The 121896-nt window shown below is 48.5% G+C and overlaps 2 long non-coding RNA genes and 1 pseudogene across 5 annotated transcripts; 2 read left to right on the top strand and 1 right to left on the bottom strand.

The window, feature by feature from the left end:
• The first annotated feature begins 263 nt into the window (after positions 1-263).
• LOC138920206 (uncharacterized) lies at positions 264-20226 on the top strand. The gene is made up of 4 exons (XR_011430993.1): positions 264-392; positions 466-532; positions 6259-6301; positions 18296-20226. It is a non-coding gene; the product is annotated as an uncharacterized lncRNA (long non-coding RNA).
• On the bottom strand, positions 11306-30428 carry LOC138920205 (oligosaccharyltransferase complex subunit OSTC-like; annotated as a pseudogene).
• Positions 27807-87512, top strand: LOC102149727 (uncharacterized). 4 transcript variants are annotated; one of them, XR_011430990.1, is made up of 4 exons: positions 27807-27944; positions 33238-33448; positions 34068-34210; positions 80271-87512. It is a non-coding gene; the product is annotated as an uncharacterized lncRNA (long non-coding RNA). The 4 variants fall into 4 exon arrangements; XR_011430981.1 differs by having other exon boundaries at positions 33238-33748; XR_011430991.1 differs by lacking the exon at positions 80271-87512 and adding an exon at positions 79220-79772 and having other exon boundaries at positions 33238-33748.
• Positions 87513-121896: the final 34384 nt, after the last annotated feature.

Here is a 121896-nt window from a genome sequence, read left to right as displayed (position 1 = left end):
GGTCCTGGCAGGAAGCAGAAGCGCTGGATGGAAGTCGGGAACGAATCGGACGCAGGGACGATGTACAGAGATAAGGGCAAGTGAAGGAAACCACAAGGACTGAGGAGGCCCCGGGGCCTGACCAGCGGGGAGCCTGGAACTCCGTGGGCCTTGTGGAAGCTGCGGTCACGAAGCACGGGCTCCCGGAGGTCGGGGAGGGGTGCCCCGTCACCAGAAGTACTGGGCGGGACAGAGCGGGAGGGGGAGCAGTGACCTCACACTCCTCTACCTCTCAGTCTCCCTCCAGTGGCTCCCACTGGCCAAACCCAACCGGAAGCCGGAGGGCGGGGGAGCCCTAGGGACACGGCCCATGGCATTAGGTCCTTGGGACACAGAGCAGGCGCAGGAGGGAGGTGAGTGAACCCGGGGGAGGGGGGCAAAAAGAGGGCGGTTTGCCACTTAACATCAGTGCGCTTGGTATTCCAGGTGGAGAAGAATCTGATGCGGCCGATTCCCTCTGGACGTGACCATTCGGGAGAGAAGGCGCAAGCCGGTGAGAAACTTCGCAGTTGTTTTTTTCCTCATAAAAAGCAATGAAATAGCCCAGACCTGAACTATGTGAGGAAGGAACGGGTGACACACTCTAGGCTGGTCTCCAGAGGCAGCAGGCAGCCCACATCTGAAGCAATTGCCCTATGTTTGGGGTAATTTCTGGCCCATTCCCACCAAAACATCGCTCCATTTTGCAAGGAATTTGGGCAAAGGTTGCTTTAGGAGGACTGACTTCTCTGAGATATGGCTGAAGAAGAGCTGACTGAGCTCGCCAGGCCTTCCATCCCAAGGACAAGCCTGCGGCATCTTCCTCCCAGGTGCTCCTGGCAGAGCCTGCTGGGCACACATAGCTGTCACGGTGTGCTAATCAGAAGTTGCACTGCTTAGAGCAAAGACGGATTATCTTGCCAGCAGGCTGGCTCCATGGGTGAAGGTACAGTTGACACGGGTGGGGGAGATTCGATGGAAGGTGAAAAGTGCTTTCTGAACTCCAGGGTTCTCGTTCAGAGACCCTATTTCTATCTTGTTTTTGTTACCGTTTTCTTGTTCATTCATTCAATAAGTATTTTTTGAGTGCAAAGGGTCAGGCAGGGCCACCACTTCACTCAATTCTAGCACACCCCGACTTGAGCAACACCATAGCCCTGTTACACTCTACCCTTGGACGAGGAGTAGAAGGATGAGTAAAATATGGGATATACCACAATGTACAAAATTAGGAATATACAGTGAGTGGGAGAGACAGACGATAAACCATGTTGCAACATTGGGAGTGTTGCAACAGACACAAATCAAGTGTTGGTGACAGAAAATAGAACAGTTAGCTTTGCCTGGGGCAGTGTAATGACATCAAAACGTCTCACATCATCACAACTTGGGTTAAGTCATCAAACATCCACATAAAAACGTCAATATTTCCTGGGAAGTACGTGATGTTAACTTTATCTATTAACAATTTTCAGATTAATTTTATTTTTGTTTCTTTTTGGTGAGGAAGATTGGCCCTGAGCTAACATCTATTGCCAATCTTCCTCTTTTTGCTCGAGGATGATTGTCACTGAGCTGATCTTCCTCTATTTGTAAGTGGGATGCTGCCACAGCATGGCTTGATGAGCAGTGTGTAGGTCTGCACCAGGGATCTGAACCTGCAAACCCTGGGCTGCTGAAGCAGAGCATGTGAACTTAACCACTATGCTACTGGGCTGGCCCCAACAATTTTCAGATCAATTTTACAGAAAATATTCAACCTCTTTCTTCCTGCATATGTTTCTCTTCAGCAGTTAAGGATGCTCAAGCCTGGTACACCCCAAAGACTTCTCCCTGGAGTTCCTCCCCCACCCCCACTCTGATGTCGCCCCTTTCCCTGTCAGGAAAACTTCTCCAAGAACTCTCTTCTTCCTGCCATCATTGTTTCCTCACCTCCTGGTCACTTCTCATCCCGGCTTCCCCTCCCATCATGCAATCAAAATGATCGTCACCGAGATTAACAATGGCCTCCAGGTTGCTTGAGCCAACTGGCAGCGTTTCCATCCTCGGCCTGCTCGACCTCTCAGCAACGTTTGATGCTGTGGACACCAGCTCCGCTTGCTAACTCGGCGTTTATGAAACATTCTCCTGGTTTCCCTCCTCCTTTGGCTGCTCCTTCTTAGTATTGTTTGCTGGATTCCCTTCCTCTACATGATCTTTAAATGTCGTCATTCCTAAAGGCCTTTTCCTAAGCCTCTTTCTCTTGTCGCTCTGTACTCTCCTCAGTGAACTCACCCGCACTCGGGGCTTCAATGATCATTTATGCAATAATAACCCTCGAATGTATATCTTTAGCCCAGTCCTCTCTCCTGAGACTCAGATCAGCATATTTTGAAATTTCCACTGGAATATCTAAAAGGCATCTCAAACTCAACTTATTTAAAACCAGACTCCTGCTGTCCCGTCTCAAGTCTGGCCTTTCTACAGTGTCTGTTCTGGTGAATAACTCTGCTATCCATCCAGAAACGTGGCATCATTCTTCCACGTTCTCGCCAATCTCCCTAAACACCAAGTCCTGTCGATTTTGCTGGAGTATTTCTCCAGTGTGATCGTATCTCCCTTCTCCAGCGAGTTCTCCTGACTCGAATCTGCCATCACTTCCCGCTTGAACAGGGCAATGGGCTGCTAATGCGTTTGCATATGCTCACTCTTGCCTCGTCTCCAATTCATGCTCCAAAGGGCAGCCACAGCCATCTTTTCAAAATACGTCATGACATTGTCTCTCCTCTGCCTAAAATCCTTCAGTGGCTGCCTGCCGCCCTGAGCAAGATCCTTCACAAAGCCTCCTGGCCCTGAATGACCCAGCTCCGCCCTCGCGCACTTCAGCCCAGCCTTTTCGTTCTTCCCCTTGCCAGACACGCTGGCTTTGTTTCAGTTGCTCCTCCTTCTGTGCTTCTGCCTCAGGACCTGTGCGGTGCTGGTCCTTCTTCCTAGAATTCCCCCTCCCCTCTTTTCACCAAATGCACTTCATCGACTTTTAGATCTTAGCTCGATATTACCTCCTCAGGGAGTCTTTCTTGAATTCTAGACTAGATAAGGCCCCCCTGTTACATGCTGTCACACGGGACATGTGTGACATGTATGACTGCATACAGCACGTGCTGCCAGCCTGGACTTTCCTCTCTTAGCTATTGGCAGTGTGTAATTACATGATTATTTGATTAGTATCTGTCTTCTCCTTTATACTCATGATATCCGAGTCCATTTCTGTTTTCCTCGTTCTAGGACCCCTCGTGCTTAGAATGGTGTCAGGCACACAGTACGTACCCAGTAAATATTTTTTTGGAAGAACGGAAGCCTGAAGAGACTTTGTGACCTGTAAGGGCCCAGGGAAGGGTGACAAAGGGTAGGTAGGTAATGACATTTGGAATGACTTGGGAAGGATGTAGGCAATTTGGTGGGCGGGCCACGACAGTGGTAACCCCCGGGCCAGAGAGAACCGAAAGGGCACGTCAGGGACAGAGCAGCAGGCCACAAGGCACCCTCTGTGCCTCTGTAAGGTGGCACCATGGTCGGGGGGGCGGGCAAGCTCACTAAATAGTGTCAGGAGACCTGCTTTCCAGACCTGGATTTGATGTTAACCAGCTGTGTGTTTTTCCCTCTCGTTCTTAATTTCACCTGTAAAATAACAGGATTGGATTGTTATAGCAGTCAGGGCTCTTGTCGCAAAGAATAAATACTCTGGGCAATTTATGCAGAAAATGAACTGATTGAAAGGATATTGGCCTGCTGACAGGATTACAAGGAAGCCCAAAGAACCAGACCTGGAGAGCTGGGAAGAACAAGGAGGATGGCACAGGCAGAGCCAAGGCCAGAATCTCAGGAGAGGCCAGACTCCTGCGAGGCCACCACAGTCACTGTGCCGTTGAACACTGAGCGTCACAGCTTTCACCCCTCCCAGGAGTGGGCACTGGACACCCCTGTTGACACCATTGGCTTTGCTGCCCTTGGGATCTGGATGTTGCTGACTTTGCTGCTACCCTGGGAAAGAATTTTCCTCTCTCCTTCCTTCTTTGTGTCATTGACTTCTGACTCAAAAACCAGAGCAGGTGCATCCGACTTCCTGAGCTTGGTCTTATGTTAGATTCCTAGCTGCTGGGTGAACTGGGAAAACAGAGCTTCCTAGAGAGGGAGGCAGGCTCTGTTGACCCTCCTAAAATGGAGAGTTCCCCCTCGGAGAAATCAGAGGGCTCAGATCCTGGGCAGCCCATCAACGTGGCACGTCCAGCGTTGGGCGGTCTCTGAAGTCCCTCCAATCCTAACAATCCGTGTGCCTACCAGCAAAATGAGAATAGATATGGTCATCACCTCATCACCTCCTCTCCTTTCTGTTAACCCCAGCAACTTATAAAAGCTATAACACTATCGCTTTGCCAAAGAAAACTTGTTCCATATTACAAGTCCTTATTTCTAGGTACCTTGGAGACATACTCTGCATGTCCTTGTGTTATGTGTTTCATTGAGCCACTGAAGCCAGTCTGTTTTTCCTGGTTTCACAGCCCTAAAAATAGGGCATTATTGAATAGCCCAATAACCTGGTCAGAGCTCAGAGTGCAGCGGGCTCTGCGATGACTCATATTTTTAGCGGGCAGATGCTCTTTCTATTGGAGTATCTATTTTTAAACTTGCCAAATGTCAATTCTCTCTCAACTGTCAATTTCTGTTCTCAAAGACATTCTGGTTGGTCTGTTTGGGGTTTTTTCCTGGAGAAATTTACTCTGCAATGTGAAAGGCACACTTCAGTCACTAATGGTTCTTTTTGGACAGAAGTAACATTTGTTTTCTTCTTTTTATTTGACTGAGAACTAGGAGAATCGATGAAAAAGGAATTCTGGAGGGAAAGGGTCCAGGATCTTGGAGCTGATTTACGCACCTTCCTTTAACGCAGTTCTCACCATGTCTGCTTCCCTAGGCAAGAAGCTTGCATTTAAAGCAGGCAAGCTGTGGGAGCGAAGCAAGCTTTATAAAACCATTCAGTGTGAATAGCTGATTCCGGCTTAATTTGTTACTACTCCAAGGTAACACAGAGGTGTGAATATAAAGTGACGTGACTGATGCTTTTAAAACTGACAGAGATCTTACACATCCAAATCAACTCGGGACTCCTCGAAGAGCCCCCTTTGGAAGGCATCGTACTTGGTCTGACGTGATCTTTTTGCTCAAAGCCTTTCTGGAATACCTTTTTCAGAACTACCTGCTCTGGGGCTCTCCTCCGTGACAGCAGCCCTCTGCGCTTGGGGAGCACGGGACACTCCCTCAGGAGAAGGTGCTGTCCCCTGGCGCTGGGTGTAGGGGAGGCGGAAGTGTGGTCACAGTGAGCCGGGCTTTGGAGTAAGACAGATGATTTGGGTTCAAACCCTCTCTCCCACCTGCAAGCATGGTCAGGCTGCTCAGGGGCTCAGAGCATCAGGTGCCTTGTGTGTAAAATGCGGGAAATCCCGCCTTCCCTGTGGGATGTGGTGAAGATTAAAGGCGTTAACGTGTGTAGGGTTCTGGTGCCTGATGAAAACTCCAAAGGCTTATCACCCTCCTCTGCTCCACTAATCTTCTGACACACTTTGTTTCCAGCCAAGTGAAGCTGCTGCTCTTCCATGTTCTTTCTTTGTCTCTGTGCCTTTACTAACGTTCTTTCCATCCTTACTCCCCATTCCACCACCTCTGTTTGTCCAAATCCCATTTCCCCTTTACGGTCTGTCTGGAATAAAAATAGTGCTAATGGACAGAGAGGTTAAGCAATTTGCTCAAAGTCTCACAGCTCTTACGTAAGTGATAGAGCCAGGCTTAGGGCCCAGGCCATCAGATGCTTGTGTCTACATTCTAAAATGTCTACACTACAACGTCAGGATATGTTATACCTGTGTGTATAAATGCCTCCACATTCAAATTCCACCTTTTCCATGCAGCTTTCCAGGTCCCTCACTTAGAAACACCCTTTTCTGCCTTTGAATCCCATATACTGCATTTACAAAACTTTTCTAATGAAACATCGTCTTTTCACATGATGTTATCATTGTTTGGTAACGAGTCTTCTTGCCCTGCTACACTTAGTGCTCAGTAGGTGTTATTATTATTTTCATAGTACTCTTCTTAGCCTCCTGCTTAATCTGTTACAGGTACATAAGAATATTTGTTGAGTGAATTGCTTAAAAATGCAAATCTGGTTATGTCTGTCCTCTGCTTACAATGTTCCATTTACTTTAGGATCAAAATGAAAATCCTCGACACAGCCAGAAGGTCCCGAGTGGTGAGTGCCCCACCCCACTTGCCTCACCTGGCACTGCTCTCCCCTAGCTCACGGCCGTCCAGCTGACAGTGGACACCTTCTGCCCTCTTACTGCCTCAGGACCTTGTCCCTTGCTTTCCCTCTACCTGGGAGGGTGGGCTCTCTTTCCCCACCTTGACGCTGGATCTGGTCATGACCACTCTGATGACCTGCCTTTGTTACTTGCCTCTGGGTTCCTGGGGGAAGCACTGCCCTGCTCTGCTCGGGAGTGGACGTACTACATCCCGGCCGGGCTGGCCAGCCCTGTGAGAGGGGACCCATCTGGCAGCCCTGGCTCTGCCCTCACTCTCCTGGTGGGAAAGCCAGGCTGGTGGACACTGGGGACTTGGGCCTGACCTCTGCAGGGGCCTCTGGGGTAACAAAGGCCCCTTGTCCAGTCCAGCTTGCCGTGTCACGGAGGAGGCGGGCTCTGACTCCACACCAGAGACTGACCCTGGCAGTGGCCTTTTCTGAAGGGAAGTGTGCCCTTCACATCCCTTGGTTCAGACATGCCAACTGCCATCAGGCCTGGCTCACAGCCATTTGCAAAAGGGGAATTTTTGTAGGCTGATTGGTTTAATTTTGTTTTTTTCTCAAATTTCTATCCTTAGGCAGAAATAGTCTCCAAACAGCTTTTGTACCATGGGGGATAGGATAGGGACCACGCAGGGGGGGAAGAGATCAGGGCAAGGACATCTAAGTTGGAAATAGGTTAGTTTCTCATTAAATAATACTATGTTATTTAGTTATTTTTTAAAATTGGCACCTGAGCTAACGTCTGTTGCCAATCTTCTTTTTTTTTTCTTTTTCTTCTTCTCCCCAAAGCCCCCCAGTACCTAGTTGTATATTCTAGTTGTGAGTGCCTCTGGCTGTGCTGTGTGGGACGCCGCCTCAGCATGGCTTGGTGAGTGGTGCCGTGTCTGCCCCCAGGATCCGAACCAGTGAAGCCCTAGGCTGCCGAAGTGGATGGAGCGCATGAACTTAACCACTCGGCCATGGGGCTGGCCCCACTATGTTACTTTTATAATAATAGGCAACATTTATTAGGCGTCTACTATGTCCTGGGTATTGTACTAGGAATTTGTACATATATCAGCTCATTTAATTTTCTTAATTATAGTGCTTTGAGTTACCTTCTATTATTATTCCCACTTTATGGATTAGAAAGTTGAGGCTTGAGGAGGTGAAGAAACTTGCCTAAGGTCAATGAGTAGCAGAGGCGGGCTTGTGGTAAAGACGGGGGAGCCCTTGCTGACATTTTTGCCTTGGAGGTGAGAATGTCAAATTACACCATGGTTTCCAGCGCAGAGGTCCAGCAAGAATGATAATCATAAGGGCAGCTTCTAGAGGGATCCAAGCACAACCCAGGGTATTCCCCAGGTGTCCACCTGACAATGATCGCTTTTTAGATGCTGCTTCTAGTTCCCTGGGAGGCAGCCTGGTGTCAAAGAGGGAACATGAACTCTGGAGTCACACAGACCTGGCCTGAAACTGAACTCAGCCTCTTCCACCTGTGCAGCCCAGTGCACTTGATATGACCTCACCGTGACTCAGTTTTCTCCTCTTTAAAATGGTCGATGTGAATCATAACTCACGGGGCTGTGAAGATTCTGTTTGAAAAATAATAAAGCTCCTTGTGCCTGGCATGGAGACAGGGACAGATAGACGGTAGATACTAAAACAGCACTTCTGTGAAGGGAAGCCCCAAATACTGTTGTCAGCCTCCCCTCCCATAATTTACTATTAGCTGATAAATTCCACTGTTGACAGTTGAGCTGAGGCGTGCTGTCTCTGGGGGAGCTAATTAAAAAGAAATACCTTAAAGGGAAAACACATTAAACTATGATCAATCTAAATTATTGTCTTAATTAATAATTAAGCCATTTATTGTGCAAGCTGGAAAGTAGGATGGTAACTCGCAAAAAGCCCTAAATTAGCGGTGCTACGTACAACAGCTGCCTCCACTCAAGGAGGGCTGCTTTGGGGGGCATGTCTTTTATTGGTAATCCTTGTGACTACCCTGTGGGGACGGTATTCTTATTTGATTTATGAGGCTTAGGACGAGATTAAGGATCTTGTCTAAAGCCAGCTGAGAGTCAGTGGTAGGGAAGGCCATCCGTACAGGCCTGACTCCAGGACCCATGCTTTCCTGGTTATGCCTCTCTACTCTCGGACCTGGCAGCCCCACTTTTGGGAAAATATCCTAAGTAAGTAATTTAAAAAGAAAAGAAGGTCAATTGTTAAAACAAAAAGCAAAAAATATTTATAGCTCACGTTTGTCACGTAGCCTTATAGCCCCAAATTGGACGGTGGAGAGGAGGGCTCCCCCGCAGGAACATAGTGTATCGGACTTCAGAAGACAAATGCATGAGTCATGTCAGTCGAGAACATCTGAAACCGTATTTCATGAAAAGGACGGAATTCAAAATAGTACCACAAAGAGTATACACATGCTTCTCAAAGTTAGAGAAAATGGATATCAGTACACCAGTGAGGATCAGAAGTATTTAGAGTTATGCAAATGATTAGTGTATGAAGCTTCTTTGTTATATTTTTGGGCAGAGAAGGTTAAATATTGTATTCAATTAAAAAGAAAGAAAGCACGTTGAACCAATTTTTGAAAAAAGGATTTTTTAAACTATCTAGATTTAATTGGTAAAACTAGCTTCTCAAAAACTTGAAACAGAAAGTAATTGCTATCTTGAGAGGGATTCATTTATCGCAGTATTCCTCACCGAGAGCTGGAGGCCTTTCAGAGGTGCACTAAGATCGTGGTGGAGGGGCTCCAGGTTTTTGCTGTATTTCACAAGGCACGATGGGCACTCTGTGTTTTAAGTGCGTGCTTTATCCCTTTGGCTCAGGATGGAAGAGCTGGGGCTCTGTTTTCAGATCACCTGAGTTTGAATCTCAGCTTCCTTACACGCTTGCTAGTGATGCTGGGCAAGCTAATCTCTTTTGTTTCCTTGTCTGTGAACTGAGGTTAACAAGAATGCCGCCCCAGAGGGTCACTGCCTGGCACATGGAAGGTTTCCGTAAACACGAACTATTATTAAACTACAAAGCTTCTTTGCTTTGATCTAGAATTATATCAATTCAGTACTAATTTTGTTATCTCAAGCAAATCAGAAGTCTTGATTGACAACTGTATAAGCTTTTGGTTGCCAAAATATGGGAAAATGGGTGAACTGTGAGTAAATGCAGTTTGGTCAACAAAATATTTCAAAATATGAGAGAGAGAAGGGAGAGAGGGGAAGAGAAGCGACAGGGATCCTTGTGATGAGATCTGAAGGTGAACACACAAGACAGACACACTTCGATAAGGCCGAGGTGAAGGGGAGGCCTGAGCGCTCAGAGGTGGGCGGCTGCAGCCCCACAGGCTTTTGCCAGAATCAGAGAGAGTCCCACTGTTGAGGCCTGGCCCTCCCTGAAAGTAGATAGCTGTCCTCCTCTGCTCTCCAGGCTGTGGCTGGATTGCAACATCGGAAGCCAAACCTGCAGAGGTGAAAATGTGCTTCAGAAGGGGGCTGTGCAACCTAGGAAGCAGCTGGGGCTCCCCATCCCTGGGAAGTCTGGGTAACCTTGACCTGAACACGAATTCCATGGCCTAGGACATCACAAGGCCTCCACGTGATTTCTCTCCGGCTCTGACCCCTTCTTCCACTCACTGCTTTGCGCTGCCTCAAGTCAATGCAGAAGCCAAGCCCAGCCCTTCCACCGAGTTCCGCAAACAATCCACACACACTGATTCGTCGATGCCAGAGCTCAGCAGCGCTACTGAAGGTAGATGGGGCAGACACTCCAGGTCAGTCACAGCCCAGACACATAGCCTTCTGCCTCCTCCCAGCTTGTTTTCCTCGGTTTTTCTGGTCTCTTTCCCTCTTCTCCCTCTGGCCAGCATGTAAATTCCTCCGCTGTTTCATGTGAGGGAGAGAAACCGACCCCAACCCACGCACTTATCATTGGAGTTTGCCAACAAAGGTAGTTTACCCATCCTGAGAGGAATTCTGAGCAAAAGGTTTTCTCCTTCACATTACGGTTATGAGTATTAGGCCAATGCAACATTTGTGACTTTTTATGCAAAATGAGTAATTATAAATAATATATAATTATAAAAAATATTAAACTGCTTACAATCTGTGGTCTATTGGTGGAGTTTTGATATATCAGAACCCCAGTGGTGGCAAGGAGTCAGATTAACGGTAAGGGCATGGGGAGACATGGAGCCACTGAAGAATCCTAGTAGAAGACATAGGAAGGTCCCTCGAGTAGTCCTAGGGGAAATGACAGGAGGGAGGCAAAAGTGGGTGCCAGGAAACCACGGGCAGGAGACAAGAAGCTCCAGAAGAAGGCATGTTGGTGGCAGTGGAACGGAGGGATGGATTCGGGAGGTTGAGCTTACAGAGGTTAGTGGCCAACAGATGTGGGAAGTGAGGGAGAGAGTCAGGAATTAGGGTAACCAACTTGTCCCGGTTTGCTTGGAACTTAACTAGTTTTAAAACTGAAAGTCCTGTGTCCTAGGAACTCCCTCAGTCCCCAGGAACTTGAGACCGTCAGTCATCTTTTAGTCGTCTTATTATTCTGGAGAGCAGGAGTTTGGTAATGGCATTTATTGAGAGGAAGGACCCAGAAGGAGGCAGTTAGTGGGTGATAACGTGGGAGGGAAGTGGTGATAATAGAATCTTGACTATCACGTATTTGAGATGCTGTGGGATATCCAAGTCAAGATAACAGCCTGGTGGTCAGAAGAAATGTCACAGCCGGTGAGAAGGGCTTGATAATAACAGAGCAACAATCACAACCAGCATCTGGCAAAAACTGTTCTAAGAACTTTGCATTTTTCGTCTCCTTGGATCCTCATGGTAACCCTATGAGGTGGTAACTATTATCCCCATTTTACAGTTAAGGAAACTGAGGCACAGAGAGGATAAGGAACTTGTTCAAGGTCAAAAGTCAAAAAGCTAGTAAGTGGGCAAACATCTCTGGCCAAAGGTGTTCTCTGAAACATTTTATAGTAGCAAAACATCAGAAACATTCCAAGCAGGAGGCAAATATGGAAATTAGGGTACACTCATAAAACAGAACGGGTGTGCTCAGTTTGTGCCCTGCCCCATCCCCAGGAAAAGCATGCCACCTTCCTGTCGTTCTCTGCCCCCTGCAGAGGCCAGACTTGTGCTTTTAGCCCACTGTGAGGTCAGAAGGACAAGGAAGTGAGAGCGAAGGTGCGGGGGAGTGTTGAAGAAGCCAGTACAGTAGCAGCTGTGACACCTCAGGGCAATGGAAGAGAGAAAAAGGGAAAATTTTAGACGTATTCATATTGCATGAATCTCCTTCACGGTGTTAGAAAATGCAAAGGGCTCGAGTTCTTCAGACGTCACTTTCTGGTGGCTGAGCGCAGTTTCTGTGATGGTGGCAGGCCTTTGCAACAGGATTGGGTAATGGTTTTACTAGTATTGCTACAGCATTGTCACAATGTCAGAGGTGACAGGGGCAAGGCAGAGTGGTCCTGGAAGCCACCGAATGGGAAGGGTGAGGGGAATAACCAGGGACTGAGAACTTCCCACGTGCCAGGTGCTGGAACCCCATTCAGACAGGGGCTGGCCATACAGCCCTGGCCTGCCCGGACCTTCCAGCTTAGTGGAAGAGACAGCCACAGAAATAAACAGTTCTGATGTAATGCAGCAAGTGGGTTGTTGGTGGTCTGCAGGGCAGGATGCTCAGGCAGGGAGGAGCTCTACTTAGCTTGGCGGTGGAAGGGCTTAGGCCGTCAATCAAGGCTTCCTGGAAGAAAGAGCAGCTGGAGCAAGTGTTGAGGCAAGAGAGAAGGCAGGAAGGAGAAGATGCTCTGGAAGGAGGGACCTGAAGAGCCAAAGACAGTGAGGCGAGAAGTAGCCTAATGTGCACAGGGAATGACAAGCAAGTCATTGTGAACAGAGGAGCAAGTCTCCGTGGGGTGTGAGAGCTGATGTGGCTGGAGAGGAGACGGGGACTAGGGCTGGGCCACTTGGGCAGGCCCCATCAGGCATCTGGGCCGCTGACGCTTGGTGAAGTGTTTTAAGCAAGAGTGCATTTTGTTGGTCAGTTTGCATTTAGGACGGGAGGAACTCGAGCAGATCTGTGGGCGTATTTGAGATAGAGATGGGACAGCAGGTTGAACACCGGGGGTACTCCATGGGGCTGAGGCCCGGGAGAGCAGAGGCTCATGGGTAACAAGGAAAATGGCCAAGGAAAGAGGAGTATCTGTTGCAGACGTAAATTCTCTTGCAGTGAGAGAGAAAGCTCAGGGGGTGCACACATGGTCGCCTGGGTTTTCTCCGAGTTGTTCTGAGTGTGCGTGTTAGGGGGTGGCTGATGATGGCAGTGAGAGGGAGGGCCCACCACCGGTCAGCAGAGGAGGTCATGGGCTGGGTCAGCTGAGGACGAGGTTGGTGAGGGGGTGGAGGAGAGTCTCCTTGGGGCAAACCGACCACGGGCTGGGCTTGAGGAACAAAGAGGGGGCAGAGGGGCGACCAGATTAGGAGACAGGGAGCCCAGGGCAGGGAGGTTGTGGCCACGCCCATTTCCCCATCCCGGAATGGCCTGCAGCAGCAGTGCTGCCGATCTGCTGGGCCTTGGACAAGTAATGCCACCTTCCTGGGCCTCAGCTTCCCCATCCGTGCGATTTCGTAGTCACCATGGTACTCTCCAGCCCTGGCCGTGTATGACTGTGCAAAGCACGAGCGTGTCCCAGCCTCTCAGGCCTCTGGCTGAGGCACGTTCTGTGCCTTCTCTCCTGGAGCTGCTGAGCCCTTTCCGCTCAGAAGGAGCCAGCCCCCGGGCTGGGTACGGGAGGGGAGATTTCAGTTCTTCATGGCCGGTGCCAAGCCATAGTTCCAGCTGCCACTGGCTGCAAGTTCCCATGCAGGCTACTTTGCCTCAGGGGTCTCAGTAAATATTAACCAATATACTGGATGACCTGGGCAAGCTGCTGAAAAGAATTCACTGTTTGGTTTACTCAACCATTAAGGAAAAGCAAGTAGTTACGTGCTCAGGGTGGCCATGCAGAAGTGTGACCCAGAATGGCTGGGGGAACCAAGGTACAGATAGAAATGTTTGCTCTTGGAAAGGCCACTGCCTGAGGTTGGGTTCGCTAGCAGCAGAGCCTGAGGCAGGGGTTCTTGTTAAGAGATTTACTGGGAGAACGCTCTCAGGAGAAGGGAGAGAGGGAAGAGGCGCGGGGCAGGGGGGAAAAGCTGAGCAAGAGTGTGGGCTCCCCTGGAGAGTGGCTTCAGTCTGCTCCTGTGGGGAACCTCTGGAGTGCAAGTGGTGCCACAGGGCTGGTCTCACCGCAGAGTAAGGGAGGGCCTTTTGTACCGAAATGCCAATTAGTTACTGGCGGAGGTCTGTGGGTGGTGGGGGTCGGGGTGTGTAGCCTCTCTGGCGAGGGTGCTCCCGTTTGGTCCAGGGCAATTCTGTCCCAAGAAAGCAGCAGGATTCTGTGGGCAGTACTCACATCTGCCGGGTAGGAAAACTATAGCTACCCTAGAAAAATAAACAGAAATTGTATCTTCAGGGTTGTGGAGGACGGAAAATGACATACAGATAGTTAAAAAGAAAAAAATGAAATGGGAGCCCCACCACCCATGCAGAATTAAAAGACTTGAGGTCACATATATTGACTCATAAACGTCACTCACCATCTCAGTGACAAAGCAGCAGAGCTGCTCTCAGTCTTCCACACACATCACTCAATCTACACGGCCAACATAGAACTGGTATCTTCAATAAACAAAGAACTCCTACAAATCAATAAAAATTAAGACCCTGATAATGATAGAGGTAGAGGGTATTAATTAACAATCTACTGAGGAGGAAATATAAATAGCTAACAGACATTTACCAAAAAATGAGAGCTGGCACAGACACGGAGAGATGAGTGCTCTCCACACAGCTGGTAGCTAGTCTTAGAAAATAATTCTACAGTACGTTTCAGGAAATTTAAAAGTATTTGAGCGCTTTGATTTGTACTTGTACTCCTAAGCATCACCCTAAGGAAAGAATCCAAATGTTTCACTATTGTATAATGGAATAGAGAAATTGCTACATGCTAGGCATTGTGCTGGATGCATTCATATGCATCTCTTCATTTCACTTATATGATTGCCTTATTAGGAAGTACTTTCATGAAATCTTTTTTTACAAGAGAGGAAATTGAGGCTTAAGGAGGTTCAGTAAAGTTTACTTACTGTGGAGAAGCGGGGAGGCTGGGATTATCTGACTCGAGTTTGGGCCCTTAACAACTTTACTTACTCTCTGGACTCGCTAATACTGGGTCCAAGAAGAGAGCAAAGAGCTAGCCTTTTTGCAAAATAATTAAATCAGGCACACTTCCTTGCTTCACTGATCAGAGAGCCTCAGCAGCGTTCAGATTTCTAATTAAGTCAGATTGATTTAATTAGAGTTCCTGGGGCTATCACCTAGTCCTTTGGAAATTTCCATGATGAGTTTTACATAAAAATATAAAACAGTCCCAGGCTCCTCTGTGCAAAAGGGTGAAGTCATGTCCCGAGTGTGGCACCTTTTGGGTTTGGGGAGGCAATGAGGTGACAGGTTTATAACAACAATGTGTTACTGAAGCAATCAATTGCATATACCTGTCGACTTGTCCCTCTCTCCTCCAAACCGTGAGCTCTATACCAGCAGGGATCGCATCTGTCTCATTCGTTAAAGTCACCTCAGAAGGTGAGACTGGGTGATGGGCAGGCACCCAGCAATGTCAGCCCAGCTCCCATGTGGGCCAAGAGAACATGTCACAAGAATGGTCAGTACAGTGGCTTTGTTGGTATTTGTAAAAAATCTGGAAGGACATCTGGGTTGTTTCTAGATTTTGTCTATTACAAATAAAGCTGCTATAAACATTTGTGTCCAGGTGTTTACATGAACATATGTTTTCATTTTTGTGGAATAAATGCCCAGGAATGCTATAGCTGGTTTGTATGGTAGTTGCATTTTTAATTTTTTTTTTAAATCATTTGTTTTTCTTAAGTTTAGTTTTGTTTTTTTAAGGAAGATTAGCCCTGAGCTAACTACTGCCAGTCCGCCTCTTTTTTGCTGAGGAAGCCTAGCCCTGAGCTAGCATCCGTGCCCATCTTCCTCTACTTTATATGTGGGATGCCTACCACAGCATGGCTTGCCAAGTGGTGCCATGTCCACACCCAGGATCTGAACCGGCAAACCCCGGGCTGCCAAAGTGGAACGTGAAAACTTAACCACTGTGCCACCGGGCCGGCCCGGCATGTTTAACTTTTAAAGAAGCTGCCAAACTGTTGTCCAGAATGGATGTGCTATTGCACGTTATCACCAACAGTCCAGGAGTGATCCAGTTTCTCCAAATCCTTACCAGCATTTGGTGTTGTCACTCTTTTTTATTTTAGCCATTTGGATAGATTTGTAGCAGTATTTCCCTGTGTTTTTCATTTGCATTTCCCTAATGGTCAACAGTGTTAAACATCTTTTCATATGCTTATTTACCATCTGTGCATCCCCTTCAGTGAAATGTCTCTGCAGATCTTTTTGCCAATTTCTAATTGGATTGTTTGTTTTTTAACTGTTGAATTTTGAGTGATGTTTACATATTCTAGCCCTTTGTCAGATATGTGGTTTGCAAACATTTTCTCCCAGTCTGTAGGTTGTCTTTTCATCCTCTTCACAGGGTCTTTCACAGAGCAAAAGTTTTTAATATTGATAAAGTACATGTCATCCATTTTTCCTTTATGGATCTGAAAGATTTTCTCCTATTTTTTTCCTCAAGTTTTATAGCTTTACATTTTACGTTAAAGTCTGAAATCCATTTTGGGCTAATTTTTGTATAAGGTGTGAGACTTGAGTCGAGGTTCATTTTTTTCCTTTCCTTTGGGTATTCAATTACTCCAGCATCATTTGCTGAAAAGGCAACTTTTCCTCCGTTGGATGACTTTTGCACTTGGGTGTACTTGTGGGGTGTATTTCTGGGTTCTCTGTTCTGTTCCATGGATATCTGTGTCCATCCCTCTGCCAGTACCATGCAGTCTTGATCACTGTAGCTATAGAACAAGTCTCGAATGCGGGTAGTGTGTTTCCTCCCATGTTCTCCTTTTTCAAAATTGTCTCAGCTCTTCTAGTTACTTTGCCTTTCCATATAAGTTTTAGAATAAGTTTATCTGTATCTACAAAAAGTCTTGAAGAATTTAGACAAGAATCATAGTAAACGTATTGATTGATTTGTGAAGAACTGACATCTTTACTATGTTGAGTCTTTCAATCCATGAACACTGTATGTCTCTCATTTAGTTTCTTTGATTTCTTTTATCATCAGTTTGTAATTTTCAGCATATAAATCATATACATCTTTTATTAGATTTACACCTATACATTTTTTGAGTGATTATAAATGGCATTTTATTTATAATTTGTTAGTTTATACAAATACAGTTGTTTTTTGCGTATTTATCTTATATCTTATCTTTCTGAACTCACTCATTAGTTCTAGGAGTTAAAAAATTTTGTTTTCTAGTTTCCTTAGGATTTTCTACATAGACAATTGTGTCATTTGTGAATAAGGACAGTTTTACTTCTTCCTTTTCTATCTATGTGCCTTTTATTCCCTTTTCTTGCCTTATTACACTGGCTGGAACGTCCAGCGTGATGCTGAATAAGAGTGGTAAGACTGGACATCTTGCCTTGATTCTGGTCTTAGGGAGAACGCGTTCATTCTTTCACCATTAAGTATTATGTTAGCTGTGTTTTTTTTGTAGATGCTCTTTATCAAGTTGAGAAGTTTCCCTTATTCCTAGTTTTCTGAGAGTTTTTATCACGAATGAGTGTTGAATTTTGTCAAAATATTTTTTTCTTTGATTGATATGATCATGAGATTTTTCTTCTTTAGCCTGTAACGTGGTAGATTTTTGAATATTGAACCAGCCTTGTATCCCTGGGATAAATCTTACTTGGTTATGATATATAATTCTTTTTATATGTTAATGACTTCTATTTGTTAATATTTTGGATTTTTGTATGTGTATTCATAAGAAATATTGGTCTGTGGTTTTCTTTTTCGTAATGACTTTGCTGGTTTTGGTATCAGGGTAACATTAGCTTCATAAACGAGCTGGGAGCTGTTTCCTCCTCTTCCATTTTCTGGAAGAGATTGTGTAGAACTATGTTAATTCTCCTTTAAACATTTGGTAGAATTGTCCAATGAAAACATCTGCATCTGGATATCTGCTTTTGGAGAGTTTAAATGAATTCAGTTTCATTAATACAATTATGGAGACAGTAGAAAGACTGGTGGTTGTCAGAGGTTCAGGAAAAGGAAGGGAGGGACGAACGGTTACAGCTCAGAGGATTTTTAGGGCAGTGACACTACTCTGTATGAAACGATAACGGTGGATACATGTCATTACATGTTTGTCAAAACCCACGGACTGTACAACACAAAGAGTAAAACAATGTCAACTACGGACTTTGGGTGATAACCATGTGTCAATTTAGGTTTATCATTGTAACAAATATACCACTCTGGTGCAGGGTGTTATAAAAGGGGTGGAGTGTGCTGTGGCTGTGCTGGGCGTGGATGTGTTGAGGAGGCAGGGGTATGTGGGAACTTTGTACTTTCTGCTCAATTTTGCTGTGAACCTAAAACTGCTCTAAAAAAAAGTATTAAGAAAAAAGAAAACTGAGTCTGTGTGGTTGCAAAATGGGTGCTCTTACACCGTTGTCCCCATCACTAGTGTGGCTCACGACTCACGGAGTGCCTATAATCAGCTGCCCACACATGGATTCCTCGGGGCTTCATTCTGTGAGCTGCTGGCCATTGTGCCTAGGCCTGAGGCCGCCCTGGCCTCACTCAGATTTGATTTGCTCCCTCCGTCTTCCCACGGCTTAGCAGGTCTTGGACCTAGGAACCAGACGGACCTAAGTGACGACCTCTCTAAGCCTCATTTTCCTCATCTGTATAAACAGGGGACACCACAAGATTACGATGTAAGGCACCCACGCCGCTGCCTGGTACAAGGTAGGATATCATCTCTTTCCTTCCTCCTCTCCCGGTCCAGTCGCCCAGGGTGACCGACGCTGGAAAGGCAGCCCTTTCAGAGGAAGAGGTGAGGAGACTGGCTGAGGGAAGGAGAGCGGAAGAGGGATGACCTTGGGACGTGCACACAGCAGCCGGCCAGCCAGCGCCCTTTCCCACGACGGATGCCCGTCTAAGATCTGTCTGCTTCCTGGGTCCCCTTGAAGGTGGGGGTGGAGCTGGGAGCACATGGGGCTGTGGGGGAAGGATGTTGTTTTCAACTGACAAGAGCGGCTCCGTTTCCGATTCTCACAGGCGACCTGAATGCCCGTCACATCAGGCAGGGAGAGCTGCCCAGATCTGACACTAACCCCTTGTAGCAGTGCTGGCAGGCCCCGGGGGCGAGAGGGGACGCCTGCGGGCGGCGGAGGCTGAATGAATTTAGTGCCTGTGAATGAGGCGGGATTGGCAGCCCTTGAAACAAACTCTGTCTTTGTTCCTGACCTGGACCTCCCAGACAAGGGCAGTGCCAGCTTTCTTCGCTCCATCCTGTCCACATTCTCTGGCCCAACTCAGCTGTGAGGAGAGGCACAGAGGCTCCCATGTTCTAGCCCTAAGAAGAATCAGTTAATTTGTGTCTCTGAGACCTATGAGCAGCCTGCAGCCTGCACGGCTGGAGCTGTAGAGCCGAGAGTTGCCAAGATGGCAGTTTTCAAACATTTTTGACTATAGCCTATAGTGAGAAATAAATTTTGCATCCTGATCCAGTGACACTTGCAGACACATTCATGTGCACTCCTATGCGTAATTTAAACATTTGCAAAAGGAAATAGACTAGACAGTATTAGAGTGCAGTAAAGATAAATATTGCTTTGTGAACCTTTTGTTTCCGCGTGTGTGTGTGTGTGCGCATGCACGTGCATGTGTGTGTTGAGTCATTATATAAGTTGTATTTCTGACTGTGGATCGTGGAAAAAAGATTGAGAAACACTTGTCTAGATGACTGTTTCCCCAACTACATATTAACTCTCCAGCTTGGAAAGGGGCGAAACATGTTAGTGTATTAAAGGCTCTGAAAATTCCTGCAGCAAAGAAATCTGTTGAACTTTGCTGATCAAGTGTGTGGCCTTGGATCTGGGAGGAAAGGGGTCCCCCCACATGCTTATACTACTGTCTCGTGGAAGTAATATTTCACGGCACACAGACCTGCAAGGAATTTGAAAGGCCACTTGAATGCCCCAGGGGTTTTGGTGGCACGGTAAAAGGAGGCCTGTTTTGACAAGAACAGAGCTACAGAGCCTGCGATGTTGGTGGTTGCCACGTAAGATTTTATTTGAAAACGTTCTCCTGCTAAAGAAGTTTGAAAACTACAAATCTAGTCCAAATCTCTCATGTTATGTTTGGGGAAACTGAGGCCCAAAGAAGGGAAGCGACTGGCCCAAGGTCACCCAGCGAGGTCATGTTAGAGCTGGGACTCAGTTTTGCTGAGTTCTTAACCATAACCCCTGAGCCCACCTCCAGGTCAGATAGACCCCCCAGTGCAGGGGATCTGGGTGTTCTGGGGTGGCATCAGTGGGCTGGGCCTTGTCCTTTGTCCCCTGCTCTGTTGCTGACCTTTTGAGAATGGTTCAACTTCTCTGTATTTGAGCTTTCTCATCTGTGAGGTGGTAAATAAGGATACTACCTTAAAAATGACATAATATATGACACTTCTTTGAAAAGGCAGTTATTGTATACTAAATATAAGGATTTTACTTTTCTCTAAGCCTCAGAAAGGAGATCCTATAGTTCCAACCAGGAAGTTACCAACGCTATTGCCTTGTAATTTAATGGAAACTTTTCTTGTTGTCCAATTCGAAGAAAAGTTGCTCATTACTATACTAAAAAAAAAAAAAAAAAAAGAAGTTAGAGTGTTTAAGAATTCCTCTTTTTTCCAACTGAACCAGATTATTGTTTTCCCAGAAGTGACTTTGCCTAGATTGCATTCAGACTAGCAAAGGATGTCGCTTCCTCATCCGTGGAGGCTTGAAGTCGAGTGGTCTTACGTCTCACGGTATCTGCACAGCCCTGCTCCTTCGGCTTCTGTTGAAGGGACGATGCTTGAATGGCGGGTGATTGCTCCTGCCTCCAGATCCGCTCTCCATCCCCTCCACCCTGCTCCTCCACCCTGGAAACTAACTTCCAGGGACTCTCTCAGTGGCTTCCTTGCCTTTCAGCTTCTGGTTCGTTTGGCCCAAGAGAGGCTCTGGCGGGAGCTCCGAGGGTGGAGGAGAGTGGGTTTGGGGTACTTCTCCCCCGGCCGCCTCCCTCCAGGGAGGGCTGCAGCTCCCTGGCAGGCAGCCCTTCTGCTTTGTCTCCAGGGTCTGTTAACCTCTCCCCCTCGGCTTTCATCTGGGCATCGATGTCCCTGTAGATACCGATCCACTGTTGCTTGTGGTTTCTCCACATGACTATATTTTTGCAATTCCTTTATTAACTCGCCCAAGTTACCCAACTTGAGTGAGACATCTGTTTTCTGCTGGGAGCTTGACTTATATGCTGTTTCATATACATTTTCTCGTAATATTGCCTATTTTCTTGCCCTTTTTCCATTTAGTGTCACGACACCTGTTAAAGTGTAGAAGAGTCACATTTTTCTTTCTTTTGCATCCTTGTGTGAGAGGTAGAACAAGTAGGACTTCTTCACTGTGGGATGCTTTAAAAGCCACTGATGCCTGGGCCCCACCTGGAGATTCTAGTCACTGGGCCTGGGTGGGACCCTCGTTCCATGAATGGGAACTCCACGGGAGCTGCTGACGTGGGGAAGAGGTCTGGCTGTGCAACGTGTTTTCACGAGACCGTCGGTAAGTCCTTCTCCCTGGGCCTCCGTGCCCCACCTGTGACGTGTGTGTGCGCGTGTGTACGCGTGTTTGTGTGTGTGTATGGAGTGGGTGTGTTGACCCACGGCTCTCTCCTCTGGACCTGACATTGCTGCCCCTGCTGCTGAACCCAGCGTGAGAGCTTGGTTCTGACCGCACGCAGCACTGCCCTCTTGTGGATGTGGGCACAGCTGTGACCACAGCCGAAGCATCACCTTATGGCCCCTGCAGCATGTTCTTCCTTGTCACCTACTGTCAGAACTGAATGGGGCTTCAAGAGCGGGTTTAGTCCAGCGCAGGAGAGGCTGCGCTTCACAGCCTCAGAAGATAGCCATCTCCTTTGCTCTAACAGGCTTTGGCAAAGACCTCCTCCTAGTTCCTGTGCGTTCTTATTTTAAGAGTTTGTTAATTTGTTTAGAATTAGATCTCCATGATGAGAAGATGGAGTGGATTAATTGCTTTGCAGAATAACCATGATTAAAAATAAGGCAGAGCATTTAGGAAAAAAATCAAAGACCACAAATTAGACCCCTGGAGGCAGAGACAGCAGAGCAGAGGGGCCGGGGTGTGGGGTGAGGGAGCAAAGTGTGTGCGTCCAGCTGACCTGCTGAGGACGCCCCACCGGCCCGCCTCCCGGATGACCCTCCTAAACCTCTTCTTTTTTCCTTTTTTTAAGAATTGAGGTAACACTGGTTATAACATTATATAAGTTTCAAGGAAACAACATCATAATTCAACTCCTGTATATACTACAGTGTGCTCTCTACCAAAAATTCATTTATCCAAAGAATATGAAAACACACATCCCTGAGGGCATTTGCACCCGACGGTCACTGTGGCACCATTTACAACAGCCGAGACACGGAGGCGACCTCAGTCTCCTCTGACTCGCCCCCTCCTGGAAACGCCCCCTCTGGCTTCAGCCTCCTTTTATCTTGTGTCCCAAGACTTCTCTCAGTCCCTTCCTCTGAGCGTCCTCCTGGCTGCGGCTTCCTACCACCCGCTCCTCTGTCCCCTTTCGCTCCATGGACTATCACTGGCCCGTTCACAAAGATAGTAGCAATCTGTCACTGTTTTTCATCACTTTACGTGATATATTGTGCATTAATTATTAGCATATTTTATATATTATTATTATTGTTAGGGATGATGTAAAAGGAAGAGTATCATGCCTTAATTATCAGTGTATTTTATATTATAGAATTTTTATTATTTTTGTTAAGGAAGATATAAGAAAAAAGGATAAATGTGTTACTAAAAAGTGGATGTAATTTTGACCATTTAAATTTACATTAAAGAAATTTTTGTGCCATATTTGGAGAACTTTATTTTGGCTTACCCGTGATCTCTACTGCCACCCGTGTTCGCCACTCTCTGGGTTAACGTGAGTCCATTCCTTCACTCAAGAGTGGTTTTTCCTGAGCATCTTCTCTGTGCCAGGCACTGTCCCCGGTTCTGGAGGGACAGCAAGGAACAAGACCATCTCTTTTCTCAGAGAGCTCAGGTTCTGGTGGGAGGTGCATGTGTATATATACAGTCTGAGGGGCTGGCTATTACTTTATTTGCCTCAACAGTGCCTTCTGGAGTTTTGGGACTGGGAGCAAGCCCCCAAGCTCCTTTCTTTCACCATCTCCAACATGTGATCTCTTTTGGATCAACTTTTGGGAATACTTTGCTATTTATTGGTGACTTCTGATGGCTTAACCGTGCCCAGTCGGGTAACTTTTCTATTATTTGAACTCACAGTAAGAGGAGGAGGAAAGGGGAGCCACTTTCCAGGTTGAGCTAGTTCTCAAGGGGCCACTGGCTCTTGTGCAAAGCTGTGAGTGTAAGTCGCGCTGCATCGGGCAGTACAGCGTGGTGGTCCACAGGGGGCCTCCGGAGATAGACCTGGGTCCAAATTCTGGTTTTGCCACATGTCTGTCTGCGTAGCTTTGCTCAGATCACTTAACCTTTCTGAGGCTCCTTCTCTGCCAGCCCCCAACTACTTCCCATAAAACGAGGAAAGTGACAATAATCACCTAGGAGGCTTGGAGCAATCATTCGAGGAGGTTCTATCTATGTACGTGTGCACACAGCAAGTGCTTAGCACAGCGAGTGCCGGGCACAAATCTCAATAAATGGTAGCTGTAGTTAGTAAGCATAATTTACTGTTTCTTCCTCCCCTCCAGCTTTATTGAGGTATAATTGACAAATAAAAGTTGCATATATTTAACGTGTACAACATGATGTTTTGATATACGTGTATATTGTGAAATGATTACTACCATCCAGCTAATTAACATACTCATCACTTCACATAGTTACCGTTTTTTTGTGTGTGGTGAGAACGCTTGACATCTACTCTCTTGGCAAGTTTCAAACACAGAATTCAGTATTTTTTAACTATAGTCACCGTGCTGTACACCAGGTCTCCGGAACTTATTCATCGTATAACTGAAAGTTTCTACCCTCTGACCAGCATTTCCTCATCCCCCCGCCCCTGCCCAGCCCATGGTAACCACCATCCTACTCTCTGTTACTGCGAGGTTGACTACTTTAGATTCCACATATACGTGAGATCATGCAGTATTTGTTACAGTGTTTCTTAATTTTCACGTATTATAGCGACTTCTCGATTAATTGTACTGTAATCAGAGAACATATTCTGCATAGTTTGATGAGTTCTGAGACACGGGAAATACAGATTGATACTGGTGCATATGGCAGGGACACCTGAGAGTCTAGGTAGGCTGCCTGGAGGAGGAGTGACTTATAAACATAAAACGGAAGGATGAGCAGCATGCAGGTAGAGAAAGGTGTATGTATGTGTGTGTGTTCCAGGGAGCAGTGGCTGAAGGACCTCAGTCTTATGGGGGAGACACTTAAGTGGGCAGGATGGGTTCAATGTAATCTAGTAAAGGTCAGGACAGAGGGAAACCTGGGCAAAGCCTAATGGGCCTGCTTCAGGAATCTATGGATGTGTAAAGCTGAAAGCTACACCGCGACGGAAAGCTGGTTGGTGTCAGGCTTGGGTTTGAAGCTTCCCTTCCCTCTTAATAGTCTTACTTTGGGTGAGATACTAAACTTCTTGAAGTCTCAGTTTCCTTCTCTACACACCGGGGATGACCCCCCGCCGGCAGACGGACATGGAGCTATCTGAGATACTGAGATACTGTAGGAGCCATCAGACATGACCATGCAATTAGCAAAAGGCAAGTGCAGGGCTCTGTTAGTGTGAGTGGTTTTCATCCCTAGGTGTGAGTTTTTACAATGTCACCTTGGGCGTCTGGCCCACAAAGGGACTCTGGGTCATGCTGCAGCCACAGAACACCCAGGAGGCAGCAGGTGGAGAGGACAAGAATAGCCAGGAACCCTGAGCGGAAGGAGCCTGTGAGTACAGCCCGGGCGGCTGAGGTGGAGCTGACCTAACTGATGAGAGCTGATTTAGCTGACGAGTGCAGAGAGGGCGCGGGCAGAGCGCCTGGCCCGGGGGTTGGGACCTTCCTCCCATCTCTGCATAGGCTTATCCAGTGAGCTTGGCTTCCTGGGTCTGTTTCCTTAAATGAAAATGCAGAGGGAGTTTGCAGGCAAACTGGATTTCCGCCCACCCCTCCAGGAGGACTAGATTGAGAAGAATTTACAAGCTTTGTCCAGATTCAGCAGGAAAGAGCGTTCAGGTCAATCAGAGGTGTCTACCTCGAGTGACAGGGGAGTGGTGGCATGTGGGCCATGCATTTTCTATCCCTGGGACTTGGTAGGAATGCCCCCAACACTTGTTGTGTGCTTATTTTGTACCAGACACCATACTAAATGCTTTAGGTAAATTGTATCATTTAACTCTCTTAACAGCCTCATATGTCAAGGACTACTGTTATCCTCATTTTACAGATGAGGAATCTGGCCCAGAGAGGTTAAGTAATTTGCCCAGCGTAACACAGTTGTTAGCTGTGGCCAACGTCTCTTCCAGCTTGTAGTCTATCCAGACTGGAAGCTGTTTGAGAGGAGGAGCTTTATCGTATTTATGTTTGAACCCCCAGGGCCTAGCAGGCTTTCAGACTGTTATTTGTGGCTATGCTGAACTCAGTGGTTCTAGTGGAACAGTCACTTAGGACATAAAACAGCTTCTCCTGCCTGGGTCCAGCCTTGCATCACTTGTGTCTCTGAGGTTGGGCCTGGGCGGCTGCACCTCGTGATCCGAGCCCACAAAGCTGAGAGCTGTTGGCCCAGGTATTCTGATTCTTGGGCCAACTGCGAGCTCTCCTTCCCTCTTCCTGCGTCGTGGCTCTGGGGGGTGCTGTTGGATAGTCTAAAGACTATCCCTCAACCCAGGAATGGCACGTCTCTCTGTTTTCAAATTTGCTTTGTGTATGTTCTCTCAAGAACTCGGTAGAGAGCTTGCCCAGATGGACGTGGCCTGAACTAGCCTTCCTGTGGCTCTTCCGATTGCTAACGGTCGACGTTGAAGCAGGCAGATGTATGGCGTTTCTGGGGAGTCTGTAGCTTCGTTTTGTGTTCAGCCTTCCTCCAGGAGCAGTAGGTCTGTGTTGAGGAAGAAGAGGTTTGCAAGGAATCACGTGAGGTGTGGGAGGCTGAGTGATGACCCCCGAAGCCGTCCACGTCCACCTGTGACTAGGTTACGTTACATGGCAAAGGGGACTTTGCAGATGTGATTAAGTTAATAATCTTGAGATAAGGAGATTATGCTGGATTATCCTAGTGGATCCAATGTAATCACAAGCATCCTTAAAAGCTGGAAGAGGGAGCAGAAAGTTAGATGAGAGAAGGAGATGTGAGGATGGAGGCAGGAGGCGGAGGCAGAGAGAGATTCGAAGATGCCATGCTGCTGGCTTTGAAGATGGAGTAAGGGGCCAATTTTAAGTCACAGGATGAAGGCAGCCTGCAAACGCGTTTTCCCCTAAAGCTCCCAGAAGGAAGCAGCCCTGCTGACACCTTGATTTCAGCCCACTGAAACCCATTTTGGACTTCTGACCTCTGGATCTGTAAGATAATAAATTTATGTTGTTTCAACCACTAAGTTTGCAGCAATTTGTTACAGCAGCAATGTGAAACTAATATGTGAAGGAGACCTGAAATGCTTCTATGGCTGATGGGATCGCTTGGCTACCTCGTGGCCATTCCTAAGCCCCTCCTCCCTTGCCTTCTTCCCAGGTACTCATATTCTCAGCCTCCTTTGTACTCAGGGATGACCAGGTGACCCAAAGAGTCAGAAAGAAGTCAGCAGGGGAAAGAGTCTCTGTCCTTGATAAAAGCAGAGAAGGATTCAACCAGAGCTCTCCCTCACTGCCTCCTCCACCCCCTTGAATTCTTACTTTGGGAACACTGTGAGAAGGTGATGTCCAGAGCTGTAGCAGCCATCTTGGGACCATGAGGTGAAAGTCCATGCATCACACCCTCAGCTGTGCTTAGGATTCGAAACCACGGTTAGGTCAGTCCAACAGCTACACTTCACCTTCCAAAATGTTGTTCTGGAGGAGTTCACACTCTGCATTAATCTGATCTTCTTTGGTTGAAACTGCCAGAAACCCACCTTTATAGGCTGCTGTGAGAATTGACTGAGACAAGAAATCAACCCAAGTTGACCGCTGGGTGCTTGGTGAGTGTTACTGGGCCACGATTACTACAGGACTTGCCGTTTAGAAAGCTCTTTCACAGGTTTTTCATTTTAATTTTTATCTTCACAAAGATCTTGAAAACAAGAATAATAAAATTGCTACTCTCCCTTTACAGATGAGGAGACAGGGGCCCAGATTCTGCGTCACCTTCTCAGTGGCACTGAAAGCCCATGGTGGGTGGTGACTAGGCCCCAGGTTTCTCCACTTCTGCTTTGGTGCTTTTCTCCCTCCTAGATCACACAACGTCGAAACTGGTAAAAATGCTTAGAAATTATCTAGCTCAGGCACGGCAACTGGATTGTATTTACTTCACTTGCCAGCTCTGGCCTGAAGCTCTGCATTGTGTCCTACTCACTGGGAAAGGGGGTTGGGATTGATTAGTGATGTCTGCTGGGGCTCAGGGTGGGCGAGTGTGTGTGGCACGGACTTGCCGTACCTGTCCAATCCCACCCTCTCACTTAACCAAAAAAGGAACAAACCTCAGAGAGAGAACTGACTTACTCATGGTTACACAATGAACTAGGGACAGAAGTGGGACTAACGATTTCTCTCACTTCCAGTCCAGCTCCCAAGACCGCCAATCAGACTTAACTATTTAAATATCCTCTTTCTTACGTTGGCAGGATTCCTGCTGTCTAAATAGAAATCATCGAGGCCTCCCAGAACGTTAACAACCGTGGGTTCTAATGCCAGCCGTTCTGCTGTGTGGCACTCAACAAGCTGATCATCTTTTTGTGCTGACAGATCAAACTGCTTCCCCCAGAGAGCCTCCCCACCTCAAAGAAAGTGGATAGTTCAAGCATGGTGAGCTAGGTGTTGCCTATGAAATGTCAGCCAAGAAGACTGAAATGAAAGAAACACCGTGGCCCAGGACACATAGAGCTCTTGACTGGCGACGTGAGTTGGTAAATTGGGATCTGAGTGTGTTTCAAGGCCGTAAGCTGGAGAGGAAAGGACAATGGCTGGATTTGCACTTTGCAAGAACTAAAACAAAAGGAGCAATTCTTTTAGTCTCAGGTTACAGAACGCTGGCTTGACTTTTTACGCATGACGGGGCATCAAAGATGCCCGTTTTCCATGGGCGTGCGGCCTTCTGCGGTGGAGGCTGGCTGCGCTCAGGTTTTCAGGTAATCATGAGTTCTGGGCCCTCCGGGTTTGGAGGGGGAGCAGTGACCTGGGCGGATGCAGGGAACTCTGGTTGGCTCTTCAGGGCAACTGTGGCGTCCTTAGGTCCCGGGATGTATGAACGGTTTGTAAACCATAAAGCCCCTTGCATGTGAGGAGTGGTCTGAACTGCAGCATAAATTAAACATCAATTATTTCTTCACATTTCAGCAGGGAGCCTGGGGGAGGAATAGGGAGTCCATAGAAATTCTGCTTATCAGTGCGAGTGGAGTGGAGCAGTCTGGATAATTGAATCAGTACGCTGGATTTTCCAGCGGAAACGTTATAGACCATAAATGCAGAACCAGATCATAAAAAAATGAGTTTTATGGTTTAGTATTACTATTGCCCTAAAAGTTAATAGTTTTTTTTTTTTTTTTTTAACACTCCATGGCATTTCAGAGTTTACAAAGTCCTTTCACATATATCATCCTGTTGACTTTCCACAAGTGGGAGGGAGTATTCACCCTATTTTGGAGAAGAGGAACGGAAGTCCAGAGAGTTGAGCAACCGGGGACAGTCAGGCAGCAAACCACTGCAGACGCTGGGATTTGAACCGGGGTCTCTGGATGCAGAACCCAGCAGGACTTCTTGTGGTGGCGGCGTGGGCAGGGCGAGAGTGGCTGCCTGGCGTCCTGGGGGAGGCGTGGAGGGCAAGGCCAGGGGAGACACGTGTGTGCTTGGAGCAGCTGGAGATGGGGCGGGCTTGCACCCGTGGGGGCTGGGCAGGCAGGATTCTGGGGTGAAGGACATGGCACAGCCAGGAGGTTGGTTTGGTGTCAGCTGCTATTTAGTGAGTTTTTACTTTGGGTCAGGCAACGTGTTAAGGGCTTTATGTGCAAAACCGCATTAAATTTGTGGCAAATGCTATTATTTTTAGGATGTGGAACCTGAGTCAGGGAGGCTGACCCCTTGCTCACAGTCACACAGTTTAGGGAGGGACGGGGCCCGGATTAGAAATCTGGTGTGTCAGCTCTGAAGACTGCGCCTCTGACCACCACATGTCAGAATTGGGAGTCCTTGCGGTGTAGTATTGGAAAATAAACTTGTAAACGTAGGCTGGGCTGGTTGAGAGGCTCTGAGAGGTCAGATAAGAAGCCTTGCGCATAATCTTGTGGGCAGCAGCGAGACACCAGATGGGAAAGAAGAGCAGAAGAGCAGAAACTCACCCCTCTTCCTGAGTAAAACAGAAATTTTACTTGTAAGTTAAGTGGGCACACGCGTGGTGACGCTTCACTGCCATTTCTGTGGGCTCCCGTGCTGCCTTGCCCTCTGAAAGGGTATTGCTGGCCTGCCACACCCCTCCAATTTCTTTTTTTTTTAATTAGAAAGGTTATTTATTTCTGCTCCTTTCATACGTCTTATTGACCAGGAAACAGTCTTACAGACGTACCTGATACGGTGTACTGCCACATACTCTGAAGGCGGAGCACCATAGGTAATGCAGGTGTGAGGTCCAGAGTTCTCAGCTTATGGGATCTTGCTTCCTGATTTTACATTGATTTCTGAAAGTCACAAATGTCAGCTCCAAAATGTTCACGGGGTTGTAAAAAATAATCGCTTCATTCAATATTATAGTTGTAGAAATGAAATGAAGTATATTCCCTTTAAGAAATGAAAAACTAAGAAGAAAATGCCACTTAATGTTGTCAGTACATCAGTATAGGTCGCAGGAAAAAATATGCGGTAAGCTTGTCTCTCTGATACCAAGAAGACATTCTAGCCAAAGCGTTAACACGCTTCCTGTGTTTTCAGTAGATGCTTCTTTTTTTTCTGGTGCTTTTCACCCTTTTCCACATTTCATATCAGAGGAATGGTTCAGCCTTTAAAACTTCATTAACTGGAGCAAATCCAGTATCTACTGGTTTCTTCTCAAAAAGCGCGCTAAGCCATCAGATAGCCCGGCAGCTTCATGCTCATGAATATTCGATCCATGAAAAACTCGGTAGGACACCAGTGAATCCAAAAAATAGAAAGCAATCTACTGAGTCTTGGAATGTTGGGTGCGTTGGACCAGTCCGGGATTATGAAACCTGAAGCGCCCCTTGTAAACGGGAAGCTGGACGCAAGTCCTTCCGTAATACAGTGTCCATTTACTCCGTAGGCCGAGAAAGCTGCTGGTCTCTGAGGCCATGTTCATCAGTCACAGAGCCAACACTTGGAGGTTCGATAACAACCCCATAAATTATTCCTCTGGTGATGAGGAAGTAAGACGTCACTGCTAGTGTGTCACTGTCACGGCTGACGGCACGTGCACCGAGGTTGGGGCATTTGGGCACTAAAAGCGGGACTTGGTACAAAGTCTCCATGTTCGTGGTGGCAGGGCCTTCCAATTTTTCTTAAAAAGAAAATAAAAATCATTTAAGAGCCTCCTTTGGCCCTGTAAATTCTGGAGCTGTTCTTGTGGCGATTTTGGCGTAGGTCCTATGAGGATGCAGAGGGACAGCATTTGGCTGGCTCGACACTTGCATCCCTCTCTGGCCAGTGGCCTCTATAGGGCTATTTCCTGAGGAACGTACTCTTTGGCATCACCAACTTGCTTCATATGCCCCTAAATAAAGCTGTGGATTTAAATGCTCCCACGGGGCTTCTCTGGAGAGAAGAGTGTTCCTGAAACAGCCCCGTGGATGACGTTCACGCATGTCCAGCTCATTAGTCATGCTGACAAGGGACCCACTTCCCGACTGCACACACCGGCAGTCATCACTGATGCTCCAGGGGCCTGGCCTGGCCTCCTTGCTGGCTTCACGTGTCAGAGTGCAGGTGGCTGTGAGGGGTCCTGGAGCTTGCCTGGACCTTTGGTTGAGGAGTGATGTGATGTGACATGCTGTAAACGTGAGGAGACTTGAGTGGCCTGGTCGAGATGTGCCCGGATGGTCCTTCACTGGAGGTGCAGCTTCATATCGGTGACCCTTCTACCCCCACCAGATCCTGTCGGGCGTATCTGTGTATTGCTTTACGCTTCAGAAGGATGGGGTGTGTACACGAGCTAGTTGAATTGTCACACAGCAGCCCTGGGAAATGAAAGGTATTGTCCGAAATCTATAGGTAGGAACACTGAGAGGATGTCTCTTGGACAAACGTCACCGTACTGTCCCCCTTCTTCCCCCTGCAAAAGTGAGATGGGGTGAAACTGAATTGGAACCACTATCAAGTCAGGTATGACAGGGAGCAATCTTTAGGAACCCCCCACGGTGTGCTGTTTAGCAGGGGGGCTGTAGGCTGGTTATCTGTCATTTGTCCTGCCATCTCCATTCTCTTCTCTACCTTGCTCTGTGCCCTGGGAAATCAACCTTAACAGACTGCTTCTATGGTTTCCATTGCCCTCCAGCTTCTGGCTGTGTTCAGCCAATGGTTGGCACCAGCAAGAGATTGCAATAGGAGGAGAGTGACATGGCAGGCCATCTCCCAGACAGGACACCATGAGTTGGCTAAGTTCTAGGCAGCCTGGCTGCTGCTAACCCCAGGGCACTGCACTGTCCCTTGTTGGTTTCCTTAAACTCTGCTGGCATCTTTGAGAAGAACCCCTTCATTTGCTCCCCACCCCCATTACAGATTTCGTGTACTACCTGCATCTGCTGGGAACTCGTACAGTTCACGGCTTGAAAAGGTTGTTTGTCACATTCATTAAAGAGGGCATTGAGTATAAATGTCTGCTATTGATCTGTGGGCTGGGTAAGGACGGCCGTGTCTCTCCTGGCACTAATTGGTGCGTTTGAATCATCTCCCCTGTTAGCCTTTTTCTCCTCCAGTTCCTGCTCAGGCGGGAATTTTCCACCTAGTAAAATTTCCAGAAAATGAAACTTTAAATGCTCTAAATCTGGAGAGAGTAACTCGGGGGCAAGTTAGAGTTTATTCTGGTGCCAGTGGTGCCTGCTTTGTGCCTCGTGTCCAGTGGGGGCCACGGTGGCACCAGTGGTGGTTTCCAGGGTCTGGAAGTAGCAGCAGCTGGGCCCGTGTCACATTGTTCTTGCCACAACGGAGCCCCTGGTTGGCAAGAAGATTGAACTTAGAGCCTGTTCAATTCTGGACAAGTGGACACTTTGTCCAGTGGATTATCGTAGTAAACCCTGGCCAAAGCAGAGAAATGAGAACATCCATGAAAATTACCCATGTTTGCAGTCCTCTGTTCTCCAACTTGCAGAAAGTGCCTCCAAATACCTACTTTATGCAGTCCTCACGACCTTAGGTGACTCAATAAGTGAGACATGCCCAATCTGGGGCTTCCTAAATATCTCTCCCCTTCATGCAGAAATATGTAAGCTCTCATCATGTTCCAACCTGTATTTTGGCTAATGAGTCTGGTTTCTGTACATACTTAGCAGGCAACAACTAAAGGGACCGAATTTAGTGACACTTCTAGAGTGATGTCCTTTGGTGCCTCCCAGAAGATGGGCCTGGTCTTGCCTGGGTGGCCCAGGGCCTGTCCTCGAGGACTGGCTGTCCTAGCTAACGGGAGCCAGTTTTCTCAGAGCTGCTTCTGGGGTGGTGTGGTCCAGGGAGGGGCTGGAGTCACGCCTGCTCCATGCCAGATTCTGCCCCCAGCCCTGGGGCTACGGGATAGAGAACACAGAGATTCTGCCTCTGAGTAGCTCAGAATTTAGCAGAAAAGACCAACTAATGAAATTAAAGGGTCCGACTTTACAGTTTCGGCTGCAGATACAACCCTCCACTGTGGTGTTCTCTCTAGCTCCTTCCTGCTCTTAGTAAAACGAAGCCCATTCTGGGCCGGCCTCATGGCATAGCAGTTGAGTTTGCGTGCTCTGCTTCGGCGGCCCAGGGTTCATGGGTTCAGATCCCAGGTGAGGACCTACACGCCGCTTGTCAAGCCATGCTGTGGCAGTCGTCCCACATATAAAATAGAGGAAGACAGGCACGGATGTTAGCTCAGGGCCAATCTTCCTCAGCAAAAAAGAGGAGGATTGGTGGCGGATGTTAGCTCAGGGATAATCTTCCTCAAAAAAAAAAAAAAGAAGCCCATTCCTTCTCCTCCACTAAACTAGCTGTGTTGGACTCCCCGGATACTCACTACTCTTTGTGGGTGACCCTGGTCCTGCTGCCTCCTAGGCCATCACAAAAAACCCGGAGTCAAACCCACTCTCTAAGGCAGGAGGCGCCCACCGTCCGTGGTCGATGGCTTGCCCTGGGACAGTCTGGTGGCTGCCGGGTGTCTGGAGAGGGGAGCCGGTGTAGTGGCTGCGGCGGAGGGAGTCTGAAGGGGCCTCTCCTTTGATTTTTCTTGCTGCTGCTGCCCAGGTTTCTCCAAGCGGGGATGATTCTCCTTCCCAAGAGGAAACTTGGTGACTAATCAAACGGACAGAATCTGGCCTGGGAAACATTGCCACGCATGGCAGAAGATGCTGGCGCTCACCAACATTCATGTTCTTTTCTTCGTCCTGGGCATGGAGCTCAACTACGTTTCCAGACTCCCCTGAGGCCAGGCGTGGCCAAGAGAATGTGGATGGAAGTGAGTATACTGCTTCTAGAACTGGCCCACGTGTCATCTTTGCTCTTTCCTCGCCCACCTGCTGTATGGAGAGGACTCCGAGGACCCACGTGGAAGGAGTCTGGCCACTGAATAACGCACAGAGCAAGCTCCCTACTATGGCTGGGTTGTGGCGTAAGGGAGAAACAGATTTTAATGTGTTAAACTACTGATTTAAGTACTCACGTGATTTGCTCTAAAGTGACTTGCTGCCTCCATTTCTGGATATAACGGAAACTGACCTCATTTTAAGCAGCCCTTCCCAGGGAGCCACTTATACAAGTGAGCAGGAAAATTCAGTACAGTGAGGCGAATGTGGTGACGGGGACATCCAGAGGGCTAGGAGGACATAGAGAAGGCTTGGAGGCTCATTCAGGAGAGGCTCTGCACAGCAACTCAGAGTGGGAGGTGGGAGATAGCGAGGATGACGAGTAAGAGGCAAGCAGGTGTCTGAGGAATCTGGGCAGAGTAAGTGGAAGGGCGCTGGGGCTCCCAGCCAAGGCCGAGTCAGGAGCCTCAGCTGAAGGAGAAACAAGGAGCCCTAGGGCAAAGAGCCAAGATCTTGGGTCCTGTAAGCGCTGGCTTTGTTGCTTGGTTTTAGGATTCAAGGCTGGGGAAGGGCCTTTGCACTTCAGCAGGAGGTGAAGCTGACAGAGCCATCCAGAGGCTCTGAGCTACTGTAAGTTGGCTGGACCTACCGCAGGATCTGCACGGCAGCGCCTGCATGCATCTGAAGTATTCTCGGTAAGGAGCGGTAAGGGATGCTGGCTTTGAGACCCATTTAAGAGACAGAACCAGAATTGGTGACTAGTGGGAAGGGAAAAGTTGAGGCCAATCACAAGTTTTTGGCTTAGGTGTCTGAGTGGATGGTTTTGTCCTCACTCATAGTCGGGGCTCAGGGGATGAGCAGTTTGTAGGGTAGGCAGGAAGATGAGTTTGGTTTGGGGACTCTTGCTTTTGAAGGACCACTGAGACACCCAGTAGGAGAAGTCTAGTAGGCAGATTGCAATATGAGTCTGGGTCTCATGAGCGAGGTTGGAGCTGAAGAGGAGTAACAGAGAAGGGAGCCAAGACTGAATCCTGGGGAGCACTGACATTTATGGGATGGACAGACAGGGCGGGGCCCGTGAAGGTCTTTCAGGTGCCCCCAGCTCCCCATAATAAGTCTGCCTTCTTGCTTAGGACACAACCATGCAATGCCTTGACGGTTTCTTCAGCCTCCACTTCATTCCCCTCAGACTAGCTGTTGACTGAGGCCCAAACAAGCCCCCTTTCCGAGCCCACCTAAGCCAGGATGGGCCCACCAAGGCAAATTCTATTCTGCATTAGGACCTTGCTCTCCTAAGGCTCCATATCTAAGCTTTGGTTTTCCACCTTCCCTGTCTCAGCCCCAGTCTTGGAGTTGGTGGCAAGGCCTCTGGCTGCAGAATTCATTATGGGCCCCACTGCTCTCTCCAGGAAGCCCACTGACCGTCTGACTCAGGCGTGAGTTCACACTTTGGGAATTTTAATAAATGTTGAGCGTCCGAGCCAGCCCAGATTTCTCTGTTTCTGTGCCAATGGCTTCTCTAAGATGATCCCTTCCCATTTGTCATCCTTTGTGCCAGAGCTCCTCTGACCTTTTAATTAAAGTCCCCCAAAGAAGAAGGCATTTGGAAGGTGTGGTGAATGCTCTTTTAAGCTAATTTTCCAACACGTCTGAACATTCATGTGATTTTGTTTCCAGAGTCTGACCTGGGTCAAAAACATTTGCTTCAATGGGGCTCATTTTTTGTTTCCTTCTTGAAACTTCTATGAAACTGTTTTTTTTAGGTTGATTTGAGGCCAAATAGTCCCCTAACTTGCCTAAGTTGTCACAGATGATTTTCTGGCAATAAAATATTGTAGACCTATCAGATTCAGTGTTATAGGCTGCAGAATGACCAGATTCAGTAAAAATCACCCAAAGGACTTCTCCCAGCCCTCTTGGAAGCATCACTTGGGCACTGCTCTTCCTGTCAGCAGTTTGGAGGAGCCACAGCGAAGCTTGATTGGGTCCTTTCGCCACCGTGATTCCCTTCCTAGCTCTACGTCTGCTTTTCCTGAAGCAACCGGGTGGCCAGTGGTGCCTTTCACCAGAGGAGGGATCCTCCCCCACCCTGGACTCCTCCTGCTTTCTCAGGCTCCCTGTTCAACCAGCTGCAGGCCTGGCTGGTTTGCTCAATACCTATCTACTGGGGGTCTACCAGACAACAGGCACTGCATTTTAGCACTGGGGCTACAGTGATGAGCAAGGCAGAAGCAGCCCCACACTCCCAGAGACTCCGCTTCACAAGGAAGACAATGAAACAAGCAATCACAAGAGGGAAGGGTAAGTCTTGGGTTAGGACGACACCATTATGGGCTTCTGTTAACCTCAGGATAAACCAAGCAATCAACGTGAAGTTAGTTTTAAATTGCAAAGGACTAATGCAAGTGTTGGTCATTTGTTGACATTATCAATGAGTTCTTAGAACCTACTCTTAAAGGACGTGAAAGGGAAGGAAGGGCACGAGCTGTGGGTTAGTGAGAGACACGAGGAGATGAAAGGCCTCAGTGAGGGGCTGGCCCTGTGGCCGAGTGGTTAAGTTCGCGTGCCCGCTTTGGCGGCCCAGGTTTTTTCTGGTTTGGCTTCTGGGTGTGGACATGGTGCTGCTCATCAGGCCATGCTGTGGAGGCATCCCACATAGCACAACCAGAAGGACCCACAACTACAATATACAACTATGTATGGGGGCTTTGGGAAGAAGAATTAAAAAAGAAAGAAAGAAAGAAAGGCCACAGTGAGAAAGATGGGGCAGGAAAGCAGTGCCAGGAGGAAGGAAGGGTGGCCGTCAGGGTGGGTGTGCCAGAGGGGAGCAGGTCGGCGGGAAAAGAGCCTCACCAACCAGAGCACTGATCTCCGTCTCTTTGGGCCCCAGGTTCTCCTCTGAAAATGGGGGGATGCCGCAAACCTGGCAGGGTCCCCATCAGGATGAGAGAACACTTGTGCACCACCGGGCTTTCGTGACTGAGTGGTCACTCAGGCTGTGTTTGCGGAAACTGTCAGTGACCGAGGCTAACAGCTCTGGAGACTAGGCTGCAGGCTTTAGAATCAGCCCTAACGATGACCCTGAAGTCAGTTGACTAGCACGGGGATCCTGGTTAGCTTTTTAGGAGGGACACCACCAGTGAGCGCCCAGCAGCACTATGTCGGTCCCAGCTCACCTGGGTTGTGGCAGAGTGCACGATCCAGAAGGTCAGGAATAGCCTGTGCATCAGTCAGGAAACGGAGGGCACACTCAAATTAGAAGTTGATCAAAGTTCACCGAGAAGTTGATCAAAGAACTCTTCATGGCAGAATGGCACGCCGGGAAATCACAAGGGAGGCGCAGAAGCCTGGAGCGAATAACAGACAGGCTTCCCTACTACCCCCAGCCCTGAAGCCGTGAGGGGTGGGGTGGTGGCTGAGCCAGAGGAAGGGAGGGCTGCATGGCAGGGTCCCTTACAGCAGCGGGGCCTGCGGGTGAGGGATTCAGCCAGCCTGTGGTGACGGCAAAGAGAGGCAGCTGGGGGATAAACACCCCACCCTCGCTTTTCTCCCTTCCTCTAATCTCCTGGTCGTATTTCCCATTGTTCCCACTGGCCAGAGGACAAGGATGCCCAGTGATGTAATCCATATAAATCAGCCAGCAGGGATGGAAAGCCTGGTACAGAAAGGGGGTAGTGGTGGAAGGGGCGTGGGGCCCCGCTGACATAATGACATGTGACCTTGTTGTTTCTATCTTGAGGTCATTGGTGATGGGAACATTTGTTTAGCATAGAGGAGAAAGTGCTGGTATGCTGCCCTGGTGTATTATCATTGCAGACCACTGGCTGTTCCAGACCAAGGGAGGGCAGGGGTGGAAGACGATAGGTGAACCCACTCAGGTCCAAAACAACCCAAATTTTACAAAGGGGGGGTCCGCATTAGTGAAGAGATTCTGCCTTTTGGGGGAGGTGGGTTGGAGCTGAGGGGTTGGGTCATCTGTCTGCATTCCGAGTGGTCTTTAAAAGTGCAGCTGCCCGAGTCTAACTCTGCCAGCTGTGCCACCTTGGGAGAGTTACTTAAACTCTCTGTGCCTTCATCTGTAAAAGGAGAATCATACTATTACCAGTCTGACTGGGGTAGTGGCACAGATTAAGTGTGTAAAAACATTGAAAGCACTTAGCACAGAGTCTAGTCCATAGTCAGTGCTCAGTACATGTTAGCTGCTGTTACTGTGATTGTTATTGGCAAAAGCCCTGAACAGACAGTCTTGGGACTTACTCAGCAGTGCTCGCTCTGCTGGGACCTGCCTTCTGACCTTGGGAAAGTCACTCTCCCTCTTTGGCTTTGGTTTTCTCTTCTCTAAAGCTAGGGGTGGGATTCAAAGATGCTGAAGACACATTTTGGCTACAAAATTCTAAATTCTGCGTCTTGAGTCCATCACAGATTTTGCAAAAGCCCCCAAAGGGGAAAAACATTTCCAGGGCCCGTCTGGCTCCTGCCAGAGAGAGCTCGGGTTTCTTCCCTTAGCATCAGCTGGAGGAGTTCCCAGCAAGGGGCCCCCGGCGGCCCCTCCCGCAGGTGTCTCAGAGCCCTGTGCTACTCTCTTTTTGATGGCTTCCACCTGCAGTGCGTCTCCTGCTGCTGCCTGGGGGAGGGGCAAGCCCTTTGCCGCTGGTCCTTGGGGCAAACCACTCATCTCTGAAGGTCTCCCTCGAGGCCTGAAGCCTGCCATGGGGAGGAGGGCCCTGAGCTGGCTGGGGGAGCTGTGACACCACCCTTGGCTGGGTAGGATGGCCCGAGGCCATTTAATGCTCTGAAATCCCATCCTGGCGTTTTCAACTGCCAATATGATCTCAAATGGCTTGAATTCAGGAAATTTGCCTTCCAGTTCTCTCTTTCCCTTCTTCCTCTTTGTGTTTCTTCTCTTCCTTTCTCTAGATAAAATGCAAGCTCCTTAGCACAGCCATGGGTTTTGGCTCCAAGCTGCCTCCCAGCTCTCCCCATTGCCTTTGTGGTCCATGGCCTCTGAGCTCCAGCTACACTGGGGGCCTCAATTCTTGATTGTGCCAAGAGTTTTGCACTTCAGGGACTTGGCAGATGCTGTTCCCATGCCTGGAACAGTTCTCCATCCCTTTTCTCGTTAGCTAACTCCTACTCATCCTTTGGATCTCGGCCGAAAGCTCCTTTTCTCCTCAGAGCCTCCCCTGACACCCGCGGTTACCAGCGGTTACAGGTTTCCAGCACGTTGTGAATGTCACTTTCCCACCAGGACCATGAGGGCAGCGTTGTTTCTGCCCAGTTCACTCTGGCCTCCCGGTGCCAAGGACAGAGTCTGGCACTCCGTCACTATTTGTAATTAATCCATCCTTCTCCATTCATTGTTGCTTCTCTTCTCCCTCTTTCTAGTCCTTTTTCTTCCCATTTTCTCTTTCCTAAAATATAAACCCGATGATGTCAGTCATCTATCTAAGGCTGTCTGACTTTCCTCCTTTCTTGGCTAAGGGTTTGATTTACAAGGCTCATCAGAATCCTCTTCTTGCCTTCTTCTCAGCCCTGTCCCCATGAGCACTTTCTGCTCCACGCGCGCCCACCCACACGGTTTCTCAACTGTATTCCTCGCTTTCCCAGCTCCAGGCTTCTGCTCAGGCCCTTTGCTCTGCCTTGACTGCCCTCCTTGAGCGTTACCAGCCTATCTCCAGTTCTTTCAGTTCGCACTCAAGTGTCCCTTCTCTTGAGAATCTGCTCTGAAGCTTCTGGACTGGCCCGTTGCCTCTTCCATCTCCCATAGTCCCCTGAGCCTCCTTTCCTCGTGGTTCTGGCCCTGCTGGGTTGGACTGGTTTACTTGTCTGTGGGGAGAGGAAGAAGAAGAAGGAAAAAGGAAGATGGGCAACAGGTGTTAGCTCAGACGCCATTCTTCTTTTTTTAAATTTAAGATTGGCATCTGAGCTAACATCCGTTGCCCATCTTTTTTTTCCTTCTTCTCCCCAAAGACCCCCAGTACATTGTTGTTTACTGTAGTTGTAGGTCCTTCTGGTTGTGACATAAATTATTATTGTTTTTTACTCACCAGAAATAAACTTTTAAATGGATAATAATGATAAAAGAGTATAGCATGACACAAGGTGAGAATTTCCCATCCCCTCCCTTCTCACATCTGCTATTTCATCCTGCCCGTCAGCACTCCCAACAAGCAAGGTCCTTGCTTTTCTGCCTGCAATGTTTTATGCTCATAAGCAGAGGGGCACAACGACAGAGAACCACCCCACAGCTTTTCATTTAATGTAAAGAGCAGTTTACTGTTGTTCCGCACTGTACTTTCTCACTCGGCAGTCTATCTTGAGATTTTTCCATAACAGCGCGTGGTAAACTTAATTATTCTTTTCCTTTTATGGTAATATGACATTTCATTGTAGGGATATATCTGCTTATTTTCTCAGTTCCTCATCGATTGTCTTTTGGATTGTTTTTATCTTTTATTGTTACAGACACTGTAGTAATGAATAACCTCATCATAAGTCTGATTTAACTGTAGGAAAAATTTTGGGAGTGGAATTGCTGGGACGAAGAATACATCCTTTATAGCATTCTAAGAAGCAGCCCGCTCAAATCTTTAATTACTGAATCAGGCCTGAAGGAAAAAGACTTCAAGATCCCTCTTTTCTCCACCCCCTGCCGTACCTGTTCCAAATGTCAGTCTGGGCCAGTCTGACCAACCTTTCTTTGCTCCACAAACACTTCCTGTGGATGTAGGATGGCTCTGCGTGGGGCACGGCTCTTTGCTGAGTGAATGAGCTGATGAGAGCCTGGAGATGATTCAGCTCCAATCCGGCACCATTTCCTTTGTGCAAGCCGTCTTCTCTCCATCGCAGGGCCGTTCTGGAAACCCCCAGAGGGAGACACCACCATCATTAGGTTCACATCTTGAGCAGTGTTCTTCATGCACTCCTTGCCACCCTGTGCACACTCCAGTCCTGTCACATGAGCCACTCACCATTCATTCATTCATTCATTCAGGGTTCACAGAAAGGCAGCACACCTCAGGTGCATCACCAGGGGAGGAGGGGCTGGGTGCCTGCTCTGCCTTCACTGGCCTGGCCTCAACAAAGCAGGGCGGCTTGTTGAGTCTGTTCCACTTCGAGCAGATGGAGACAAGCTGGGTATCCAGGGGAGGGAACCAGAGTGCGGAGGGGAACCTAAAAACAGGTCTGGTAAATGCATCCTTGGGGTAAGTCGAGGTGATTGTCTTCAAGAAGAGTTTGGGGAGCCAGAGGTCTGTGTTTCCTAAGTAGAGGGGGTGGCACGGGGGCATCCTGAGTTGCCCTGAGGGGACACAGACAGACGCCTGGGAGCTGTCGGGAGGCAGGAGTAAGGATGCGCCTGACACGGGCTCAGTACTACCCTGGGCTGGGCAACTTTGAGGGATGGTGTGTCCTTCCTGCTGAAGACCCTTTGGTGGCCTCCCACGACTTTAGGAGCAGAGCCTGCGAGAGCCTGGGTGGTCTGGCCCTCTCCCTCCCATGGCCCCCTCAGCCCTTCTCACCTCACCCTCTCCCTGCTACTGGGCTGCCCTTCTCTCCCTCCCTCGGTCACACCCCCCTGAGCTGCTTCAGTGCCCCAGCACCTGCTGTCCACTTTAGACTGGGGCCAGGGACAGTTCCGTCCTCAGCGGTCCTCATGGAATAACAGTAGCAGCGATGACACTGACAGCAGACACACGGAGCGCTCTTGCACACTGCCGGCGCTCTCAGCACTTCATAGCCACCTTCACTCATTTCCTGTGCAGGGGAGCCCTCGCAGGAGCCAGTGCACCTGTCCCCACTTCACAGGTGGGAGCCAGCAGGCTGGGCTGCTCAGGAAGCTGACTCTGAGATGGAGAGGGGCGTGCAGGTTGTGCGAGGGGTGCTCTGGGACCAGCACTACGGCAGGAGGGGAAGAGGCTGGTGGTCCCAGGGAGAAGCTGAGCTGTGGTGGGTCTCAGCAGAGGCCTCAGCTGACCCCATGGGCTCTGGAGCGTGGACGGTGCTTTGGTCGGTCCAAGTTGGGGTTCAGGGCTGGGCTTCGTGCTGCTGCGTTGGTCGGACCCTGGACGGAGCCTGAACTTGGGGAAGGAAGCTTACTTCACGGAGGCCCTCCCGGAAGAGCTCGGGCAGTGTGGGCTGGCTGTTCCCAGGCAGCACTCCCAGCCACTGGGGCACTGAGTTCTTCATTCCTTGAAGGGGCAACATCCAGGCCTTCACCACAGGGACCCAGGCACAGAGGGATCAAGTAACTGCCCCAAAGCCGTGGGGATGGCTGGGGGCCTTACTCAGGATTGGAACTCGCGCTCACTGCCTCCCGGGGAATCCTTGTGTTTACTCTAGTGCCCGACAACAGTAAGTGCCCAATGAATGTTAGCTGCTCTTATTATTATTGTTATTACTTTACAGGTGAGAAAACTGGATCTTGGGGAGGTTCAGTCGTGTTTCCAAAGTCAGACAGCCTGTATGGAGTAGAGGTGGAGCTTTAGCCCCATTTCATCAGCCAGAGAATTAACTGACACAAACTCATTGGATCCAGGCCTTGTTTGTCACTGTCATCCACAGGGCTGAGCACCCTGCCGCATAACTGGTACTCGGTGAAGGTCTGTGGCGTTAACGACTCACTTCGTTAAAGTATTTGCGGAGCTTTGAGCCTGACTCCCCAGGCCTCTGTTCCCGCTACCGGCTGACATCCCCTTAGCGGGTGTCTGGTCTAAGCAGCTCATTTTACAGATGAGGAAACTGAGGCCCAGATAGGAGAAGGGACGTGCCCCGGGTCGCAGAGCCCCTCAATGGCTGGTCAGGACTCTCCTGGGTCTCTGGATTTGCGGGCCGAGGCTCTTCCTACTGTGTGGCCGTGGACACCAATGGCTGCACATCTTGTTTAGACGCCGATCCTGACTCAGAAGTTCAGGTGGGGCCCGAGGCTCTGCATTTCTAACGAGCTCCCAGGTGGGCCGAGGCTGCCAGTCCAAGGACCACCCTTCGAGGAGCAGGGCCATCGGGGACCACAGTCTTGCGGGAGCAGGAGGTCCTGAGGGCCAAGGCAGGCTGGGATTCGGTGTCGAAAGGCTGGGGCCTGTTCCTCTTCCGTGCACATAATCCAGGTGCTGTCAACAGGCAGCAGAAACGCCTGGCTGTGGGGTCACAAATTCACGCAGGCGCCCGCCTGGCTGTTTCTGACCAGCCTGCCCACTCAGTCAGTTGCCTGCTGGGCTGGGCCCAGCCCGCCCAGTGAGGGAGGGCATGGGGGCCGCCACCCTCCAGTGCCCGCTGGGCCCTCCACCCAGGTGGGAGACAGGGTCTGCTCCTTCTTCACCAAGGGGCTGGGGCAGGCTGCGTCACTTCTCTGAGCCTCGGTTTCCTCACTTGTCAAATGGAGTACTACCACTTGCCTCCTCACAGGTATCGTGAGGCTTAAGTGACATCATGCCTGTCAAGTCCTCAGCTGGCAGGTATCAAATGCTTGATGAATGTGCGTTTCTCTTATTTTGTTTTTATGGGTGCCCAGTCTGCTAGGGGATTTCTCAGTGGTGAGGGAGGGAGGCGTGGAGCATTACTTAGCTCCCTACCCACGGGCCGGCAGCCCCGGTGCCTGTGGGAGGATCTGGCATCCGGGATCTGAGCGGCATCCTGCCCTCTGCCCTTTCTCTTACTCGCCGCATGCGTCCAATCAACCACCAGTTCCTCTGCTTTCTAACCTCTGAGTGTCTTCGGGTCTGTCCGCTTCTCGTCATCTCCAACGCCTAAGTAAGTGGACTCTGCTTGGTGACTTGCCAGTAATTTACTTCACTTTTGCAAGTCTCCTGCAAGACGCATGAGAAAGAGGTCTTATTATACCCACTTTACAGATGGAAAAATCTAGGTTCACAGTGGTCACGTGGCTTCCCCAGCTAGTCCGTGACGAGGTCAGCATGAAACCCGTGTCTGCTGGATAATGGGGACTGTGCTTCAGCCACTACGCCTCAGTTCTAGGATCCTCAGCTATAAAATGAGGGATTTGGTTAAGCAATCTTCTTTCTTTCTTTCTTTCTTTTTTTTTTTTTTAAAGATTGGCACCTGAGCTAACAACTGTTGCCAATCTTCTTTTTTTTTTCTTCCTGCCTTTTCTCCCCAAATCCCCCAGCACATAGTTGTATATTCTAGTTGTGGGTCCTTCTAGTTGTGGCACGTGGGACGCCGCCTCAGCGTGGCTCGAAAAGCGGTGCCATGTCTGCGCCCACGATCCGAACCAGTGAAACCCTGGGCCGCCACAGCATAGCGCACGAACTTAACCACTCTGCCACGGGGCGGCCCCTGAGCAATCTTTATACTTTCATACATCTATCACTTGATCTTGCCTATGCCAGATGCTGCTCTTGGCCTGGTCACTGGGCCACTTCCCCTCCTTCCAGCTCCATGTTCCAAAGCCTCCAGCATCACTGGTCGGGGGCAAGGCCTGGCTGACTGCCCAGAGTCCCCCTAGCTAAGCAGGTCTTTGGAGCCAGTGACACAGATTTGTCCTGATGTCCTGAGTTTCCTCGGGAGAAATTACCGATGATCAAATCTGTCTCCATAGATGACTGCTGAGCTCCTTGAAATCCTTTCCACATCTCTCCTCTCCCATCTCCATTGTCATTGGGCTGAGCCACTGTCATCTCTTAGATTTCTTCATCAGCTTCTAGAATTGGCATCTTCTCTTCTCCAATCTCTGTTCCATGCTACAACTAGACTATGTTTTGTAAATGCAAATCAGCTTGTTATTCTCCTGCGTAAATTCCAGCGAAGGCTCTCTCTTATCCTTGGAATAAAGTCCAGAATCCCTGCTTTGACCTGCGAGGGCCTTTACGACCTGAGTCCTTCTTACCCCACTTCTCCAGCCTCTTCCCCTCCACTTCCCTTGTCGCTGCAGCCTTGTTGATGTGTCTCTGCTTCCGCACCAGTCTCTGCCCGGAAGGGACCGGCTGCTCATCTCTCGCGTCTCCTCAGGGAGGTCTCTGGCCCCACAGTTTGATTTCCTTCTAATAATTGCCAACAGATGTGTTGGATGGAATGTCCCTTTATGGACGATCTGAGTGTTTCCTGGCCAGGTAGTCCTCTCAAACTGCAATCGCACTTCCAGTGTAGAATCCGTTTTCTCCCTGTTGAGGCCAGGCTTTGGCCTGAGGGAGCTGGAGGGGTGGATCTGCTCCTTCACACCTCACTTTTCTGCTTCTGGGTCTTTCAGGGTCAGGGACGTCACGGGGTGGGTGGGGCAGCAGCACCTGTTGTGTGCTAGGCGCGGCTTTTTAAAAGGATGAATGAAGGGCATGGGCTTTGGACCGAACTCCAGCTTTGGGACCAGGATTGCTTATGACTCAGCACCTTGGGCAAGTTATTTTCCTTCTCCAAGCCTCAGTTTCTTTATCTCCAACATGAGGTTAATCTCCACTTGGCAGTTGGGGTGAAGAGTAAATACAAAATGAGATGATAAGCATGGATGACCTAGCGTAGCACTGAGTGCATAATTGTTGCTCCATAAACGGTACTTCCTCATCCTCATCTGTGAAGGGAGGTGGATAATCCAGGTCCCATAGGCTGTGCTCACAGCTACGTGTGATAACGTGGGAATAGGGGCATCTTCATAAAAATGATTTCACTTCCTTAGGATTCCCATATGATCCTTTCTAACGCCTCTGACTTTGCATGGTGACCTCAAGGTCTCTGAAGACACAGACCAGAAGGACTTTTGGTTCCCAGTGTGGGCTAGGCTCTCTCCTGGGCATGGGAGGCCCATATGCTGGATAGACTCCATCCCTGACCTTGGGGGGCGCAGAGTCTCACCAAGGACAGAGACATCCCCAATTTATTTTTGGATAGCATAATGTGTACTTTTGTAGGATATGAAAGGGAGGGGGTGCAATTTTTCTCTTCCCTGAATTTGATGCCAGAGATGCCACAGGCTTTTAGAACTTGAAGGAAGCTAGGTCCCGAGCTACCCTTGTGGTGTGTGAGTGGGAAAGTAGAGGCCCAGACTGGGGAGGAAGTGTCAGAGGTCACACTGCCATTTGTGGGTTGCGACAGGAGCACAGCGCGCATCTCGGATCCCCATCCTGTGGCTAATTCCTACTCCTCCTTCCATCTAAAGGACATCTCCTGAGAAGAGCCCTTCCTCCTTGCTCCCCACGCACCAGGGTGAGGCCTCTTCTGTAAACTCACTCGCTCTGCACTTCCTGGTTGGTCACCCTCATCACGTCTGTGATCCCTCGTTCATGCTCTTTCTCTCTCCCATTAGACTGGGAGCCCATGCGGGCAGGAGCCACGCCACCACCATGACCGCTGCTCTGTCCCATAGCGAAGGCACTCAGGGAATCGTGTGGCGCACTGAGTGCTGTGTGGCCCTGAGCGCAGTCCTTCGGGTGGGCAGGGTTCTCTCCCAGCTCCGTCCTCAGGGTTGCTAAGAAGCGCCCCTCTGGAAGTGAGGAACAAGGGACTAGGAAGTTGCACCATTTGGAGTCCCCTCTGTGCGGGCACTGCACGGGGTGGTTGTCACAGATGACCTCACTGGCCCCTGTGGCAGCCTGAGTGCCTGGCGGGGCGGCAGAGGGAGACAGAGTCAGGAAGCAGGTTTATAAATTCAGTTCTTTCTTTCCCAGAAGCCAGGAGGCAGTGCCATGGATGGGCAACCAGTGAGAGTGACACTTAGCCGCACTCGGAGCCTTCCCAGGGGAGCTAGGGACTCACAGTCGCCCCGGCCTTGCATCGCCGGAACCAGTGTGGGGAGGCTGTGGCTGGGTGCTGATGGCAGGGGCTCGAGCACGGGCCACATCCCACAGGTCCCATCCACTGGTTGGTCTGCTGCATGGCCAGGCTGCACTGAACCAGTCAAGGGGCAGTGGCCATCACTAGTGGCCTCTAATACTTCCCTGCTGGATGTTCATTTACTGTCCAGTACACCCAACCCTGCTGGAAGCTGGCTGCATCTTATTCCTCTCCTCTTAGCTGTGTGATCTTGGGCAAGTACATAACCTTTCTGGGCTTCAAATGCCTTATCAGTAAAATGGGGATCAAAGAGCACTCAGCTCCCCGGCGTTCTGTGGGGGCTGAGTGTCTCCCAGCAAGCAGAGTTCTTAGGAAATCATAGTGATAACTAACATTTATCGAGTACCACTGCCCCGGCCTGTCTCTTTCTCTCGTGTTCAGAACAGGTCCAGCACTGAGTGGGCTTGCTGGGTCTGCCGGAACCGGGCCCCCAGACTGAGCGGCTTCAATGAGAGAGAGGCGCTTTCTCACTGGTCTGGAGGCTGGAGTCCAAGCTCGAGATGTCGGCAGCCTTGGTTCCTTCTGAGGCCTCTCTCCTTGGCTATCAGACGGCTGTCTTCTCTCTGTCCTCACTTGGTCTCTCCTCTGCATGAGTCCCTGTCCACATCCCCTCTTCTTGGAAGGACACCAGTCACATTGGAGTGGGGCCTCCCTAACGACTTCCTGCAAACTTAGTCACCTCGGTAAAGAGCGTCTCGGAAGGCAGTCTCATTCCGAGGTACCAGCGATGGGCTGCAGCATAAGAATCTGGGGGGGCACGATGCAGCCCGTGACAGTGATGAGCAGAGAGCTGTTGTCTAGCTGAATGAGGGGGGTGGGAAGGCGCGGTGACTAAAACTGCAGGCTCTGGAGTCGTGGTTCTGCCTCTTACAACTGTGGGAATGCTTCCAAATCCCTTAGCCAGGGGTTGGCACATGTTTTTTTTTTAAAGAGCCAGATACTAAATATTTGAGGCATTTTGGGTCATACGTTCTCTATCGCAAGCAATCACCTCTGCTGTTGTAGTGTGAAAACAGCCACAGACAACACGTAGACGAATGAGCATGGCTGTGTTCTAATAAAACTTTATTTACAAAAGCAGGCCGTGGGCCAGTATGCTCATCCCTGACCCTCTGAGTCTCGATCTCCTCATCCACCAATGGAGGTAACAATTCTTTCCTCCCCGGTTGTTGCTAGGAGTACAAATGATAGTTAACAGCCCTTAGCTAATTTTTATCGAGCTCTTAGTTTGTGGCACCCCTATGATATTATTATTATTATCATTTCATTCTAATATTATAAGGGAAACATCACAAGGGAAACGTCTGGTGCAAGAGCCCTGCATCAGGAATCAGGCGATTTGAGTCTGTGACTGCATTTCTCACTGTTTATGTGGTCGGAGGTGAGTGGTTCCCCTTCTCTGAACTTAGTGCTTCTGCCTGTGGACAGGGAACATAATGCCTGGCTCAAAGGCAAAAAGAGGTGGAACCCTGCGAGAGCCCCCCTCAGGGGCCCTGTGGCCACAAGGAAGGGAAAGGAAGTCACCCAATCTGTTGACGTTAGGAGGGCGTGGGAAGGCTTTCACTCCGGCTGCTGATTACGTTGCCCCGTGGCCCCTTTTATCTGACACCTTGAGCCCTTCCTGACTCCTTCCCTGCTCAGGCTCTCACCAACACACGAGGGGAGTGGACGCCGACCCCTCCCACGGATCAGATAGGAACCATCGGGAGGAAGTGCTTTAAGTGGCCCACGTGGAAATATTTCTCAGGGCTATCCAAACTGGACAGCGTCCAGGGCCGGAGGAAGAGTTTTCTTTTAGGAGACCGGGTTGGGGATGGGATGGAGGAAGAGGGGACAGAGTGAAGATTCTGTGTGGCAATGTGGAAGGTAGAGCTGGTCTGGTCTCCGGCAAACGTTTCTTTGAGAGCCATGGTTTTCCCACTGGCTTGCAGAGCTTAGAACGCTGCTGAGATTGTTTCAGACCTGATCCTCCCTTCAGTGTGTGTATGTGCGTGCACGTGCACACAGAGGTGTGGGGGCTGCTGAAGGACTTCCTCCGTCACCTGGCGCTACGAGGGCTTCCGGGCGGGAGGTCAGAGTGTGCCGAGACCGTGTGAAGAGGGCAGTGAATACACCTGCCATCTCTCCAGCACTTCTGTGTGCCAGGCACTGCCCTGGGTCGTTTGTATGCATTCTTTCTTTTGATAATGAGATCGGCATTACCCTTCACAATTTAAAGATGAGGAACTGAGTCTCTGAGAGGCTGAGTTCCTTCCCAAGGCTGCATAGCTGGGAATGGAGTGAAGGATGACACAACGCTGTGTGCCTGGGTGTGAGAGCCTCCTTGATGGGAAACCTCCCTCCATCCTTCCCACTGCTCAGCTCCGGGCCCTGAGCAGGCTTAGGCTCCTGGAGCCCCCTCTTCCCAGAGGGTGGGTGCCAGAAAGAGCATAGTTATCTTTTATCTCAAGTGTTTATAGACTCCTGCCAACGGGGCCTCCGTCCCACTGGGACTCCAGCTGCACAGGACTGACCACCACCAGGTCTGGCTTTGGGGTCTCTCTTACATGCTCCCTCCGCATGTGCCCCATTTCAACAGGGATACAGCAGCTCTGCTTATTGAGCTGCTACTGTATGCCAGGTGCGGGGCTAAGTGATTTTCGTATCTTGTTTAATCCTCATCCACCCCTGTGAAGTAGGACTTGATATCTCCATGTTACAGATGAGAAAACTCAGATATAGAGGGTTAAAATAACAAACCACACAGCTAGTGGGCCACAGAGCTGGGTGGTGCCTCTAGCTTTGTCCAAGTTCAAAGTCTATTCTCTGAACTGCTCTGATTTCCTGGCTCCCTTACCACATGGTATGACACTTGTCCATTTGCAGGTCTGAGTCCTCACTAGAATGTGAGCTCTCTGTGGACAGGCCCCTGGTGGTGGGGAGACACTGGATTTGGAGCCACAGAAAACTGCTTTGAACCGCAGCATTGACATGTCCGAGCTATGTGACCTCGGCACTTCACTTTTCTAAAGCTTAGTTTTCTCTCTCTCTCTCCTTTTTTGCTGGGGAAGAGTGGCCCTGAGCTAACATCTGTGCCAATCTTCCCCTATTTTGTATGTGGGATGCCTCCATAGCATGGCTGATGAGTGGAGTAGCTCAGTGCCTGGGATTTGAACCCACATACCCTGGGCGGCCCAAGCCCAGGAGTTTGTGGAGCATGTGGAACTTTAACCACTTGGCCACAGGGCCGGCCCCCTCTCATTTTTAAAATAGGGATAACCATGGCCTGTGTAATTATATGATTGTGGCCATACAATTCATGATGTTAGCAAGGTGCCCAGCATGTGTGTGATGGACGTTTGATGAGAGGACTAATTCAAACCTAGGCTTCCCATGAACCTGACCCCGCTGACGTGCGGGGCCTCGCTCCGGTCCGCAGGCCTGGGTTGGGGCAGCCATGTCTGCTTTCCCGTTCCCGCACAGGCAAAGGTTTCCATAGGGATGGCTTCCTGGACTGTAACAGGTGACAAGGGTCCAAATATTCTTCCCAACACAGAAATCCAAGCCTATTAGTTTCATATGACGCTCTATATTTCTCTCTTCCTTTTCATCTCCTTCACTAAAATAAACCTTGCACATCAAACTCATTCAGCAACCCATAGAGGGGCAAACGCCTCCTCTGGGACCCCTTGGAGTCTTGAAATCCAAAGGCTTCCTCAGTCTCTAGGGAGAGGCGTTATTTCAAATTTCTTAAGATACCAGTTCAAGAAGTATGCCCCTCCCCCGTCACACTGCCTACAGGGCGAGGGCAAGGCCCTGTGACAGCTCAGACTGGAACCTCACACAGCTGGAAACCACGCTCCCAGCCTGGCCTGTTTCTTGCTCCTGCCCCGGCTCCCTCATCCCGATCCTGGCAGGACACGAATGGGAGCCAGCCCAGGAGACACCCTTAGTTAGAGACCTCAGGGAGGATGGGAGAGGTCAGCCGTGAGGCGCACAGGTTTTAGATGGGGATGGGGCAGCAACTGGACTTGAATCTCAACTTCCCCTTCTGCCTGAGTGGCCTGGGGTCCATCACGCAATCTCTCCATGCCTGTGTCTTTGTATGTAATTGGCTAGTGTTACCTAATTTGCAGATGGGGGTTAAATGATAGGATTTCTGTAAATTATCCAGCCCCGTGTCCAGCACTTAACGATGACCGCTACTTATCAGACACCTACTGTCGTAGGTGGACCTCGAGGAGCCCAGTGGAGACTCAGAGTGCCTGGGCCAGCTGAGTGGCTGGCCCTGCTACCCAGGGTGTGCTGGTGGGAGCTGGACTGCAGAGGAGGGAGCTGTGTTCACAGATCTCTGGAGTCTGAGGAGGGGAGGGCAAAAGGGTGCGGGAGGGAGGAGTTGATCAAGCTGCGCTGATGTTTCTATTTCCTGGCCCAGTCTAAGTTTTAGGTCCTGGTTCCTGAGTACAGGGGTCTAAGGCCCAGGCTACAGATACGGTTTTCACAAAGCCCTTTGTGAGATTTGGGTTCCAAGCAGGGCTGCTTTGGGGCCAGCAGGGAGAGTGGGACGCGGGTCTGGGGGAGAAGGCCCCTTCCCCAGGGGTGGGTGGACTGCGCACCACTCGAGGCCTGTGGTGGGGGCTGAAGGCAGCTGCTCTGGGAGCCCTGGGGAGGAAACGCCGTTCTCATCGGCAGGAATGGTAGAGGCAGGGGCCCACCCCTAGAAGCTGGCAAGCTGCAGGTGTCACTGAGGGTAGCACAGTGTTGGGGAGACATCTCAGAAACACCCAGGGGAGACTTTAAGGAAGGGCAAATGCCTTCGTCAGCAGGTGAGGGCTCTGAGCCAGTGATATCTGAATTGTTAATGTGACCTCTTTGACCCTACAGCCTGCTGAGGGTCCCAGGGGATGTCATAGCATCAGCCTTGATTCCAGAAGTTATTGAAGTAGGGAAGGCAACCCAGTCAGCTTCAGGGGGCGTGGAGCAAACCAGCAGCTGGCAGTGGGCTGAGGTGCCAGGAGAAGCGCTGGCTGGACTTTGTGGCTGGCCGGGCTGGGTGGGAGGAGGAGGGGGCAGGACCATGAAGACTGCCTCCAGGCCCCTGGGAGGGTAAGTGAGTGGGAGCCCTGGGCTCCAGCTGATGGGTTCAGATTCAGGGAAAGTGTGGGTCTAAAAGCAAAGATGAGGCTGGGTTTAGGGCTGTGCCAGACTAAGGCATTGAAGCTAGTGTTTGGGGAGAAGTGTTGCAGCGTGGCTGGAGGCACCGTGGCCTAGTGGTTAAGGGCAGGGACAGGAGCCAGACTACGAGCGTTCAAACCACAGCCTTACCACTTCTCAACTCTGTAACCCGAGGCACAGTGCTTAGCCTGCTGGGCATGCGCTGAGTGCGCACAGCATGAGCGTCAGCTTTCATTACGTGTCTATTACCTTGCGTGCCAGTGGTTAAACATTCGAGGCGGCTACAGCCTAGTTTACAGTTGGGCCTTCTAAGGATCTGCCTGTGAGAAGATGGATGCAAAAGAGGCTCAAGAAACCAGGCTACAGAGAACCAAATCTGGTCTTCCAAAAGCCTCCTAGAAATGAATAGCAACAGTAAACCTTAAAAATATTTCCAAATGAGAAAAGAATACATGCATATCGTAAACATTCAGTCTAAAAGGTGTAGTGTGAAAACCACATTTCCATCCGACCCCACACCTTCTCTAGCCCTTCTCCTCAGGAGGATGGTTTCCTGAAATAGTCTGTGGATATACAAGTGTGTATGAATGCATGTGTGTGTGTACAACATACATACTATTATGCATTCCAAATTCATTCTATTTAGCGAATATTTGTTGAGGTCTTATGATTCACCAAGCACAACGCTGGTGCCTTCGCAGGCACTCTCTCATTTAGTCGTGTAATGCCCTTCCTTGTGCGGTGTCTGTTACTTTGACCGTTACACAGATGAGGAAAAGGAGGCTTGGGGAGGGAAGCTGCACAGCCTCCCACAGGCTGGAGGAGCTGAGAGTCCAATCAGGGCTGACTGACTCAGAGGGGTGCACGCCCACTGCTTCACGCTGCCCCGTCAATGCTTCCTGGGAAAATGCTTTCTGTGAATTTCCTGATTCCAGTTCAGAAGGTCTAAAATGGGCTCTCAGTGCTGCAAGCTGTGATTAGAGACTCAAGAGAAAACCTACGGCAGAATTTATTCATTAGGTCTCATGGCTCATTCATGTATGCAGTGTCCATTTATTAACTGTCACCTGCAGAAGTTGTGTTGGTCCCCATGGAATGTGGCTGGGGCTTGCTCTTAGGTCCAACTGACTTAAGCTTAGTGTGTTTGTGATTGCATGTGTGTGTGCATGTGCGTATGTATATGTGTGTGTGTATGTGTGTGTGACGTTTGAGTCAGAGAGATCGGAGAAGCAGCGATGTTGTGGGTTTGCCCTTGGTAAAGACCAAAGGGGACAGTCAAATAAACCTTTGCTTGACCCCTCACTCCTATTTGGTTTCATTAATTTTTATAAAGAATTAAGATAGGGCCTGTCCCAGAGAAGGAGTTCCCCTTGATTTTGGTAAAGCTCTGAAACAGGTTAATAATACTTACTTTGCTCTGTCCTTGTGAGGACTGGAGACAACTATACGCTTGTGCTTCTCTGACTGGGTAGTCGTAACTCTGATCACACACTCATGCACGCTGGGGCCTCGAGAAGGCACAGGATGGCTGCGATATTCTAAACTACGGATGCACAGCAAATTAGAAGATGCAATTGATTTTTTAACTTAGAGCGAGCATGAACACACTGGGGAGGAAATATATCATAGCGGTTAAGGACACTGTCTCTGGAGCCAGACTGTCTGGGTCCAAATTCTGGCTCTGACACTTGCTGGATGTGCAACCTCTCGTAAGTTACTTACCCACTTTGTACCTCAGTTTTCTCACCTGCAGAATGGAGGAGTAATAATGCCAGCTTCATATCAACACCATAAAGACTGAAGAATTAATATGTGTAAAAAGCTTAAAACAGTCTCTTTTAAGTACTCAGTAGGTGTTAGCTAGCGCTATGATGTATAACGGAATATAAAAATCACATTCACTTGGAAGATAAAACAAGGGACGTCAATGAATTTTTGCATTTGCTGCCATTGACCTTGGGCTGTATTTTTACAACAGGCTGGGTTCTCATTTCATTCTGTGCACTAAGGGGCATTTTTCTGGAAAATTTTGAGAGCCACTGTGTCTATACAGAGCCTGCCTTGTGGTTGGTGCACAATACATTACAGCTGATACCGTCCACTGCTGTTAGTATCATCCGAAGGAGTATTATATCTGCCAAATTTGAGAGGTTGTTCACCTATTTTAATGAGGTGACATTGTTACTGGGAGGTACTTGCATCTTCTGGTTGAGCAGGGCCTTCAGAGGCTGGCTTGTAGGACCCAGGAGTAAATTAGACCTTTCTAAAATTTGGGGGTTAAAAATGAGGTCTAACTATTCTTGTTTTATTTACCAGGTGGCTATGAATGGCTTTCAGTGATTTCTAAAAATCAAATCTACTCTTGGAGGACAAAGATTAGCCATTTTGAAAGAGCTGCGTAATAAATATATAAAAAGAATTTAACCTTATTAAAAAAGCCCAAATGTAAATTAAAACAGCTCAACCCTATTTTCTTTTTTGAAGTTAGTCACCATTGGGAAACTGATAAAACTGAGCACTTCCAATGGGGTGGTGGGATGGGCACTGCCATAGGGTCGAGTCAAATCTCATCTTCCAAAGTGAAAATTGCATAAAATCAATGTCACCTCGGACTGACCTTTAAGTGCAGCACACGTGATTTGTGTTTTGTAATTCCCCATACTAGTTCATTCCAAAACCTTTTCATTTCGAAAATGTCTATCAAACACAGAAATAAATTACGTGTGGAGACATTTCTCCGTAGCTGTCACTCGGCTTCAACAACCATCAACATTTTGCCATATTTGGTCCATATATCAACTAACCTCTCACCTTTCATTTTGCTGCAATATTTTAAAGCACATCATAGACGTCATGTCATTATGCTCTAAATATTTGTCTACACTAAAAAAAGTGAAAAAATTTTTAACTTAACCATAATGCTGTTATCATACCCAACAAAATTAATCATAATTAATTGATATCATTTAATACCAGGTTTCCTTTATTTTCTAAAAATTATCTTTTTAGTTGGTTTGTTGACTTAGAATTCCAATAAAGCCTCCACATTCACACTGATTTTTGTGTATAACAGAGAGTTGAGAAGCTCTAAGCCACGTTAGAGGAAGGAAGGAAAGGATAATGGTAGTTATAGCTAGTGATACTGGCTCAATGGAGGTACTGTTTTGAAAACTATTAGCGTGTTTTCCTATTTTGCTTCCTGCCTTTCTTGACCTTTGCTCTAGCTGGCTTGAGGCATCCATCATTCTGGGGAAAGATCACGATTTATAACAGAAGGAATGCAAAAAGAAAGAACAAGTTAATACTCTTCTTCTCACATGTAAAATAGAATTATTCAGCCAGAAAATAACTTTGTAAGCCAGGTGTTATCTTGAAAGAGAATTTCTAAAATCCTTTAATCTTCTCCTTTGGCTTTGCAACAATGTAGCCTGATTGACCCGGCTATGGAGTTGCCCCATCGCGTACAGAAAAATACCCCTGTGCTCCATTATGGCCTCTCCAAGAGGCTGGAGTGAAAGATGGAGAGCACGATGTATCGGGGGGAAATCGTACCTTTTGGGCCCTGTGAGATAGTGAGAAAGAGATAGAAAGAGAAAGGAGGAAGAGGAGGTGAGAGATTAATTTAGATTGTGTGTTCTCCTAGCTTTGGCCCAGAAAGTGGGGAGGCACATTTTGGATAAGAGGGGCTGTCACCAAGGGCAGAGGGGGCTCTTGTCCTTCTCACCACTTGAGCCTGCTGAAAAGAGTGTCATCCTGGAGTGTGATCACATCCAGGTGGCAGTGTGGTGTGGTCAGGCAGAGGGAGGCCTCCAGGTTCAGCTTTCCTGCGTCTTCTTTATTTCCAGTGAGGCATAGATGGATCCAGAACATTGTGAGAGTTTGGCTGGGGAACATTGCCAATGGGAGTTGCCATGGTTGGGTGGGTCAAGGTGCTCTGGAGCAAGGGCTGCATGGTGGATCACCTGGGCCAGGCCAAATTGGAGGCATAGCAAATGGGAGAGCGTCTAGAGCCAACAGGGGAGTCTAAATTGCCAGGAAGAGCTGGTATGAGGCAGAGCCAGCCGGGCAGTCCCTGGGCTCTGACCAGCCGAGTTAAGCCTGGACTGCAAGTTACTCTAGTTCAGATACAAACTTCAGCTGTGAACCCCAGCAAGTGCATCAGGAACCCCGACCCAACCCGGGCCAGAAGAACCAGAACAGCCAGAGGAATGACTCTTTGCCTTCCGTGACGTCACTTAAACCTCCCCTCGCCCCCCTTGCACCCAGATGTCATCTTGGAGAGGAGCCAGGAAGGAACCAGAGACTGATATGTCTACGAGACTAAGCCTTTATTTCCCCTTAGAGAGTAGACATTCTTTGACGGGACCGTTTAAATTACCGTTATATGAAGGTTCAAACCTGATTAGATGTTGAAGTAAGGGTGTTGTCCTTTCGAATGGCTTTTGGCTATTTTCAAAACTCAAATCCACTCTCAGAGGACAAAGATTAGCCATTATTAAAAGGCTTCTAAAAATATTATAACTGATAAATATGTGACAAAAAAGTTAACCTCATTAATTATCTGCCCAAATGTAAACTAAAACAACTATCCCACACTTTCTTCTTTGAAATTAGTAAACACTGAAAAAACACCAAAAAATCTACTAGTTAGGAGGAAAAAAGTTACAGACGAAACAAAGGAGCCACATGTTCCCCTCAGCTGAGCGCTGCTGGAAGGTGAATGTTGTACTCTGGTCCGATGATGACATTTGTCAAGCACTTTCTTTGTACCTGGCGCTGTTTTAAGAAATTTAGGTGTTATTTCACTAAAGCTTCACAATAACCCTATGAAATATATACTCTCACTGCCCTATTTTACAGCTGGGGAAACTGAGCCACAGACAGATTGAATACCTTGCCAAGGTTGCACAGATAGAAATGGTAGCCCCAGGACTGGAATCCAGGAAGTCAGATGAGTGGGCCATCAACCTTGACCTCTGCCTGACCAGATTTGGACGCTCAAACCCTCCTGCTGTGTGACAACTGTCAGATCCTGAGCACTGACTGGGGTGGGCAGAGAATCCCAAAGCATTCCTTCTTGTCTCTGCTCTGAGCACTGAGCCTCTGTGACCTTAATGTGTATGGACGGATTTGTTTGTTGGTATATTTCTGAGAACACCTTGCATAGGCTTAGCCAGAGTCGGTGCTCGCTCAATGTTGCTCGTTGAATCCAAATCTTGCTTAATCAGCTCATTCACACACACTATTCTTTGAAAATGTCTGGAGAAGTCCCAGCTCCTTGCTTCCTGTCTTTGCAAGGTGGCATTTCCTGTTGCAACTTCCCTGAATTCTATCACTCTCAGGCCCCAGATTATTTATCTCACCTTACAAGGGGATGTGCTCCTGGGTAGCTGCTGCCCATTCAGCCTGGGCTCCAGAATGAATACCTGTGGAGCAGACCTGACCCCAGAACGATCTGTCTAAACTCAGCTGTCCGGCTGGCTGAAGCAGAGCTCCACAGCCCTGTCCAGCCTGGGTCAGCTGAACGAGAGTTGGTCTGCAGGTTTGTAATTGGGGAACAAATGCTTGCTGGTGAAAGCTATTGAGTTTTGGGGTGTTTGTTACGCAGCTTTATAGTACCGAGAGCTGACAAGTGCAGGGGCTATGTTCTAAAGCCCATGTGCAGGTTAGCTGTGTGAACAATGGGACCTACTCGCTGCTGCTGCTGAGAAGATAAATGATGCAGCTACAGGAAAGGAAGAGGGATGTGTCTATATCACACCCTTTCTTTTCTGCCTTCGAAAATAACCTGGAATATGGGCAGAAGTTCATTACAGTGTTATTCCTAATAGTGAAAACTGGAAACAATCTTAAACAACAACATTAGAATCACGATCAAATAAACTATGGTGTATCCATACGATGGGCTACTACACAGTGTGTTAGGACTAGGTTCAGTTAAGAAACACCTAAAATAGTGATTGAAGCCAGATTGAAACTATTATTGATTTCTCTCAGTAAATGAAGTCTAGGGAAAGGCAGTCCAAAATTGGTTTGATGGCTCAGTAGTCACAGCCCTTTCCAGGTTTCTGCTCCATCCTCCTTAGAGTGAGGCCCCTGCCTTCATGGTTCAATCAAGTGCTGGAGCACCGGCCATCACATTCATATTTCAAGGAACAGAATGGAAGAAGGAGCAAAGATGAGTGTGCTCTCTGGCTTTAAGGAGACATCTTAGACTTCCTCACACAGCCCTTTGTTTATACGCCAATAGTAAAATTCATCACGACAGTGCCCGCTGAAAATTTGGGTACTGTAACTATGGAAGAAAAGGAGCGTGGACACCAGCAGACACACAATTACTACAATTATGAATATGAAGACCTCCAGGGCGTCCTGTGTCACAATTTACTTTGATATCTGATATCTACTGACTTTATGCCTTGGAGAAGTTGCCTACATTCCTGGGGTTTGCTGGAGCACAGCATGTAAGAGTGCTACCCATGGACTAAGTGTGGGCCATGGGTGAGAGGGAGCTGGTGTGGGGGCTGCCTAGAGGGGGAACAGACTCAACAGAAAGAGGCAAGAGGTGAATTTCTGGATTCCTAGGGGCTACAGGAGCAGTAGGTGGCAAGCTGGAGGAGAAGGTACTTGTACTGTCAGGGGAACTGCAGGTGTGGGGTCTCTGAGAAGACATGCGATTGTGTTCAAGGAACGAGCTTCAAGCACTGCTGAGCTGTGAGTGATAAAGCTGTCTTCCAGCAGCGTCCGTCCGTTAAGCACGTCCCTGCCTTCCATGTCTTGCCTTCTTTTCTTCTTCAACCCGGTGGGGCCAGGAGGCAGTTAGCTAGAAGGGCGAGGGCACGTGGCAGCAGAAGGAGGAAGGAGGAAGGAGGCGTGGTCCCTCCTTGCCTCCTCACTGCTCAGGTGAGTCCCTGCTCACAGCCGCCCGTCACCGTGGGGAGGGGCCGCACCTGAACCTTCGAATCGAGTTTGGAGCTTTGATTATTCTAGGACTTTCAGTGATTGAATTGACAGTAAATTTGTGATTTAAAAAGACTGTAGGGCATTAAAAAAAAAAATCCCATCAGTGTGAGCAGGATTCGTGAGAGCTGCCCTGGTTTTCATCCAGAGGACGGGGAGGATTTCCTCACTGAAGAGATCCCGCGGGCTACAGCAGACAAAACAAAGGCGCTATATCCTCTAAGTCCTATTTGTTCACCATCCCAGTGGGACAATTGCTATGGGACAATTCTTTAGGTAATAAAGTTAACTGAGAAGGCCATATACAGATACATGCATAATATGAATGGACCGTGTGAAAACACTGAGAGAGCGAGGATAGGAAATAGCACAATGTTCAAAGCGTTTTCTCTGCTGTGGGAAGGTCTGTGTTAATCTTTTCTTTCCTCTGGACTCCCCATCCATCCTTCCTCAACGCCTGTTCTGTGGCCCGTTGGCTTCTCTCTCAGAACCGTCACACGTTGGGTGACTCTTGGTTTACGTGTCTCTACTTGGACTGTAAATGACTTGACTGAAGGGCCATGTCCTTATGCAGCTTTCTCTTTCCAGGCCCAGGACACAGCCTGGAATACAATCAGCATGGAACAAAGGGAAGCGTTTATTAAGGAAAGGAGGGCATTATTAAAGTAAGAAAGCGAAGGAAGGAGCCCAGGTCGAATGCTTGTCTGAGTGCCCCACACGGTGGCAATCACTCTCTCCTCTCCACTCCCAGAATGTTCTGCTTATGTTTCCAAAATGCCCCAGCCTCACGTTAGTTATCTGTGTGCTTGGATTAGCTATTTGTGAACTGTGAGGATTGGACCCATATACTGAGAATAATAGCTACTATTTACTGAGCACCTCCCGTGTGCTGGGAGGGCACTAGGGTGGTGCCGCGTGCAAGCTAATGCCCTCCTGGGGCTCTTGTTAAAAGGCAGGTTCTGATTCAGTCGGTCTGGGGTGGGCCCGAGTTGCTGCATCTCTAAAGGCTGATGCTCATGCTGCTGGCTGAGGACGGGGACGCGCTGGGAGGACTTGAACTCCTTTGATTCTGCCGTCAGCCCCAGGAGGCAGGCCCTGGTATTCATTGCACGTTGTGATGAGAAAGCTGAGGGTCAGCCAGGTGAGGGGGCTTGCACTCATTGGTGGCAGTGGCACCTGGATGCAGTGTTGTCTGACTTCAAGGTTTGGGGTCTTTCCAAAGCGCCACACACTCAGCTTGCCAAGGGGGCACCTTTAGGAGCCCTCTTTGCACTGTTAGACCCTGGAAAGAAAATTAGCTGTCTTTCTAAAAATGAACCTTGGGCCGTGTTTTGGCTCTGGAGGAAGGCTAGGGGCCCTGAGGGTTTACCCTCCACTGGGGAGAGCGCGCAGCCTCTCCTGGAGTGGGGCGTGCTCACGGCAACTCTTGTGGCCCCAGGCCTTCCAGTGAAGAGCTCTCAGCTCCAGCTAGGGGAGGGCTGGGACCCCTCCATGTGTGCTCGGGGGATAACCCCAGAATGGGAGCTCTAGCCTCCATGGGAAAGGCCTGTTTTCAGGGGAAACGACAACAACTCAATTCTGAGCACTCGCAGGTTCCCTAGCCGTCTTGACAGTCCTCCAGTGCAGCAGGAGCTGTCACCTCCACAGGACAGGTGAGAAAGCTGAGGGCTGGAGCTGGCTGTCAGACCAGGGTCTTCTGATTTTCCCAAACCCTGTGTAACACACTGAGTTCTTTGGGGTTCATGAAAGGAGAGGCCACAATGATGGGAAGCATCCAAACATGCTCCTCTTTGAAGGAGGGTAATCTGGGGAGAAATGAACCTGGGCTCAAGTCTTGCCACTTAAGTGCTGCATGGCTGTGAGCAGGCTGCTGGACCTCTCGGAGCCTCCAGGTCCTTCTCTATAAAGTGAAGGTAATAATCGTATGTGCGTGCGCGTGTGTGTATACATATACACACAGTCCATCCTCGTTGTTCATAGATTCCATATCTGTAAATTTGCCTACTTGCTAAAATTTATTTGTAGCCCCCAAATCAAGGCTCATGGTGCTTTCAATGCTATCTGTGGACATGTGCAGAGTGATGGAAAATTCGAGTTGCCCAATGCACACGTTCTCAGCCGAGGTCAGACAGGGAGATGCTCTGCCTTCTTGTTTCAGCTCATTCTGTAAACAAGTATCCTTTTTATGATCTATTTGGTGCCACATTTTCGTGCTTTTTGTTTGTGATTTTGCCATTTAAATGGCCCCCAGATGTGATGCTGAAGCGCCGTCTAGTGTCCTAAGCACATGAAGGCTGTGATGTGCCTAATGGAGAAAACACGGGTTTGATTGGCTTCATTCAGGTATGAGTTATGGCCCTGTTGGCAGTGAGTTCAACGTTAATAAACCAGCAGTATATATTAAATCAGACATCTTTAAACAGAAATATATATAAAACAAGGTTATGTGTTGATCTGTTCATAAAATATTGTGACCAGAGGCTCACAGGAACCTCACCCTGTGTTTCCCCTGGGAGCAAGGGCTCAGAGTTCACTAATTCAGTGTTCACAGCGGCTCTAAGGAGCACACCTGCTGCAAATGATGAGAATCAGCTGTAGGCATTTCAGGGGCACATTGGACGTCAGTCCCTCCCTCCCCTAGTCTCACTCATCAATCTTTCTTGGCGGGGCCATGTCAGTGAGCCCTGGAGACCATGGCCACAGTCAGAGGCGCGAGGAAGAGCAGGCAGTGTAGTCAAGCGCATGAGAGTGGACTCTTCCTATGACACCCTGGGCATCAGCCCTTTTCTCCATGTCTATAAAGGAGCACCTCCGTTTTTCACATCTGCAAAGGGTGGTGATATGGTACCTACTTTATGGTTTGTTGTGAGGATGAGATGAGTTAATATGTAGACGTGTTTAGAACAAAGCCCAGTAAACAGAGCAGGGACTAGGATGAGGGTGCAAAATTCAGTGAGGCTCTTTAAATTTTGCACTCGAGGGGTCTGTCATTTCACCCTCGCCCCAGCCCTGCTGGCAAAGGAGTATTAGCTTCTGCTACTAGTAACAGGAAGTCCCAGGCCCCTCCCATCCCCTCCATCCCTCTGGAAAGGGTCTTGGGGCCACTGTCCACTGGTGTGGGTCTCTTCGAGCCTCCGCTGTCACCGTGGACATAGCATCCTCCCTCTCTGGGTCTCATTCTTTCATCTGTCAATTGGAGATGACATCATCCTAGACATCCTTGACCATGTCGTCCCCCTCTGAGAGCAGTTGTGAGCATCAAATGGGATAATGGTGGGTAAGCTTTAGTAAACGGTCAAGGGCGGGCAATGGGAGGTGTTATTGTTCATTTGAATGCCTCCTTCTGGCTCTGTCATCCATCAAGCCATCTCAACTTGGCTTGAACTTGCTCATGACTTCAGTCTGTACCACCTAGCCAAATGAGTTCCATATGGCTAACCCCTGTGGTAGGAAGGACATTATTTTTTATTTATTCTAAAAACTACATTTGAAAAAGCTTCACTCCTGGCCTTTTCCAATCTGGTGTCCTGGGCTTGGGCTGTTACCTGTGGGCTCATTTTGGTCTTTGAAGACCCTGTCATAATTTTACAGAAAGGCAGGGATGAGACATTTACTGAAGACCTACTAAGGGCCAGGCCACATGCTAAGTGCTTTAGATAAACCCTTTGGAATCTTTACAACTCTGCCAAACAGACAGTGTTACCCTCACTGTGCCAGGTGGAAAGGGAGGCCCAGAGCGATTAAGGAACTTGCTTGGGTCACACAGTCAATGGTGGGCCCCTGATTTGAAGCTCATTCTGTCTGAGTCCAAAAGTGAGGGACAGGGAGGGGGTGGAGGCTGGGCCTGAGGATCACACTGGTTGTATACCAGCTCCTTCCTTACTTGTTGGGTGACCTTGGGAAAGCTGCTTTAAATTCTTTTAGTCCTCAGTTTTTCAACTGCAAAAACAGCGAGCATAACAATATTTACCTTATCAGGTTGTTGTGAGGTTTAAGTGGATATTCATTCACTTATTCCAGTGCTTGTCACAGTCCCTGGCTCAGAATAAGTACTCACCAATATTAGTTACTATTTTAGGGAGAGGAAAGAGGCTAAGGAGATGCTCCCTTAGGATGGAGGATGAATCCGTTTTGCAATGGGCTACAGAAACGATTCACTGAGAGCTGTTCCCCGGCTCCCAACGCTGTGCCTGAGGAAGAGAGTGCTGCCTCTGCTGGCCGGGCCTCCTCCCCGCACCCTCCTTCTCCCTCGAGCCTCCCCCAGCCAGCTGACAGACATTCTCCATTTCCTCTGCCACCTGAGGACAGTATTCGGTGCTTAGAAAACCTTGTTGTCTTCACTATTTGGGCCGAAGCTCACTCTGGGCCTTGGTGTGGGATGGAGAGCCCTTGGAGGCTGGCTGGGGGTGGGTGGGAGCACAAGAGGGGCTTTGGGCAGCCAGGCCCAGAGCAGAGCACTGGAAGTTAGGGTCTGTGTTTCTTCCCTGTGCCAGGAGTGGTCCCTGGGGTGTGTGTGTGTGTGTGTGTGTGTGCGAGAAAGAGAGAGAGAGAGAGAGAGACAGACAGAGAGACAGAGAGAAAGACAGAGACAGAGAAAGACAGAGACAGAGAGAGAGAGACAGAGAGAGAAGGAATGTGAGTGAGAGGACCCAGACAGCTTGTGTAAGAGTTCTATGTGTCAGAAGACAGGAAGTGACTGGATGTGTGGGGCAGTGCATGTGGGTGTGAGGGAGTCTGTGCGTCTGTTGTGTGAGAGTGAACGAGCAGCTGTGCGGTAGACGTGTCGCCGTCAGTGCATGCTGCGTATGAGTAGGGTGACTGGGTAGGATTTCTTTCTTTTCCCCTCTGTGGATCTGGGTACAGACGTCACTGTCCCAGCCGCTGGGATGTAGAACAGAGCGTGGGGGAAAGGGGAAGTCCTCTTTATATCTGGACAGGAAGTCCCTTTACAGAGAGATTGGGTAGCAGTGGATGCCAGGAGATGGGTGATGTGGTCTGACCTCGGGGCCCCTTCCCACTGTGAGAATGAGGAAGGGAAAAGGGATGCAGTGTTTGCAGAAGAGACACTGGGACAACCAAGTGGTTGTGGGATTATGGAACCAGGCCCTGAGGGATGATGTAGAGAGGCCCTACTTCCTCAGTGTAAGATGGGGCCTGAGGTCCAGAGGGGGAAAGTAATTTGCCTTTGGCCACGGAGACTTGACCTTGAGCCCTACAGGCATCTTAGGGGCTTAGACAGAAAAAGGTAGAAGGCCATGGCTGGAAAGGATTGAGTGGCTGTGTGAGTGGGCAGGATTGAGGTGGCCAGGGAGACAATGGTTCAGTGCATAGATGTGGTGCCCTGTCCACTGTCACCATCTAGTGGGACGGGGGTGCGGGTGTTAAATCAGTGGGAGGAGCAGAGCAGCACTTGCCCACTGGGGGCTGCAGCTGTGGGGGTCAGTGTCCAGCCCTCCGCAGCATCTGGGAAGAGTCAGAGAGGCACTGTGGCAAGGAACAGAAGGCAAACAGGGAACTGAAGTGGTGGCCCAGCAGAGCAAATGGGAAAACTGGGCACAGGAAGTCCATCTCGGGCTTTACCTGATGGACACTGGGCCGCAGAATCCTAGGTGTGTGGTGGGGAGGGTACAGTGACAGGTTATCCCATCCAGCTGCCCTCTAAGTCAGGCTGGCCTCATCTCTGAGACACTCACCAGACCCCAGAGCAGTCCTTGCTGTGCCTGAAACAATCTTTGAGGAACACATTCTCTCTCCGTTGACCCCAGCTTGCTCGTTCTGGATCCCTCCCTCTGGTCCCCAGCTCCTGATTCCCCACTGCAGCTGGGGTACACCTCTGCCGCTCCTGGATTTGGTGTTTGTTCAGACCTGTGGACTTCTCCCTCCCTGGTCGCTGTCGTTGTCTTGGGTAGGGATTGCTGTGAAGGTCCCTCAGCTGTGCCTCGCTGGGGCCACCCTGGCTCTGCCTCGAGGGAAGGAAGCTCAGTGGAGGCTGTTATAGATGTCTGGTCCTGCCCAAATTGGGGGGTGCAGGGTTGGGAGGAGCTGACCCTCAAGCAGTTCATTTGAGATGCCCTGGGCTGGGTCTGAGGGGCCGTGGCCCAGCCTGTTGCAGGAGCTGAGGGAGGAAGATGAGTTCACTGCCAGGAAGTGGAACTGGTTTGGAAGCTGGGAGGGAGATGGCTAGGGGGGTTGATTAGGGGGAGGGAGTGGCCTGAGTGGCAAGCAGGCCAGGGTCAGTGTGGTGGAGGTCCAGAGAGCCAAGTGGGGTCTGAGAGAGCAGAGCTGGGTAGCTGAGGATCCGTATACAAACGCTGGTCTTCCCAGCTTGCTCCTTTGCAGACGCAAGTGATGCGCCCAAGTCCTATTTGCTGACCATCCGTAAACACCCCTCCACTGAGAGGAAATGTTAGTCCAGATCCTCTGAGAAGGAGATGCCATGCCAAGACAAGGTTGGATGTTCAAGAGATTTCTTGGGAAAACACTTGTGAAGCGTAAGGGAGAGCCTGCAGACAGGAAGCAGGTCTGTCACCTGGGAAAGCAGAAAGGGAAGGAAGGAGGCGTGGGCAAGGAGGTCTCAGACCGAAGCTCACTGCTCAGAGAGCTTTGCTCCGGCTGATGTAGTGCTTCTGGAGCCAAGTCACCCGTCGGAGGAGCCTGCATCTGGTAGAGGTGGGTGGGTACTAGTACCTGCTGCACCCAGTCATTGGCTGCATCTGGGGGGAGTGGGCGGGTACTAGTACCTGCTGCACTCAGTCATTGGCTGCATCTGGGGGGAGTGGGTGGGTACTAGTATCTGCTTCACCCAGTCATTGGCTGCATGTAGGGGGAGTGGGCAGGTACTAGTACCTGCTGCACTCAGTCATTGGCTGCATCTGGGGGGAGTGGGCTGGTACTAGTACCTGCTTCACCCAGTCATTGGCTGCATCTAGCAGGGGTGGGTGGACACTAGCACATGTTACACCCAGTCATTGGCTGGGAGCTGCCTAGGGAAGCTTGGCCTTAGTGCAGATACGGTGATGGATACAGAGGGCGCACAGCAGGGGCGTCACCTGTGCTTGCTTTGGCTGGGCGTTCTGAAGGAGATTAGGCAGTGCATTTCCATGGCCTCTACAGGGCGTAAAGAAGTGGGGGATGTTGCTCCAAACCTCTTGCAGGGACTCGTGGCTCTTCACATTGCCTCTTCCGAATGCTCATTGGCGTTTAGAGTTACTTAATCCAATTCGCCTGGCACATATTGAGGATCTATAAGCTACATTTTCTGTACAAACTCAAAGACAAGCCAGACCCTGCCCTCACCGGTCTTAGCCCCTAGTGGAGGTGACCAGATATGAGAGGTGATCAGAGAGTCATCAAAGTCAAGGCTGGTGCTCCAGGGAGCACAGAGGAGCGGGAGGAAGGCCCAGTTAGGCATGCGGATTGGAAGAGAGTTCAGGGAAGTGCTGGTATTCGAGTGGGTCTTCGTAGGGCGGTGGAGTTTGACAGTAGAGGGAAGAGAAGGGCATTCGACTCCAGAGGAGGATGCGATGTGGCAAAGATGAAGAGCTGGGAAGAGCCAGCTCATGTTTGAACAAGGACAGGGCCTTCACTTTGGCTGGAGAGGAAACATGAGGGCACACAGTGGTGGGTAGAGGGGAAAGGGGGTGGGAGCAGACAACGGATTTTATGCTGTAAGCTGTAGTGAGTTTTAGAGGATCTTAAGCATGGGTGAGACACAACTTCTGCTGTGCTTGAAGGATGCTTATGTGGTCACTGGGTGTGAGAGAGCCCCAAAGTCACATGGGAATACAAGGGCAGGACAGACCCAAAAAGTTTCAGGAATCCCCCTCCCCTAAATCCTTCAAAATGCTCTAGCTGGGAAGTCCCGGGACCTTTCGTTCTCTAATTACAGAGTCGTCCCTCTGGCTAAATGAAATCCTCTGCAGCACTCCCCTGTCTAAGCATCTTCTGTTTGATGACGTGATGTGGCGCATCTCATTGTCAGTCAGCCACATCTTAATGTAAATGAGCTCATGGGCAGTTTTCTTCTCAGACCAGTTCCTGTTAGAGGGGCCCTCAGAATTGATTTACTATCGTCCCTATCCTTGTTTTACGGATGAGGCTAGTGCGAGTCAGAGGGCAGAAGTGGCGGCAGGGCCCGCCCTTAGACCAAGATCCTGTCACTGAGAACAGAGTCTGTGCGGAGGAGGTGGGGAGGGTTTACAGCAGGGAGCAGGGGCAAAGGAAGGGTACTGCCCGGGAGACGGGCAGCGGGGTGGGCGCTGCAGGAAGCTGTTGGAGGTCAAGCACAGGGAGAAAATCCTGTGGTTGAGAAAGCGCTGGTCCCCAAGAGCGGAGGCCTGTGTTCTCTGGTGCTGTCACGAACTTTCCTTGCAACCAAAAGCAAGTCATCTCCCCTCTCTGGGCCCACTTCCACATGTGTAGATTGTGGGCGATGACAATTTTCACCTCCTAGACTTATTGTGAGGATAAAAGACAATTATGGATGTGGAAGTTTCCTTCTAACTGAAAAGAACCGTACACGTATGTGGTGGCTATGAATACCATTAATAGGGCAGGCTGGGGTTGTTATGATGAGTAGATAAGTCATTCCACTTGACATGCTTACCCAGGCACAAAGTCAGTACTCCACAAAAATTAGCTGCTATTTCTTTTTCCCCACTATTTGGTCAAGAGCCAATTCTATGCAGAGATAATTCTTGACCGTGTTTAGGCTGAAACCCTTTTCCTCAAGAACTCTGGACCCAGAGCTGCTGTTCGGAGGCCGTGCTGTCCCGCCTGAGCTTCCACTCCCTGCGCCAGCTTTTGCTGGGATCCAGGGGGCTCCATGGAGGGGCCTGCTCTGCTCCTCCTCTGTGAGGTGGGCACTGCTATTACCTCTGTTTTACAAAACAGCTCGGAGAAGAAAAGTGCTCGTCCAAGGTCACAGAGCTGGCTGCAGCGACAGCCAAGAGCTGTTTGCAGTGGAAGTCACAGGTTTAATGCTCGAATCTCAGGAGTGTGGAGATGAGTGGAGTGTGTAAGGCCTAGCAGAGCGCTGGCGTGGGCAGCGGCTCAGTGGACAGTGGTCTGTGGACTGGTCTGGGTCTGGGTCGGCTCGGGTGTGGGGAGCTGCTGCTTGAAAGCTTCCTGCTCCATGCCCTGCTTTGGCCCGCCCTCGCCAGAGGCTCCACCTCACACCCTTCAGCAGCACCTGATCCCCCCCCTGCACCGCGGGCCAGCTTGCTCTGTTTGTGGGCCTGGCTTGGGCTGCCTGGTAACCCCCTCCTCTGTGGCCTCGCCCTCTGGGAGAGAAGCTCCAGGTGCCTGGGCTGCTGCCTGCTAGCCCCCTGGCTGTGTGCAAGGGGTGCCTTTCTGAGAGTTCTTTGGCATGTTTTCTGGCCCCCAACATTTTTAAAGCAAATTTCTCTATCAGTTGGCTCTTCCTCCTGCGTTTATTTATTCCTTCAACGAACTCGTTGAACATGCACAATGATAGCACTGACGCCAACATCTATTGAGTGCTCATTACATTCGAGGAGCCATGATGAGCCCAAGAGAAGGGAGACTGATAAAAAGGATCATCGAACTCCTACCTCTGGACAAGGCGCCGGGCTGGGCCCCCTGCAGGGTAAGCCTTCGGCCCGTTGAGCAGCCCTGTGAGGGCAGGGCTGCCATTACCGGCTTTGTACAGACCAGGGCGCTGGGGCCCGGAGAGAGCTTAAGGAACTCCCCTGGGGACACACGAGTGATAAACGCTGGCACCAGATTCAGACGTTTTGGCTCCCAAACCAGGCCCTTAACCCCACTACACCGACCACCTTCTCAGGGCTCATGTTTCTTAAGAGACGGATGTTTTAACATTTAGCTGTGGAAAGAAAAGTCATCTTTGGAATCATTTAGATTTCGATTCAGTTCCAGGTCCACCATTTATTAGTTGTGTGAACTTGGATGAATTAATGAAAAAAAAAAAAAGCTTCAACTTTGGGGCACTGTAACTAAGGCCCTTCCACGGCTGTGTGTCTTACAGCAGCTCAGATTTTCCTTTCTGATAATTCAGTAAGAGAGGCGTTATTATTATTTCCATTTTACAGAAGAAGGAAGTGAAGCTCAGAGAGGTTCAGTAACTTTTTATAAGCATATCAGTCAGTCTCCTGTAAGAAGATAGAAACCATAAAGTAATTTGAATAGAGAAAGTTTAATATAAAGAATTGTAAACTAGTTATAGGGAATTTTAACTATTAAGGGGTAAAGATAACACTAAAGTATGCAGGAATAGAGGATTTAAGGAGCATTCTCTGCCCATAGGGTTGAGGCAGGGTGCCTTTGAAATAATAAAAAAAATATATAGTCATGCACCACGTAATGATGTTTCAGTCGATGCCAGACTGCGTATATGTCCGTGGTCCTGTAAGATGAGTACCATACAGCCTAGGGGTGTAGTAGGCTATCCCATGTAGGTTTGTGTAAGTACACTCTGTGATGTTCATACAACGACAGAATCACCTGATGATGCATTTCTTAGAATGCGTCCCAGTCATTAAGCAACACATAACTGTATACTGTTCTCTGACCCCAAATCCTGATACAGAGCTCCGAAAGCCTGTAATTTCCTGTGTGACAGGAGTGCCTTACACAGAGCTCCTAAAGCCCTTGGAATTTCCTGAGTGATGGGAGTATCTTTGTTTTAATGATGTGACTCTCGGTGGGCTTCTGCATGGGGCTGGTCATCAGAAAGATCAAGCATAATTAGAAACTTGGAACTTTCAGCCCCACCCCCAATCCTCCGGGGATGGAAGGGGTTTTGGAGATTGAGTTAATAATCGATCATGCCTGCATGATGAACCTGCATTAAAAATCCCTAAACTATGGGGTTTGGGAACTTCCAGGTTGGTGAACACATTGACGTGTCATGAGGGTGGCAGAGCCCAGTTCCATGGGGACAGGAGCTCCCGTGCTCAGAACCCTTCCAGATCTCACCCTATGGACCTCTTCATCTGGCTGTTCATCTGTATCCTTTATAATAAACCAGTCAATGTAAGTGGGTCCCTGCGTTCTGTGAGCCATTACAGCACATTATTGAGCCTGAGGAAGGGGTTGTGGGAACCCCCAATTTATAGCTGGTTGGTCAGAAGTATAGATGACAACCTGAAACTTATGACTGGCCTCTGATGTCACAAGACTTTGTGGGACTGAGCCCTTAACCTGTGGGTTTTTGCTAACTCCAGGCAGTTAGTGTCAGAATTGAATTGTAGGATACCCACTTGGCGTCCAGAGTTGAAGAACTGGTTGGTGTGGGAAACCCTCCCCCCACATTTGATGTCAGAGCGTTGTGAATAGAGAAAAGGAAGGGCCTTTTCTTTTAGCATGCAAGGAAGGAGCAGATTTGGAAGAGGAGCCCCGTCCCCAAGGCTGAGACTCAGACCTCGTTGGAGAGGGTGTGGCTGTAATCTGCTGGATGGTGGAGAGGTTTCCTGAGGGCCCCAAATGGAAAACCAGCCCCTGGGGTGCCAAGAAAACTCTCTAGTGATCTGTCTTCTGGGGTGTGACTAAGACCCCCTGGGGAGCTGCTCCTGTATGTGCTGCTGACATTTGCTGGGGAGCTGCCTTCTGGGGTGCCAGTGGAACTTGCTGTGGTGCGAGCACCATTGGGATTTGGTGTTCCCAATAGTGACATGCTGGTCGCTATTTAATACAGGAGCAAGAAAGAAAGCATGTGGAACCAGGAGGAAAAGACCTTTCCTCCTGTAGTGCCCTCTACTGACAAAGCTTAACATTCTGCCAGCAGGCATAGGAGAAACATTCACAGGGTCCAGCTCCAGCATCCCAAAGCCAGGCAGTGAGGGTGAGCACGGAACTGAGAAGCAGGAAATTGATAACTAGCACAGTGAGTACTATAGCCTATCCTAGTTTATCTACTATAACACCCACCTTTCTTGACCCTCAGTTTTTCCATCTCTAAACTGGCCACAGCAATGCTTGCCTCACAGGGGTGCTGCGTGTATAAAATAAGACAAAGTACGGATGGGTCTGGACATTACAGAGGTTCAGTGAGGGTTAGTTGCTTACTAGCCTGTTTTCTTCTAGCACTGCAGGGTCTTCACACTGTAAGAGACTTAAGGCATCTTGAAGGCCTGTTTTCTGATTTCCAGATAAAACTGACGTACAATGAAAACGATTTATCTCAGGTTTCAACACCTGTCAATAGCAGAAAAGTAATTAGTTCCTGGGCCTCGTGAACCCTGTGTTATTTCTCTTCTTACTCAACTCTGCCAACTCACATTTGATATTTTAATTTAGGGCTAAAGTGGGGTGAGGTAGTTCCATCTGAAATTATTTAACATTGGCTGGCCTTGTACTCAGTTGCACAATCAGAGAATTTTCTTTTGTTTACAAGGAGAAGGGTTATTTTGACCAACTCAAGTTTTTCCTTAAAGATCAAGTTAGTGCTTTTATTTCATTACTGAATTGGCATCGTGTCACTAGTCAAGCTCATTAATAACGTTAACCTCCTGACACAGAGAAGGCAAAGAACGAATGTTCCAGTGCCGTAAGACGTCCTCTTGGACTTCTCATTTCCATCCACAGTCCTCCTGTCGCTGCTCGGGATCTGGTAGCAATATTCCAGCCTGCGTCATCTGGGTAGGCTGCAGGCTCTTTCAGCAGTTTCCGTTTGTGGGTCTCTCTTCTCTACATGTTCTGTTTGGGGGATCACATCTGTAAGCATGGTTCAGCTGTGTCCTCCAAACGACGAAGTCCCAAACCCTGGTCTCCAGGCCATAGCTCTCTGACTGCCTTCGAAGTTCTCTGTCTAATGCCTTCTGGGCACATCCCCATGCGAGCCTCCAGGCACCTCTGTCTGTCCCTCCTGTGGTGAACTCATCATCTCCTTCCAGATCTGCAGCCCCTGCTGCCTGGTCCCCTGGACTGCTGCCTCTGTCACCACACACTCAGGGCAGAACACCTGCTGTCACTTCCCGGGGCTGTCAGAGTTTTTATTCCAACTCCGTGATGTGGACAACAGGCCCTGACCGAGCCGGTCCCTGCTGACCCCCTCACTCCTCTTGTCCCACTCTTCCTTTACTCATTTCTTCACATCTTCCAGTGCATCAGAGCATTTCCTGCCCCAGGGCCTTTGTCCAAGCTGTCTCCTCTGTCTGATGTCCTCATGCCCACATCCTCAGAGCCCATGATCCAGCAGGGGCTGGATTCAGTGCAGGGTTGGCTATTGTTTGTCTGACCATCTGAGAGAGGTCATCATGTTTGAAATTAGTCACTTAAAACAAGGAGTATGCTTTCACAGTGGGTAGTAAAAATGGGCAAAGATTTGGTTGGAAATTATTTTGAAAATCGACAAAAATTATCATGTTTTTGTCATATTTAACAAAATTTAGATTGCATCGCAATTACGTGTGAGTGGCTTACAGTGAAGCAGAATGAACTAAATGTTAGTTCTTTGGCCTAGTTTTCCTGACAACATTGTACGCTAGCACCAAGTACAGTCTTAACCTTTGACTTTTGCAGCATGATTAACAGCGGGGTAATTCGTGTAAATTAGTAGAAGTCTCACTAATTTTCCCCTGAGCTTTGTGTATATTAGGAACGCTCTCCTTCAAAGCACTGGTCGTGTATTATCTTTTTGGATTTTCTTGTCTTCGATGGCTGACCGGTCCACCTGCCCGGTTATCCTTTATCACTGACTTCGCTGGTGACCCGTGCAGCTCTAGCATGACTTTCGTTGACTTCCTGACATGTGGCGTCTTTCAGAAATTGCAGCGTTACTCTTAGGCCATTTGCACTGTGTAGTCCTGGTGTGACTAGAGTGGCGCATCTGACCACGGAGGAGAGGCCTGTTGCCATCCCATCCGCCTCTTTACGGGTCATAATCTTTAGTGTGAAACAGTGTGTGTAGGGGGTGGGTGAGGGAGTGGGGGTCGTCTTGGAACGAGAGATACTTTTGTAGGTGGTGAGTACATTAGTGAATGTTTTCACGTTCAGTCCTTGCTTCCCTCCCTGACTTCACAGCTGGGGGTTCTGGTAGTGGCTTCTCAGGCACTGAAGACGTCCTGTGCAAGTCTGTTTCTCAGAGCTTGCTCCTCCCCTGTATTTACTGCCCCTCACTTCTCACACCAGAACCCAGGGGGCCCTTATGGACCCCCCTTTATCTCCTGAATCTAATAAATTTCCCTTGTGCTAATGGTTGCATGTTCACAAGGGAGCCCTGGCCTCCTGGCGGGGTCCACACCATCCTATCTGGGACACGGTCTTGTGGGACAATGGACACGTCCTCTTGTTTGTTCCTTTGCATCTTCCAGGCCACACTTTGTGCAAAACTGTAGAGCGTTGGAGCCGGGTTTATGCTCCACCCAATATTCATTAAGGGTCTGCCGCGTGCCAGGAGGTTTTTCATCTGTTCTCTCATTGGATCTTTACAGCCTTCCTGTGAGGTGGCTGTTTTTTCACCCCCATTTTAGAGATGGGACTCAGAGGAAGTCAGTCACTTGTTTCAGGTCTCACAGCTGAAGAGCGGAGCTTCAGTAAGGACTGTTGTGTCTTGCTTTAGCTCCAGGCTCTCCCTCAATTTACAAATGATGAAACCGAGGCCCAGAGATGGGAAAGGACTCACCTAGGACACATCAGCAGCTTAGTGGTAGGAGCAAAACTTGACCCCAGCCCTCCAATTCCCTGGCCATCTTCTTAGACTCTACTTTTCTGCTCAGACTTGTCATTGTCCCCCTATAGTTTTAGGAAAAGAAAACAAATTTCATATGAAATTATTTAAAAACTTCCAGACTCTTCCTTAGTTGCACAACCAAACGTTCCATTTTATTTACAAGTGTATTTTTAAGCCTTTGTAGATTTCCAGTGATATATTTATTTCCTTACTGAATCAGCAACATGCAAGATCTAAAAATTTATCAGATCCATCAAACTTTCAACACTCTTTGACACAGGGACTATATTCTACTGAGATTTCACTGTCCTAAGACAGCCACAAACATTGATATATGATCAAAGAGAAGTATCTGTCCAGAAGCCAGGTTCTCTGACTCCAAACCCAATGCGCCCGCCCAGACTCAGATTCTTTATTGAAGAAAGTGATGTGTTTTACTGATTAACGTCATAGCTCTAATTAGAGAGGACTTGCTATGTGTCTGGCACTTTTACCTTTGCTTTGCATGTATTAACGCATCTAATCTTTAGAACAATCCCACAAGGGAGGTATTATCATTACTATTTTACAAACAGGGGCATTCACCTGGGGATATGTTGATAATATTAAACATTCACTAGTATATTTTCTGGTTTTCATAAAGGTTTATTTTCTACTTCTAACCCTGGAATCGTCTCCTCCTCATGTGGCCCCTTCATGTCCCAAGACGTTGTTATACTGTGGCTTGATAACGCGTGAGCCCTCGGTTAAGGTTCTTTGAGTATGAGTCACAGAGCACCCGACACAAGGGCTGAAGAAGCAGGCAGTCCCAGGCTGGCTCAATGGCTCAAACCCCTCCCCACCCCAAACCCCAAAACCAAAATCGACCTTTTTCCACCCTCTGTTGTCTTTCCTCACAACACTGATTTTGGTCTTCAGGCTTGTTGCCTCAGGATTTAAGTAGGGCTGCCTTGGCTATTTTCAAAGGCAGAAAGCCAAGGGATAGCCGGGGACACCGGAGCAGCGTCTCTCCACGAGGCGAGAACAGCTTTCCCCAGGAGCCCTCCAGTACGTTTCTCTGTGTGTATCGAGTTGGAAGTCACGTGGCCGCTCCTAGTTGCAAGGAAGGCTGGGAAAACTGAACCTTTGCGTGTGTGTGTGTAGACGTCACTCTGGAAAAAAGTGGGAAGGAAATACCTATTGGATCGTCAAACAGTTTCTATCATACGTGATAAACTGCTAGTGCATAAATATCTTTTAATGTGGTCTCCAGTGGGTAACTGAGACACTCCATTATTTAATTCTTACAACAACCTTGAGAGGTTGTTGAGTGACATGGTGAGAGCTCAAGAGCTAAACATGCTTACTTTGAACTTTCTGTCATAATTCCATGACTTGACAATGCGTGGTGTATCAGGGTGCTTTCCGCTATTTGGTCACGTGCCACATAATGACATTTCGGTCAATGATGGACCCACGACAGTGGTCCCATAAGATTACCATATAGCCTAGGTGTGTAGTAGGCTATCCCATCTAGGTTTGTGTAAATACACTCTATGATGTTTGCACAACAACAAAGTGGCCTAACGGCGCATTTCTCAGAACGTATCCCTGTTGTTAAGCGACATATGGCTGTATGTATAACAACCCCCTTGCCTGTGAGGTTTTTATATGTCTGATTACCACTTCTTGCCCTTGTCCTTGTCCTATAGTTTATTTTAGCTGAAGAGTATAGGTAGAAGATAGGGGCCACTGGGATGCACCCTCAGAACCCTGAGACTGAAATGAATAAGACTGTATTCATTTCATAAAACGAGATGAGCCACTTTAGAGACAGGCTTTGTCCCAGGCCCACAGAAGGAAGAGCAGGTGTGTAAAGAGGGTCTTAGGATTATCTTTGAGGGAGGGGTGGCTGGGGGACATCTCTGGGAACTTGGCCCTTCCTTCATGGGAAAATGCCCACACGTTTTTGGCCTTTCCTGGGAACCCTCACGGAGGGCGAGCTCTCTTCATGGGCTCATCCTGAGAAACTGCAAAGCAGATGTCTGCTTTGGGGAGGTAAATTCTTTCCCTTCTGCCTTATTTTCAAAGGTCAGCAGAGATGACTATAAGATCTTGCCGGCCTAATTTAGAGGCCAATCTGCTCGTAGGCCCCAGGGCTAGCATGCCCATTGCCGCCCCAACTGCTTCTCTGATGGGCAAAGATGTTCTTTTGGGGAGATCTGATGGGGTGGGGGCAGCGTCTCTTCTGCCCCTCTAGAGCTTGGCTCTCACGCTGCATGGCAGAGACAGCAAGATGGGCCCATTCTGGGAATAATCACCTCCTCACACCTGGAAGTGAACCCAGCAGCAAAAGTGCAGAACGATGCCTGACTGGGAGTCAGGGCTCTAGTGTTCGTTCATCTGGCAGGCGTGGAGCGCCTACCATGTGCCAAGTACCGAGCTAGTGGTCAGCCTGGAGGAGGAGTCAGCCTTCCCACCTCCACGTCTAGTGCCCTTGACTCCATTCCTATGCAAAGAAGAAAGGTGATTAACAGAGCATGTTCTGCATGTGGGGCCTTGTGGCACTGTTCTATTTTCCTGGTGAAGAAATGGAGGATCAAAAGGAGCAGGTCCATGTGCCAGCCACGCAGGCGGGAGGCGGCAAGTCAAGGCTCAAACCCAGGGTAGCCTGTCTCCAAGATTCACCCGCCTCCTACTTTACTCAATACCCTCAGCTCAGTAAACAGGGGCTGGCCTGCCCAATGCTCTGGGTAAGAAGCTGCAGGGTTTTCCTTTTCCCCAGGAAGGCGGGGGATCAAATGTTTGCTGCTTTTTTCAGGGGGCGGGGCTGTGGACGTGCACTTTCCCAGACCCCAGGTGATTCTGATGCCCAGCAAAGCTGAGGACCTTCCTGCGATACCCCACGGTGGTGGGAGAGGATACAAAGGAAAAGTACGAGTTGTTCTTCCTCAAGGTGGAGGCAAGGAAGGTGGCCCAGAGAGGACAGACTTGAAAAGGAAGGAGAAATCCTAGGCAGAAGGCCGTGGGGACATAGCCACTAGGCACAGCGGGCACAGGGCCTGGGCCCACAACACTTTAGGGGTCCAAGAAAATGTTTTAATTTCTTTCAAAAGTCAGAAGAAAAAAGCCCAAACATTTAAGGTCAGAGAACATGTTTTAATTTCTTTCTCACAACAGAAAAAATGAAATTTTTAGGGGACATGGAAATCTATTAAATTTTGCCTAAAATAGAAAAGAAACGTTGAAGTATTTAAAGTTATATCAATGGTAATATTTGATATTGATATCCTATGGTGGGAGGGGCCCAGGAAGCAGACGTGCGCTGGCCCTTATGGAGACGCGGCGGCTTTGGGCAGGTGGGCCGCATGAGGCCCAAAGCCCGGGAGTGGGCCAGGTGCTGTGGGAGGGCCCTGAGCGCCGGCCCAGGAGGTGGGGCCTCATCTTGAGCATGCGGAGTCACTATAGGGTTTACACGGGGAAAGATACAGTTAGATTTTCAGTGTTAAGAAAATCCCTTTTCTTAACATGTTCTCCTGGGCGTGGCTTTGGAGGGGCTGATGGGAGACTGGCATTCGGGAAATCCGAAGGAGCCGGCTATTGAGACAGAGCCCGTGGGAGGGGACAGAGTCAGGGGACAGAGGACGCAGAAGCACTAAGACTGGGTGAGGGCTCACTGGGCCTGGGAGGATCTCAACCAAATGACGAGTGTTTTGATTAATATCCCTCAGAATCAACAAAGCTCTTTGTTCGTGTTCTACTTCCCACAGATTGCTTAGCTTCTGCTATGGACCAACTGTTTATGCTCCCACCTGAAGAGCATGTGTTGAACCCTAATCCCCAGTGTGATGGTATTTGGAGGGGGGGGGCCTTTGGGAGGTGATAAGGTCATGAAGGCAGGGCCCTCATGAATGGCATTAACGTCCTTATAAAACAGACCCCAGAGAGATCCTTGGTCCCTTCCACCATGTGAGGACTCAGTGAAAGGCCATCTAGGAACCAAGAAGTGGGTCCTCAAAATACATCAAATCTGCAGGTGCCTTGCTTTGGGACTTCCCTTTCTCTGGAACTGAGAGAAATAAATGTCTGTTGTTTCTAAGCCACTTGGCCTATGGTCTCTCTTCACAGCAGCCTGAGCAGACGCCCAGTGATCCCTTCGTTGTGCGGGCCGAGTTGAGGTTGGCCTCTTGCTCTACCCCGTTACCACCTTTAGGGTCCCGGACCACTCTTGTGCCTGCTGCCAACTTTACTGTATTGGTTAGGATACTGCTTTCTCCTGTGACAACAAAACCCCCTGAACTTCAGAGGCTCAAGGTAGTAGATTTCTTTCTGCCCCACCTAATAGTTCAATGTGGGCGTGCCTAGTTGGTGGGCAGCTTTCCACCAGGTGGGGAACCTGGGCTGAGTCCTCTTCCATCTGGTGGATTAGCTAACATCTGGGACCGTGGAGTCCTCTGCATGGAGTCAGAAGACAGGCAAAGGAGACAGTGGAGAAGACACACCCGATTCTTTCCTGCCTCTGCCTGGCGGTGACAGGTACCACTAGTGCTGACCTTCCACCATGGACACTAGCCCCCTACACCCACCTGGATGTCGGAGGACAGCAACATGGTCTCTGGTTAGGCAGCTGCTTCCCGTGGCAAGTCCACACTGTGGAGGGACAAGCACAAATCTTGGTAGAGAGGAGCCATCTGTGCCACCTCAGCCCAGGGCTATTTCCAGACCGAGTGGTGAGCACATCGGAGCTACATACCAAGTATCCGTTAAGGAGTTCAGGGTTGATTAGCCACGTCACATTATGAAATATGATAAAAGAGGTACAAAACACGTGAAAAAACCTCTCCATGTTAGATTGAACCCTATGGAAATGCTGTCTTGTAGCTAAAAAGTAGTCGAATGTTGGCGATTTCACATGATTCAATCTAATATATCGAGGGAGCTCTTCCAAACAGCTTTTCTTAGAACTCTAGCTCATAACTCTGGGAAAATACTGTGTACTCTATATTCTACTGGGAGAGTCAAATATGCTTTAGCCAGTTAAAAGCTTTGAAAAATCCTGTATTTAAGAAAATCCTGCATTGTTTAGTTTCTGTAATCAGTGATTTCCTAAGTAACTCTTGTTTAATCAGTGATTTCCAGGCTAATCTGTGCATAGAATTCATTTCTCCCAAATGCCTGTTAAGCTCTCATAGCATTCATCTTTACCTTTTGCACTTTGGGAAACTTTGCATGGAACACACAAGGGAATCCGTTTATATAGCAGAAAAGAGGTTTTTCTCTACGAAAATCCATACTGAGCACATTGGTGGAAAGGATAAACGTTTGTTGAGTGAATGAATGACTTTGCACTATTCTCATTTCTCTGAACCTTAAGTGTTTCATCTGCAAAATCAAAAAAGAAGACCCATTTAAAGAGCATGAGAAGGCATCACACACGTGCTCGCTTCTTCCGTCCATCAGCATCCCTGAGACTGAAGGAGGCAGCCACTTGCCACGTAGAGGACGTCCTGTTTCAGCAGCCACATGTGGGATTGCTTTGGTCCTGACATGCAAACATGTTTAAGCACAGCTTCTTGAGAACTCACACGGATATTTGGGTCTGGCAGAGTTATTTTTATGTGTTCAAGAGAGAAGAAAATATAAAGCAACATCCTTGTGTTGACACGAAATGGCTGCCCCGTGATTCTGGGCTGGAGGTGGGGGTTGAATAAGCGAGCTGAAACGTCCACATGGAATCACTTTTCCATGGTCTAATCTGGGAAGCGGAATGCTCCGAGCTTGGAATGGAGCTGTGGCTCTGGTTAGAGGGTTGATTCACTGGGGCCAGCGCGGCCTTGGCAAGGCCGTGGATGCATCTGCCCTCCCCTCCCATGACCTCCTTCTGGCTGCCTCAGCTCCAGGCCTGGCAGAGCCCCCAGAACGGATCTTTCTCCTGGCCCCCAGCAAGGCTCTGAGCCGACTTCCAAACATGTGTGACTGATTTGGTCATCTGAGCTTGAGGCCCCTCTGTGCGGGGGACCTGGCTGGGATGGGTCTCTCTCTACCCTGCACACTTGTCACGGCTTCCAGCTGAGTCCACGTACCTGGTCTTCCTGCAGGGCCCCCACCCCAGGGCTCTTTCCAACACTAAGAAGAAGCAGGGGGAGGTCCTAATTTGAGACTGAATGCTGTGCCTGTTTTCCAGGTTGCCGTGCGGCTGGTGCCTCACACAGGTCTCCTGCTGGCAGCTGAGTATGGTCTCCAGGGGCAGAAAGACCAGGTTGGAATCTTGGATTGGCCACTAGTGAGCCGTGGAAGCTTGGACAGATATTCTACTCTTTTTGAACCTCAGTTTCTTCATCTGTATAATGGGGATAATTATTGGTGTTTCTCCTGTCATTCAACCACCTCACTCTCCTTGAGGGCATTGTTCTGCATGCCACTCACTGGAGACACAAAGATGAACTACAAGTGCTCCCTGCCTCAAACAGGTGACATTATCTAGATAGAAAAGAATGGCTAGGCATCTAGAACCTGGCGAAGTGGAAATAATTGGGGCTTTAAGTTCAGACACATGGGGGCCTCAATTCCAGCTCTGTTATTGTTGCTGTGTGATCTCGGGCGAGCTGTGCTTTCCGGTCCTCAGCTCCCTCAGCGGCACAGTGAGGAGGTTTCTAGATGATCTCTCCCCCTTACGTCCTATGATTGTATACAGATACCAGCCTCGAAATCAAAAGGAGAAATAAATCAGTTGGTCACTTGGTGTCATGTAATTAAGCCAAATGGGCGCTGCGGAACTTATAACTCTGTCCTGGACCTTCCAGATTGCAGGCGTTTTGAGGAGTCCTGTGGATTCCTGGGGAAAGGGCCAGAGCTTTGGCATCCAACACACTTGGAGTCTGATCCCACTTCTGCCACTTACTGGCTGAGTGACCTCGAGCAAATCATTCAGTGTCTTTGAGGCTCCATTGCCCATCATAAAATTTGGGGAAAAACATATACTTTGCAGTGCTGTTGTAAGAACTGGAAATTGTTTAGGTGACGTGCCTGGCATGGTAGACCCTCACTACAGGGCCTGCGACGCAGCAGACAAAGGCCCTGGAGGGCAGGCTCTGCGTCTGGCCCATTGCCCTGCAGGGCCCGCACAGCACCTGCAGGAGCAGACACTCAGTAAATGCTTATTAAACGAACGAGTAGCTTTCAGTGCTATGCTTTGTAACCTGGGCCTCAAACGAGCATATTTTCCTCTGTTGCAGGAACTTTCGAGCCAGATACGGGCCTGAGATACGGGTTGCATAGCACGCATCCTGCCTATTAATAACTGTAAGTCCTTGTGCAAGCCATGGCCCCTCCCGGAACCTCAACACTCCAGTTGTCTCATAGGCAAATTGTCCTGCCTGCCTTGCTGGGTTCCAAGGTGACCCAAAGAATTTGCGGCTGTGAAACTACTCTGCAAACCCTCAAATGCCATCCACTTGGAAAGTGTGCTTGTGGAGGCCACGAAGCTGTTGACAGCTGCTGTTTGGCATTGGCTGGGAGGAAGGTCAGAGCGTCCAGTGCTCATGCATGTGAACTCTGGGACTTCACATGCTGGGAACATCATTGGGAGACACCAGCTGACCCCCCTTGTCCCCAGGGAGCAAATGTGCCTGGCTCACTGTCCCCGTGGACGTGAGTGAAGCATTTACACAACACAAGCAAGGCTTCCAGAGCATCCTAGAGCAATGTTAACTTTTTTCAGTGCTCCGTGAATGTCGTCTTTACACCTGTTATCTCATTCATTTAACCTTCCTAGTGACTCTAGGAAACAGGTACTGTTCCGATTTTTAAGTCGAGGAACATGAAGCCCAGAGAAGTATAGAAATGTGCAAAAGGATAGAGGTAGTTAGGGCAGAACAACCCACGCCTTCTGACTCTAGGTCTCACACCCTTCCCACCCCTTTAATTTCCACGAGAAAAAAGATCTTGACGTTATTCAGCAAACAGGAAGTCTGTGTCTGGTTTATTTTGCTAGTCTCCATGGAACTTAGCCCTAGCTGAGAACATGATAGGTATTCGGTAAATACTAGAACCACAGAATCGAAGAATGTGGCTTTGGAATCAGGCAGATCTGGGTTCAAATCCTGCTCAGCCACTCACGAGCTGTGTGACTTTGGCAGGGGCTCTGATTCTCAGTCTTCACATCTGTACAGTGTGAGGGTGCGTCCTGCCTGGGGCTGTCGTGAGTGTCCATGGGGAGAACACGTAACACCTTGAGCACTACACCTGGCACAGATCAGGAGGGCTCTCCAGTTCACAGAAGCTGTAAAAACTGGCCTTTAAACCTTTTGGTTTGAGTGTAAAGAGCGGAGGGTGATCCTGAGAACTCACTTCTCTTTCGTAGCTCCCTAGCCCTCTCTCTGGCACACATTTATTTTTAAAACCCGTGTGTGTAAAACCAGGGTGGGACCATGTGCCTTTGATTCATTCCCACTTAAGTGACAGGCATTGTGTGCTCAGGGGCCTCAGAGGGGCTTCCTCCTCCACGGCCTCCGCTACCTTGGCCTGTGGAGATGGAGGTCTCTCTGATCCAGATGAGCTCCCACTCTGGATCCAAAGGAAGGGACTTGCCCAAACTCACTGGACAGAGGAAGGTTAAACCTCTGCTCGATATCTGTGCAGAGCGCAGTATATCTCAGGTTGTGGGCAGCTAGGTACCGATGGTACACATTGTATGGTCCTCTGTGTCATTTGGGGTTGCAAAAGAATGATTAATATACCCATTTTACAGAGGGGGAAATGAGGCCCAGAGAGCCATTTATTGAGCTTTTGTTATGTGTCAAATATTGTACAAGGTGTTCCGTTTGCCTTCTCTTTGGTCCTTAGAGGGGATTTGGAGATGTACAAACTGAGGCTCAGGGAGGTCAAGTGTTTCGTTCAGGGTCACACCATGTATCAGTTAGGGAAAAAGTTAAGATGCTCTAACAGGGACCTCACAATGCCATCGCTGAAACAAGATCTGGGTGGACTGCCTCCTCGTGTAACAGTACTCCGGAGGCCCACAGCTTGGCCCCATGTGGTCACTCAGGTATCCGGGGTCCTTCTCATTTTGTCATTAGAGTGTTGCCTCGTCCACTTGGTTGAAGCTGTTTTGCCCCCTCCAAATATGTGTTCCAGTCCATGGGAAGGGGGAAAGGGAGGAAGTGGAGGGCAAGCCATTTCCATTTACAGTTTATTGGGGAGAACATAGCCATACCTAGATGCAAAGGAGCCTGGGACACGTAGTCACCAGCTGGGTGACTCCTTGCCCATCCCAAACTCAGAGAGGGGAGGTGTTCTATCAATACATCTCTAACCATCTCTGCTACACACAGTGAGCGGCAGAGCTGGGTTTTGAACACTAGTCTGTCTGCTCCATCGCTGCACAGATCTTAGTGAAGAGGGCAGATTCCTTCCCTGACTTCTGCTCCTCTCTTGTATTCTGACCACCTTGGTGCATAGAGTCAGACACCCGCCGACATTAGCAGGATAATTGAGCATTTTCTCTGTGCCAAACACAGAGTGCTTTTCACACATTGTTTCATTTAGTCTTCAATCAGACTGAAAGTCTTTGTGTAGAGATCTCATAAAGGGTCAATTGATCTGAAATGCTCAGGGACCCTGGGCACACAGACGTGGCATTCCACCCTCTCAGTTCTTCCCCAGACAGCCCAATGCTTAAGAGCTTGGGGTCCACGTACATCCTTCAAAATAAATCATAGCCCTTTCAGATGGTAGATCCAGCCATTACAAAGAATGAGGCAGATATTTCTATGCTGATATGTTAGGACTGCCTAGTAATATTGGTAAGTGGAAAGTGGAAAAAGAAAGGGGCAGAACACTGTCTGCAGTGTGCTACCGGTGGGCAAGCCTAACGCATTTGCTTTGCTGGTGGAGGAGATGTCTCGTAGGATGTACAACAACTGAGAACAGTGATCCCCTCCCAGAGAACAAGATGCTGGGAGACCAGGAGTAGCAGGAACACTTATTCATACTGTAGACATCTTTGTACCTTTTGAATTTGGTACCACGTGAATATATTTCCTATTTTTAAAAAAAGTAAAAATAAAGATAAAAACTAGGCCTTGTGATATGGAGATAGCTAGATGACCCTGGGAATGTCCCTCAACCTCTGTGGAGCTTCAGTTTCCTGGTTTGTGAAATGGGGAGTAAAAATCTTAGTGCAGGTCTGCCTCACACGAGAGTCAAGTGCAGTGACGCCCATAAAGGGCTTCCACTCTGCAGGACAAATCGTTCGTGTGCAGTGAGCGTTAACGATCTTCGTGTAGTTCCTTCCTGGAAGGGACAGGGAGTAGATGTTCTGTTTGTCTCGAGGAACAGCCCCGATCGAGGTCCTGGCATTCTCTTTGGCCCTGGGAGGGCTTTCAGCGAGGTTGAAGGAACCTCCGGCCCAGAGCTCGGGCCTTTGCTCCAGCTGTCTTTGGGAAGTTCTCTCTTGGGAACTAGCAAGGGGAGGTTGGCAAGGCGCCCAAATGCTGATTTTCCTGGTTCAGGAAACCTGGAACCTGGGAAGGATTGTCCATCCCTGGACAGCCCAGGCCCCTTTGGCATCTGGATGCCTTGTAGCCTGTAACCCCTTCTTTCCTTGGAGACACTAAGACCTACACAATGCATCAGTCGAGCTCTCAAGGCCATTAGTCCAAGCCCGTTGTCTGATGGGCAGGGTAGAGGGGGCCAAGAAGAGCCCGAGTTTGCATGACAGAGCAGTGACAATGCTGGGCCTGGAGCCCAGGTGCGAGTCCAGCTCAGGTGTTTCTCTAAACTGCCTAGGGATGCTGTCAGGTTAAACCTACCGCTTTAATGAACCCTGAGCTGGGTGCTTTCCGGGAGTTCTTACTTATTCCTTTACTGCAGACTGCTGTTGAGGACCTGCCGTGTATGAGGCCAGTGCAGGAGCTACAAAGATCCGTCAGGCCTCACCCTTCTGGCGGACAGGCCGTGGGGCGAGGGTTGGGGTGGGGAGGGGAATTGGTTCTACCAGAGAGGAGAGAACCAAGTCCTGGGAGTTCAGACGAGGGAGAGTTCACACGAGGACAGGAGAATGAGAGGGTGCTGTGTGTTCATCCGGTGTCATTCATTCATTCATTCATTCATTTATCCATTCCAGAGACCTTCTCTGGAGGAAGGAAGGATACACATGCATATTGACTACTCTGTCTACCAGGCATAATGCTTCTGGTTTTCACATTCATTATCTGATGTAAAATAATAAAGGCAATGTAAAATAGTGCCAAGATCATAAACTTGATTGTCAGGCAAACCTGGGTTTAAACCCTAGAACCTCTACCTTTTTAGCTGTGGGGAAAACTCAGTTATCTTCTCTTAACCTGCTTCCTTATTTGTCAACTGGGGTTAATAATCAAAAAGTCATCATGAGGATTGAAAGAGATGATGTCTGTAACCATTCCACTTATGGCTTGGCACAGAGGAAGCTCTAAATAAAAATGCTGGCTCTCTTCCCTTCCTGTACCCTAGAGAACTTTTTTTGAGACAAATTATTGCCTATCGTGACTTCTAGAATTGGGCTGTATTCTACGAAAAGGGAGCACTAATGTAGTACAGCACTCTTGACACTGTCCTTACCTCATCTTTCAGGATGAAAGGGTAGGATGGCCTCTTTCCCCTCCGTTTTATCAAAGACATCCCATTGCTGGCTGGACTTAATTCATAAGGCCGCATCAAAGAACACTCTGCACTGGCGAGTGTGACTGCTTTCTCTTGGGACTTGGGCTTCTGTTTTCTCTGGAGCTGGAAGGCCAAAGCCCCAGGCCTGCCATAGAAGATCGTGCCAGGTCAGCCTTGGGCCCCGAAGGCCTGCCCTACTCAGGGTTCCCATCTGGGTAGCGTTTGGGTTGGATTGTGCCCTTCAAGAAGATATGTTGAAGTCTTAACCCCAAGTGCCTCAGGATGTGACCTTGTTGGAATTAGGGTTTGTGCAGATGTAATTAGTTAAGATGAGGTCATACTGGAGTAGGCTGGGCCCTTAGTATAATGTCCTTACAAGAAGACCACATGAAGAGAATGCCATGTGATGACAGAGGCAGGACTGGAGTGCTGCGGCTACAAGCCAAGGGACGCCAGGCCCTGAGGGCCACCGCCAGAACCTAGGAAGAGGCAAGGAAGGATTCTCCTGCAGGCTTCAGTGGGAGCCTGGCACTGCAGACACCTTGATTTTGGACTGCTGACCTCTAGAGATGTGAGACAATAGGTTACCATTGTTTTGCAGCTGCCCAGTTTGTGGCACTTTCTTACGGCAGCCCTCGGAAACTAGGGTTCAATGAGTGGATATTTCATCTCCATCTTAAAGTTCGGAAACCATAGCCCCCAAACTTCCTCATTTCTCCAGAACAAACAGTTTGGTGTAGGACTCGGCAAAGGTCGTGGGTCCATCGAAGGAACGAGCGAATGAACGGCTGGCAGCTTGGAGAAGGGGTGCGGATGGCACAGGGTCTGCGGCTAGTTGGAGGCGGAGTCTGCTCTCGAGCCTGTCTCTGGGGTCTGGTCCACTGTTTGCTCCACCAGGACAATCACAAGATTTACCACTTAGCGCCCTGCTGACGAGCCTGGGCTTTGGAGTCTCTCGGCCTCAGTTTCCCCACTTGTAGCTTTTGGCCTCGTTCCATAAATGTCGGTGCCATTGCTATTGTCACTATTATTATCATGTTCTTGTATCACACTTTAAGTGGGTCACATATATTGTTTCATTTAATTCTCATGGTAGCCCTTGAGGTAAATGTTACTATTCCAGTTTTGCAGACAAGGCTGAGGCACAGAGAGGTTAAATACACTGTCCAAACACCCAGGTGGGAAATAGTGGCCTCAGGTGGCAAACCAGCCATGCAGCCTCCTGTTGCGTCTCAGGGCTCCTGTCCGGCCGCCTCCATTCAGACTCAGCTTTCCAGGCCTCAGAGTCAGCCCCTCACTGCAGGACGGCCGCAGGCCTCTGTCTCCTGATTCAGGTGTACTGTCTGGCCACCCACAGGCTCTGTCTGGAGTGTCAGCTTTCCTCAACTTTTTTTTTTATTCTTTGAAAATCTCTCCCTTGCTAAAATAAAATTTTCAACATGGTAAATACAACTCTCATACGAATATAACATGAGCATATGTGAAAGATTTTATTTTAACTTATTAATTAATACGGGAACTAATAAGAGATTAAGTGAGAATTTGACTTACAGAGATTGATATTCTCTTTCAGATAAAACCCAGTTTGATTGCTCTGAGCAGGAATTATTGGGATTGCCACGGACAATTGCACTGCTATTAGTTTTTACCTGTTAAGTTTTATCTCGTACAAAGTTGTAAAATGGCTAAGTCAATCAAAAACAATCAAAGGGATACAGAATCTGATGACCCTTGGCCTGCTAGACAATGTTCAGAATTCAACTGAAACAACACTCAGTCTTCTCTTTTGCCCCTTTCCAGTCTTTGACAAAAATTTCCTGATACTCTTTTTACTGTGTGCAATGCAAAAGGCTTTTTATCCATTAGATATTTAGAACTCCTGTAAATTACTAAAAAAGTGACAACTGACCCAAAGGAAAAGTGGGCAAAGGATATTAAACACACACTTCCCAAATAGGCAGTAAAAATGAAAAGATGCTCAACTTCATTAGTAATCAAAGAAATGCAAACTAAAACTACAATGAGATATCATTTCATGCCCTCTAGATAAAATTGGTAAAAATTTAGAAGTCAGGCATTAGCAGGAATATGGAGTCCCAGGAATTCTCGTGCACTGGTGGTAGGAGTTTCAACTGGTAAGATCACTTTGGAGAGAAATTTGGCAATAGCTAGTAAAGTTGAAGATGTTCACCCTGGGACTAGAGAATCTCCTTATAGGTACGTTTTCCAGAGAAACTCTTGTACACGTGCACAGAGAGACACATGTGGAGACCATCACAACAGCCTGATTTGTAAGAGCAGATCATTGGGAAGAACCTAAATGTCCGTCATCAGGAGAACGCAGAACATAAGTTGTGCTGTATTTCTGTACTCATATCATGGAATACTCTACAGCGTTAAAATGAATGAAGTTGAGTTAGATGTGTCAATATGGATAAATCTCAAAAACTATGTTGAGTGAAAGAAGCAAGTTGTAGAATGATCAGCGCAATTGTTAAAGCTTTAAAACATGCAAAAACAGTATTACCGTTTTACAAGGACAAGTGTGGCTAAGTGTAAAAAATAAGAAGGGAGTGACACATACAAACTCCAGGACAGCGGCTTCCTTTGGGATGCGGGGAAGGGAATGAGATTACGGAGGGCGACGGCAACTGTATCTGTAATGTCTTAATTTTTAATAAAAATTGGGGATATGCAAATGTTTGTTATACTGTTTTGATACTTTTCATATGCCTGAAATAATAGTAATAACTAACAATACGAATAATAATCATGTGTTTGTGTACCATTTCCCTATGCTTTAAAATAGAGAAAATAAAGCCTTTCCTTCCGCAGTTGGAAATGTTGCACTTCTCTAAAGATCCTCTAAAAAACCCAATAAAAAACCAGATGCCAGCAGTTGGCCCTTTTGGAGAGTCGGTCCAGTGTATGCATTATTCCTTGGAATTTGGATCTTAATTTGGGGGCAGAGGAAGCCACTGAGAGGTTGTAAACTGGTCTCGTTCTTGGCTTGCAGGACTTTGGGGACGTCCTTCTTCTCCCTTTCCCATCCTCGTATGCCTGTCCCAGCTTCAGTTTTTCTCCTGGTAACTTCACACTTCTTCCTAGTGACATGCTGCTATGTCACACCTCAGTGCTATTGCTCCTGGTTTCCTATGCTTAGGACATCTTTCTCCCCACTTTCTTTCTGGCTAAGCCCTACGCTCCCTTCCAGAGCCAGCTAAGGCAATGCTGTCTCTTAGGAAGCTTTCCCTGTTCTTTCAGGATGAGTCAGGTTCGCCTCTGAACTCTGAGCTCCTTTTGATATTTGTGTCATAACCTTACTTACTCTCTATCTTGCCAGCCCCTCAGCAAAGTGCCTAGTCACAATAAATGTGTAGGAGAAGGAAGTGCTGTTGGAGCAAGAAGGTGTGAATTGGTGTTTGCTCAAGACCCTCCCCGCACTACTGATTTCCAATAATGGCTCACATGGTCATTAAGTAAGATTCCTGTGTGAATCTGCCCCATGAGCCTTCGTAAGACTTGGAAAAGAGACTCTGAGAAAGGGGCAGCACGGGGGGGAGGGGGAGGGAGGTTCAGAAGGAGATCACAGCGACGGTCCAGGTCGAAGTCACTTCCCATTGCCGCTCAGCAAGTTGGAGACTGGGTGGACAAGAACTCCCGTCTCCTTGCTCCAGCCGCTGTCTTCCTTTTGTTCCACTCTCTGCAGGTTGAGAAAACAGCTGCTCTGTGTCATCTTATTAAACTCTCCTCCAATACTTGAAACAGGAAATGACTCTCTAGCTCTGGGGTAGAGAAGCTGGGTCAGCCGCAGCAGGTGGCCTGGAAGAACCTAGGAGGCACTGGAGGATGGACAAGCCTCAGGGAGGCCGCAGGGAACTTGAGCAGTTCTGTAGTTGGATCAAATTAAAGCAAGTTTGGCTCCAAAGGTCTGGTGACCCTTCTGAACATACTCACACATCTGGATATTGGATGGAAGCCCAGTAGATCCATCCTTGAGGATCATCTAGAGACAGACTTTTGTGCAAAAAACGAAAGAATAACGAATTATCATATAGATGAGGCTGGCCAGGTGTTCATCGTTAGAAGACAGAATAAGACACAGGCTGTAAACAAGACAGGGCTTCCATGGCATCAGAAGAAATACGGATTGTTGTGTTTAATTATCTGTGAATTTCAGGGCCAACTCAAGGCCTGGAACACGGCAGGTTTTCAGCAAGCTTTGCTAAATGAACGGATGAGCTCTGGAGAAATCTCATGACTGGAAAAAGCCTCACCAGCCATGTCTCATATATCTGGTTTGGAAGAATGCTGTTGGTAAAATAAGAAACAAGATTCCTGCAAGAGCTTTTGACATCCAGCTGACCAGAAACATGCCAGAGCCATAGGACCAGTGGGATCGAAACCAAGGAAAGGCTCGGCAGCGTTTTAAGGATTAACAATTAGAGGTTTGGGTTGTGATGGTGGCTTTCCAGTGATGCCTGATTTAACCCCCACCCTCCCCCCAGAAATACGAACACAGTAAGACAGAGGTTGCAATGGTGTAAAGGAATGATTTCCATGAATAATTCGCAGCCCTCTGGGACGGATTTTTCTCTGACCACAGCATTGATGGGAGGAAGTTGAGAAATAACTCACTTTGATCTAAAAAATAGAACCACAGCGCTAGCCTGGAACCCCCACCTGTGTACCAGAAGGTCTGGCCTCTCTTTCCTTGGGAACAGCCTTCTGAAGCAGGCAGGCTCACTTCCCACTCTTCCCACTGTCCGCCGTGGCGCTCTGTCTCCATCTGTTCGGTAACGGTGACTCCTGATCACGCGCCATCCCGGGAAGCCACGTTGGCCGTGGGAAGGGCACAGGAGGAAGGGCTTTAGGGACACCGCACTCCGGGGAAAAAGGCTTAAGTGGGATCAGACAGTTAAATGTTTTCAATTTTTTCTGTTTGTGTTATTTTCATTTACTACTGCAGGCGCTATTATTGAATGTTTATATCTGACTACAGAGCAAAGGGAGACGGGTATCTGATAATACCAATAGCGGAATGTCTTCATGGCCCTCTAGAATTTGAAGAATAATTCCAGAGATTATTTCAACCCCTCACCCCACCTTTGCCACCCTTTCTACCACGAACAAAGTCACCTTTATGGAGCACTTGTTCCCTCTCCTCTGACCCCATACCACCATTCCTCTCAGCCCCCCTGTGCAGACCGGGACTGTTAGGGTCTCTGCTCTGCAAATGAGGGAACTGAGGCTTCGGGGTGTCAGTAACATGGTCGTTCTGAACTGAACTGTGTCCCCTCCAGATCCCCATGCTGAAGCCCTAACCTCCAGTGTGACATCTTGGAGGTGGAGCCTTTGGGAGGGGATTAGGTTCAGATGAGGTCCTGAGGGTTGGGCCCCATGATGGGGTTAGTCCCCTTATATGAAGAGGAAGAGACTAGAGCTCTCCCCGTCTCTGTCCACCACGTGAGGACACAGCAAGGAGGAGCCATCTGCAAGCCAGGAAGAGGGCCTTCCCCAGAACCGAACCCTGCTGGCACCTTGATCTTGGCCTTGCAGCCTCCAGAGCACTGAGAGATAGAAGTTTGTTGTTTAAGCCCCTTAGTCTATGGTCTTTTGTAATAGCAGCCTGACCCAAGACAATGATGACGTCACCCAGCGCAAGCGCGGCAAGAGCCGGGCCGTGAAAGCCGTTGCGTGTGAACGCGGCACCGCACCAGGGTCTTCAGGAGCAGAGGAGACGGCGGGAATCGCATTCCGAGATTCGTGCTGCACTAAAAGTGAAGAAATACCAGAACAGAGTGACAAAAATATTGTCTATTTTAAATGGTTGTATTTGACAAATTAGCCCCTTTAACACCCAAACCACATTTCTTTAATTTGTTTTGTTTCTCAGCATGCAAAAAGTATAACAATTGAAATACTTTTGACTGATCTGAAATCTTAGATATTTTTTGTGCAAAATAATGTCATTTCGAATTTTGAGGGAGACATATTATACCAGTTACAAAAATTAAATAGATTATGAGTGATGCATAGCCATGGTCCCACCGTGGAAGCATTTAAAGATAATCAGTACATTTATTAAAAAAATGCTATTTCGTGTATACTACAGGTGATATGGACTGGTAATGTGACAGAAATTTAAGAACTATGGTAAGCAACTTTCTCACTGTTGTCAACGTATTTCTTTGGCTGCATACCAGGCCTGGGGCTAAAGGGTCCCCAGATTGGCACTGATTAGCTATGTGGCTTCCTAACTGTGTAATGACCTCTTTAGCTCTGTTTTTCATCAGTGAAGTGATGGCTGAGGGTTGGATGTCCACCTCCATCATCTCCTTGCTCACCAGAGTTATTTCCCTAATTTGGGTGGCTGGGCTAGAGACTCCTTACCTCTCACCTGCAAATATGACGGACTGCATGGGACAACCTGCAGCGTTCTACCAGGGCAAAGAGCCCATTGGCTCTTCTATTAAAAATACGTGATTGAATTGAAAACATGTTAGTGTCACGCTGCTGCTGCTGCTACTACTGCTGTGACCACCAGCACCACCACAGAACTGCATGCCCGAGTGAAACCAAGCCGCTCAGCCCGAGAGGGCAGCCGTGCCCTAGGGAGGGCAGCGTGCCACCAATAAGTGCCCTCGGAGGGCTGGCCTTACAATCTCCAAACCGAGCTTGTAACCCCATGCCAGTTACATCTAAACCATCAGGAAACAGTTTCTCTGGCAGCGGATGCAGGAATGGTACAACTTCCTCTCCTGAGAACTGTAGGACAGCCCAAAGGTTCTGCTAAAGAGGTGCCCACAAAGACTTTGAAAATAAGAGAAGGAGGGCTGTCTTCTGAGAGTCTGACTGTAGATCAAGACACTGTGGACAGAAACATGCAGAAGCCACCTTTGGAAGTAGACTAACTCTGAGACCAGAAGACCATTGATCCAGTTAAAGCAGAATGTACCAGCTGCAAGGGGGTGGGCGAGTCAGAGAGCTGGAATAGAAACGAGTCACTGAGGTAGCTCCTAGATCTGTGAAACCAAAGGCCCTTGTGCTGAATGACTCCATGATGCCACAGCTCCTGTTTACTGAGCGTGTATTCTCTGAGGGGAACAGTGTTAAGTGCCTTTCACACAGCATCTCAGTTAACATTCCACAGCCCTAGGAGGTAGGTATCACTCTTGCCATTTTACAGATAAGGAAGCTGAACCAGGGATCAGAAAGGATGCTCAGCTCACTTAAGGTCACCGAATGGGTGAGGGCTGCAGCCCAAATCACATGCAGGCTGTGCGGCTGCCAAGGCTTCGCTCCTGACGGCTGTGATGCTGCTGGACCAGCCACAGGGCTGCCCGTGCTCTTCTGGGGCCAGTCTCCAAAGGAGACAGAACCAGATGGCTTCTTGGTGAATCATGGGTGCTCTGGACTGAATTGTGTCCCCTTAAATTCCTATGCTGAAGCCCTACCCCCGGTGTGATGGTGTGTGGAGGGGGTGCCTTTGGGAGGTGATGAGGGTGGGGCCCCATGGTGGGATTAGTGCCCTCAGAAGAGGCATAGGAGAGCGTGTGCTGTTTCCCTCCACCAGGTGAGGACACAAGAAGGTGGCCACCTGCAAGCCAGTCAGAGAGCCTCATCCGGGCACCGGATCAGCAGGCACCTTAGTCTTGGACTTCCCGGCTTCCAGAACTGGGAGGAATAAGTTTCTGTTGTCTAAGCCTGCTGGTCTCTGGGATTTTGTTATGGCAGCCCAGCAGACTAAGACAGATGGAATCAAATGCTCAAGGGCATGGCCTGCCTGGTCTTTGAGGGGCTCTTTCTCTAGGGCAAAGACTGATGACAGGGAACCTCCCATCATACAACTGCTGCTCTCTGTGCCGCTGACCCTCTGCTCATCCAGCTTCAGTCTAGAGGTGGGCCAGAGCGGGAGACAGGCTGGTAGCTCCCCAGCAGTTCCATTTCGATTATCAATAAGTTCCAGGGTATTAGGGTTTATACATCAGTCTCATGGGCTTGGTCAGCCTAGGTCTTCCCCCACATATAGGCACGTTCCCCAAGGAAATGGAAGCCACTGTGGGAGGCCTTCGGGGCTGGTCAGTCTTCTTTCCCTGTTAGTGTCCTGACTGCTTTTAAAAAGTGAGAGAACTAGACTGCACTCACTCCTTCAGTTGCTCTTCAATCTTCTAGACTTTTCCTAGCTATGCCAAAAGATAGGCTCTACTCCAACCAGTGACAGCCATGCTGGCAATGATGATGAAAGGTAGGTTTCATTGAGTCTTTTGCGCCTGGCAACTCAATTCATGTTAAACAAATAAAACTAAGACTAACAGACCTGAAGACCCCAGGGAAAGTTTTCTGCAGAAGATGATGTGTAATCACGTAAATTTGGAAGAATAGATGAGAAAAAGAGATAAAAACATTCCTGGCAGAGGGAACAGCTTAGGCAAATGTTTGGAAGTTGGACCTGGTAAAGTGGATCTGGGAACTCAGTCTGGCACAGCTGAGGCAGAATGGGGCACCAGCTTTGTTGAGAAGAGAGAGCAGACAGTTGCTTCTGCTGGGGAGGTGATGGATGAGGTGCTCAGGAGGGGGCTGCCAAGGTGCAGGGTGTTGCGGAAGCATCATTTCCCACGCCCCTCAGTTCTGCCAGACACCTTCTGGGCGCCTCCCCTCCCACTGACGTGGTCGTTTGCCGGTTCTCTCGTGGGACCAGGAAACGGCTGAGCCCGATGGAACTGCCCTTTGACTAAAGCAAGAAAATCCCACTCTGGCCCCTGGGTGCAGTGGACCCTATGCTGTTCAGAGTACAGGAAAAGAAGAGGTGATGTGATGTGGCGAACGGGGGAAAGTGAGAGCAGTCAGATTTGTGAGCGCCGGGATGAGCTGAGCCCCGTGTAGACACATTATCCACACTGTGCCCTTTGATCTCAGAACCTGGGCAGTTTGAACCCCTATTTATAGACGAGGAGGTTCAGATAAGTTAAGGGGCTTTCTCCCCAAGGGAAGAAGAGGTGGCAACTGGATTCGAACCAGGGCTGTCTCCAGCTCTTTGACTCTTGAGCAGGTCTTAGTCGACGTTCTTATTTGGTAAACCATGTGCTGTGTGGGTGCAGGGGAGTCACTTACCCTCTCTGAGTGATGCTCAGAACTGATGTTTCTGGATCCCATTTGCTTCTATACTTCCCTTTGAATTCTTACAGAAATCTAATTTTCCTGATCCCTGACAATCCTTCAAAAACGTGACAGTAGTGCGCTTTCCCTGAATATTCTCATTTTCAGGCTAAAAATTCTTTTTTCAATTGCTTATTTTCCCCTTGCTTTTTGGTTCTTTGCAGTCAATTGTGTAGTTGCCCCCACTGCTAAAGATATCTCAGGTTGCATTAAAAGAAGTATAGTGCCGGGATTAAAGAGGGGGAAAATTTTCTTCTGGTCACAGCGCCTCTGGAACCAAAGATTCAGCTGCAACCATGAGGTGTGAGGGAAGCAGAGGAATGATTGTGTATTAAAAAGGAGCTTCTTTAGAACTGTTCCTGTTGGCAAAGGTAAGTAGAAGGAAAGTGGACCTCTCTTTATCCCTTTCGTGCCAACACTGGAAGCTTTCTCCAGAATCCCCTTAAAACTATACTCCGAGCGGGCACATGAAATCTTACACTGAAATCCTGGACACTTCCAGGCTCCAGAGGGATACAGCTGAGGGGGTGGGAGACACGTGGTAGGGAGGGTCTTCATCCTGACCAAGACGCAGAGCTTTCCATGAGCTCTCATCAGCTTCTCGCAGCGGGTCTTTCAGCTGGAAAACGGTTGATCGAAGAATATTGAATGACGCTGGGCACGAGCCAGTTTCCATTATTAGCTAGGCATGACCTTGAGCTAGGCATGACCTTGAGCAGAGTCTTTTCCTTCTCTGGACCTCTGTTTCCTCATCTGCCAAAGGAAAGCGTTTGATTAGAATCTGGGAAGCCAACTGGCTTCATCACATATGCACGTCAAACACACGAAGCATCGTGTTGAGAAGTATGAGACCACGTCTGGCCTCAACGATAAAGAGCTCTGTGAGTGATTAGGGATACTCATCAGAACGGCAAAGGACAGAAATCCAAACCGAACTACGATAAACTAAGAGAAAATGGACTGGCTCATTAACAGGCGTGACTGCAGGAGGAGGTGCCTCCAGGCACAGCCAGAGCCAAGGGTGCACCTGATGTTGCAAGGGCTCTTCTCTCTCTGTCCCTGGCTCTGTCTGACTGGTTGGCTACATTTCCTGTCCTGCCTTTTTATTGGGTGGGCAATATGGCTGCTGGCAGTCCTAGACAATCATAGACTTCCACCTTAGTAACCTCCAGGGAAAGACAATCTTTCCAGTTAACTTGGATGGACTGTCCTGGGGTGATTTCTGATTGGCTAGGTTTGGGTAATTTGTTCATATCCAAACCAATCAGGTGGCCAGGAGAGAGAGTCTTTTGATTGCTAGATTTGGGTCACATTTCCTGTGGCTGGTGGGGTGGAGCACTGTGATTGACAGCCCCACCTAGACCTCCCAGAATGGGGAGATGCATCCTTTCTTTTAAAAGAAAACCCAGGATCCATTCTTGGCAGAAAGTGTTTGGGAAAGCCACTGGGCAGGGAAATGCTGTAGCTGGGTACTAACACCAGCTATATGTGTGGGAGACGGATTGTGTCACACAGGCCACACGTTTTCCATCACAGAATTAGGTAAGGCCCTGACAACTCTTAAATTCTATTCTCATGAGTAAATAGCTCAGAATAAGTGGCTCTGCACTGAATTCAAGAGGTTTGCCTTGTGCTTTCAGCATGAGTGGTACCAATGAAATGAGTGGCAAGACTGGCCAATGCTCTTCTCCATTCTTGGCCTTAGTTTACTTTTCTTCTAAAGTGAAGGGGTTGATCTTGTAACCAGATGTCCTCTCAAAGTGCCATTCCCCTCTGACATCCCCATCCCTTCCAGCAAGAGCCCCCTGGAATTCCACTCCCCTGCCCCCAGGCCCTGAGCGCAGCCTGGGCAGGGCTGCAGGACTCAGCACCCTCTGCCTGTTCCCAGCAGGCTGCCTCTGAGGCTGGGCGTGCTTGCTGCCCTGGGCCAGCAGGTGTCTGGGGGAGCTCTCCAAACCCCAGCCTACTCCTGTCTTTGCCGTGTTGGCCCTGCATATTAGTCGGATGCCTTCCTTGTTTTTCTGTCTTCACCAAAAGAACAGTTTATCCCACAGCTTTGAACGGAGAACATGCTTTTCATAACCTGCTGAGCTGGAGCTGTTGAAGCCCTGGGGCCCTCTCCACGAAACTTTAAGGTCAATCACTCTGAATGTCCACCCCGAAGAAACACATTTGCAAACAGCATAGGGAGAAGGAATCTTCTGGGCTCCAGCCCTGTCCAGGCTGATTTCTTTGTTCCAAGCCCTGCTCTCTTCTTCATCCCGTTATTTGATCAGACTTTTTCACCCATTGCAGGTATTGCCCAGTTGCTCTGTGTGATTTCCTGGGTGACATCTGGGTTCTGGCTCCTCACTCCTCTGAAGAATGTGGTTTGGATGAGCACACAACAATTGCAGCTTGTCTTCTCCAGTCCCGGGGGACACGGGGTTATTTGAGTTTAGAGGCGCACAAAGACTTTATAAACACCCTGGATTCAGAGCCGAGATTGGCTGCCCAGGCTTTGTTGGCTCACAGCATGTGCGCCGGGCGTAATGGCTTGATTTGGGATTAGGGAGCATTGCCTGAGCAGCCTCCGCCCCTGACACCTGTATAAGATGAAGTTCAACTGGAGAGAAAGGCGGTTACTCATCCTGGCTCAGCGCACAGTGACTTCACTGCGGGGAAATCGACCCTCGGCCCCGGCCGAAGCACGGGCTGGAGAGCAACTGATGTTTCAGTCTTTGCTGACACTGCCAGCAAAACCAGAAAGGGAAGCGAGGGAAGCGGATATTTTCTGAGTGCGTGACTCTGAACCTTGTTTCAATTTCACGATGTCCTAGTAAAGTCACAAATATTCTGATTCTGTTGAAGAAAAGGAAACCGAGGCCAGGGGAGGGAAGACACACAGCTGGCAGGTCTCTGGCCATCGCCCAGGGCTGCCCCTAAAACCCAGAGGGCAGGGGAGGAGGCACGGGCCCGAAATGAGGAGGCCACGCAGACCATCCAGCCACTGCGTCTCTGAAGGCCATCACTCCATTTCTTGGATTCTGGTTATTAGTCTGTAAACTGGAGCAATTAGGCATCCAGAGGATCTGGCTGGGTGGGAGGGAGGCGAGATGGAAGGCCAGGGGAACCGGGAGGGGAGTTGGCCATGTTGCTCCGTGCCCCTGGCCCACTGCAGGAAGGAAGGGCTGGTTTCTTCAGGAAACGCAGAGGGGCTTGCTCTTTCCTCTTCACACCAACAGGAGGCAGCAGACAGCAGTGAATGTCTAGTCTTTATTCCCCAGAAAAGCCCACTTTTATTCTACTTCCTGGCTCTGTGATTTGGGCGAGTTCATTCGCTTCTCTGGGCCTTAGTTTCCTTATCTAATTAGGGACGGTAATCCCCACCCCACACAAATGCCTCACGTGGTTTTTGAGATGATAATAAGATCTTGGATTTAAATCGTTTTGTCAATCAAGTCTGGGCCCACTTGAGTTTAACGTCTTCCCAAGTCTATCGTCTTTCATGAAAATTTCCTTTAAATCTTCTCTAGAAGTGGATGAGCTATGAGAAAGCCAATACAAATAAAAGAGGTGATTGTTATAAAATATTATCTGACAGCTGTTCTGAGAAAACACATTTTTTTCAACTTGCAATTCTCAATTGGAACCACAGTTGGATCGTGAGTGATATTCATTCACTTGAGAAATACCTAATGATTACTTTCGATGTGCAAGGACACTTTGGACACAATTCCTGGCCTTGAGGAGCTTATGGTGAAGTGGGGGATAGAGGCTGTGACTGCTTGAATTTAAGCACATACACATGGTTAAATTATTTGAGTTTAATTATGATGAGTGCTGAAAAGTAGGACTGACTACCCCAAGAATACAGGATAGGGAGACCTAACCCATATGTTTGGAGGGTTAGAAAGTGATGTTTGAAATGAAATCTGAAAGAGGTGTGGGGGTTAGGTAGGTGAAATGGAAGAGGAAAAACAATTCCAGGCATTGAGAATAGTAGGTGCAAAGGCCCTGAGGTTCCAGAGTAACAAGGAAGGTCAATGTACATAGACATAGAATATTCATGACTTTTCTATCTATGAGGAAAAACAATCACTGAAATATTGGGTAGACTGAAGGTCTAGGATTTTACTTTCTGATACTCATCGTACATCAAAGTCAACACAGTCAGCTTCAGGATCATAAAAATGTATTTGGTGTAATTTTACGTTCTCATATGATGATAATATTTGGCATAAGGGTAATGAGATAGTGAAAAAACCTTATTTTCAGGAACAATTATTTAAGGACCATCCCCTCAAAACTGTTTTCCTCTTTAATTGTCCACTCTGCCCCTCCTGACCTTGACATCGCCAATGGCCCTGTGTCGCTTCGTGACCTGGTCCCAGTGCGTTTTCTAGACTTGGTTCCACTCCTTTCTCTCACTGCTGTCTGTTTTACACAGTCAGGCTCTCCCTGTTGCCCCCAAGCCCTGCTCCTCCTGCGCCACACCTTGGCTCTGACGCTCTCTCAGCTCACTTGTCTTTCTCCTCTCTCCTGAATTGACCCCCAGCCTCCGCCAGGCCCTGGGGAAACGCTGGGTCCTCCTGGAAGCCTGGGCGGGGTGACTGCCTGGTCAGCTCAGGGTGTTCCCCACTCACACTCTCTGTGACCATCTATCACAACCAGCATAGGCTCTGCTCACATCAGGGTCATTTCTGTCTGTGCCCGTCTCTCAAAGGACTGGGAGCTCCTTCAGGATGCAGACTGCATCGACTTAAGACTTAGTGCAGCGCAGAGCACGCGGTAAGTAAACGCTTCATCCCCGCCGAATTCAATAGGTGACTAGGAGAATTTCCTCGGGAGTTCTGGGGTTGATAAGGAATTTCTGCCGAGGGAGGTTTTTCGTTTAAACATAAGATTACTTGATTTTATTTATATGTAATAGAAAATGTTGGCCACAACCTAGATGTCTGTAAGAGGGATTTGTTTGCATAAATTAAGCTAAGCATATATAATGGGATACTACACAACCATGAACTATGAGGTAGAAACACCCTTATTGCTAACGGAAGATGTCCTCAGTATATTGACAAGTATAAAGAGAAGGTTGTAAGATCAGATGTGTGTTGTATCCCTTTTAACGCATGGCACACTGTTGGGGGAGTCTGGCGGCAGGGGAACGTAGCTGCCTCCATCCCTTCCTCCCCTTCAGGTAACAGCCCCGAGCAGGGCTGGGAGTGGGAGGAAAGGGAGGTGACAGAGGAGGCTGCGAAGTTCCTGGGAGATGCCCTGCCATAGCGGAAGGGACTTTAGGGGCATTCTCAGAAGGTTGGGAGCAGAGTAATGGTTCCAGGTATAGGATAGGTCTCCTGTTGGCACCTGATCTGCCGCTGGAGGATTCCCTCACCCCAGGGATGGGAAGACCTGTGTATTTAAACCCTGGGAGGCCCATGGGAAGAGCAGCAAAGAGGAAGGCATTTCTCCTACAAGGAGGCAGGACTGTCCATGTGGCCCAGGGAAGTGGCAGTGTTGGAAGTCAGGAGCGACAAAGCAGAACTGCCCCAGGGGGCCCGGGCAGTCCACGCAGATGAGCTGGAAGCCAATGGTGCTGGGATGGGGCCACATGGGGCAGTGGCCTGAGAGGAGCCACATGGCAGCAACACAGTGATTTGGGGGCGAGAGGTGACAGGCACAGGGGCAAAGACTTGGACTGGCTTTGGAGCATAGGTGGGACCCCTCTAAAGATGTCCAGGGATATCAGAGGAGGAACCTTGGAAAAGGGTCTGGGGCCTGATGACAGGCAGGGAGAAGCCATCAAGTCAAGGTGTGACAATTCATCACACCACAGGGGAGCCCGCCATCTGGGGAGCCCTGCAGGATATGGGGGTTACATTTGCTTCGTAAATTACATACTCACAAAGAAAAGCCTGGAAAATAGACATCAGGATATTAACAACAGTTGTCTCTGGGTGGATGGATGAGTGTTTTTCATTTTTGTCCACGCCCGGGATCCAAACCTGTGAACCCAGGCTGCTGAAGCGGAGCCCGTGAACTTCACCACCACACCACCGGGCCGACCCCTTTTCTTCTTTTTGGTATCTCTGTCTTTTCTGATTTTCCTGAAAGGAACATGTGTTACTCTTGTAGTAAGAAAAAAAGCCCCAATAAAAGTTGTTTAAAAAAAATCAAATTACAGAACACACATTGCTTGGGGACACGCTGGGAGCACAGCCATTTTACACGAAACGGTGGCCAATGTAGAGACTGTTACAGCGATCCTCGCTCATGATTCCCTCCTCCACGCCCATGGCCAGGAGGATTTCCCAGGGGTGCTAAGTCCCCCACAGCGTGCCTGCGTGGATGCAGCAGCCGCTCACTGCATACACCCACTTTCTGCACAGCCCTGCCAGCAGCCACCTCACTAGCTCCTCCCAGGAGGCACTGTGCCTCTCCTCTCCTGGGTTGGCCTGCCTGTTTCCTGAACCTTGCCCACCAGAATCGGGAGTACAAGGGTGGGTGGGGGCCAATGTAAGTCACGTGGTCATGGTCCCAATGTTTGATGTGCTGTGGTGAGGCCTGCATAGCCAAATGCTTGAGAAGTCACTGTTTTTACCAGTGCCTCAGCCCATCAGCACTCATCTAGGCTCTTCGCATTTGTCCCTCCACTTCTTGTTGGAGCTCAAGGCCTTCTTGGGGTCCCAGGTTTTTTGGCAAGGGTCCGGACAGCCTGCCCAGCTCTTGCAGCCCTGGCCCTCCCAGATCATCTTCCTAGCACCCTCTGACCATGAGTACAGTCCTGAGATAAATAACCACATCGCCTGGGAGTTGATGATGTTGGGTGTCTGACTCAAGTGTCCCTTGTATGGGATTGTCAGTACTGTGTTTGGACCATGGAATTGGACCCTGCCCATCCTGACCTGCTGGATTCTCATTTGGTTTTGCCATGCTATAGGTAGGGTCTAGTGGAAAGGACTCTCCTAGCCTCGGCCCAGAAAGCCCTTGTGGTCTCTCCCTGCTTGCCTCCCTGAGCTCACCCAGTACCACCTTTCCTCGATCTTCTACACTTGAGCCATACCGGTCTTCTTTTGGTTTCTTTAATCTGCTAAGCTTGTTTCTACCCCAGGGCCTTTGCCTTCCCTTGCTCTTCCGTCTCCCTGGGTCCCTTCCCTTGGTGGTTCTTTTCCACTATAGGGTTCAAAGTCACCATCCCAGGGAGACCTTCCCTGTCCACTGCCAAGGATGCCCCTCCAGGCTCTCTCTCCACCAGAGGTGGCAACTTTGTCTGCACAGAGCTGGATAGTGAACATCTTAGACTCTGTGGGACACATGCCATCTCTGTTCTTTATAACCCTTTACAAATGTAAAAATCATTCTTAGCTTGCGGTTATATGCAAAGACAGACTGTGGCGGGGTTTGGACTCTGGGCTGTATTTTGATAACCTCTGCTCCAGAGCGTCATCCTGATTCGTTTGCTTCACATTTTATCACCATCTGGAATTATCCTTGTGTTTATGAACTTGATGTTGTTGGTCCCTCCCACTAGAGGGTGAGAGGTGTGCCTGACTCACATCTCTGGCGTCTGGCGCAGTGCCTGGCACTTAGTAGGCCCTCAATACATTTTTGTTGGATTAATAAATGAATGGATGAATAAGTGAATAATAGATTTCAGAGGCCAATGAATTTGGGTTTGAATCCATGTCTGCGTTTGGGTAGCGTGTAAACTTAGGCAGACCATTTAGTTCTAAGTCTCAGCTTTATCGAGTTAAAAGGCCAATGACAAAGCTCACTGCCTGCTTTGCTGGGTGATGAATTGAGAGGACCCAGCTGGGAGAAAGCTCTCAGTGAACATTAGCGCCCCTCTGCTTCAGTCCTTTGGCAGGACTTAAGGGACAGCATCTCCAACTCATTTTACTGCCCAGTCCCCAGCCTGCATTGCCCCCTCCCTCAGCTTTCCCTTGGCCCACCCTCATCAAGGTCCCAGCGTGCTTCGTGGCAGAGCCTCTCCAAGTATGACAAACCTCTTGGAACAGCTAACAGAGTGTTTACAGCAGAGAGAACTGCACGAAGCTGGGATGAAGGCCACTGGGGTGATTGATGGAAACTGAGAGATGGGAACTGATGGAAACTGTTCCCGTGGGTGTGCAGATCCCCTTGGATTTAGAGGATGGCCCCCACCCCTCTGCGATCCTGGCCAGGCCTGACTCTGGCTCTGTAATTCCCCTGATTCTCAGGAGAAGGATGGGAGGAGACGGCACAGCCAATGCAGAGCCTCCCGTCTCCCCCCAGCAGAGCTTCTTGCCTTTGAGCGCCAAGGAACTGGAACAAGATCCCTGAAATGTGTGTACTGCCCAGCAGTGGCCACGTGGAGGGTCTTGGAGGAATCCATAATCCTGGAATGTCGGAGCAGAAGGGAGCTGTGAGAACCCTTGCGAAGCCCTCCATTGGCCTCTCCTTCCCTTTCTCTCCACTGTTGCCCCCTCCAGCCTTGTCCACTCTCTCCTGGTGGGTCTGGCCTCTCGGCAGCTGTAATGGTCCCTCTAGTCCATTCTCTTTCTGCTGCCAGAGTCCTCTCTAAGCCTGAGCAGACCAGTCCTTGCTTTTAAGTCCCTACCCCTTGATGGACCCCCATTGCCTCTGGACGAAGTCTAAATCCGCAGTCCATTCTGTGATGCCATCTGTAGTCTGGGACCCATGAGCCTTTCCCCACCACCGGTCACTCACCTCCCTCCACTGTCCCACCACTCCTCCCTGGGCTCTGCCCTGTCACAGCTTCACGTGGGCTGGATCAAATGCCACCTCTCCTGTAAGACCGTCCTTGACCGTCCCCGTCCCCTGCTCCAGCACCGCATGGCCCTCTCAGCAGGCCTCTAGAGAAGCTCTGTGGACACGTGGCTCTACCTCCTGTCACTAAAAGCTGACACGTGAGGGTCTGAACAGATGTTTCTCCAAAGAAGACACACAGATGGCCAACAGGCACATGAAAAGGTGTTTAACATCATTTGCATCAGGGAAATGCAAATCAAACCCACAATGAGGTATCACCTCACATCTGTCAGAATGGCTATAACCAACAAGACAGGAAACAATGAGTGTTGGAGAGGATGTGGAGAAAAGAGAACCCTCATCCACTGCTGGTGGGAGTGCAAACTGGTGCAGCCACTGAGGAAAACAGTGTGGAGATTCCTCAAAAAACTAAAAACAGAAATACCATATGACCCAGCTATCCTACTACTGGGCATCTATCCAAAGAACCAGAAATCAATAATTCAAAGAGACCTAATGCAGCCCTGTGTTCATTGCAGTGTTCTTCACAGTAGCCAGGACGTGGAAGCAACCCAAATGGCCGTCAAGAGATGAATGAATAGAGAAGATGTGGTGTATATATATACAATGGAATACTACTCAGCCATAAAAAAGACAAAATTGTCCCATTTGCAACAACATGGATGGACCTTGAGGGTATTATGTTAAGTGAAATAATCTAGACAGAGAAAGACAAACACTGCATGATTTCACTCATATGTGGAAGATAAACACATGGATAAAGAGAACAGATTAGTGGTTATCAGCGGGGAAGGGGTTGGCTAAGGGGTAACAAGGCACATATATATGGTGATGGATGAAAGTAAACTGTTGGTGGTGAGCACCATGCAGTCTATACAGAAACTGATATATAATAATGTACACCTGAAATTACACAGTGTCATAAGTCAGTGTGACCTCAATAAAACAATTAAACAGTGGACATGCCACCCTTGCTAGCCATGAGCCAGCTCCGCCCTGTGCCAGGGCTTAAGTCTTCACCCAGCGGCTCACAACCACCCCTGCTTGCTTTGTGGATAGAGAAAGGGAGGGCTGCGATGTGAGTAGCTTGCTGGGCCACATGGCTAGGGATCATTGGAGCCCGACTTTAGTGGAGGGTGCCCACAGGGGCCGTGCCTGTCCTGCCTGGGCCCCTGCGATGTGACGAGGACACCGCGAGGTCATCACAACCACAGCCCGCTGCCTGCTGCGCGGGCGCCACCTCGCTCTCAGAAAGAACAAAGGAGCAGACACGACTGGGTCTCCACCGCCTGGTGCAGGCAGGAGCGCAGCAGAGGGGAATGAGTTGCTGCAGGGCACGCAGCATGCTCATGCTGGGTGCAGGTGACCATTCTTGTCTCAGAGGAATCTGTCCCAGGGCTAGGAGTGGACCCTGCTTCTGGGACAGGGGCATGACATTGGCAGTTCCCCAAATTTGTGCGCACTCAGTCCTTTCATTGGTGGCACCCGTCGGCTGGATGCTGCCTCTTCACAGTCCTCACAAAGGTGAGTGACAGTGCCGCTGATCAGGTCAGTCTGTGGGGAGCTCTCTCTAAGCCAGCACCCTGAGGTCCCCAGAGTCGAAAGTGATTTCTACCCCATGGACTCCATGTGTGTATCCTGTCTGATGGGGCATACCTGAGTCTCCAAAGTGCAGCTCCCTCCGTCTCAGGAACCTTCGGTGGCTCGCTAGAGCCTCCTGAATTAAACTCAAGCTCCTCATCACGGCTTTCAAGACCTTTCCCAATCTGGGCACTGCTTATGTTGTGCTGCACCCATAAATATCCGTGACGTCACAGTCAACGGGGAGTACTTGCTGGAGGAAGCAGTAGGATGACGTATAAGGGACACAGACCTGGCAGGCCCGCACCTGCATCACGTGTCAGTCTTACCTGCGTACCTGGGTGACCTCGGCTTCCTCACTCCAAACCTAAGCTGTTTGCAGGATGGCATGTTGCCTCTCTGACCTCCTGGAGCCCCAGGGGTAGAGGCATGAGGGGGAGGGCTGGGTCTGTTGAGGGGAGTGGGGGAAACCTTGCACATGCTGGGACTCGTTAGGGTCTCTGAAAATGTCTCCCTCTTTGCCCTCTTTCCTCCTACACGTTTTGGAATCTGTGAAGTGGATTCTGTTTAGTGACTCATGAGTGCCAGTGAAGTGCCATCCAGAGGCAGTTTAGGTGGCGCGGAAGTTCTGTTCATGAGAGTCCCGAGTTCTGGTTTAACGGTTCCTGTCATTCTCTCACCTTCCGGTCAGCTCAGGTGCCGAGAGCCTTTGGGGCTCCACGGTCAGTCCTGACAGAGCACAAGCCGTGGCCTCTGCTGACAGGAAGGCCTGGAGGCTAAAGCTGTGGGGCTCTGGCAGGTACGCCGTGCTCTCTTAGCGAATATAATTTTCACACAGCAGATGTTTTCTGCCGGTGGAAAACAAAATAATAACTGTGCTGGGACCCCCCCACTTCCATAGCTGGAGGGCCGCCAACACTCAATCAACAGCTCACTTTTGAGTGTGTTCACACACATTCTTCCAGCCTGGTCAATGGCTGAGGGCTGGCCTAGGTCCATGCAGAAGTGTGTGTGTGTATGTATGTGTGTGTGAGTGTGCAAGTGTGTGTGTGTATGTGAGATGGGATGAAATGCCCAAACCCCAACTGGCCTCAGTCAAAAAATACCTCCTCCTCCAGGAAGCCTTCCCAGAGCCCCTCAGCTGGAAATAACGACACTCTTTGGGTTCTTATGGCTTTCCACCCAGTACTCTAGGAGGCCTTACAAAGTGTGAAACAATCACACACTGGAGAAACAGAACTGAATTTGAGCCTCAGCATCCTTATGGAAGAGCTGATGATCTCAGGCAGCGTACTTGCCTGCTGAGCCCGGCTTCCTCACTTTAGGATAGGAACAGCAGTGTGCACCTGCTAGGCTATCCCGGGGCGTCATGGAGTAACACGCGTGCCCTGCAGAGAGAAGGCCCTCAGTGGACGTTTCCCTCCCGCCTTGCTGTTGCCAGCTCCGTGAGGGTAGCGCCCAGGTCCTCTCCATCTCCTCTGGCTGCGTTGGCCTCAGCACCTCCTCAGGGAAGGGGACGTGAGCATAGAAACCCTGGGGAGACGGTGTACGCTGGACACAAAGTCGGGATCAAGAAAGATTCGGTGCCATGATGAAAAATCAGCAGATAGATTTGATAAACTTGCTTGTATTCATTCACTTTCATTATATAGTGAATGTGTTACTGGTTCCGGTGACTTGGCTGTGTTGTCAACACAAACATCACAGTGAGGGAACTAGTAAGATTCTCAGATCACCTTGTTGCTGTGCAGAGAAGGCTAGTGACTTGTTTAAGGACATCGCTGTGTGAAGATCAGGTTGGACTTCTTTTTTCTCATTTTATTTATTTATTTATTTTTATTATTTTTTTATTGCAGTAACATTGGATTATAATATTATATAACTTTCAGGTGTACCTCGTAATACATTTCAAATTCTGGGTAGATTACATCGTGTTCACCACCCAAAGAGTAATTACAACCCATCACCACACATTTGTGCCTAATCACCCCTTTCGCCCTCCCCGCTCCCCCCCATGATAACCACCAATCCGATCTCTGTCTCTATGTGTTTGTTTGTCATTGCTTTTATCCTCTACTTATCAGTGAGATCATACGGTATTTGACTTTCTCCCTCTGACTTATTTCACTTAGCATAATCTCCTCAAGGTCCATCCATGTTGTCACAAGTGGCTGGATTTCATCATTTCTTATGGCTGAGTAACATTCCATTGTGTATATATACCACATCTTCTTTATCCATTCATCCCTGATGGGCACCTAGGTTGCTTCCAAGTCTTGGCTATTGTGAATAATGCTATGATGAACATAGGGGTGCATGTATCGTTACCCATCTCTGTTTTCAAGTTCCTTGGATAAACACCCAGCTGTGGAATAGATGGATCATATGGCAGTTTCTGAGGATGCTCCATACTGCTTTCTATAGTGGCTGCACCAGTTTGCACTCCCACCAGCAGTGTACGAGGGTTCCCTTCTCTCCACATCCTCTCCAACACTTGTTTTCTGTCTTGTTAATTATAGCCATTCTGACCTGAGTGAGGTGATATCTTATTGTAGTTTTTATTTGCACTTCCCTGATAGTTAATGATGTTGAAGATGTTTTCAAGTGCCTGTTGGTCATCCGTATACCTTCTTTGGGGAAATGTCTGTTCAGATCTTTTGCCCATTTTTTAATTGGGTTGTTGTTTTTTTGTTGTTGTTGAGACATATGAGTTCTCTGTATATTTTGGATATTAACCCCTTATCTGATATGTGGTTTGCAAATATCTTCTCCCAATTGTTAGGCTGTCTTTTCGTTTTGTTGACAGTTTCCTTTGCTGTGAAGAAGCTTTTTAGTTTTATGTAGTCCCATTTGTTCATTTTTTCTTTTGTTTCCCTTGCCTGGTCAGACATGGTACTTGAAAATATGCTGCTAAGATCAATGTCAAAGAACGTACTGCCTATGTTTTCTTCTAGAAGTTTCTTGGTTTCAGGTCTTACATTCAAGTCTTTAATCCATTTTGAGTAAATTTTTGTGCATGGTGTACGATAATGGTCTACTTTCAATCTTTTGCATGTGGCTGTCCAGTTTTCCCAACAGCTTTATTGAAGAGACTCTCCTTTCTCTATTGTATGCTCTTGGCTCCCTTGTCAAAAATTAGCTGTCCATATATGTGTGGGTTTGTTTCTGGGCTCTTGATTCTGTTCCATCAATCTTTGCGTCCGTTTTTGTGCGAGTACCATGCTGTTTTGGTGACTATAGCTTTGTAGTATAGTTTGAAATCAGGGAGTGTGATACCTCCAGCTCTGTTCTTTTTCCTCAGCATCCTTTTGGCTATTTGGGGTCTTTTGTTGTGCCATATAAATTTTAGGATTCTTTGTTCTATTTCTGTGAGAAATGTTCTTGGCACTTTGATAGGGATTGTATTGAATCTGTGGATTGCTTTAGGAAGTATGGACATTTTAACTATGTTAATGCTTCCAATCCAAGAGCATGGAATATCTTTTCATTTCCTTCTGTCTTCTTCAACTTCTTTCAACAATGTCTTATAGTTTTCAGTGTACAGATCTTTCACCTCTTTGGTTAAGTTTATCCTTAGGTATTTTATTCTTTTTGTTGCAATTGTAAATGGGATTGTATTCTTAATTTCTCTTTCTGCTACTTCATTGTTAGTTTATGGAAATGCAGCTGATTTTTGTATATTGATTTGGTATCCTGCAACTCGACTGTATTCACTTATTATTTCTAAAAGTTTTTTAGTGGAGTCTTTAGGGTTTTCTATATATAAAGTCATGTTGTCTGCAAATAGTGACAGTTTCACTTCTTCCCTTCCAATCTGGATCCCTTTTATTTCTTTTTCTTGCCTGATTGCTCTGGCTAGGACTCCCAATACTATGTTAAGAGAGGTGAGAGTGAGCATCCTTGTCTGGTTCCTGTTCTTAGAGGGATAGCTTTCAGTTTTTCTCCATTGAGAATATTAGCTGTGGGTTTGTCATACATGGCCTTTATTATGTTGAGGTATTTTTCTTCTACACCCATCTCATTTAGAGGTTTTATCATAAATGGATGCCGTATCTTGTCAAATGCTGTCTCTGCATCTATTGAGATGATCGTGTGATTTTTATTCTTCATTTTGTTAACATGGTGTATCATGTTGATAGATTTGCGGATGTTGAGCCATTCCTGCATCCCAGGAATGAAACCCACTTGATCTTGATGTATGATCTTTTTAATGTATTGTCGTATTTGATTTGCCAGGTTGGATTTTGAACGAGTCCTCCCAACGCTCAGATCACTGCAGGGCACCACTTATCTCTCACATGGGTATTTCTGACCAGGCTCGGGGTGCGAGTCCCAGCCCTTTGGGTGGCTTTCTGCCTGCAGCGTGCCCCTTTTGGGCTCTGTCCCTCAGAGCCTGTGACTGATGTGTGGGTGGGAGGCGCCATGCTCACTTCTCTCCTCAGTATCCCTGTGGCGGAAGAGTCAAGAATTCTTTGGTGCCTGGCAGCCCACAGCACCCGACTCCCTGGGAACATGAAAGAGTGCGGGCTGCGCTTTCACTTCTAATTTGTCTCCGGTGGAATAATCCAGAAGGTGAATTTCAGGGGTTTCCTGGAGACAGAAACGTTACCTGCCCTGTGGCCTGGGCCCAAATGGGGAACTTTCATGAAATACGGCCCAGATATTTGATGTCGCCTGGATAGAATAATGAAACACTTCTTACAAGCAATTTATGAGTCTGAACACCAGGCAGCCGACTTTCAAAGGCAGACGCCGAAGTGTCAGCAGGTTTCTCTGAAGGTCAGGGCAGAGATGAAAACTCGCCCTGGGCTAAATGAGGAAAGGTTTGAATTTGGGCCTGTGTGTGTGATGGATTTCATTCCAAGCTGTTGGCACCTTTTGCCACACCCCTCTCCTTCATTATTAGGTAAAGTCCACTGGACTTGAAATCACAGGTCTAGGTATGGATCCTGATTCAACCACTTACCAGCTGTGTGACCTTGGGAAGTCACTTGACCTCTCTGAGCATTGACATTCTCAGGAGTACAATTAAAATAACACCCTCACCTCTAGTAACATATGCAGATCAAATGTGAAAGTGCCAGGCACATAATAGTAAGTCAAAGCTTTTTTAAAATTAAAAAATTTCTCTAACAATATACTACCAGTCTGGGGACCTGAGGCCTAGCACTGATGCCATCAAAAACTTCCTGTGTCTCTTGATAAGTCATTTTTTCTTTCTAGGCTTTATTTCTCACATCTTGTAATAAAAATGACCATTTACAGAAGGCGTACTATGTGCCAGGAACTGTGAAAAACGCTTTCTGTCTCCCTCCCTACCTCCATTTCTCCCTTCAATTCTCCCTTCCTTCCAACAAATATTTACCAGGCACCCACCACGTGCTAGGCACTGTTCCAGGCACAGGTGTGGCAGGGAACAGAATGGACAAAGTCCGATGCCCCTGAACTCACATTCTAGCAGCGGAGCCAGGAAATAAACAAAGTAAATAAGTAATTTGCATAGTACGTTAGAAGATGTTAAGTTCCATGGAGAAAAACAAAGGGTGGAAGGGGATAGGGCCTGCGTGTGCGATTTTCCACAGGGGATCTGGTCAGGCCCCAGGAGAGGGGGACACTGGGCACAGGTGTGAAGGGGCAGGGACCAAGTGACTTGTGTGGGGAGCAGCGTGGCAGGTGGGAGAAGAGTGAGTGCAAAGGCCCGACGTGGGAACAAGCCTGAGGGCGGCGAGGCCCAACTGGAGTCCGCACGTGTGTGCGCGTGTGTGTGTGCATGTGTATGTGTGTGCGTGTGTGTGTGCGCGCGCATGTGCGGCAGGTGAGCAGAGGGGAGGAGGGCCGGACGGAATTGGAGCGCAGGCTCGCATCTTGGGCGCCTGGTTGGCCAATTCAAGAATGTGGGCTTTTTCTGTGAGATGGGAACATGCTGGTGAAGTGGATTTTTTGTTTTGTTCATTTTATGCATTAATGAGATTATTATTTCACAAAAATTTTAACTTTCCCTTGCTCCAGAAGCATTCCTGTTCCCTCCTAGGCACTGACTGAAACCTTGCCCTTGACTCCACCCCTCGCCCCAACGCTCTCTCCTCCTCCCTCGGTCTCCCCGTTCAGCTTTCCATTCTTACGTTTTAAAAGAATCACTCTATTATGTCATTCAACCTTCCCAACCACTCTATGAAGTGGGGTTTATAATCCCTGATTAAGTGATTTTTTTCTTTCTATAAAAGAAAAGGATAAAAAAGGTAAAAATAGAGCTGGCAGTTTTTCCCAGGCCAGGAGGCCCAGTATGTGCCGTGCTGCTCGTTCATGGAATAGCTCTGTCCTTCGGGCCACACAAGACATCGGTCATTACTGTCCGTGACAGCTCTTCAGAGACACGCCAGTGCGCCCCCAGATTTCCCCGCTGTGCCCTTCCTTTAAGCTCCAGTGTAAAAGTTCCGTCGTGTGAGAAGCCTTTCCTGATCCCTCTGGTAGCCTGAACTCCAGCGTTGTTTAATCCGAATATCCATTATGCAGTTTGCTAGTAGTAAAGGGAAAGTGCTGTGAATAAGTGGAAAGTGTCCTGGACTCGGAAATAAGAGAACTAGGCTTTTTAAATTTCTATCATCATCATCATCACCAATATTATTATGATGCTTTTAAAAATCATTAAACCCAGATATAACCGGGCTCTAACATCCTAAGATAGATCAAACCATTATTTCATGGCCTGTGGACATCTAATATCCTCCTTAAGGTTCTGTAATGTTCAAGGGGCCTGAGGCTGTCATGAGCATCTCCGCTTTAGGTTTCTATGTTAGCACTGCTCTCTCTAGTCTGCAAAGTCTGGACCTGGGCAGGAAACTCAAGCTCTTTTTTTTTTTTTTTAAGATAGCCACCTGAGCTAACAACTGTTGCCAATCTTCTTCGTTTTTTTTTCTGCTTTTTTCTCCCCAAATCCTCCCCCAGCACAGAGTTGTGCATTTTCAGTTGTGGGTCCTTCTAGTTGTGGCATGTGGAATGCCACCTCAGCGTGGCCTGATGAGCGGTGCCATGTCCGCGCCCAGGATCCGAACCAGTGAAACCCTGGGCCGCCGAAGCACAGTGTGTGAACGTAACCACTCAGCCACGGGGTCGGCCCCTCAAGCTCTTGCTTGATGTCCATAAAAGAAACCCACTTGCACAAACCTTTCATGAATATAGATTTCGCTAAAGACTTGGTTATCACTCAGTAGGATCGCACAGCCTAAAGAGCAAACAACTTTATATTAATATAACCACGCCACCTTTCTTATGGTTATTCTTTGCATAGTGTATTAGCCTGCTTGGGCTGCTGTAACAAGACACCACAGACTGAGTGTCTGGGACAACATAAATGTATTATCTCCCTGTCTGGAGGCTGGAAGTGTAAGATCAAGGTGCCATCAAGGTTGGTTGCTGATGGGGCCTGTCTTTGTGGCTGGTAGACAGCTGTCTTGCTGTGTCCTCACAGGGCCTCTTCTCTGTGCACACGTGGGGAGAGAGAGAGAGACTTCCGGTGTCCCTCCCTCTTCTTATAAGGACACTAGTCCTGTTGGATTAGGGCCCCACCCTTATGACCTCATTTAACCTTAATTACCTCTCTAAAGGCCCTGTCTCCAAGTAGAGTCACACTGGGCATCAGGGCTTCAACACATGTGTAGGGGAGAGGGGCACAATTCAGTCCATAACACATAATATGTCTTTTTCTGTCCTTATACTTTGAGCATATTTGTGTTTTGAAATTTAAAGTGCATCTCTTGTAGAAAGAATATTCTTGAATCCTGCTTTTCTATCCAGTCTGTCTTTCTCTGTTTTTTTTTTGGTGGGGGAGTTTTAACCCCTCTACGTTTAATAAGATTACCAATACATTTGGGTTTAAGTCCACTGTCTTGCTCTTTTTTGTTGTTCCTTTAATGATTCTTTCCTTTCCTAATTATATATGTTTTTGGAGTTCCGTTTTATTCCCTCTATTTTGGCTTCTCATTAATTACTTTTTATTGGTTACTCTAGAGCAAAGAATATGTATCTTTAACATATCAAAAGAAGTCTATCTAGACTCAATATTATACTACTTCTCACTGCACACCTGACTCTTCACACTCCTCCTTTGCATTTCTCACTTCACACCTGCCACTTATTTCCCACTTCGCAGATGGAATAGCAGTTTACCCATGTCTTGTGCTTTGTGCTTTGTTGTCATATCTTTTATTTCTAAATAAGTTACAAACTCTGCCTTATATAATGTTACTATTTTTGCTTTAACTGGTCAGTTGTCTTTTAAGGAAATTATAAGAAAAAAATAATCTTTTATATTTAACTTTTTTAAAAACTTTTTTTGGGTGCTGTTTTTTCCTGTTTGTAGATCTGAGTTTCTACCTGCTATGAAGGCCTTTCAGCCTAAAGAACATCCTTCAGTGTTCTTGTAGTACAGGTCTGCTGAAATCAGATGCACTCAGCTTACACTTATCAAAACTGTCTTTATTTTATCCTCATTTTTGAAGAATATTGTTGATGAATATAGAACTATGAGTTGATAAGTTTTTTCTTTCAATACTTTTAGATGTTATTCCATTGTCTTCTCACCTCCACTGTTTCTGATAAGAAGTCAGCAATAACGGTTACCGTCCTTTTCCTACACAGGCGCACCTCGGGGATATTGCAGGTTCAGTTCCAGACCACTGCAGTAAAGTGAATATCACAATAAGATGAGTCATGCAAATTTTTTGGTTTCCCAGTGCATATAAAAGTTATGTTTACACTATCCTGTAGTCTATTAAGTGAGTGGTAGCATTAGATCTAAAAAAACAATGTACATACCTTAATTAAAAAATACTTTATTGCTAAAAAATGCTAACCATCATCTGAGCCTTCAGCAAGTTGTAATCTTTTTGCTGGTGGAAAGTCTTGTAAAAGAAGCAGTATCTGCAAAGTGCAATAAAGCAAAGTGCAATAACATGAGGTACGCCTGTCTACAAGGTGTCTTCGTTTTCTGATTGCTTTTGAGATTTTTCCCCTTTTCTGTTTTTTTCGTAGTTTCATACTAGCATTTCCAGGTGTGGCTTTCTTTGTGTTCATCCTACTTGGTGTTCACTGAGTTTTTGAATCTATAAATTTATGCCTTTAGTGAATATGGAAAAGTTTCAGCCATTATTCAAATATTTTTCTTCCTCCTTTTCACTGTCTTCTCCTTCTGGGACTCCTACTACATGTATTTGACCATTTGATATTGTTCTGAAGATGCCTGAGATTTTGTTTGTTTTTCTTCAATCTTTTTCTTTCCTTCAGATTGGATAATTTCTATTGATTTCTGTTCAAATTAACTATACTTCTGCTTCCACAATCTGTTAACTCTATGGATCCAGTCAACTTTTTTATTTTAGCTATTGTACATTTCAGTTCTAGCTTTTTAAAATATTTTCAGTACCTCTGCTGAGTCTTCCTATTTGTTCACTCATTGAGAACATCTTCCTTTACTTCTTTGAAAATATTTAAAATTGTTACTTTAAAGCAATTGCTAAATCCAACATCTGAGTTATTTTGGGGTTGGTTTCTTGACTAGGGGTCACATTTTTCTGTTCTTTGCATACCCAGCAGTTTTTGATTGTGTACTGGACATTGTTGATGAGAACTTGGATTCTATTATCTGCCTCTGAAAAAGTGTGATTTTTGTTTTAGCACACGGTAATGAGTCCAATTACTGGCTTATCAGCTTGAATTTTTGTAGGCTTATTTTTCTGCTTTGATATGGAGGATCTGTGGAAAGGTCAGTGTCTTTCTCAAGCAGCTGTAACTTGATGGTCCCAGCCTCCAGATCTGTGTCCCTTGTGGCTCTTGTGAGGGCTCGGCTCTGGGCTTTCTTACAGTGGAACTAAAGCTGTGCTGTACAATATGGTAGCCACGTGTAGCTATTCAAATTTAACTTTATATTAAATAAAATGAAATACACTAAAAAATAATTTCCTTGGGTGTACAAGTCATATTTTGAGTGCTTGATACCTATATGTAGCTAGTGGTTATCATTTTGGGCAGCACATTAACATTACATTTGGGCAGTAACATTAACATTATTGCAGAAAGTCCTAGTGGTCAGTGATTATTAAGAGCATGCCTTACTCTAGGGCGCAGTCCCTACTGTTATGTTGACATTATTTTGGTGTCTCCGCTGGAGGCCTGGGATGTGAACAAGATTTCTCCTCTGTGGCTGAGCTGTATCTCTTCTGTACTCTAGCACTGCTTAACTCCTAGTATTTCTGTTCTATTCTCTACCCTGTTGTAGCTGCTCTCTGGCAAGCCTGTGTGTTCTCTCCCTGAGCATGCATAGACTAGCTTGCAGCCAAGGACTCTATAGGGCACCCCTACACAAGCTGCTGGGGACCCCTGTCTGTGCAGTTCACCCCTCTCTGGCGCTCTGCTTCACAATTCCAGCCATTTCAGCTGCTCTGAACTCTGATTTCTACCTCCTGAGCTCATCAGAACTGCCATGCTTTGCACAGACTCTAGCTCTCTGCTCTGCAGTGGTGGCAATTATTCCCAGACAGAGCTGGGGCAATTTTTGGGCTCACCTTGTGAACTCACCTTCTCAGGGATCCACACTTTGTGCTTCCTGTTGTCCAACGCCAGAAAACTGTTACCTTCTGTATTTTGTCCAGTTTTATATTTGTTGGGTTTTGGTTTTTTTTGCTGGGAAAGATTTGCCCTGAGCCAACATCTGTTGCCAATCTTCCTCTCCTCTTTTTCCTCCCCAAAGCCCCAGCCCTGGTACATAGTTGTATATTTTAGTTTTAAGTCCTTCTAGTTCTTCTGTGTGAGCTGCCACCACAGCATGGCTACTAACAGACAAGTGGTGTGGTTCCACACCCAGCAGTTGAACCCAGGCTGCCCAAGCAAAGCCTGCGGAACTTTAACCACTAGGCCATCAGGGCTGGCTCTATGTTTGCTGTGTTTTAATTGGGGGAGGGCTAGTTCGTACCAGTGATTCCATCATAGTCTGAAGTGGAACCCTCATTAATTAGCAAACAACTTAAATCCTAAATTACATACTTCTGCTTTTTAGGAGCTCCTTTGCTGCTGGGTTTCTCTCGTTGGAAATTCATTCTGCTCAGTAGCTAGCATCACACTGTCTTGCTGGTCCCTCTTTCCTTTGCTCTTTTGTTTTTCATTGATATTCTCTGGGAACCTCCAATTCTTTCCTTCTACATGCAGAGAATGTGGTTCTCCATACTTCCTATCCTCAAAACTATATAGCCAAAGTCATAGAAATTCTTAGCAAAAAAAAAGGCCCCTCTTCCATTTAACAGGATCTGTCCTCTTTAGAAGATGGTCATAGTTGTAGAAAGCAAAACGAATTTTTTCTGTTTAATGTTTATTGTTGTCACTGTATTATTAGCTAATTCATCTCTGGGCCGCTCGCCCTGACCTCCCTTGAGTCTATACTCTGCTCAAGTGTCCCAGGGTCTTTCTAAAACACCCATCTGACCATATCACTCTTCTTTAATGGCTTTCCCTAGCATGTAAGGTATGATCCCATATCCTCAACTGACATAGGAGCCTTCCACGAACTGTTCCTTTCTGTCTCCAGCTTCATCTCTTGTTCTTCTGCGCCCACCCCAACACACACAAATGGGTAGCTCCTGTGAGACTGGAATCTTTGTGGGTCTCAAAACACACCAAGATGTTTCTTTCTTCCATCCCTTTCCTCATGCTGTTTCCTCTATCTGGAATACCCTCCCCTCATCCCCAACTTTCCCATGTTTATCTGGCTGTTCGAACTCATTCTTTAAGATTGGGTTTAGAAATATTTTCCTTCTGAAAGGGTTCCCTGGCCTGACCTTCCCTAGCTGAATCAGCGGCCTTCTCAGGGCTCCTCCTGGGCTCCCTTCTGTTGACCTCCTCACAGACTAGGAGAGTAGGACTCTGTCCATTCGGTCTCGCCAATGCTCAGCATAGCACCTGGCACATAGTATGTGCTAGTCTGTGCATTCATTTACCTACCCAGTAAATGTTTATTTAGTACACAGTATATGTAGGGCACTGTTCCAAAATCTCTGCCCTTTGGGAGCTTGTATTCTGGTGGGAAAGGCTGAAAACAAGCAGATAGATAGTAGAATTTAGGAAGTGATAAGTCTGTGGGGAAAAATAAAGCAAAGTAAGGGCAAAGCAAGCAATGGGAACGCTATTTTGGATAGAGTGTCTCTCTGAGGAGGTGACGTGTGAGCAGAGACCTGAGTGAAGTGAGAGAAGGGGCTAGGCAGACATCCAGGGGACACCCCCTGGGAGAGCGAACAAGGAGTCTGAAGTGGGGCTTTCTAGGTGTGCTGAAGGAAGAGCGAGCTGACCGGTGCGGCTGGAGCAGTGAGCGTGGAGGGGTGTGGACAGATGAGTCCCAGATCATAGGACCTTCTGGGCCATGGAGGAACTTTAGATTGTTCCCGCTACGTGTAGGGAAGCTGTTGGGAGGTTTCGAACAGGAGGGTGACATGATCAGGCTGGTGTTTTGTGAGGCTCATGCTGGCTACTCTGTTGAGAACAGACTATAGAGACGCCAGGGAGGGAAGCAGGAGACCCGTCAGGGGGTAGCTGCAGTCATCAGGCACGAGGACGCGTGGCTTGGACCCGGGAGTTAACATTGGAATTGGGGTAACATTGGCTCAGTGTGTCTGTGGAATGATGACTGGATTACATTGCTTTATATCTAGCATATATCTTAGAAGGTAAGATTTATCTTTATATTCTGAATGCTTAGAACAGGGCCTGCTAAATAATAGAAGTGCAATATTATTTTTTAATCTTTTTCTTTCTTTTTGTTAAATAGATGAGTTTTGAGAATGACATATGTGGAGGGAAGGATGATAGATGGTATCTCATTGTTACCCCATTTTCCAGATGACGAAACTGAGGTTCCAAGAGATTAAATCTCTTGATCGATTCTCACCAGCCGCAGAGTGATGAAGCCAGTCTCTAATCTCAAGTCTGTTCGACCCCATAGCCCTTAGCTTTTCCGCTCCAAAAGCTGGGCGGGTGTAGAGGGGGTTCAGGGAGCCATGGAAGGAAAGGCTGGGCGTGCCCTGGTCGTGAGCGGTAAGCCTCACCCGAGATGACAGGCAGTCGGGAGGTCCATCCTGGGCGGGAACGACGTGCTTCTGCTGGAGCCCCCTTTTCAGGCAGAGTCAGCATGCACCTGTGTGGCTGCTCTTTCTGATTCACACATAGGGGTTGCATTTTATTTTTCTATTTTTTGAAAATAAAAAGAAAATGTAAAGAAAAAAAAAGCAAAATCCCAGTTGCCAAGTCTGTTAACGACACACATAATGGTGTGTTAACACGGGCGATTATCGAGCTGGACAGCACCCAGCTTTCTGCCAAAACAAACCTTTCTGCTCCGTCGACCTGGGAAGGCTTCAGCCAGAATGGGACCGAGTGGGGAGGGGCGACTGCAGCATTTCAGGGTCTGGAAACAATTAAATGCCACGGCTGGTGGCATTGCTGACTTCTCCGAGGGCCAGGGTGGGAAGAGCTGGCCCCCAGCTCTCTTGGGAACCCTCCATGGGACCCCAGGCGGGTCTGCACCTGTTTCTGGATCTCAGTTTCTCCTCATGTGGGTTGGATTAACGATCTCTAAGGTGCATGGGTTTTAACCTGCTGTGGTTCTGGGAGGCCTTCAAGGAGACCGAGGATAACTGGGCTCTGGGCCCCTCTTGGGGATGAGAAGGAGGGTCCTGTCTGAACAGCAGTGCCAAGCTGGCACCACCGCTCGGGGGCCTGTGCAAAACCTCCAGATTGCTCTACCAGCTGTGAGACCTGAGGCGTCACCTGAGGCCTTGTCTTCTCACCTGTGGAATGGCAAATGGGCTTTCCTTAAAGGGCCGTCATGAGGCTTAAATAAAACACAAGGGGTAAGGGACTCAGCACAGGGCCTGGCGCACAGGAGGTCCCAGGAGTGTTAGCTTCCTTCCCTTGTTCCTACCATGGCTTCTTTCTTCCTTCCCTTCATTCTTTCTTTAGCCTTTTCTTTCTTCTTTCCCTTCCCTTTAGTCCCTTCCTGCTTCCTCCTCTTCCCTTCCAGAAGGAAAATCTGTCTTGTGTTATAATGCTGTGAGCCAGTGTATCTGCTTCATTCAGTTGCAGATTACTCTACTGCGGGAACCATGTGCGGGCCGTCTTTTCACCCTGTCCATCTGCAGGCGCAGAGGAGGCGCTCACGGGAACCGGTGATGGGCCTGAAGCAGTCCGAGGCAAGCCTGCTGTCACTGGTGGCTTGGCTTTCTCATTCCTCTTTCTTCTGATAGGAACATAAAAAGCACACCAGCTCACACTCTCACTGGTTTGCCTGCATCCCCTCCCTTCCCCAGGCTATAAAAAACATTATATTCTAAAATGAAACAAAGGTAATGGGAACCAGAAAGCCATGTTTTGTGTGAGATCGAAAACATATGTCAAGAATGAGGATTCGAAATGATGAGTCTGCACCAGGCCGTTGGCCGCGACCCCTGCTCTGCTTTCTGCTCTGGTCAGGGCAGGGGTGTGCGGGTCTGCAGCAGCCCTGCCTGAACCAGGCGGCCTCCGTGTCACGGCATCAGGCCTAGCACAGCTGTGCAGTACTGCTCCCTTCAAGCACCTCCTGGGGACATGAGGTGGTGTCGGGGAGAGGATCACACAGGACTTTTCTGACCTTTGGAAATGTGGAGAAAGGGTCTCTTTGGGTTCAGAAACAGAGGCCCTTGGTCTGCTTTGCCTTTAGGGTGACAAGAGTCACTGTCACTGCTGATTCTCTCCTATTAAAGGGTAAACTGAGGCATAAGGCATATTTAACTTTTTAAGTTTATTTAAGCAAAAATTGATTCAAATTGGGTAGCACTCGATTTATTTATTTACTTATTATAGACTTTGTTCGAGCAGTTTTAGGTTTGCAGAACACTTGAGCAAGGGGTACAGAGAGTTTCCATATACGCCCCTCACCACACATACACTTTCCCCCATTGTTCACATCTTGCATTGGTGAGTACGTTTGTTACCACTGATACACCAACAGTGATACGTCAGACTTAACTGATGCCCTAGCTTACACTAGGGTTCACACTTCATGCTGTACGGCTCTGTGACTTTCATAACTTTGGACAAGTGTCATGTATTCAGCATTACGATATCATACAGAATAGTTTCACTGACTTAAAAATCTCCCGTGTTCCTCCAGCTCACCCCTCCCGCCCTCCCCCTGAACCCTTGGCAACCACTGATCTTTTTGTTGCCTTTTCTAGAGTGTCTTACAGTTGGGATCAGACAGTATGTATCCTTTTCAGACTGGCTTCTTTCATTTAGCAGTATGCAGTTAGGATTCCCCCGTGTCTTTTCGCGGCTTAATAGCTTATTTCTTTTCATTGCTGAATAATATTCCATTATATGGATGTACCACAGTTTGCTTACCCGTTCACCTATTGAAGGATATCTTGATTGCTTCCATGTTTTAGCAATTATGAATAGAACTGCTACAAACGTTCTTGTGCAGGTTTTTGGGTGTTCATCAGTTTTTAACTCATTTGGGTAAATACCTAGGAGCACGATGGCTAGATTGTATGGTAAGACTGTGTTTAACTTTCTAAGAAACAGCCAAACCGTCTTCCAAAGTTGCTGTTCCAGTCTGCATTCTCCCAGCAATGGCAGAGGGTGCCTGTTGCTCCACGTCCTCGGCGGCATTCGGCGTTGTCAGTGTTTGAATTTCAGCCATTCTAATAGGTGCGTGGTGGCGTTCCTCTTCTTTTCACTCTGGCCTCCAGTGCTCTAGGTGGGGTATCTGCTGTCTGCTCGGCACCCCTCACCAGGTATTTGTGTCTTCATTTCCTACGTGAGAAGATTAAAAACCACTGAGGAGAAACGACTTGCCTAAAGTCTCACAGCTGAGTGACTGCACCTTCATTTGCACCCAAATGGGCCTGATTCCAAATTCACCGCTCTTGTTTTTACCACTTCAGGCTCCACTGAGCATTAAACACACAAGCAAGACAGCATGCGATAATGCCGCCCCATCCCTGCCCCGTGTAACTCAGACACAAGGAAAATCTTTTAGTTCAAAGACATCTATGAAATTCATCCAACTGGCTGGAGAAGGGGTCCCCTTTGATTGGCATGGATAAACCACAGCTTTGAATAGAATTTAAATTGTAAGTCCACCTGATTCAACACTCTCTTTTCCCAGGTGAAGAATCCGAGGCTGCATTTTGGAATGAGGCACTGTTCTTGGGTCTGTAGAAGAAAGGGCCTGAGAAGTAGGGTCTGGAATTGGAGACAGAACAAACGTGGGAGTCGCAAGCTTTCAGAAGTGGGTTCAAATGCAGGGATGCATGCAGTCTAGGCCCGCAGGAGGAGTGGTCTCTGGAGAGCATGGTGACGGGCGATTAGTGATTAGTGATGCAGAACGATTGACCCTAGGGCAGGGAGGTCTGGCCATGGTGCACAGGCTGCGCGCCAGGGCCTGTGCTGAGAGAGTGCTGGGGGAAGAGATGAATTAGACAAGTGCATTAGGCGACGTTGTTTAGTAAACAAGAGCGTACATTAGGGGGTCGGATCTCATGAGCTTGAATTTCAGTTCCGTCACTTCATAGCCCATTGACCATGGGCAAGTGGCAGATTCTCCAAGCCTCACATTCTCCATCTGTGGACTGGGGATGGTAACAGTCCTTTCCTCCTAATGTCGTTGTGAGTGTTAAATAAGACAGTGCCTGTGGAGCACTGAGCATAGCCCTGGTGCATAGAACGTCTCATTATGTTTAGTTCCGTCGTTGTGAGGAGGAGGCGCACCACGCAGGGCACGTGCTGGGGAGATTAGGAGGCAGGCCGATTTCACGTGCAGTGTCCTGGGTAAGGTCCTCTGGGTGACGGACAAGACAGGTTCTAGTTTGGGATGCAGCTGAATCTTCAAAGGTGAGTCATGTGGCTCCAGCAGCGTGTGACAGGATGGGGAGCAGGCAGAGTGTGTCAGTCAGGGTGGAGAAGTGGCTTGCCCCAAGTCTCATTTGCCACATTTTAAGCCAAGAACTCCCTTCTCCAAGGCTTTGTCCTTGCAGCTCCTTCTTGAAGTGAGTAACTCCCTGGTGCTTTGTCCTCTGCCTGGCAAACAACTACCCGCCATTTAAGACTCAGCCCATGGGAGCGACACGCCGGCTAAGAACAGGGCGCCTGTCTGACCAGGGTCCAAACCATACTTTTCACCTTACTGGCTGTGTGACCTCTGGTAAGCTGTTTACCTTTTTACGTCTCTGTTTTCTCATTTGTAAAATAGGGCTGATGATAGTACCTGCCTTATAAGGTTGTTGTGAGAATTAAATCATATAATGCATGTCAGGGGCTGAAATATGGCGTACTGTGTTAATTGTGTCCTCCAAGAAGATACGTTCAAGTCCTAACCTCCCTGTAATGTAAATGTAAACGTATTTGGAAATAGGACCTTGAAGTGAAATCATACTGGATGTGGGCTGTGTCCAATGACTGCTATCCTTATAGGAAGAAGAGACGTGCAGAGGCAGAGAAAGTGGTCCTCTGATGAAGGAGGCAGAGACTGGAGGGTCGCAGCTACAAGCCCAGGAATGCCAAAGGTGCTGGGAGCCACAGAAGCTGGGAAAGAGGCATGGAACAGATTCTCCGTGAGAAGGAACCAGGCCTTCAGGTGGAACCAAGCTGCTGACGCCTTGATTTCTGGCATCCCGGACTGTGAGAGAACACATTTCTGTTGTTTTAAGC

This window comes from Equus caballus, chromosome 2, assembly GCF_041296265.1.
Source record: "Equus caballus isolate H_3958 breed thoroughbred chromosome 2, TB-T2T, whole genome shotgun sequence".
Lineage (NCBI taxonomy): Eukaryota > Metazoa > Chordata > Mammalia > Perissodactyla > Equidae > Equus > Equus caballus.
Note: the sequence above shows the minus strand (reverse complement) of the source record. Positions and strands in the feature narration are given on the sequence as shown.